Raw genomic sequence first — 144,179 nt, forward strand, 5'->3', positions numbered from 1 at the left:
GTACTTTTATGAGTATTTTTTCAAGTGTGTAATTTTACTCATACTTGAGTACAATTTACACCATGTAATCTACTTCGCTACTTTTAAAATCAAAAGTCGCTACTGAATACGCCCACAATTTGAATTAATATTCAAACCGTCAGATTTTTTTTCAATGCAAATCTTTATTAAACACCTGTAAGGTCGTCAGATCGTGACCGCGCCAATTAATCTATGACGTAATCTAAGGAAAGGCCAACTCCGCTGCTGCAGCAGGCACAGGTTTCTGGACGTAACATACCTACACAGCGGAGTAGAGAGTGGACTGAGAAATTTGAGAAAAAGAAGCCAAAATGGAGCCAGAAGTGAACAGTGAAAATGATGAAGAAAAGATGGAGGACGACTGCCCGTGACCGTACCTGGAGGAATTTTTCATGTACAGAGGGAGAGAAGGAGACAGCGTCCAGATGCAGTGCAAACTTTGTTTGACCTCCACGGTGATATCAGTTTACAAGACTTCAACGTCTAATCTCAAAAAACACATTGCGGTAAGAGGTTTTACAACTATACTTGTATGATATTGCTTTCTTATTTTTCATGTGTTAAGGTTATTAATTTGGCTAAGATAAGTCTGCAAAGCTGCCACTGGTTAGCCTGATAATAAGACGGAGCTAGCAGACGTGTGGGGGTCAGTGAACCGAATGTATTCATGTGTGTGCCATCTGTTTACACTCTTGCCTCATAATAGTCATATCATTGCAGTAATTTCACTGTATAAGGTGAGCTGTTTTTGATTTAAAAAACCTGGCACACAGTGCTGAGCTGCATCTCAAATTAATATTCAGGTTCCCAGCTCTCTGTTGACATATAGCACTAGACTGATATATCAGTTGATCAATATCATTTATTATTTATCAATGTACCAGTCTTTTATACTATGCTAAACAATCAAAGATTAGCTCAAATTGTTACTGTGGTTAAATGATTTTTTTTTTAAATGTGTTCTCCTTTGGTGTTAATCACAGTGATGTGATGAAGTAATGTTTGAACCTGATGTGTGATAATATTTATCTCTACAGAGGAAACATCCATCAAAGATTGAGCAGTACCATGACATCACTGTGGCAGCAACATCTCGTCAACGAAAGACCACAGCCACACCAAACAAGCTTTCAGCAAATAAGCAAGCCAAATTACCAGACGTGATGTTGAGAGCTGCAAACAAACGTGTTCCACAAGCAACTGTTGACAAGCTTGTCATCAATTTCATATGTGAGGGTCTACAGCCATTTTCAGTGGTAGAACAGCCCACTTTCAAAGAACTGGTTACCACATTACAACCTCAAGCCAAAGTCATCTCCAGACCCACAGTCCGTGCCAGAATCTGTGAAGCTGCTGATCACATGAAGAAGACTTTGCTTACAGCATTGGATAAAGTCAAATTTGTTGCTACCACTACTGATTATTGTGTCTGCTATTGACGATGCAATAAAACATCCATCGGTTAAAAAGTATTTAATACTCTGAGTAGTTTTTGAGAAGAGTACTTTGTACTTTTACTTAAGTATTTTTAACACTAGTACTTTTACTTGTAATTGAGTACAATTTAAGCAATGTAACAATACTTGTACTTGAGTACAAATTTTCAGTACTCTTTCCACCTCTGCAGTAAACACAGTTCGTCGCTGCATCTACAAATGCAAAGCAAAAGACATATGTTAACAACAACTAGAAATGCTGCCAAATTCCTCTGGGCCCGAGCTCATGTGAGATGGATTGACACAAAGTGGAAAAGTGTACTGTGCTATGACAAGTCCACATTTCAAATTGTTTTTGGAAATCATGAATGCTGTGTCCTCTGGGCTAAAGAAGAAAAGGACCATCCAGATTGTTACCAGCACAAAGTGCAATATCCAGCATCTGTGATGATATGGGTGTGTGTTAGTGCCCATGGCATGGGTAACCTGCACATCTATGAAGGCACCACTAATGCTGATAGGTACATACAGGTTTTGGTGCAACATGTGTTGTCATCCAGATGATGTCTTTTTCAGGGATGTTCCTGCTTATTCCAGCAAGCCAATACCAAGCCACATTCTGCATGTTACAACAGTTTGGCTTCGTAGTAAAAGCGTGTGGGTGCTAAACTGGCCTGCCTGCCTCCCATTGGAAATGTGTGACTCATTATGAAGCACAAAATATGACAATGGAGACCCAGGACTGTTGAGCAACTGAAGTCATATATCAAGCAAGAATGGGAAAGAATTTCACTGTCAACAATTAGTATCCTCAGTTAGTATCCTTACTGAATGTTGTTAAAAGGAAAGGTGATGTAACACAGTGGTAAACATATCACTGTCCCAACTTTTTTTGGAACGTGTTGCAGTCATCAAATTCAAAAGAAGAAGAAGAACAACTTTATTCATCACATGTACACTTGTGAAATTCCTCTCTGTGTTTAACCCATCTGAAGCAGTGAACACACACATGAGCACACACACATACCCAGAGCAGTGGGCAGCCATGCTAACAGCACCTGGGGAGCAGTTCAGAGTTAGGTGCCTCACTCAAGGGCACCTCAGCTCAAAGTCATCCCATATTAACCTAACTGCATGTCTTTGAACTGTGGGGGAAACCGGAGGACCCGGAGGAAACCCATGCAGACACGGGGAGAACATGCAAACTCCACACAGAAAGGCCCTCGCCGGCCGCTGGGCTCAAACCCAGAACCTTCTTGCTGTGAGGTGACCGTGCTAACCACTTACACCACCATGCCGCCCACTTTTTTTTGAGTGTATATTTACAGAAAACAAGAAAGTTTATGAGTTTGAACATTAAATATATTGCCTTTGTATTGAATTCAGTTGGGGGCAGCACAGTGGTGCAGTGGTTAGCACTGTCGCCTCACAGCAAGAAGGTCCTGGGTTCGAGCCCAGCGCCTGACGAGGGCCTTTCTGTGTGGAGTTTGTATGCTCTCCCCATGTCTGTGTGGGTTTCCTCCGGGTGCTCCGGTTTCCCCCACAGTCCAAAGACATGCAGGTTAGGTTAACTGTTGGCTCTAAATTGACCGTAGGTGTGAATGTGAGTGTGAATGGTTGTTTGTCTCTATGTGTCAGCCCTGCGATGACCTGCCGACTTGTCCCTGCCTCTCACCCATAGTTAGCTGAGATAGGCTCCAGCTTGCCTGCGACCCTGTAGGACAGGATAAGCGGCTGCAGATAGTGGATGGATGGATGGATGGATGGATGAATTCAGTTGAATATAGGTGGAAAAGGATTTGCAAATCATTGCAGTCCGTTTTTATTTTATTATTGTTTTATACAGCATCCCAACTTTTTTTGAATTGCAGTAGTGCATTGTTTTCCCCATAAGATATCCTCCAAAATATATATTACCTTTTAAAGAAATATAATTCATCAAATCCAAAATAAATAATAAAAATAGAATTAAAAAATCCTAAAAGATTTTATAATAAATATATGTTTTATAAGATGTATTTAGTATTCAATCATAAATATTTTATAATAAATAAATGTAAAAAAAAACAGTTAAAAAGCTACTACATACAGTTAGGTCCATATATATTTGGACACTGACACAAATTTTGCTTTTTTTTACCTGTTTACTGAAACATATTCAAGTTATAGTTATATAATGGACATGGACATAAAGTCCAGACTTTCAGCTTTCATTTGAGGCTATCCACATTAAAATTGGATGAAGGGTTTAGGAGTTTCAACTCCTTAACATGTGCCACCCTGTTTTTAAAGGGACCAAAAGTAATTGGACAATTGACTCCAAGGCTATTACATAGGCTGGTGTGGGCAATTCCTTCGTTATGTCATTCTCAATTAAGCAGATAAAAGGCCTGGAGTTGATTTGAGGTGTGGTGCTTGCATTTGGAAGATTTTGCTGTGAAGAAAACATGTGGTCAAAGGAGCTCTCCATGCAGGTGAAACAAGCCATCCTTAAGCTGCGAAAACAGAAAAAACCCATCCAAGAAATTGCTACAATATTAGGAGTGGCAAAATCTACAGTTTGGTACATCCTGAGAAAGAAAGAAAGCACTGGTGAACTCATCAATGCAAAAAGACCTGGACGCCCACAGAAGACAACAGTAGTGGATGATCGCAGAATAATTTCCATGGTGAAGAGAAACCCATTCACAACAGCCAACCAAGTGAACAACACTCTCCAGGAGGTAGGCGTATCAATATCCAAATCTACCATAAAGAGAAGACTGCATGAAAGTAAATACAGAGGGTTCACTGCACGGTGCAAGCCACTCATAAGCCTCAAGAATAAAAAGGCTAGATTGGACTTTGCTAAAAAACATCTAAAAAAGCCAGCACAGTTCTGCAAGCACATTCTTTGGACAGATGAAACCAAGATCAACCTCTACCAGAATGATGGAAAGAAAAAAGTACGGTGAAGGCGTGGTACAGCTCATGATCCAAAGCATACCAGATCATCTGTAAAACACGGCGGAGGCAGTGTGATGGCTTGGGCATGCATGGCTGCCAGTGGCACTGGGTCACTAGTGTTTACTGATGCTGTGACACAGGACAGAAGCAGCCGGATGAATTCTGAGGTATTCAGAGACATACTGTGTGCTCAAATGCAGCCAAACTGATTGGTCGGCGTTTCATAATACAGATGGACAATGACCCAAAACATAAAGCCAAAGCAACCCAGGAGTTTATTAAAGCAAAGAAGTGGAATATTCTTGAATGGCCAAGTCAGTCACCTGATCTCAACCCAATTGAGCATGCATTTCACTTGTTAAAGACTAAACTTCAGACAGAAAGGCCCACAAACAAACAGCAACTGAAAACCACTGCAGTAAAGGCCTGGCAGAGCATTAAAAAGGAGGAAACACAGCGTCTGGTGATGTCCATGAGTTCAAGACTTCAGGTAGTCATTGCCAACAAAGGGTTTTCAACCAAGTATTAGAAATGAACATCTCATCTCATCTCATTATCTCTAGCTGCTTTATCCTGTTCTACAGGGTCGCAGGCAAGCTGGAGCCTATCCCAGCTGACTACAGGCGAAAGGCGGGGTACACCCTGGACAAGTCGCCAGGTCATCACAGGGCTGACACATAGACACAGACAACCATTCACACTCACATTCACACCTACAGTCAATTTAGAGTCACCAGTTAACCTAACCTGCATGTCTTTGGACTGCGGGGGAAACCGGAGCACCCGGAGGAAACCCACGCGGACACGGGGAGAACATGCAAACTCCGCACAGAAAGGCCCTCGCCGGCCACAGGGCTCGAACCCGGACCTTCTTGCTGTGAGGCGATAGCGCTAACCGCTACACCACCGTGCCGAAATCTCATCTCATCTCATCTCATTATCTCTAGCCGCTTTATCCTTCTACAGGGTCGCAGGCAAGCTGGAGCCTATCCCAGCTGACTACGGGCGAAAGGCGGGGTACACCCTGGACAAGTCGCCAGGTCATCACAGGGCTGACACATAGACACAGACAACCATTCACACTCACATTCACACCTACGCTCAATTTAGAGTCACCAGTTAACCTAACCTGCATGTCTTTGGACTGCGGGGGAAACCGGAGCACCCGGAGGAAACCCACGCGGACACGGGGAGAACATGCAAACTCCGCACAGAAAGGCCCTCGCCGGCCACAGGGCTCGAACCCGGACCTTCTTGCTGTGAGGCGATAGCGCTAACCGCTATACCACCGTGCCGAAATGAACATTTTATTTACAATTATTTAATTTGTCCAATTACTTTTGAGCCCCTGAAATGAAGGGATTGTGGTTAAAAAAAAAAATGCTTTCGTTCCTCACATTTTTATGCAATCGTTTTGTTCAACCCACTGAATTAAAGCTGAACTTCAACTGCATCTGAATTGTTTTGTTCACAATTCATTGTGGTAATGTACAGAACCAAAATTAGAAAAATGTTGCCTCTGTCCAAATATTTATGGACCAAACTGTATTTTCACATCCCAATTGTATTTTGTTCTTTCCTGTTATGTCCACGCCTACTCCATCCTCACGGGGGCGCGCACGCAACGCACGCGCTCTGACGCTGTGGTTGCAGCCAGCCCCCTTTTCCCCTCAGAAAGGAAAGCGCGAGACTGGAACGCGCTCATCATCTGGGGCTCGAGAAGCTGGAGGAAGTGCGCGCGACACATCAGCGCGAGCCGAGTTTAAAAGTGATCTAACGGCTGCTTTCTTTGTGAGTGCAGGCAGGCGGCTGTGATGAAGCCATTCGGCCGCTGGAAATAGGGAAAGTAACGCGTCGTTGAATTTCCTGCTGTTTTATAAAAGTAGGGTAGATTTTTTTTTTTTTCGGGATAAGACATGAAAGACCAAGGTGAGGAACGCTTGCTAAGTTGGTTAGCTGGTACGCTAACATTTAACCATTTTTAAAGAAAGGTTTTTGGATTGGCATTAAAGCTGAAAAAAAAAAAAACCTTCAACTGGAATTAAATCTCTTTTTCTGCTCGGACTGGGTTTATATTTAATACATGTTTTGGGAGATATATTTTGGTTACTTATGTGTCGCTTCAAAAAGTGGGTTACCAAACAAGGTAAGTTAAAAATAAAACTATCATGATGTGATTTTTGTTGAGTTGTGTTTAGCTCTGTAGCTCATGTTAACTAAAAGTTAGCAGTGTTTGCATAATCAAGTGTCGAATAATCGAGCCTTTGTATGCTCTGTTGTAACATGGTAGCTAGGTGGCTAACTATTAGCTATTATTTGTTATAGAAATGACTTAACGTTGTCATTGCTGCGGACATGGCAAAACACACACTCCTAAACCGAGCCAGCTCAAAACTGTACTTTAAAGTTTACTCAGTGAACCAGAAGAAGCCTTTTGGTAAAAGATCTTTGACTGACTGTGTGCCCCCCCCCCCCCCCTTTTTTTTTGCTAACGACTGTGTGTTCATATCCACTTCATTTTTTTTTAGGACACAAAAGAATAAAGTTGGTCTACTTTAATGTTGAGGAATATCCACACACACAGTTTGCACCAGTAACTTTTTTTTTTTCCTCCCCTCTTCATGTAAAGGTTTGTCGATATGACAATATCGCGATACAATCAGCGGTCACATTAGTCTACACTACCGTTCAAAAGTTTGGGGTCACCCAGACAATTTTGTGTTTTCCATGAAAAGTCACACTTTTATTTACCACCATAAGTTGTAAAATGAATAGAAAATATAGTCAAGACATTTTTCTGGCCATTTTGAGCATTTAATCGACCCCACAAATGTGATGCTCCAGAAACTCAATCTGCTCAAAGGAAGGTCGGTTTTATAGCTTCTCTAAAGAGCTCAACTGTTTTCAGCTGTGCTAACATGATTGTACAAGGGTTTTCTAATCATCCATTAGCCTTCTGAGGCAATGAGCAAACACATTGTACCATTAGAACACTGGAGTGAGAGTTGCTGGAAATGGGCCTCTATACACCTATGGAGATATTGCACCAAAAACCAGACATTTGCAGCTAGAATAGTCATTTAGCACATTAGCAATGTATAGAGTGGATTTCTGATTAGTTTAAAGTGATCTTCATTGAAAAGAACAGTGCTTTTCTTTCAAAAATAAGGACATTTCAAAGTGACCCCAAACTTTTGAACGGTAGTGTACATTTTTAAAAAAAGTTGTATAAGAATAAATCCAACCATTAGGTAGGCAAGTGACAATAAAAATCAAAGTTATTAGATTAAGAATATTTCTATTACACTAGAAAGCACTAGAAAATATCTTTAAAATGATGCATGAACCAACTATCTATGACAAATATTAGTTATGAGTTTTTTTCTTTTTTTAAATTTTGAAAAATCGAGGGGATTTTCAGCCCTTAAAGGAACAGTCCACCGTATTTCCATAATGAAATATGTTCTTTTCTGAATTGAGACGAGCTTATCCGTACCTCTCCGAGCTTTGCGCGACCTCCCAGTCAGTCAGACGCGCTGTTACTCCTGTTTACTCCTGTTAGCAATGTAGCTAGGCTCAGTATGGCCAATGGTATTTTTTGGGGCTGTAGTTAGATGCGACCAAACTCTTCCACGTTTTTCCTGTTTACATAGGTTTATATGACCAGTGACATGAAACAAAGTTCAGTTAAAAAAATTGAAACGTGGCGATTTTCTATGCTATGGAAAGTCCGCACTATAATGACAGGCGTACTAACACCTTCTGCGCGCTTCGGCAGCGCGTTGATACGGAGCTCAGTTATCAATGCGCTGTCGAAGCGCGCAGAAGGTGTTAGTACGCCTGTCATTATAGTGCGGACTTTCCATAGCATAGAAAATCGCTACGTTTCAATTTGTGTAACTGAACATGTTCTATCAGTATGAATGCAGGATTAAAACATATCAAGCATCAAATCCCCAATGATGCCTCTAGTTTCTCTTTTGATTCTTTTTATTGCTTCTAGAAGTCACCTGTACTGTTTTTTTAAGTAATCGTAAAATGTTATCTAAAGTACTGTATAGTGATTTTAATATTGCACTTAAATGTAGGATTTCTTCCTACTGTTTATGGATTTTGGCGTTGGGATTATTCTAGCTTTAGGGTTACACATGCAGGACTGCAAAAACAGGGCATGTTTAGTTAAGCTTACACCCTCTCCTTTCCTGTCCGGTTTTATGCCAGGCCTCAAATCTTGCTTGCTACGTTTGAGTAACAAGTGAGCCATGGAAAAACCAAATCACCAAAGAAAAAAGGAAACGAGAGAAGAAATGCAGGCATGTCAGATGCTGTTAGGGTTTTCTATTTTCCTTTCACATCCACAAATTAGTTTATGCGTCGACCAGTTTAAAATAACTAAACTCTGCTCTACTTGAAAACTGTAATTCGATGATGAGTAAACTTCAAAGAAGTTTTTATTTATTTTAAAGTCCACTTTACATGGGGACGGTCTGAAACAAAAACGCAAAAGTCCGTTTTCGTTCTCACTTTTTTCCGCGTCTACACGACCGTTTTCAAGGAGAAAATCTGCGTCTATACGGTGATGCATAAATGTGTGGAATTCAATTGGATGTTCATGCCAGGTGGCTAGGTGGTGCTGTGAAAGACCTCCGCTATGTCTGCATGTATGCGCAACGTCTTCCGTCTTGTCTGATCTGCGCCGCGAAAACTTTGACTACTCTGGCTATGGTAAGAAAGTAAGTAAAAAAAGTAAGAGCATACTATACCCGCCTCTGTTCATTAACGGTATATGTGCAGATTCGGTGTAGATGTTCGAAGGACTCCTGGACGTTTATTAAAGCTGCCAGAGCAGCTTGAAGGTCCGTTGGATCGATGTAATCAGACATGCTCTTACTTTTTTACTTACTTTCTTACTTCCCGGGCTGGCATGTACAGTATATGACATATGTATGACGTAAACGCGTACCCGACGTGAGCAGATCCGAGCAGAGTTTCGCGTATTGGGTAGTTTAGACGGATATGCAACGGGGGCTGTTTTTAACTTCTCCACTCTGGAAGGTGTTTTCAATTTTTTCCATTTTTCAGCCTCGGAAACGCCGTCCCCGTGTAGATGAAAGGCACTTCCGATAAAATATTTAGTCGTTTTTACCCGACAGCGTCCTCGTGTAAACGGGCCTTAAGGCTCTGCACATTAATGTATGAAACCTCTTCATTTCATGCCGTGTTATGATATAAGCATAGTATAAGGTTCAATCTGGCATTTTGTTACAGAGTTAAACATGTAACCCTCAGTGCTGGGGGATGTTTTATTCTCAATGTTATTTTTTATTTTCAAGATTGTTTGGTGTAATAATTAAAAAAAATAAATCCCCGTCTCCAAACTCGTAGTTATAGTCCGAATAAACTTGGTACTATAAAGCGCTGTCTGCTAGCCAATAATCATCCAGGGTGAATATGCAGTATAGAAGTCAAGTTTCTTTTTATAGTGCTTTTAACAATAGACATTGTTGCAAAGCAGCTTTACAGAATTTAAATGACTTTAAACATGAGCTCATTTTATCCCTAACCTATTTCCAATGAGCAAGCCTGTGGCAAGGAAAAACTCCCTCAGACGACATGAAGAAACCTCGAGAGGAACCAGACTCAAAAGGGAACCCACCCTCATTTGGGTGATAACGGACAATGTGATTCTAACATTTTAAAGGGCCCATGGCATGGTGGTTTGTTGATGCTTTAAACGGGCTCGTGGAGGCTTCCGGATGTTATATCCGCAGCCTTTCTCGAAATGAACCCTCGGTACGTAGATATAGCCTCCTGGGAGAAAGCCCCATTTCAGCGCTTTTCCCAGTGCGTCGTTTTGATAATGAGAAGCAGGAGGCGGGGAAGGGTAGACGGTGGGGGCGTGTCATGGGGGGAGGGGCTGCCATCTGCCTCCCAAGCCGGCCGAGAGTGCTCCTCGTCGGGCACGGCCAGACGGGCGAATGCCCTGGTCCGTCCGCCCTGTCTTAAAAAAAAAAATGGTACAACTCGAGCCCATGGTAAAACTGGGACTTTGTCATTTTTTCCCGCCTGAGGCCCATGGTAAAACTGAGCAGTGAGACTTTGTCGTTTTTTTCCGCATGAGGCCCATGGTAAAACTGCACTTCCAGGAGGGGCTGCCGTCTGCCTCCCAAGCCGGCCGAGAGCGCTCCTCGTCGGGCACGGCCAGGTGGGCGAATGCCCTGGTCCGTCCGCCCTGTCTAAAAAAAAAAAAAAAATGGTACAACTCGAGCCCATGTACCTGGCTAACTGCAGGAAGCGGTTAGCTGCACAGCTAATGTAGCATTGCTAGGCTAACGCACCGATTTTAAAACGCAGCAAAACGACCAGTTATACACTTACTTGTTCGGTGTTTGTTGCTGATGCGGCAGGGATGCTTGGCACAGACCCAGGCTTCAGTGACAGTTGATGTGCAAAACCTGCCCTGTACTGTCCCAAGTTGTGGAAACATTCATCAGGAAAATGCTTCTGACAAACATACACCGTCTTAGGTAGACTCGACGGCGTATTATTGGAGTAAATAAAATTAAGCCACTGCGTCTTCAGGGGCTCTCCCGTCGGCAGTAAAAACAGACTCTTTTTCTGTGTTGTCACATCCATGTACAGCGCAATTTCCATGTTGTGTCTTCTATGGGCTCCTCACTACAAAATGTTTTCATGTGTTCTGCGCATGCGCAGTAGGCTTCGCGCATGCGCAGTAGGCTTGGTAGGACAAACAGCAACTTTTGAGTTGGGCGGGCAATCCATACAGTGGGTGGGAATCCAGAGGGGGGGCGTGGGGATCATCTCCCTTGCTGACATAGGCAAGGGAAGAGTTTGTCAATGCGCCGTTTTGACGCGCCATTCTCAAATGTTGGGCATAGTTTGGTTTACACATTATGAAATTTCTAGCCACTGGGGTGACTTAAGAAGGTCAGAGGAACTCCATTTTAACGTTAAAAAACCTCAAAGTGAAAATTTCATGCCATGGGATAGGGCTGCACAATATATCGAAAAAGTATCGATATCGTGATATCATAGTTTGCGATACACATACCGCAAAAATTACTTAAATTTCGATAAAAGGCACATTTTTCTGTGCCGTCCAATCACATTTGAATGTCAACAAGTGCTGCGGGATAACTCCGCCCCCTATTGCAAAACAAGTAAAAGCCTTGTGGTGATGGCGGAAGCGGTAGCAAGTGTGGTGAGAAACTTGTGTGAGGAGGAACTGGTTTCCAAAAAAAATGCACGTCTGCTATTTGGAAGTACTTTGGATTCAGGAGGGATGACGTACTGCAAACTCGGGTACTTTGCAAGACGTAAAACAGTGGTGGGGCGGCTCACTGGGACAAACACTGATGTACAGCAGCATAAAAACACAAAACCGTGCTCTCTCTCTCTCTCTCTCACACACACACACACACACACACACACACACACACACTACCTCTCACACACCCGCATGTGTTATTAACAGATTGTGTTTGAGTTTATGGTGAATCTGTGTCGCTCACTTTCATCTCCCGGGAGCCGCTGAAATTGCCATTTTGAATGCTTTATGTTAATGTAATGTAGTTTTCAGTTTTTTGTTTATTTCAACTTGAGACATTTTCTGCTGCACTCACAAAAATTAAGAGATTTAAAGATGATTGATGGACACCATTGCAGGTGTAGCCATGTTTTTCCAAAAAAAATAATGTTGGAATGGAAGTGATGCATTGGGTTGTTTTTTTTTTTTTAAATACAGGGCAGAACAGCGAGTAGAGGTAAGAAAAACATTATATATTTAATTATCGTGATACATATCGATATCAAGATATTCAGTCATGTTATCGAATATCGCATATTTTTCTGATATCGTGCAGCCCTACCATGGGACCTTTAAACAGTTTTAACATGAAGTCAGTTTCGTTGATGTTATAAACTCTTCATTGATGGAAACTTGAGTGCAAAACTGTTCATGACAACTGCAGTCCTAAAGTTAGTAAGTCAGCTGTAGTCCTCCACCATAAAAGCATTACTGTAAGTGTCCAGAGCATCTTCCAAGTGTAACTTTCAACTGTCCATAGTATGGAGCACTTGCATGTGACGTCACAGCCGATCCAGATTGTGACAGATGCCATCTTGTCGGTCAAACGCCATTTTCCGCCTTCTACTTCTGGTTCTACTTCTGCTTCTACCTTTTCTGGAAAACCCTACTATATACAGTACAATTCTACTACAACGGCTGCGGCTACAAGCTCTCCCTACCTGTGCACGTTTTTCTTTTTTGTGTGTTTTTGCGTGTTGTTTGTCTGTACCGGACTTCAATGTCCACTACAACCGTATGGACTTACTGGGCATTGGTTTCCAGCAGAAAATAACGGTTTGTAGCGATTTCCATCTCATGCACAACATTCCGGACGAGATAGCGAGACCAGTGGGGTCTCTGTGGATTGTTATCAGAAGCAAAGCGAAGGAGGCTGCGCCGGGAGCGGAAGCAAAAGCGGGGCTGCAGGCAGAGCCGGCCTGTTGGCTAAGCTCAGAAAACAGCTACTCAAATCTCCACTGCCAAGCCTCTACCTCTCCAACGCCAGATCCATGGTAAACAAGACGGACGATTTGGAATTACAGCTGGAATTGCTTTATTCTATAATCGGCTGGTCAGTGCTATACTCAATACTTAAGTGACTTACCCGTCCAATGAGGATTATTTTCTTGTTTACAAGATGCCACATCTGAGTCGCTGACAAATCCTGAATTTCTGTAAAGATAACTGTCCAGAGATTTATAAGCACGCAGTGCTTCACCACTGAACAGCGAGGGAAAGTTAATGAGGTAATTATACACGTCTGGGTATTCCACCTCTGGCAGTTCAACATCCACTGACACGGTCGTGAAAACTACGTCCGGTAAGCCATAAGGTTCACTAATCTGTAGATCGTTTATTTTAGACATGTATCTAGTTATCTGTTCATTAGAAAAATGAGCCGTGTAGTCCCTCGGTTGAAATTGATCCATTCTGTACACGAGTGCAGCAGTATTCAGCGGTGTTTTTTACCGACAAGATGGCGGCTGTGTACTTTCCGGTCACGTGACTGCAAGATCTCTATAGAAGGCCACAGCAAATCAATATTCGCATTCTATTTACATGGTTGTGAAAGAGAGTGGACTCAAAGCCTTGGTGCAGTTAGCTGTAAGTGTTCTCCATTTGCTCTTTGAGATTAATAAGTCTATCATTTGATCTGCTTCATTTACTGATTGTATGATGTCTAAACATTCTGACCTGTTGGGTCTTCACTGCAGTGGAAAGCTAATAGCATCACATAATGGCAAGAAATCTTACCATCGTTAGTTACTTTCTGAACTGATCTTTAGAATTCCAACGGATTGAAGATGCATGCATTCAGAGACGTAAACTGAATTGAAAAGCATATGATCATAATGGGCTCTGAAAAGTCTTCCTTTGCTCGTTTGCAGTTTAATGCATGAATTGAGCTTCAGGGATTGTATAATAAAAAGCAGTTTTATAGGACCTTTAGGAATTAAACGGATTCTTTCAGGGATGCCTCCGTGTGAGAAAAAAAAGTTGGCTGCGACCCCTCCGTTTTCTCAAGCATACACAAGACATGCATACAGTAGTCACTTATTTTAGTATGAGTGCATGTTCATGTTAACCCACAACTATTTTGGGTTTCTTTATCGCACCGTGCTGCTCACTCATGAACCTTTGCTGAGCCCTCCATTGCATATTAGCCAAGCATAATCAATCATATTATTTCCCATACAGCCAGGCTTGTATTCATCTTCTCAAAGCTAACTTATGACGATAGAAGTTATGACCTTTTCCATACCACTGGAATTATGGGGTTTAACAGTGACCCTTACATGTTTCCTAGTTTTGACTGGCTACTTTTCTTATGTGGTAGTTTTGGAGGTAGTTGACTCTCTGGAGTACCATTTGGTATATTAAAAAAAAAAAAAAGAGATTTTAGACCCAGCCCAAGTAAGGGCAACGCTGGAGCCATTCCCCAAGACCCAAGCTGGAAATGATGGTGGAATTTCATGAGACAGTGACAGGAAATTGCTAATTCACTGTAATATAGCTATAGCCTATGTGGTAAACTCTTCACTGACTGCAGTATATGAACGTCTTAAATTGCATGTGAACATAATGCTCAGTGGACTTCACACAAAAGCCTTTTGTTGAGAGAGGGAAATGGGAGTGCTAGTTAGTAGGTGTGATGAATTGGGATAAAAATGTCTAGCCATTTCATTAGACTGTTTTTAGATGAGGAATTAAGGCTTTGTTAAAACTGTCAATCTGATTTATGTGCATATAAAGCAGTTCGAATCCAATCACACGTAGCAAGTCTGAACAGTCAAATCAAGATCCAATTTTTTTTTTACAAATTCGTTTCAATCCATATTCATGTGTGGTTTGAAATACGAGTCACCACATTTTTGCAAGTTCATTTAGGTCTGACTGCTCCGATTGGATTTCGGGGTGCGTTTGTGGGTTTTTTTTTTTTTTTGGTTTGTTTTTTTAAACATCTGTGACTCCACAAAGTTCAGATTTACATTACAAGTGCAAGAAACATGCGAGTTTGGTGTTGTATGAAATAAAGCAGAGCAGGCAAGCCTCCTCTGTCTCTGATGCGATCTCATTTTTATAAAATCTCTGTCATGGCTCCATATTGCCATGTGGTAACTAACCCTATTTCATGATCCTCCATTTTGGTTCATTTTATGATTTATGACTGCTTCTCCTTCTGGAGGCATTGCCATCACTCTGGCAACCAGTGTGAATAATGCCGCTTTTCCACTACAAACGCGGCTGAGTCGGGCTGAGCCGTGCCGTGCTGAGTCGGGCTGAGCGGGGCTGTTGGAGTTGCATTTCGACTACAACCGCGCTGAACCGTGCTGGCTGGAAGTGGGTGGACACATTGGGTGGAGTTAGCGAAAGTGGGTGGACGTCAGGTGATGTTGTTAAGCAGCGCAAACAGTGACATCAGTGATCTTTTAAGCGGTAGTCTCGCGACCCGGAGAGTAAACAATAAACATGGAGGACATGGAGTCGTTAGTGTTGCTGGTCTTGGTGCTGTGGCTTGTTGTCACCGACAACGCGGACAGATACTGGCAAGAGCGTATAGATGAGGCGAGGCGCATAAGGCTTCAGAAATTCTCGTAATTCGTAATTATTCTTCTTCCGGGTTTGCGGTGTTTACAGATCCCAGCGCGCTCGCGGGGCGTGTGTGGGCATGTGAGGACACTCCTCCTCACCAATCAGTGCACAGGGGAGTGTCTGCTCACGCCCCCAACCTCACTCGGCTCGGTTTGGCTCGCTTAAGCCCCACTCCAAAGCGGTGCGAGTTTTAGGGGCTAAGCAGGGCTGAAGCGAGCTGAGTCGTGCTGGTTTTTGGTAGTCGAAACGCGAGCCATGTCGGGCTGAAGTGAGCTGAAAAAGGGTAGTGGAAAAGGGCCATAAGACTGAAAATAAGGATTACACATGGACACCCAGATCGGATCTGATCACTTGCAATATGTAATGTGGACAATCAGGAAGATTGGATTCAGATCAGAGATGTTTGTTTATAGCCCTTATTTTTCAATTTCAGCCAGAAAAATTTGATCATTTTCAGTGTGTGGAATCGATTTCAGAGCTGGAGTCGGTGAATTGATTCGTTTTGGGATCGATTTCCAAGTGAACCGAAAGAGAGAATTGCAACTTGACTTCCCAGAAGATATGTTAAAAATGTTTGTATGAGAATTCCACAGTTTGTTGATTTACAGCCCAACACTGCATAATGTACACATTTCATCAGTTTTGAAAAGAGAAAATGTACGTTCTAGTGTAACAAGTTTCCTTACTTTTTAGTTTTCTCTGGAGTGATGTGCACCATAATTTCTGTCAAATGCGTTTTCCAAAATTAATGAAAAGAGACAGCTTTCCGCGATGTGCTTTATAACACAATCTGATTTTATGAAATTTGTTGCTGACTTTTAATTGGTTGTATTGTTATTGCAGCCCTAGTGTTAACACTAGTAGCATTTATTCAGCTAAAACAGTAGTCTGACCAAATGCAAATAAAATTCTCTTGATGAAAAAGCTGACTAACCGAAGGGGAAAACACTGGATGTGAAAGACGCGTTGTTTCTGGTTGCTACTTTTATGGCACGCCAACATAATGAAGATGAAATCTGACCTGTGAATTTACCATGGGCTTGTGAGCTAACTGGAATTACGTGGACTGGGGTCTCTTTGGTTGGTTAAAAAAATGGAGAAGCTGTTTAAGCAGTGTACAAACTGTACATTTCCCTTGTTAATGTTAGGAATTTCCGTGGTTCATTTTTTTTCCCCCCTTCTGCCTGTTCAGAGTTTCTTGTTGGTATTTCTGATTGATGCATTTTTAAAACTAAAGATGGTAGTTTGTTCCTAAAATGAAGTAGCCCACAAATCCCCAGAGATGTCGCAGACTTTGTAAAATATGCAGAATGTCCATTTAGAGCTCGTGTGTGGTGAAGAGAAGCCTTTAATTGATGCAGTGTGTTGAGGAGGATAGGAGAAAATGCTGCTTTCAATCATGTACTCGATAACCAACAGTTGTGTGCATTACAAATAATGCACTCATATTGTACATAAACTATACATGTATATAAACTGTTAAGTGAAGTGTTCAAAGTGAACTCACCCAGGATGGCATTCTCTAGCTCTGATGGCATCTCTGTTCCTCCAGAGCCAAGTTTTAAAAATAACCATAATTACAGTGTGTGTAAAAGAAAAGTGGGTCTGGTCGGTTGGGATTGGTCCTATATACTGTCTACTGTTTCCACTTTGTCATACCCACTTTTTCAACAAATCTGGGTGGCAGAATATCTTAGTCATGATGTTTTCAGGGTTGAATCAATTCCTCAGTTTATAGCTAACCAGATTTGGCTGATTTTGTACGAACTGCTGCGACTCCACTTGTTTCATTTGAGAGTCTTAAGTGCAGCATTGAGATCAAAATGAAGTTCATGTCTTCATAATGTTCTATACACATGCTTTTGTGGACTTGGATTTGCAAAAAGACTTGCACATCTGGTGTAGAAGCTATCTGCACTAAGCACCCCACATCAAGTAATGTGATTGGTGCAACTGGTCATGCTACTTCCTGTTTCTATTTCCTTGATGGTGGGAAAAGGGTTCTTATGGTCCGCACTGTAATTTAGCTCAACTTTGCTGTGCGGATACTTGCTCTGAGAGCATCATGAAAAATGGCTAAAAATAATAGCCATAATACTGGCTCCTCAAAGAACAGCTCTGCTGGTATTCCCGCACAATGATGTATATTTAGAAAAAAGCAACAAAACTGCAAACAGATGAACCTAGTGTCCACGGTTTTGCAAGCGTGCATGCACAAAAGTAATATATGGAGTTGTGCATTGTCAGTTCATATTCAGGAAGGAGTTCTATGTGAAAAGCAAATATGCATAGCAAAGAGCCCAGAATCGCTCCTGGGTGCACGCTTGTGTATTCAGGCCAAGTATGAAAACGCCCTAAATTGAGTGCATCAATTCATTTTGTTCATGTGTTTTGTCAAGGCAAGTCATTCCTGCCGACAACTTTATGACGTGGCGGATTTCATATTGTGCATTTCCAGGCTGTAAGGCAGGAAACCTTTTGTTTTGGACTACAAGTATGAGTTGAAATTCTGGCGGTGAAAAATGTCTACTGTAGGCCAAACACCAACAAGTCCGTCCCCCCCCCCCCCCCCCCCCCAACTGTGCAACACTTTAATTTCTGCCAAGAGTGAAAATCCCAGCGATCTGCTTTTCTTTTTATTTGAAACTGTTCTTGGACCACTTTTTTTTTTTTTTTTTTTTTAAGAGAGAAACCCACAAGATCCAATTTACAAGCAAATACTATTAGAACAAACAAGGTAAAATAAAAGGGAGCTTTAATTGAGAGCACTTCCATCTGATTGCATTTGTTAAATGTACCTAATTGACACCAGAATTAAATGTCCTAAATTTCTACGTTTATTCTAAGTGTATTAATGTACTCACTCTAATAGTTGATTCTCTAGTAACAGCTTATTTACATGGCAGATGCTCCAGAGAAACGGATCTTAAAAAATCATTAAATTTGATGTGATGTTTTAAATAAGGACCTGTTTTGTTTATTATTTATGGAAGGAGTCTACAATGTCGGCACTTTGTAGTAGTCAGAAGTAAAGCAGTAGCTTTTTTTTTTTTTTTTTTTTTTTTATAAATGTTTTCGTGGTCCGGTTTCCATCAAATCCTGCGCTCTGATTGGATGGTGAGCGGGTCCGTATCCTAGGGTACGGGCCCCGGTTATGGACCTTTGGCGGCTTGCTCGTTCACAGCAACAACAAACATAGTAGCAATGGAAGTGCATTTGTATACTGAGGAGGAAGCAATTTGCATTACAGCCATAAATGAGGATTCAAAATGGTGGGGCGGCTCGGCTTGGTTTTCCCTTTCAGGCACTCTCGTTTTTTGTTAGAATTTGGTGAAGAAAAAAAATATATTATTTACCAGTTTAAGGTTGGTCCATATGGTGAAATACCGTGACCTCGGCCTTGAATACTGACCTCGGCCCAGAGGGCCTCAGTCATGGTATTTCACGATACGGACCTCCCAGCTGGTAAATAAAAAGATTGATTATATATTATAAATTAAAAAAAAAGGGTTTTTTTTTTTTTTTTGGCAAGATGACAAACTGCATTTTTTTTTTTCTTTACTTCGAGATAAAACGCACATTACACCAGTGGTGGAGGGGGTCCCCCCCCTTTACTTTGTCAGTAGAGAAGATAAATGCAGCTTGTCTAGGGATACTAAATAAAAGGCGTGTAGTTGTGACCAAGTGGCTAGAAAAGGCTAGCTCACCTTCCTGTGTAATTCATTTTGCGAGTGGTGATGAAACACTGGATCTAAAGGCTTTAGTGTTGATCACTGATAAGTTGTGCTTGATGACTGACCCCGACACCATGATTCATCACAAACAACTCTTGTCAGCCTTTCGGTGAGACGGGTGGCTGTGTTTTAGGTTTTAGAAAACATTGTCATTCATTCACTGATTATTGGTTGTGAGTAGTTCGGTAGCAGTGTGGCTCGCGTGTCCATGGCCTCACTGTAAACTCGAACGCTGAGCTCATACAGGGTGTGTGAGGGTGAACTGTAGACAGTGATTTAAGTGCTACAGACATTGTTAAATGCTCCATCAATAAAGCTGAGCTCATTCTCTATAATACTGTTAGCTGTGTTCATATTTGCTGTTGTGCTATCTCTGTAAATAACTTTTGTATTTTTAAAGCTCCTTCAGTGCACGGGTATTGTCCTGTAGTTGGCAGTGTCTGTGTCTTCAGTGATAGTGAGCAGAAGTTTGAATCGTTACTAACCCTTTAAATATGGACTCTTGGTCCTTAACATTTTTTTTCTATGCTTCATTCTTCTCTACCTTTGGCTAAAAGAGGCTGATAAATCAGAGTGAGTGTTCACTGCAGGAGAGAGGGAGCAGATGTCCTTAGCTTGTTTGAGTGTCGACGAAAACAAAAGTTGCATTGACTTTGGCTCGTAGTGTTCATAGAATCAGTCTGGTGAGAGAGAACCCAAACCCTGAGTTAACTTCAGCTTGAGTCTGGCTTTATCATCAAATGTCCTCTTTCTAATCTGCAGTTTTGTATTTGTTGTACATGAGTGACACATTAGTTCAAGAAAATATTTTAGCAGTGATGCTTTTTGTTTACTTCTAGGATTGTAGACCCAAGCTTCAAGGCTAAATGTCCACTGTATGAGAATTCGTCACTCGAAATTACCAACAGGAAGTAACAGAAAAATGGGCGCGTGAGCAATGGAGTTTAGCCTGTTTCAGTTTTCTGCAAGTTACAAGCGGTAGCCATATGGTGGACAACTATTTCCATTGTCCATAAACTGAATGAGTCCATTTGCAATGTATTTAGAGCATTTTGTCTTTTATAGATGAGTAATCTTTTTTTTTTTTTTTTCCCCCTTTCAGTAGCGAGAAAATCCCTCACTGGATGCTGCTGTAAATAAAATAAGGAATATTTTAATCTTTCAATATTAAAACGGTAGCGAGAACGTGATTTTGAAATCCACTGTTTGACTCGTTTATATCTTGTAGACAGACACGTCCCTAAAGAGGCAAGGCACCCTAGAAAGGAGCAGAGGGAAATTCTTGCTGTGTCCAGTGGTCATTAAGCCTAACTTTAAAGTTGGAAGATAAATGATATAGCCATACCTTTGATGTCTAAAGAAGTTTTTGATATAACTGTAGGTGCAATTGGTAATTAAGTGATCAATCTCATTAAATCAGTCTCATTGAATCATTAAATCACTCATGGAATCAGTCTCATTAATTAATACCATTAATTTTGGTGCTTAATAATAAATTACCAAACAGCTAAACTATGGTATATTCCAAATTATTATGATCACTTACCGTATTACACAACTCATGCACCTTGGAATTCTTTGAGGTTGGGCGACTTCAAAAATATCGGAACACAAATAAACACAGTTTTTCAATAATAATGGAATTTATTATAACAAAGATATAAAAATGAATAATGACAGTTGAAATCTTCAGCAAACAGTGAGGTGTGTGTATTAAAAGGAAATTAAACATGAAATGTGTGTGTGTGTGTGTGTAAGGCCTTCTGGCCTACAATGGAGTTAGCTTTGAATGCTGGCTAGGTGTGGGGGGAGTTGACCACGTGTTTCTAAGTAAAACAAGGGAGTTAGCTTTGGTTGCTAAGACAAAAGAATTAGCTTTGTGTTGCTAGCTAAGGCCCAAGGATCCTACCTCGTGGAGTTAAGACAAAAGGTGTGTATGTGAGTGTGGAGGAGGACCGCCACGTGTTCCTTTGAGACAATACCCTTAGCCCTGGATGCTAATGGGACAAAAGAATTAGCCATAGGCTAATTTCACTAGCTTATAACCGTACTGAATCCACTGAAATCTTGATGCGGTCAAAATGTGTAATAAGGAAATTAAGGATGTTAGTAAGGAATAGAGACACATGCACAGCCTATCTATTAAACAATTGAGATTAAAACAAAATAGAACGATCATCAATTCAACACGCTGCGTGTCTACAGTGTAAACAATTAAAACGTTCCTGAGTTCAAATTCACACTACTTCAAAAAAACCTAATTCCTAAGACTAGTTTTTATGCCCAAAATTTGCCAGTCTTTCTTCAGTATCTCGCCTCTACGCGAGATTAAGATGATGTTCCGAGACTTTTGGAGTTTCACTGTGGTGGAGCACGTGAGTCGCTTCTGTAGAAAGCAGAGAATTCTTGGTCCAACGCTTGTAGTTCGTGGGGAAGAAGTCTCTGATCACAATGTGCACAGCGATTTATTAGAAGGAATCCTGTCGCTTCTAAACTTTAAATGAACTGCTCTGGGCTGCAGTTCGCAACGTTACTATAATAGACAAACAAAACCGGCTGTAACTCAATCTGAGTTTAAAATCGCGCGATTCTGGATTTTTACCGTGGCCAAGGGTAAACAAAAAGAAAAACGCGAAACTCTGGTTCTTGTAAGAAAGAAGAAAAGACGTCTTTATCTGGTTTGCTCGGCGGAGCAAATTCTCTTTTTGCCTGCAGCCAGCTGGTCCAGACGGAAAGAGGAAGTATGGCGGATTTCCGGGTCCCTTATGGAGTCGTGGAGGAAGTGACGTAGATGATCCCGCCCATGCGTGACGTAGGTCAACGCGGAAGTTGGCTGATGGGAAATGTAGTTTCTTAAAGGGACTGTACCTACATAACGCATTGTGTTTTGCACCCTCAGCAAAAAGTTATCAGTGAATGTTTGAACTATCGGATGTGGTGGTGGTCTTTCCTTGAATTGCATGTAAAACATGCTCCAGTCTGGCTGGTGTCTCTTATTTTCCCTCTGTTTAACCATGATTGTATGTAATAAGCAGGAGACTTGTGTGTTTTGTGCAGCTTTTAATGGCACATTGACCTTTTTTATACGCTTCAGATTTGTCATGGGGTATTCTAACTTTGATGCATGTCAACGTTCACTTTCAAAAATAATAGTTTTGAGTTTAATTTTCCACATTTAAACTGTGTTTTGCAGACCTTATTAGTGTGGTTTTTTTTCTTTTCTTCTCTCTTCTTGATATTGTGACTAGAAAGGGAGTGAAAACGAGAAGTTGTGACCTTGACCTGTAGCACTGGGTAACAGAAGTATGTGGTCTTACAGGCGTTGCACAGTTTTTTTGGTTGTCAGAATGCAGAAATTGAGGAAGAGTGAGATGAGACTTGTAGCTCAGAGGGTTGTGTTTTTTTGTGTGTGTTTTAATAAATAAACCTTCATAAGATCTACTGTCCATTTCTGCTTTTATAGCCCTGTCTGAAAACAAACATGTCTATCATCTGAAAAGAAATAAAATGGCAGTCTCTCCAAGGCAGAACATTTTCCACTTTTTCTTTCAGCATCTGCCTTTCTGTCATAGGCGCCCCCGAGGCTGAGTTCAGAAAGGCGAGGCCACTCCGTGACGTGAGATTCCATTTGGATATGCCAACTAATCCCAGAGCTCTGCATTTTCAGGCAAAGGGAGCAGAATCAACAGCAACAGTTTCATGCTCTGATTAATGACTGGTGCTGTAATGCTATCGGTTTAAAATAGCAAAGAAAGTTTCCTGAAACTTTGGAGACTTCATGGAGTGATGTTAACCCACTTGGATAAAGTAGGACAGCATTTCCTGCACACTTTGTGCAACGTGACTGCATGGTCAGAAGTTAATTATGGTCCTCCTTATTTCGTCCTTCGTCACATCCAAGTGAGTTATAGCATCCCGCTATACTTAATCCTTTCAAGATGTGTTTCGGGCACTGCAGTACACACTCCTGCAGGATGCAGACGCATGTGTTCTTTATGTGACCTAGTTAAAGCACTTTTAAATTGCTCCCAAATCAAAAACGGTAGTTTAGAGCTTTTTGTTTCTGTCCCTTGGTGTTCTAGATGTACTATATGATGGTACTTCAAGAAAAATGCAAAGGTTTTGTAGAGATAATGTGTCACTTCTGGTAACATTTTTGTGATGGCTCATACTGTGCTAGTTGTGTTTGTCCAATTAAAATGCTCTTTGGAACACATGTTCCACCCCTGGGCATGGGTCTTGCTCTACAGTAGCTGCTCGTTTAGCAGTAAGCATGGTTTGTTTGTGATTTTGGCTCTGCATCTTTCTGCACACGATTCCCTTTTCCAACTGCGAATGAACTGTTAGAGTTGGTGGTTGTGTTTTACCAACTTGCTGGAATGTCCCCACCTCGGACTGATTATTCGGTGTTAACGTCAGTAATATGCATCTAAGCAGTAGATAAAATCGAATATCTCTTGGTGATAACCCCATGACTCTTCACCATCTGCACTGCTGACACCTGACCTCGGCTTACACCTACGGAATATCTCAAATACGCGACAGGGCTCCAGGTTAACGGTTTCCACGAGTACTACTGGTGCTCCTTACTGAATTTTAGTAGCACCAGCACAAAATGTAGGTGCACCACTTTTAAATTGACATGTACATGTTTTCATGCTGCATGTAGCTTTTAGCATCTGCCATCTTGGTCAAATGTTTTTAATTTTATTTTTTAAACTTTTGTCTCTCTAGAGAACGCCGTGTACCAATCTTATCACATGCTGAATTGATTGGTTCTCGCATGGTTTTCATTTGCATGAAGTTGAGAATTCACCATCTCCATTTTTCTTGCCTCGGTGAATTCATTCCTATTGCTCTGGTCAGTGACATGACGTCATATCCGGCAGTGGTTTGACAGCTCTGTGAAAATAACCTGCCGGAGACATCGACTGTGTAAATAATTTATCCGGTCAATGGGCTGAGATAATTAAACATGTTGGATATGTAATGCCGATATGTTTCATCACATGCATAAAATACAATTTAATGATTATGAATGATGCACATAATTGCTGAACTTAAATGAACATGTATTTAATGCTATTGTCTGCAAGTAGATCTGCAGTTGACTTATTTTAAATAAATAAGCAAAACGTATGAAACTTTAGCTATTGTAGGATTTATGGGAATTAGTTGGAGCCAGTGAAATCTGCATGGAACTTTTGTGTAATTTAACATGCTAGTGATTATTCATGTTTGGTAAGTAGCTCACTAACTAGCTTCATGATGGATGACTAGCGTGACAGTGGTGATGAGCTCAAAGTCTCACCGTTGGTCACACTTTCTTTACTGTCTGGTCCCCACAGCATAGCAGTCCAGCCCAGTCACTTGTCTTTTGTTGCTATAATCCTGGAGAATTAACAGCATCCAGACTTGAGCAACCTGCTTGTCTCGATCATGTTGCTCTCATGTAAATGTAGGGGAAACATGATGGCTTTCAGAAGCAAAAACTACAGAATAAAGTGTTTTTCACTGAGCTGCCTTGCAACCCCACTTCTGGTTATTCACCAACTAGATGAATTTCTCCCAACTAGAGCGAATTTTGCCCCATACAACTAGAATGGCAGCGAAGTGAAATTTGCTGCAGTGGAAACCTACCATTTAGCTCTCCATTCTAATCACACACACTTATGGGAGTTGTCGTCTCCCCCCCCCCCCCCCCCCCCCACACACACACACTGTTATATCAGCCCCTACTCTTCTTGGAAGGCTTTCCACTAGATTTTAGAGTGGCTGTGGGGATTTGTGGTCATTCAACTGCAAGCGTATTAGTGAGGTCAGGTGCTGATGTCAAGTGAAGAGACCTAGTACAGTCAGATTTCCAGTTCATTCCAAAGGTGTCGGGCCCACGCCAGTGCTTCCACCCTAACCTTGGTAAACTGTCTTCATGGAGCTCAGGGGCATCGTCACGATGAAATTTGGGCTTCTTCTGACTTTGTGGCAACAGTTTGGGGAAGAACCACAGTTTTGGCTATAGTGTGGGGGTTATATAGATGCAGTCGTGTGTGGTATATTGAATGCTGTTAGCTGTTCCAGCACTCCAACACATGGTCACCCTGACTTCCTGTTGCAAAAGGAAATGCGTCAACGCACAGAAGCAAATTGTGGCTCTCAAACCAGTTCAGGTGTACTTTAAAGATTTGCATATGTCTTAAGGTTGACTGCAGTATTGAGTTAATTTAAAAATGAACTGAAATCTGCATGTGTTGTCTAGGTAAAGGAGAGAAGGAAGTGGCAAAGTTTTAGTATCGCCTTTAAAAGTAATGTCATTCAGTGGAATTTCACTCCCACCTCTCTGTGATATTCAGTAAACTTGTACGGACTGGTTGTATAGTGATAATTTTGGAGTTGGATATATAGTCTGCTGTTACAGATCTCCACTTTTATGATCACCTTGTTAGAACATGTCTGCATTCTAGGTCAGACTTCCCTTGTAAAGGTTCCATAACATGCTTCATTGCTCACTTTGTGTCATGTTGTGAAATATTAATGGGATCTGGATGCGAGCAACCCTGTCTGTTTTTTATGTTGGAGGATTTGGGATATGGAAATTAGCCAAGAGGTTCTGGTTCTGTAGCCAAGGTGCAAACCAAAAGCACTTTTATTTATTTTTGTCAGATATGAAGAAACCCTCCCCCCTTTCAAAGAGTGGTTTGTTGCAGTTGGAATGGTTTGCATGCCATTGACTGTAATATTCAGGCTGGATTGACTCAAAACGTACGTGCAGCTTGTAGTGATTTAATGAAACCCAAAACACCAGTGAGATCTGAAAGGCAATGAGGTCAGTGTTCCAATAGTACGCTCAACTTGGTGCTGAAATTGAGAAAAGGAGGCATTGACCAGAGATTGGGATTAAGCATGTTTGATTAATAGTTAATAGCTGTATGGTGAATAATTTATTTCTCTAATGCACCCAACACTTCAGAAATAATAATGTAAACTTTACATTACACTAGACCCTTACTTTGTGGCTTTTGTGTTTTTTTCCTCTTTTCTTTGAGTTGACTGGCTACTAATGCTGCTTCTGTGTGTTGTCACAAGCCTGATTACTTTCTCAAATGGAATAAAGATTTTTAGGTAGCCAAAGCTGGACTACATGTGTCCCAGTAGGAGACCATGGCACAGCAAGTCTCTTGCCCGATGTATTAAACGACGACCAGTGTTTTATTGAACTCCGCCAAGACTGGTGTCAAATTCTCACAAGAGAGCCGTTTGTGTGATGTGATACTCAATCATCCCAGTAGCGCCATCCAGACCTCTTTTCTCTGGTTTTGTTTGCTTTCGCTCCGTCTGAGAATTGCTTGCCATTGGGTGGGGGGGGAGCACAACTAAAACCAAAAGGTTTTTTTTTTTTTTTGAGGTTTTTTTTTTTTTTTAGAATTGGTGCACAAACTGCAATGTATATGAAAATATAAACATTTTTCACTGGATATAAAAGATACAGACTGCTATAGGCTATTTATTTATTTATTTATTTCCGTGCATGGTTTTCCTTCTCTCTTCTGACCCCTCCATCTGCTAAAAGACTTGCTGGCCTTAAATCGAGGTGATCTTTAAACAAAAGCGTTATTTCCACCCACGCATTCCTACATGCAGACAGCCTTTTCATTCAGAACAACTCTGGCTACATCTGGCCTCCATAACGACTCCATGGCTGAATTACCTCAGGACGGGTTTTTTTCCCCCCCCTCCTCCCCCCCCCCCCCTTTCCTTGCGCTGCCTTTCTTGTTCTGTCCTTCCAGGACGGCATGCCAGGACCACATGGCCAACTATACACTGGTCCAGCCTCTGAGGGAGGGCTGAGTGATGGTTGTGCTTTCTCTGTCTGTATGGCAAAAGAAGAGCTGAAGGAAAAGCTGTAAAAATCAGTGGTGCTCTCCCGCTTACAGATGGGACCGAGACAAAAGATGGAAATGTGACATACACAGAGAGAAGGGGAGGGAGAGAGAGAGAGATGGAGAGAAACGGGGAGAGACAGTGAAACAAGTAGAGAGAGGGAGCAATAAAGAAATAGGCAGATAGACAGATGGAGAGAGAGACACAGGCAGTGAGGGAGAGAGACGTGCCAGAGTCATTACTTTGCTCATAAAATAGTTTTGGTGGTTCAGTGCTGATATTACTTGAGATTATCGCTTCTGTCTGCTCACCACTGACTAGTTAATTCTCTCTCATCCTTCACATACTGTCAGTAGAAACCCATACTTAATCCTGTGACCCAAGATCACATGACGCAACTGGAGTAAACATCAGTGTTGGGATGTTGTGATTATCTCAAGCACTTCCTTTCTTTTCTAGTTAGATTATGGTTCTTTCACCCTGGTTGGATTTGGCTTTACACTGCGCATTATTAAACCAACCAAAAAGTAAAAATTTTTGCCCGAGACATGTTTAGGTCCAAGGTCCTCGTAAAACCCGTTGGTCGGGAATAAAGCAACAGAATTCAGGCTACATCCACATGACAACGGCAACGAGATTATTTTTTTAAAAAATATAAATATCGCGTCCATATGGCAACGCAGTGCTTGCTGAAAACGATGCAATATACATGCCACACCACTACGTGCGCTGTAAGACGGTCCCATCGGAGATACCAGAACAATAGAAGTAGTAGTAGGACGCATGCGCATGTAACGGGTTTATTTTTTCCACTTGCCATTGTGTGTAGTGGTGGGGAAATTCTGCGCTGGCCCTTTAAGAGCGCAGGTAGTTATGGGAATGAGGCGCTGGCCTCTTTCAGTTCGTTTTGGAAATGTAAGCGCCGATGTGTGTGAACATTTTGAAAAGCAGTCTTATCCAATAAAAAAAAAAGAAATTCAAGAAATGGTTGTTACTTGTTTATTTAAAAGAAAAGCTGTATACAAAAGTGAATGCAATGCAGTGGTTCATACAAAACAGTCTGAAGGGTCTTCTGACCCTTTTCCCCTATGCCTCAGTTATAGTCAGGTAACTTGCTTTGTGTGGAAGGCTGTACTTTCTGTTCATCAAAGCAGGTGTAAATTGTCTGTCTGGCAGGTCAATGTGTAAACAATTTCAATTTCTGTTACGAATGATGCGTGCGAGAGTGCTGCTTGTTCTAGTCATGTGGTTGTGACGTCATCGTAAACAAATCCATTCTACTCATCCAGACGACTTCGCAACGGCGCCGTTGCCAGATTTTTCCACTCTGGAACCCGTTCTCAAAAGATTTCGTTTTGGGTCACCCAAAACGCCGGTGCCGTGTGGACGCCAGGCCGAAACGATAAACAATTTTATCAGATTCACCTGAATCCGTTGCCGTGTGGACAGGGCCTTAGAGTGCACAGAGAAATCACCATCACTTGAGAGAGCAGAACACAGATCTGTTATCTTTAACGTGTTTATCTGAAATGTTGCACATGTGCTAAAACTCAGTTTTGTTTAAGATGTTTTTTCAAAATGCCTTCCACAGCTTTAGAAATGTATTTTGATGTGCTTGTTGGTGAAGAAGAGTAAGTTAAGCAGGCCAGCTCACAAATGTTTTTGTGATTGCTTTTCGTTTTATGCTTTAGAGTTTTATTGATTCTGGGGAATCAAGGTTAAGGAGATGCTTTTGGTTTTTAAAAGACTACTTTCATTTAAAGGAACAGTCCACTGTACTTCCATAATGAAATATGCTCTTATCTGAATTGAGACGAGCTGCTCCGTACCTCTCCGAGCTTTGCGCGACCTCCCAGTCAGTCAGACGCAGTCAGGCACGCTGTCACTCCTGTTAGCAATGTAGCTAGGCTCAGCATGGCCAAGGGTATTTTTTGGGGCTGTAGTTAGATGCGACCAAACTCTTCTGCGTTTTTCCTGTTTACATAGGTTTATATGACCAGTGATATGAAACAAGTTCAGTTACACAAATTGAAACGTAGCGATTTTCTATGCTATGGAAAGTCCGCACTATAATGACAGGCGTACTAACAACACCTGCGCGCTTCGGCAGCGCATTGATACGGAGCTCAGATATCAATGCGCTGCCGAAGCGCGCAGAAGGTGTTAGTACGCCTGTCATTATAGTGCGGACTTTCCATAGCATAGAAAATCGCTACGTTTCAATTTGTGTAACTGAACTTGTTTCATATCACTGGTCATATAAACCTATGTAAACAGGAAAAACGTGGAAGAGTTTGGTCGCATCTAACTACAGCCCCAAAAAATACCGTTGGCCATACTGAGCGTAGCTACATTGCTAACAGGAGTGACAGCGCGTCTGACTGCGTCTGACTGACTGGGAGGTCGCGCAAAGCTCGGAGAGGTACGGAGCAGCTCGTCTCAATTCAGATAAGAGCATATTTCATTATGGAAGTACGGCGGACTGTTCCTTTTAAGAAATAAAACTGGTGCAGATTTAAACACGTGAACTAGCATTTTGAACTTGTAAGGGAGAAGCTTGGAGGGTGGGTGGGATGGTTTATAAGTGCTATCATTTAAAAAAAAAAAACTATGGAGAAACTTTTTTTTTTTTTTTGTATAAAGTCATTATGACTGACTTTCCAGGTGATTGCTTCTGTCTCTTGCTTCATGAGGAAAACAAAACCTCTCCACTAAGCTAGTGACTTCTGCTAACAAGCTTTCAGTCTTTGATGTGACGGACTGCTGCAGCAGCACCAACCAGAACTGTTTCTCTTGCGTGCACTGCAGTGAGGGAGCTTTTTGGTATTGTGTATGTAGTACGGAGCTTCATCTGTCCAGTCAGTTGAATTTCAAATGCAGGGAAATTTCACTGTTGCTTGTGATTTAGCCATGCAGCTATTACTACATCTTTTGCTAAGATGATGGAAAAATGCTGTAATTTAAATCGGTGGTGAAGGACCATTCTTACTAAAGCAGTATGCTACAACTTTTTATATTTTCATTTACAGTGGTCTGAAATCTCACTGTTGGCACTCACTGCAAATTTTCATCTCGAGGAATATCACTGATGGAGGGTCTTTCTTCCATTGTACATTTCATGGGCTTTTTTTTTTTTTTTAAATACCAAAGAATGAGTTGTGGTTTATGCTTAAAACTGTAGAAAGCCCTGGATCAGAATATAATTTCCTGAAACTGTCAGGGCTTTACCAATTTAACCAGTATGAAAGCACCATTCATATTCTCAAGGCTTTCCAGAGTAACTTCATTTGAGTTAGTGTGCGCGCCAAGATTTTGCGTTCACTCTGCTTTCTCTCCCTGGAAAATGCACACGTTCTGAAGTTTACAGCTGAAACCAAAGAAAAGCGCTTTGTTTCCTTTCAGTCAAGATGGAGATGCAATAATTATTGATCTCGTAACTTTTATTAGTACTTGAGACTGCATATTATGTAAGTGGTTCAATATTTATGCAATGACTGAAATTTATCCAGCTTCTTACAGAAGCTAGTTATTTCTCTGATAGTGAATTAATCGGAGGTGTTTGTTTTAGTTGTGAGGACGCAACTGTGAATCATTTATAGCCTGTGTAGATGATGTGGAAATTCAAATATTAGGGAGTGTATGTCAGTCATATTCATGAATTCTGATAATTGCCTAACCTTTTATCATTGTATACAATAGTGTTCTTGTTCTTGCCATGTCCTTTTTAAATGGAGCTCTTGCGGCATTTTCTTCCCCAAAAAGGACTTTCAGATTTATTCGAAATAAAGAACCTGAAATGACAGCTGTGTTACTTTTACTGCCAACGTTTACGGAAGGAGTCTTCAGTGTCGGAGGTCAAGCTATAACTTGTAATCCTGTAAAGTCTTTAGGACAATGGAGCTTGTACCTTGGGCGCGCACACCCCCCCACCCCCCCATATGATGTCAAGGGCAAGAAAAACAGAGGCTGCCCAGGGAATCACTATAGCTGCTATAATGTTATGAACTATTATAATGCAACATTAAATATAACTGTAAATGGATAAAGATTTGTAGTGTTTGGCAAAAGTCTTCACAATACTATGCGATATGTTTTATATGTTGTGATTGTATCTAATTACTAGCACATACACTGATTCCTGACAATCACACCCATATGTGCTTGTTGAACATCCCACTCCAGATTTAGTCTGCCTTTGCTGTTATAGTTACCTCCACTCTTCTGGAAAAGCTTCCACTAGACTTTGGAGCATGGCTTTGGGGATTTTATGCTCATTCAGCCACAAGAACATTAGTGACTATAGATAGTTTTCACTGATGTCACGGCATTCCGGGGAACGCCTCCCAGCTGCCATCTTGGAGGGCAAACAAAACGGACCATCGCCACTACCAGCTACGTTATCTCGGACGAATTTATGAAGTTATATAGTCAGTTTTCTAAAATAAAGATCAATGTCGGCAAAATCAAGCAAACAGAAGTATATAGATACATTAGACGACAACGGTATGCAGCCAAACTGGCCTTGATTGGGGGAATTGACCCCTACGAAGTGGACAAAGATGCATTTTCAAGTGATTATGCGGGGCTGCCAAAGCCTGAAACTGCCAAAGCCTGCTCCAAAGCCTGAAACTGACTTCATCAAACTTTAAAGGCTGTCTGATATATACAACTTTTATATATTTACAGCGCGCCTTTTGGCGGATGCCGCCTGAATCGCGCAGATCCGGGGGGTTTTTTTTAAGGGGGGGCGTTGGGAGTGTCTGATTTTGTAATTTCAAAGTAAATTCTGTATTAAAATTACTAAATAAGCAAATCCGTTACAGTCCATGAAACAGGAAGTATAAGGATGAGAAAAAAAGTTTAAATCGGGAAGCTGCGCACATTTGCGCAGTCCTGCACACCACTCAGGCTGCACAAATGTGCGCAGCTTCCCGATTTAAACTGTTTTTTTTTTTTTTTTTCTCATCCTTATACTTCCTGTTTCATGGACTGTAACGGATTTGCTTATTTAGTAATTTTAATACAGAATTTACTTTGAAATTATAATCAGACACTCCAACGCCCCCCCTAAAAAAAAAAAAACCGGATCTGCGCGATTCAGGCGGCATCCGCCAAAAGGCGCGCTGTTTGCATCCCAAACACAAATTAAATCATACAGAATAGACCTAAAATGTTTTTCAAAAATGACCCTTGCGTGAGTGAAGTGACAAGTGTCAAATAGAAACGTGACAAACGAGCGATATTAAGTGTACATTACAATGTAAACGTACACTCAGTGGTTCCAGTTAGGCATTCTCCAGAGATTTTCACATGATGTTTTGGTTTCCAAAAACAAACAAACACAATTGATTGTTTATTTAAACAACTTACCACTTATAAAATGATTGGAGCAGACTTTGCTGTGTTTTTGGAAGGCTGATAATCCTTGCGGTTGATTCTCGCAAGCCATAGATTTCTCCTTTGTATGCTGAGTTTGTTTGCTGCCTTCGTGCTCCCGTACAGTGGGAATTCCATAAAAGCTCCGCTTGACTTCATCATCTGACCTATTACGACAGCCGTGAATACAACAGGTGTGCACCATTGCTAGCTTTAAATAGTAGTAATGTAACTATAAATGTAAATAATATATAAATGAATGTAACTCGCGCGCTACAATGTGTGCTCAGTGACCCGTACGGTAAGCTAGCCCTCCAAGATGGCCGCCACCAGGGAATCCCCGACTGTGACGTCATGTGAAAACTATCTATAGACAGGCTACTATGATGGCTACTCCATGTGTATGGGTTCTTTCATGGCCTGAGTGGAGGATGATGGATCCATCTTGTAGAACTTGGTGTCCAGAGCCCTTCCAGTGACTTTCACTAATCCCCAGGATGTCCAGGTGGTATCTCCTTCATTTCACTGAGGACTTGTGCTGTCTTGGAGGTCTCAGACATTCCATGCTCCAAGGCGGATCTTTGGCCCAAGCAGTCCCCCCCCATCGCACCCCTGACTTCCTTTCGGCTTTCATCAGGAGTGGTCATACTGCCACTCCGAGAGTGGCGGAGAATTGCTGTGGGCCTGATGTCCGTGGATTTGCTCATTTTAGTTTCTGTAACGGTAGTTTTTTTTTTTTTTTAAACGGGGGCGTTGTTAGCGTCATGTCCAACCCCCAACCTGGAGAACCAGTGTGCTGTCTTTCGTCTGGCTACTCACCTAAGACCAATCTGGTAAGGTTGGACCTGCTAGGAGCCAGAGGCTCCCCCCAGCATAGCTCTTAGGGTCTTTGAAGGGCACAAACCTCTCCACCACAGCAAGGTTACAGCACAAGAAGACGATTGACAGGCACTGATGTCAAATAAGAAGGCCCAATCCATGTTCCAGTTCATCCCAAAGGTGTTCAGTGGGGTTGAGATCAGGGCTCTGCAGGCATTATCCCTTGATGCGAGTGGGTTTCCCCCACCACCACCAGTGTCCATGTCAACACTGGCAAACCATGTCTTTATGTATCTTGAAATCTAAATGTTTTGCTTGGTTGGTTGTCATGTTGTCCACCCCTACTTCAGCTATATTTGGTTTGACCCAAGAGAGCTCTTCAGAGACATTGGGCATGAAATGTGAACTTTCTATTTTTCTTTCTCTGTAGTGAGTTGATGTTGGGGTGAAATGAAAAATTTTTTTTTTCCCCTTTCTTTTTCTCTTTCCCCTTTCCTGATCCACCATACATGCCAACTTTGCATTCAGTTCACTCTGGTGGTTTGTTTGAGATGAAACTGTAGCCTTGTTCACCTCTCTTGATCAGAGCAGCAGTTGAACAGAGTGACTGTCAGTTGTGCATTTTAGTTTTTTTTCCGTGTTGTGCTTTTTAAGATGTCAAATGCAAGAATAAACAAGTATTCTGCAGAGACCCCTACAAAGTGAACGTGTTGTAATGAGCCTGATGGGGAAGTGGGTTTTTGCAAACAGTCTTTGGGGTGGCATTGCCACAGCTATTTGTACAGAATTATTTTGATAAAATAGCAGAAGGAAGCATTGATGGGTGTTTTTTACAAAAAAGCAAACAAAAAACAATAACTTTAGGCTACTCCCACTGACACTATTGCTGGTGTGACGTGACACCAGTTTTTGATTCTTCTAGATAAAGCTATGACTGTGGTCTTCGTCAAACCGCAGAGATGTCAGTCTTTGGAAGGAGTCTCCAGTGTCGATGCTTTTCAACTTTCAGAGCTTTAGGTTTTCGGACAATTTCAGAACAGAGTGGTTTAAGCATTCTGGTTTCTCTGCAACATGAGAAGCTGTGTTTAAGAGATGGAGAGTTTATTATTATTATTATTATTATTATTATTATTAAAGGACAGTGTTTTCCAGTATTTATTTTTGGAGGGGGGTGTTTTCCAGTATTTTTATTTATTTATTTATTTGTTGGGGGGTGTTTTCCCAGTATTTACTTATTTTTGGAGGGGGGTGTTTTCCAGTGTTGTGGGTTTTTTTGTTTGTTTGGTTGGTTGTTGTTTTTTTTTTTTTTTAAATATAAAGGGTGGTGTGTTCCAGCATTTGTGTTTTTGGAGGGGGTTGCTTTCCAGTATTTTATTTATTTTGGAGGGGGGGGGGTGTTTTCCAGTGTGTTTTTTTTTTTTTTTTTCTTTTTTTTTTTCTTCCCTCTCTCCCCCTTCCCTCGTCCTCAGTTGGTTCAGCAACATACGCCACTATTTTTGTTTTTCTCTACTAATGGTATATGAGCTGATATCCTAGTAGTAGAGTAGCCAATCAGAGCATGTGCTTGCTCATATCCAGTGAATGTGGATAGAGTTAAGAAAATTAAATTTTGACCAACCTTTAATTTTAAAACAAATACCAGTGTCTTGTAAACCAGGCTAAAAATATTTTAAAATGTAATTGACAGTTATGCTGTTCAGTATCTAGCTCTGATGATGACTAGCATCGTGCTGAAAATCTTGGCCTGTCGCATTTTCTTTTTGTGATGCTCTATCTTTTTAATGATATTGCTTGATTGAGTCCTGCTTTTCTAACAGCGAGCGGATTTGGTACCTGCACCTTTTGCCTGCTGCGCTCTCTTGTTTTTGGTTGTCAGCTGTTATGTAGAATGGGATACGGTTGCTATGCTGATGTTGACCCTGATGGCGTAACTGCTTTGTGGCTTTGCCATGTGTATTAATAGATATGCAGTATGTCACTGCTGTGGATGAGAAGGCTGATTCACAGCAGCATGTTTCTTGCAGCTATATGACGAACTTCCGGTGTGTGCTGTGCACCCATAGCATGAGAATGTATTGAGGGGGGGAAATGCATTACATGCATGACTTAGGACTTTTGTAGGGTGCATGTATAGCACAAACATCAGTGCTGGAGTCTTGCATGAAGAAGGCTTAAAGAGCAATCAGAAATGTTGATCCTCTCTTGTCTGTAACATAATAGTCCACTAAGAAAAATAATGAATAGCTGAGATTGTACTTCGTCATGAATTTATGAAAACTTGGTGCATCTTTTGATCAGTTCAGCAGTTAAATTTGAGAAAATGGAAAGTGTAAACAAGGCTTGGTATAAATCTAGGTCCGTCACTGGTTACATTTCTGCCAACTGTAAAAACATACAGGATATAAGAAATAAAATAAACATTACTGTGGAATAAATCAGCAAATTAAGTGCATTAGGCCATTATTAAAAAATGCTCTGTTTCCGGTCCACCGGCCAGGTGAGTGTTTGTGCGGTTGAAATTTTTTTTTTTTTAACGTTGGTTTTTCGACATTTTTTTTTCGGGTTCGTAAATCTAAAATCGAACTTGACATTTACGCATTCCCAGGGCTTTCCACTAGGGCTCATACCAACGGTGTCTTTTGATGCCAGCACGTAATTGAACGAGAGAAGACTGGTTTACTGGAGACAAAATAAGCGTCATCTCTGCTTCTGTTCCCTCCGATGTCGCCTCCGACAGCCCTGACACACTACTGCCTCCGTTGAGTGCGCGTGCACACCATGTCGGGGCTGCGGCTGAGTTACTCTCCCTTGATCAACAAAGTCGGCGGGGAATTTGTGGTTATTATTGGTACAAACAGCGCAAATCACAACTTAAGAGTGCGGTTCAGTTTGACATTATTGTCAGTCCATTAGATAAACATTTAATTTTATTAAAATCGAAAATTAATATTTAGAGCTTGTGGGCTACAAAAATAATATTCATTAAAGTAGCCGGCTGGACTTAATTGTGTAGTCGGCTGTATGGCCGGCAGCCGGCGCTTGTGGAAAGCCCTGTATTCCGCGCAGAATATAGAATTGAATCAGCTCTGCGTATGCGCCATGCGGCACAAAAAATGGCAGCCACCATGAAGGAAGGAGATCCGGAGTTTTCAAACATTTGCTTAAGTGTGAAATCGCAAAATGGTATTCGAGCGAACAACAAAATAGTAAAGATTCAGAAAAACAAATCATTCAGTGATCGTTTTAATAGTGTAATTTCATCCGAACTAGGCCTAACGCTCGATTTAGAACTACAAAAAGTCTGTGTGTCGGACATTTTAAGTACCGTTAAGTAGAAGGCGTGACCGACCTGTCAAACCAGACAGGAAGGCCACGCCTTCGGAAACATCAGCTGATAAAAGATGTCACCAATAACATCCGGTGACACTCTGAGGAAGACGACAGTCGTACGTCGAAACATGTCAGGTAAACAAACCTAAAAACGAGATGTCTGATAAAGAAAAAAACTAACTATATTTAATAGATGACATAATGAACGTAATTGAAAGAACGTAATTGATGCATTTTAAGTACCTTTTGTAAAAGTTTTGCAAATGTTGCAGTCAGCATTTAAAATGCTAACTTAGTTTTTGTACAAGTTTCAGTTGATTAAACTGTCATTTTATTAAATGTGTCTGCTTTTGTAATAAAGTACTGAAAGAAAAAGCAAACACAGCATTGTGATTTCTTGTATATAAAAATCCCTCCCTCCCCTACTGAATTTTTTTGCTCACCTGGTGGACAGGAAATGGATTTTTTTTTTTTTTTTTTTTAAAGGATGGCCTTATGTAAATGTTGAATGCTTTCTCCAAATATTTCCTACATACTCATTCTAATTCTGGGTACATCGTAGTACAACTCTGATTTGATGGCCACTTGGCACGTAGAGATGCTAACAAATTGAGAACATCACATTTACTCACCGTTTTAAAAGCATTTATGGAAAATTTATTAGGTGTGTACGTTTCAAGCATAATGTTTGATCCGGTTCCCACCCCCTGCTGCACTACACATAACGCCAGAGGCACTAACTGGCTGAAGGTAAAACTATTTTTGTTTGGCAGATTGATTTGCATGCAAAGACAACAAACACTCCTTTCTGAATCAGGAATGCACAGATATCAGCGCTGATGAAAACGAACACCAGTGCAGATTCATCATAATCTCTTGTACCAGCACACCACAGTAACCTCACAGTTAAACACATTGAGAGAAAATAAACGTGCCAACCGGATTCAAATAATATCTCTTACATGTGATGTGAGGACAGAAAACTCAGTAGCTCACAGCTGAAATGTTCGACAGCGAGTTTGCTGCATTAGAAACTTTAATCATAAACTTCTGTTTCGCTTCTCTGTCAATGCCCAGAACTAGCTGTGTTTTGTTGCCTACCTTTTGTAACCTCAATTAGGGCTACGTTCACACTGCAGGCTGAAGTGACTCAAATCCGATCTTTTCGCCCATATGTGACCTGTATCCGATCTTTTATTGACAATATGAACGACACAGATCCGATTTTTTTTTTTTTTTTCAAATCCGACCCAGGCCGTTTGGATATGTGGTCCTAATTCCGATTCCTATCCGCTCTTTTCATATGCGACTTCAGTCTGAACCGCCAGGTCGCATTCATCCGACTTACACGTCATCAACAAGCCACAAACGTCACTATTCTGCGCTAAAGTAGGCGGCGGGTCTCTCAAAAAAAGTTACAACAACATGGCGCATAATCACGGGCGCAGATAGAGGGGGGGACTCGTCCCACCCAGATTTAAATTCACCTCGTTCGCCCCCCCCCCCCCCCCCCCCCCCCCCCCCCACACACACACACACACACTTATAGGGAGGAAAAAACGTCTATGCTGTCTTTTTTGTATAAGGCAAACCTCACGGAAAAATCAAAAGACTAATTACCATTCGGTCTATTGAGGTGCACAGCAGTGTATACATACTTGCAACAACTCACATAAAACAAAACAAAGACTGATATTCGGTTGGTTGAGCTGCACAGACTGCACAGGTTGCGAGCTCGAGCTTGGTTGCTATGGTTACTAACAAGTTTGACAGGCATATCGGGGTTGGGGTTGGTTTGCTGGCAGCTTTGTCCCCCCCAGTTTTTTGTCCCTCCCAGTTCAAAAAACGTATCTGCACCCCTGCGCATGACATCAATGCGAGGGACGCTTCGGGCTGTGAAGGTTCTGAATCTTCTCAATGGAAGGACGCAGAGGTTAGGGAGCTGATTTCCATTTGGGGGGATGCAGCTATTCAAGCTAGATTGGATGGGTCATACCGCAACCGGGCGGTTTTACTTCCGTAAACACTGGCCATGCTCACTGCGTGTGACGTCGTCGTATCCTGCAATGCGCATGCGGAACACTTTTAGGTCGCTTTTCGTTCATACTGAGGATCACATACAAGTCGCATATATTTGTTAATGTGAACGACCTCACAAAAAAATCGGATTTCACAAAAAAATCGGAATTGAGCATTAAGCCTTGCAGTGTGAACGTAGCGTAGGTGTCTGAGAAACCCAAACATGAGAGTAGGCAGCACACTGGCACTTAATAATAGATTTCTGATTTCTCAGTTGTCCACTCCTGAAATGTATCGAGTGCTTTCTCACCATATTTTTCTAGCTGACCAGCCCTTGAGTTGAGCATGTATACTTCTCTCTCCTCGTGTTGAAAAAATGCACATTTTTCATACGAAATACATCACGGATCTGAGTGATATTTCACTCCAATGACGTCACTCCCAGTGTTTTCCCGCTGGCTGGACGCACATGGTCAAAATGGTGAACTGGTTCAAAATTTGTTTTGATTACCTTGCACTTTTGTGTCCCCATATAATATAAAGAACATTACACGGTGGTGTGAAGATATGAAGTTTCTTCTTGTGTTGAAGATATTTAGTCACCACTCAAGGATAAACTTTGTATCTTCATGCAACTGTGTATTATCCTCCTATCTTTGTTTGTTTGTTTGTTTTGTTTGTTTGTTTTGTTCGTTCATTCATTCCCTTTGTCTTGGTCACATTCTCGAAACAGCATTTCAAAAACTTTAGCCATCTAACATTAGTGTTTTGGGGACTGTTGCAGTTTTGTCTGCTTGAAATTAAGGCATTAATGAATATTCAATTCTTATATTGACAACTTCAAAATTTGCTATAATTAAGATTGTAATCTGTCTCGTGATTTTAGAGATTTTTGTCTGTGTACTTGAGCGCAAAATTTTTTTGCTCGGTATGGAACAGTATGCTTAGTTACTAAGTGAGGTTGTTGCTTTGTTTACTTGCAAATGAAGTTTTAACTTGCAGAAGCAGGTAAAGTGCTGAATGCAACAGAGCCTTGCAGGATCCTGTACATCAAGGCTGTCTTCCCAATCATAATTCCCAAATGTGACAGAATGGTATCTTCCCTCTAGTTATGGCTAAGGTTAGCAGTGTAACATTTTCTGTAAACTTACAAAACAGCACATTCTGGTGTCTTGTGTTGACAAGTTTGTGATTGTCCAGACATGTAGCTATGACGGGGGCAAAGTAAGTTTCATTGCTGCTATATACAGGTCCCCCCCCCCCTTTTCTTCTCCAAGCCCATGCATGTTGAAGTTTCAGCTAAACCATGCTGAGCAATGGTACCTTTTTATTAAAATGCATTTTATTTTGCCCAGGTGCTAGATGCTGAGTGGGAAGGCTGTGCGTAATGCTGAAACAACTCATCCAGAGTCAGAATGAGTGTCACAGATGGCGAGGGCACAGCTAGCCAAGATGGCCGAGCCTACGTTCTTCAAATCTACCCCCGCCTCTCCTTGGAGACGGCACCATGCTGCATGCTCAGAGTGCGTAAGGAGGCCACAGCAGCCATCGTCATCCAGGACGCTGCTTCCACTCTGGGTCTGGATGCAGCGAAACGCTACGTATTGGCTGAGGTGAAGGAGAGCGGAGGGGAGGAGTGGGTTCTGGAGGCCACAGACTTGCCGGTACACAGGGTTTTACTGTGGCCCAGGAAAGCTCAGGAGGAGCACGCGCAGAGTGAGGGATTCTACTTTATCCTGCAGGAACGCAATCGAGATGGCACCATCTGCTATGCTCATCTTCCTACTGTTGGTAGAGAACAGGACGCTCAACACCTGGTCACCCGAGGCTTTCTGCCTCCCCGCCATGAGGACTTCAATGACCTGTGCAACCTTCCTGTCCTCAATGAGGACACTATCCTGGCCAACCTGCGCAGCCGTTTCCAAAAGAAGAAGATCTACACGTATGCTGGCAGCATCCTTGTTGCCATTAACCCTTTCAAGTTCCTTCCAATCTACAATCCCAAGTATGTCAAGATGTATGAGAACCATCAGCTGGGCAAACTGGAACCCCATATTTTTGCCATTGCAGACGTCTCGTATTACACTATGCTGCGCAAGAGGATCAACCAGTGCATTGTTATATCTGGAGAGAGCGGCTCGGGCAAAACGCAAAGCACTAACTTCCTGATCCACTGCCTGACTGCTCTGAGTCAAAAAGGATATGCCAGCGGGGTGGAGAGGACCATTCTGGGAGCGGGACCTGTCCTGGAGGTAGGATTGAATTTATGAAATTATGTAACACTTTTTTTTTTGGGGGGGGGCTGTGTTCTAGATCCAAACACCTGCTAAAGCCTCGGTCACAACTGGCCGTACGTGCTCCTACGGCCGGTCTACGTGCAAGAAACGCATGGAGGGCGCGCGTGAAACGCACGGAGTGTGATGTGCTGATTTTCGAGCCGTAGACCGGCCGCAGAGGTTCTTTGTCATGTCAAACAAACTCTACGGGCGCTTACGTTTTTTTAAGGTTGCGAGACAAACTTACAGCCAACGTGCATCTTTCTCCACGAACAAAAAAAAACGCAGCGATTTGGGGAAACGCCAAAAATCGCACAGCCAAAAAATCGTACGTCCGGTTGTGACCTAGGCTTAAGACAACTTCTAGGTATGCTGGGAGCAGGTACAGACCAAAAATGTATGCTTAGAAACCCTGAGGATTGACTTTGGCATCTCTTTTTATTGCTTGTGTAGATTTGTATCGTTGTCCGAGACCAAAATTTTCAATAACGAGTGCTTTGGATTCTGTACCAAAAATTCATTAGCTAGCCCACCAGGCAGGTAAAAATACATTCAGTTTGACTCAAAAGTGGGAATTTTCAAACTACAAAATGGGGAACATATCCATGCCTCCAGGTTTCTTTTGCTGCCAACAATCTAGCCAGCCATTGTTGGTGATATGGGTGATTTTTATCTTTATCATATTTACCTTCTCAAAAAGCAAACTGTACAGTGTTAAATGAAGAAATTGATATATTGATTTAAAGCAAATAGTTGTGTATATACCACATAAATCAATTTAAAAGTAAAGAAATACTACTTTGTCTACTTGATGCTGTCAGCTGCCACATTGATTTGATTTGACATGCACTAAAGTCATAAATAACTAGCCAGCTACATTTATATTGTGCTTATCCTCCTCTTGCAATGTTTAAGTAACATATAGCTTGTTTGCATCACTGCAAAAAGTCAGCAAGTTGTCTTCTGCCTTCACATGACACGTTTCAGTTGAATTGTAGGGGGTTTTTTTTGTTTGTTTGTTTGTTTTTTTCAGTAGAAAAGTATGAATAAAACAGTCAATAGCTCCAACATCTGAGTTTTATTGATTTGTCCACCCCGAGAAAGATGTCTGGATCTGTTTTGGCTCTACAAAGCTGCACTTTCCTTTTGTCTGCCTGTATATTGATTTGGAAAAACAGGATTGAATTTGATACTTGGCAACGGCAGGCAGCAGGCCTGGTATGTTTAGTGATGAACTGTAATTTGCACTTGGAGACCAAATCTAATTATAAAGGCAGGATAAATTACAACTTTATTAGATTGTGCGTCTGTTACTGCTTATGTAACAGCTTTGCTTTGTATTACTAAGAATAGTGATCATCCATTCAGCCCAAAACATGTCATTGCCATAACCATCATGACCTTGCACTCTGTCCTTCATGTTCGTGTTGGACATGACAGCTTTACCATATGGTTCTCACTCACGTGGTTGCTTTTCCATGCAGCCCAGGCTGGGCATGAAAACGCAATGCAGTTTGCTCGGCTGAATTTGCTTTACCTTTTAAGACCATCAAAAAAATGGTACCTACTGCTGTCTGGCAAGGCATGCTGCAATACAGATGTGAGTGTGGAGTCAAACGCTCGTTGTTACCAGAGGACTAGCCCTCTACTGTAACCCTGGCTATGTAATAAGAGAGAGGCCGAGGGCTATGGAAATGGAGATCAGCATTGCCCTGTGCACCACATTGCGTGGGAAGGACTTTTGATTTGATTTTTTGGAAGTAAATGAAATTTATTTTTAGAAAAATTTATTATTAAAATGCTTTTATCAATATTTACACTGACATTTGCAACTATCATATTCTGTATCAACCTCCCAGTGTATTAAAATGCCACGTAGTGCCAGTTTATTGTAAATTGCAGCATGTTTGATACATAAATCTGAGATTTTAAACTGAGTGAAATTCATCTCATTTGAGGTTGAGCTGCTTTCTCTTTCAACTGATAAGAGCCATGTAAGAACTTTTCTTGTAAAGTTGTTCCCCAATACATTTTAAGAAAGAACGGGATTTAATCTTTAGTGTGTTATTCTTAAGTTTACTTATTCTGCCTTATTCCAACACGTTTTTTGGATCCACTACTCCTCCTAGGGCGTTCAAGATACACCGTTCCAACTCTGAGATGTCTGGCCCGAAGTGGTGTAGTGTGCTTGTATACAGCTTTTGGATCAATGCGCCCGTTCTCTTGTTCTTGTCGTTTTTTCTTTTGTTTTTTTTCCCATAGAGAATGAATAGGGCTCATGAATCGAATCGTCCTACTCAGACATGCTCCATCGCAGATGCACCAAACTGCATGTGATACTTCAGGCCAACTCCCCCGACACATACATGCAATCGGTTCTGACCCGCATTCGTGTGTATATATATTTTTTTTCCTTTCTTTTTGCTCATCCCTTTTTCCTCCATAGGCTTGCATTGATTTTTGGCCCCATTGAAAATTAATGGTGTTTCAGAAGAAAAACTTTCACTCTTGCAGGCAAGCTGGAGCCTATCCCAGCTGACTATGGGCGAAAGGCGGGGTACACCCTGGACAAGTCGCCAGGTCATCACTAGAACAGGATAAAGCGGCTAGAGATAATGAGATGAGAACTTTCACTCTCCATCAATTTTTTTTAACCAAGTGACCAAACTTCACTTGATGCCTCAGGCCAAGTCCCTGCACAGATCCATCCCCTCATCTGAGACCTGCACTCATCTTTTCCTTGGTTTTCACGCATCTCTTTTTACCTCCATAGGCTTCCATTGATTTTTGGCCCCATTCAAATGAATGGAGTTTTGCTCAGTAAAACTTCACCACACATCCACCAAACTTCATATGGCACTTCAGGCCAAATCACCCATCACACACATGATATCGGTTCTGACCTGCACTCGTCTTTGTCTTGCCTTTTATCCATCCATTTCGCTAATCAATGGAAGCTTGACTGCGTCATCCCTTCCCCCATAGGTGGTGATGCATTTGGCAAGGATCTGCTCATTTGAGACTGACAGCAAATCAACTTCAACTCAATGGCCACTTTATTAGGAATACTTACACGCGCGCACACATGATAGCGATTAGCATATAAGCATTCACATGTTACCATGCTAGTTGTTGGCATGTTACCCATTACGATATCATGCCTGCTGTTAGCTCGCGAGTTGTTAGCATGTTCACCATTAGCATGTTATCATGAGAGCTGTTAACATGTTAAGATTAGCATGGTAGCATGCGGAGTTTGCATGTTTGTTAGCGAGTTTGCCTGAGCATGTTGGCATGCTAACTGTTAGTTGTTAGAATGTCACCCTCCGCATGTTAGCATGCTAAAAGTTAACATACTAGCCATTAGCATGTTAGTTGTTAGCATGATAGCTGTCAGCATATTAGCCTTAGTGTTAGAATTTTAACAAATAGCATGTTGGTCTGTTAGCTTTTAGCATGCTAGCTGTTCTGCTACAGCTCAGCAAGCACACTTCTGCATTTTCACTGCGGAAATGCAGTCTAGTTACTTTTAATAGTTTTGTATACGTCGATGTGCTGAGAAACTCTGATAAAAATACTCCTTTCATTTTCACGTCAATTAATACAGTGAAACTAAACCAGTATATTTTGAGATTAGGTTATCATGCTGTGAAAATCGATAACCCTAGATTTATGATTGAGGATTTAGAAACATGTTGGTCAGACGCTATCAACAGTGACAGTTGCAACTCTCAGTAAGAACGGCTGCTCCGTTCACTTTTAACTCGAGTTTCTCTTTTCTCTCTTTCGCAATACACCACAGAGCATAGTTCCTTTTTAGAATATCCATGTGAAAGAAGATGCTGACTGAGATCCCCTTTGAAGAATCACTCTGCTCGTGGTTTAGGCAGAACTAGACGTCCTTTTCCCTTCTGTCAGCATGGTCATCGTCCCTCTACAGGCTCGGTTTTAGCTTGCTACTTCCTCCTTGCTTGTGGTTTGTAGGCAGAAAAGGCCTATGAAACCGTTCAGTAGAAACAGAACCAGCCTCAGTATTTAAATGCGCAGGCAGCTTGAGTCCAACATGAAATCATGTTTTTGGCTGCTCAGCATGTGAAAAGCTGTGAGAGAATTCCACATTAAGAGAGCCTTACATGCCATGAAATGGCTGCTGCTGTAATGTGCTGTGCATTTCAGACATTTACAATGTGACTCAATTACAGAGTAACACTTTTTTTCTCTTTAGTTGTAATAATTTTATGCATTACACATCAAACACTGAAATCTAATTATAGCTAAGGAATGTTGTTTCATGTCTGTGCTTAATCACATTTAAAATAGTTTGCTTGCATGTGCTTTGCATATAAACTGTGAGAGAGGAGTTGAATTTGGGATCTAAATGGCCAGATCTTCAGGATACAGTGGAAATATATGGGAATGCGAAGTCCGTCTCCTGTAGAGTTAAACTATTTACAAAGCTTTTGTCTTCTTGCTTCAGCACAGTATCAGGTTGCAGACATGGTGGTTATAAAACGAGGCTTTACATGCAGTGACAGGAACATGTCAGTTTAAAGACTTTTTTTTTTTGGTAGCACTTTTGGTTTAGTGGTTAATTGATTAATCATTCAACTCAACGTCACAACTTTCATGGTATCTGTCACTAACTTGTAAACTCTTAGCCTTAGACGAATACTACACCACGGAGTGACCCGGAGAGGGTTTATTCAGTTAGGGACACTGATGGACACGGCGGCGCTGGATTCTGATTAAGAAGGTGGTGTTCTATAATGGCAGCTCTGACAGTGCAGCCACAAATCATGGGTTTATATGAATGCACAAAGTTTTAGAAATAATTGTATTATGAAACAGAAGTTACTTAAGTCATTGACATGGTGAGGTTTTCTAGAAGACGTTTATTTAGCATTTATCGAAGGAGTCTTCAGTGTCCCACACTTTATAACAGTCAGTGGTAAAGCTGAAACTGTCTTGAAGGTGTCAAAGGAGTTTAAGCTTTTCCATGGTTTCCCAGTATCATGACAAGGTGGGTTTTTTTTTCTTATTAAAAAGAGACTGGTGAGGGAACAGCTGTTTATCTGCAATAATGCAAGTGAGAACAGGAACAAACTTTTCATTAAATGCAACTATAAATGGGAATTTTTTTTTTTTTATAAATAAGGAAACGTGAAAAGTCGCTGACTAAGTCTTTTTGGTCCAAGAGGAATAAAAACTATCGTGATGTGCCGTCATAGGAAAATGATCAACATGGGGGTGGTGGTATTAGGAATGAGGAACGCCACTTTGTTATACTACTGTAAAGTTGATTATTTTCATGTAACAGCATGACACTTGGAGTTTATTGCATTTCTAACAATTACCCCTTTTCCACCAAATCAGTTCCGGGGCTGGTGCTGGTTCACAACTCGTTCAACTTGCGAACCAGCTGAGAACCAGTTTGCTTTTCCATCGCTCGCAGTGCTAAGAGAAGACACGTCATTACGTCGCTGTATACGTCATTACGTCGCTGTATACGTCAGTTACGTTGCTACGTTTGCATAAACCTTGGCGCGAATATCGAAGCAAAAACAATGCGGAAGCAACAACAACAATAATAATGGATGACTTCGCGTTTGTACAGCTGCTACTTCTCATCGCTTAAAAATGGCGACCTTTCGCGGTCTTGTTATTGTTGTCGGTCTTAACAAATGTAGCACCGCAGTCAGCTGTGGCCAAAGTACTAATACCTGCAAACTTTGCTGAACAAATACTAAAGTCAGTTGATTTATATAAAGACACTCTAGAATATCTGAGGCTTTCTGTAGCCCATCTCTTTCTCTCCGTCCTCAATGACCTTCTGTTTTAGCATATTAATCAAGTAAATGACTGCCAAGTCTGCAGCCAATCAGAACTGCTTGGCCATCTGTCTGGGCCTCAAAGCAAGCCTTTGTTAAAGGTGAGCAATTCCAGCGTTATGAACGTGACACTTGAACTCAAAATGGCAACAAATGACCCAGTGCATGTTTTATTGTCTCCCAGTATTTAAACAGGTGTTGCATATTTTAAGGCTGTACCATACTGGAGAAGTGATAGAACAAGAACAATTCCCATAGTACATCTAGGGCATGCCAGAAAATGCCAATAAAAGATGCGTTATGGATGTGACAGAAAAAGGATCACTTTTCTTGGGTGACTGTACATTTTTATCAAACTCTGTGAAATTGTAAACCTAATGTCGAAATGGAGATATCCATTTGATAGAGGGGTCCAAGGTGAATATTAAAAAATCTTTGTTTAAAATATTTTGTATTTCATGCAGAGTTTCGGAAGGAAAAGTCAGCGTTATGGATGTGACGAAATTCCGTTACGGATGTGACGCGTCTGAAATAGACATGGCATATGTTTAGAAAATCAGCAATTTAACCACCATAACCCTTTGAAAAACTCTGTAAATATCAGCTAAAACTATCAAAGTTCTTAAATAATATTTAGGATGGCTATTGTTTTGCTGTTTTGTGGATTTTAGCATACATTTCTGTGGCTTGTGGCAATAATATAGAATTGTACATGATCAAAGTTGATTTTAGCTTGGGTTTTACATTATAAGAAAGAAAGACTGACAGTGACATATTAGGTTGGTTACAAATTGGTTCAACTTATTCACATCTGTAAAATACAGGCCTAGGTGATATCTCTGGGAGTGGTTTTGATGTATTACATGTTGCTTTATTTTTGCATGGTGAGGTTGACATTTACATGGAATTGCTCGCGTCAAATCTTGGCAGTTTATTCATACGCGAGATCGTTGCGCAATCGGACACTTCACTTGGTGGAAACAGGACCACAGCTGGTTGGATCTTAGGACCACAAATAAGTAATCAGTAACAAATTTATTTTGGCTTAAGAAATAAATTCCCAAGGAACTATTTCTTTTTAAATATCTTCTTCCACATCCACACAGTTATTGTGAAGTTTTGTTCATTTGTGCAGTATTTCTAGCTATGAGCTGACTCCGTCATCATTAGATCACTACACTCTTGGTCTGTTTTTTGCTGCTACAGTTTTTAGGAATCTTTCTGAATTAAAAAAAAAAGCCACCCACAGATCCCAAAGCAGTGTACAGACAGGTTAGACTGGTTCCTCTTTATTCAGTATTTCTCTGTTAAAGGTCTGCTTTTATCGTGGTCTCTACATAGCTTACACAGCTTACACAATGCTCTAGAAGAGAATAACCTCAGGAAAACCATCGTCATTTCAACATACCAACTAGTTTTATTCCCCCCCCCCCCCCCCCCCCCTTTGTCAAAGCACATAATTAATGCTTTTATGCATTTTACATGCAACAGTGTGTGAGACTTTGTATAAAAGTCTAGAACTTATTTCTGTGACCTTCTGCAAAGCCTCTCAAATGGATTAGTGAGCTTATAAATTTGTATAGAAGTACATTTTATTTTCCACCACAGCCCAGTGTTTAATGCAGACAGAAACTTCCTACAGTTCGGTGTCTGATCTGACAGGAAGCAGAACTCTTTTCTGCAACAGGAAGTGGTAGCTGCTATTCATCTCTCCTTAATGGCTCAAAGACTCATTGTTCCTCAGGAAGTCCCCAGAATTGAACTTTTTATTCTCTCTCAAACCATTGTAATATCTGTGGGCTTCCAGTATATTTGGTTGTATGTAAGGTATGACCCGAGTATGTGGCCGTGTGGGAGAATATGCAAAAGGCACATCACCTGTAGGCTGCTGCTTTTCTTTCTCTCCCTCCTCCTTTTGCAAGTGTGGGCAAATTTAAGCTGAAGTAGCTGTGGGTAATGGACATTTCTTCCATTTCTGGTGACCCGTGCAAAAAACACCTCTTCAGCTGTTGATCCAGTTGCTGCTGGATGGTGTGATGGGTGCTTCCCAAATTTGTTCGATTGATTGATTGATTGATTGATTTGATTTACTCCCCCCCCCCCCCCCAAATTTAGTCATGACCAATTCTCACCTGTTAGACAGCTCTCCATCACATGAAGGCTACCAGCTCCAGAGGGTGAAGGCTATCAAGTCCTTCCTCCAAGGCACATGATGCCAGCTGACTGCATGGTTTCGAACTGCTGCTCAGGCAAATTTAGGAGCAGTGTAACATGCTCTGAGGAAACTGATATCTGCCCACCACCATATGCATGAGCTCACATGATTGGTTATTGTCGCTTGTGATTAATGAGGAGAGCGAGTATGCCACTCCTCATGAGTACTGGGGGGGAGCTGAAAACGATATCTGTAGTTTTATAGATATCTATAGGTACATTAGCCTGTTTGTCACCTCAGTACCACTTCTCCCAATGTCTTTCACCCTAATCTTTGTCACGTAACCTTTTCTCAGCTGTTGTCAGCATAGGTGAGAGCTTCTTGGGCAGGGGGATCCCTTTTCCTTTTGCGTGTGGGCTTTTTTTTTTTTGGCTGCATAATGTACATGCAAAATTATTTCCCCATGTTAAAACTACTCTTTCCTAAATGCCATACATATTTATTTTTGGATGCTAGAACTGTACTTTTGAATTCTAGGCCTGTTTCCACCATCTAATTGACTAAGCATACAGCCCTATTATCAAACAGCCAGCTTAATTAGCGCCTGTACACAGTAACACAAATGAACTGTGTTCATCACTGAAGCGTTGACCTCTGAGCTAATGTTGGGGAATTCCTAGAAGATAGAGAAGTCACACAAGCTGCTTCAGATTGGCGGAGATGAAATAATGATTGTGTGATTGTGACTGAACTCCAAGGCTGAATATAAAAAGAGCTACAGTTAACAATCGTGAATTCCTCTGTGTTCTTTGCAGGCAAGACAGCTCTCCACTTAGTGCTTCTATTTGATAATAGGACCTTTATTACTGCATGCCACATTTTGTATTTGTGGATATCTGGAGTGGATTATCAAGTGCGGACATGAAGTCTGTCTGTAGTTTTAGATTATACCCCAGTCTGCCTTTCTTTTGGCTTTGGTCGTCAGTTGTTCCACTTTATGTAGAGCCAGTAATAAGTTTAACTTAGCTTGTTTCCATAGCCAAAGGCTGTTTCACAGAGATAACCACAGAATAAGACGTGCAACCCAAAGCAAATGAAGTGCAGGGGGAAAAAAAAAAAGACACAGCACAGGCGTGTGTGTTCAGACTTCCTTTTAACATTTCCAGGTTCTGCTTAATTAAGGAGATCTACAGCTAATAAAGATCCAAGAGTCAGACAGACCTATTATTCATTCATTATTACCAAAATAAATGTTTTTACTCTTTGGATTTATCCCACCCCTTATGCCTCCACATTTCTGTGGGTGTTGCGAAATGAAGACTATGCATTCCCTTTCAGGTAAGCATAGTCACTTCTTCATACTCCTTTGTCTTACAGCCAGTCACTGTGCTAGGGCATGTTAGAATCTGAATAATTTCTCTGCTGCATTCAGAAGTCTGACTAGACCTGTTTGTTTCAGGCTGTTGACAGAACTTACACAAAATATAAATGAGAGAAATTCCAGCATTTGCAAGCCGAGAATCATAAACTCGTGTAGCTAAAACTTAATGCTGTATAGCTGTAAATGGAAATGGATCACACACAGAGCCTGCCACAGTTGTTGGCGTCCGTTGTGAAGATTAGTATAAAGTGTTGGGAAAAATCCACCTTTTGGTGAAGTCGCTTCATCTTGCACTAAAAAATTGAGCTTTATTTGGAGAAAAATTCAAGAAATAATTTTAACAAAAACACATGCAGCAGTTAGAATAGAATAAATCTTAATTTTTCCACCTTGGTGGACAATTTTTAATCCACCATTACATATAACATGCAAACAACACAACTTGACAAACAGTAACACATACAACAAACACAGAGGGTTGTGCAGAATGGAATAAAATGAAGTTTAAAAAAAAACAAATGGCAGTTATCAGTGTCTGTGGATCACTCACTTTGAGTTAAGAATGCTAATGGCATTTGGAATAAAAGATTTTTTAAATACACTTTTAGCCAGAGGGGCCATATAGCCCCTCCCAGGCTTCAGAAGCTCAAATTGGCTAAAAAAAAAAAAAAAAAGATGAAAACAGTGCCACTATTCTTGTAGATTTCCTCCTCAGCTTTTCAGTGTAGAGGTTAGCTAGATGTTTTTGGGGTTTTCCCACTATTTTGCTTGCCATTGACACAAATCCTTTAACGTTTTATACGGTTGGAGAATACATCTGAGACTGTTCCTCTTTACACAATCTCCCCAGATCATCCATGGGCCTCAGGCCTCTCTTGTGCACTCTCCTCTTCAGCTCACCCCACAGGTTTTCAATGGGGTTCGGGTCAGGGGACTGAGATGACCATGGCAGAAGCTTGATTCTGTGGTCAGTTGACCAGTGTTGATTTTTATATATGCTTCAGATCACTGTCCTGCTGGAAGAGCTTATAATGGCCCAGTTGTAGTTTCTTGGCAGAGGTAGCCAGATTTTAATATAAAATGTCCTGGGGTTTCATAGCGTCAATGATGTCATGTATCCTAACTAGGTTTCCAAGGCCTTTGGAGGAAAAAACGGCCCCAAAACATCACAGAACTTCCAAGTTTACTGGGATACAGTTGGATTTACAGTAGTTCTTTTCATTATGGTCATCCTTCTTTTTACACCAAACCCACCTTGAGCATTTATTGCCTAAAAGCTCCATTTTTGTTACATCAGAACACGGTTCCAGTCAATGTTGTAGCGCATCTCGCGTATCGGATGCTCATGTTTGCGATTTAACTGAGAGGGCTGAGTAGGAAGGGGGGGGGGAGGGGGGGGTTAAATAACCATTTCCTGACTTAAGGTCTACATACTTCTTCCTTATTTAGGTTGTGTTCTCTCATCTTTCCCATGTTGATGGATGACTAAGGGAATTTGATGTCTGTGTCACTTCATATTTGTACCCCAGTTAATAATGAAGTCATGGATTCCAACTTGAAAGTTCCTACACACTCCAATCAACTCAATGTACAATTTAAATAGGCGACATGCTTCAGTTAGACTATGTTCATTATAATTTCCAGGGGTGCCAGTAAGTGTGGCACGTTTTTGTTGAAAATAATTTTCTTGAGACTTGTTTTTCTCTGAATAAATTTTTGAATTAGTTTGGATTTTTCTCATCTCAGTGAGATGAAGCTACTTCACTAAAAGGCAGATTCTTCTCCCCCCACCCCAAACCCTTTTTACTAAACTTTATGAGGGGTGCCAATAATTGTGGAGGGCACTGTAGAGTTTGGAAATGTAGGCTTACAAGCTGCTTTGCTATTTTTATTTATTTATTTATTTATTTATTTCCTCCCCACTTCCAATTTTATCACTTGCCAGACTCTATCATGTAGCAGTTACCACCTGGAGGCGGTGAAGGCTAAGAGGCTAAAACTTGCTTCCTTTAAGACACGTGAAGCTAACCAAGCATATCTTTTCAAACTGCTGCTTGTGCAGGTATCCACCCTCTTCTGTGTACAAGAGCTCACGGACACTCATGATTGGGTAGTGTCACTATGATTGACAGGAGAGAACATGCCAGATTTGCTCCCTTGGCTCCTGGCCACAGAGGATTGTGGCATTGCTGGGATTCAAACTCTTGATCTCCTGACAATGGGCTGGGATGACCAGTGAAGCCATCCCAGGCCAGGAGAGAGGCCCAGGAGGCTAGCAGTCCACTGAAGAAAAAAAAAAATAATAATAATAATAAAATGCGGTTGACTGGTTTCAGCAAATTAGTTTTGTACTGAATCATTAAAATTGTTGACATGTACATTTATTTTTCCCCCTTTTTTTTTTTTTGAAAGGGACAATTGGAGCATGAAACTCCTTCACAAGCTTGACATCAGTGTGACGGCTTATAATAATCAGTATCCAGAAGTGCATGTACTAGTGCATCTCAAATTAGAATATCGTGAATTTTTTTCATAATGAGCTTGTAGCTAATGAAAATCAGAAATCCAGTATCAAATTATTAAACGTTTAATTTTGCATTTGAGTAAAAGTGTAAATACCATGCATCTTTCGGTCTAGTTCAGTACATGCAACCACAATTGTGGGGAAGACTGCTGACTTGACAGTTGTCCAGAAGATGATGATCAACACCCTCTACAAGGAGGGTAAGCCACAGGAGGTCATTGCTGAAAAAGCCTGCTGGAAAAGGTGCACAAGCAACAGGGATGACTGCAGCTTTCAGAGGATTGTCAAGAAAAGTTGATTCAAGAACTTGGGAGAGCTTCACAAGGAGTGGACTGAGGCTGGTGTCAGTGCATCAAGAGCCACCACGCAAATACATCTTCAGGAAAGGGGCTACAGCTGTCACATTCCTAATATCAAGTCACTCCTGAACCAGAGACAACGTCAGAAGTGTTTTCCCTGGTCTAAGGAAAGAAAGAACTGGACTGTTGCGCAGTGGTCCGAAGTGTTCTTTTCAGATGAAAATAAATTTTTTTGCATTTCATTTGGAAATCAAGGTCCTAGAGGAAGAGTGGAGAGGCACAGAATCCAAGGTGTTTGAAGTCCAGTGTGAAGTTTCTGCAGTCTGTGATTTGGGGTGCCAGGTCCTCTTCTGGTGTTGGACCACTGTGTGTTAAGTCAAAAGTTAACACAGCTGTCTACCAGGAGATTTTAGAGCACTTTCATGCTTCCATCTGCTGACAAGCTTTATGGAGATGCTGATTTTCTTTTCCAGCAGGACTTGGCACCTGCCCACAGTGCCAAAACTACTACAAAAATGGTTTACTGACCATATTACGGTGCTTGATTGATTTAGCCAGCCGATTCATCTGACCTGAACCCCATAGAGAATCTATGGAGTATTGTCAGGAGTAAGGTAAACACCCTGCCCAAACATAGATGAGCTGAAGGCCACTATCAAAGCAGTCTTGGCTTCAGTAACACCTCAGCAGTGAGACAGGCTGATCACCTCCATGCCATGCTGTACTGATGCAGTAATTCATGGTAAAGGAGCCCCAACTAAGCGCTGAGTGTATAAATGACCATTCGTTTTAGAAGTTGGACATTTTGTGTCTTTGCAAAGCCTTTTTTGATTTGATCTTGGGAAATATTCAAATAATTTGAGGTGCTGGATTTCTGATTTTCATGAACTATAAGCCATAATCAGAATTAAAACAAAGGCTTGATATTTCACTTTAATGAATATAAAAACATAAGCTACAGATGATCATTGCTGAAAAGGCTGGGCGGCACGGTGGCATAGTGGTTAGCGCAGTCACCTCACAGCAAGAAGGTTCTGGGTTTGAGCCCAGTTGCTGACGGGGGGGCCTTTCTGTGTGGAATTTGCATTTTCTCCCCGTGTCTGTGTGGGTTTCCCCCACAGTCCAAAGACTTTGTGGTTTAAGTTAACATGGGGACAGCCTTAGCTGAAGTGCCCTTGAGCAAAGCACCTAACCCCCAACTGCTCCCTGGGCACTGGAGCATAGCTGCCCACTGCTCTGGGTATGTGTGGGCAGCTATGCATGCATGTGTTCACTGCTTCAGATGGGTTAAACGCAGAGGATGAATTTCACTGTGCTTGAGTGTGCAGGTGACCACAGGCTTCTTTCTTCTTTAGAATATGAAAATTTACTTTTATTGAAAAATTATGAAAAAATGAACTTTCATGATCTAATTGTGTGTGAGAGAGAGAGAATTATAGCAGTTGCCCATGTGCCTTTAAAACCTGTGCACTTTTGAGACCAAATATCTTTGTGCTAAGATACAGGTTGAGGGCTCAGTGCATGGAATCTTAATCAGTGTATGTATGGCTTCTCCTCAAAATGGCTGCATGAAAAGCAACCCACGTTCCCATTTTGGCTGGTGTTTGGAACACTAGCAGCCCTATTTGGGATGCACCCGGATCACTTTGTCCTTTTTTCATTTAGTTTCTTGTGCTCAGTAAACAGTGAACACTATTCATGCCTTTAAGCCCACTGGCTGAGGTTGGCATTAACTGGGTGAGTTCAGAGCACCGAATGCCTCGTTAATCACACCCTGACTCGATGTCAGTGTGTGTGTGTGTCTGTCTCTCTCTCTCTCTCCTGCCCTCAAAAATAGGGCCCCTCCAGCATATACTGTCTCTTCCCACCACTTCCAGCCTCACGTGGCTGTAAGTTCAGCCTATGTATCCCCCATGTCCAAGTGTCTTTTGATGATTGGCTCTGAATTTACTTTGAGAGCTCTTGCAAAACTCTGTGCTGATTGGTGCAGAAGCATGAACCCTGATGATAATCTTTTAAAACAGCCCTGATACTGAACAGTTCTTTATCTATTTTTTTGAGGTCCTCTCATTTTATTAAATTTTTCAAATGCGTGTTTATTGCGGACATGTTCTTGCTTGTTAATAAACCACTATGATGCAAAAATAAATACTTGTACACATGACTGAGATTTTATTAGTAGAAAAAGAATAAACCAGATAAAACCTTGTCTGAATCTCCATATCTGTTCTTTCTCAGAAGCAGAGATGCTTAAGATCTTGATTAGGATGTTGATGTTACTCTGTTATCTTTGCACTGCATTTTTTGGGTCATAATTTTCCCATACTCTAGCTTTGACTCGCTTTCATTGTTACTGCTGTTGCTTTCAAAAAATGTTAGCGTTCAGGTTAAAGCTTTGCATTTCAGATGTATTCTGACAGGCGTTTGTGGAAATCTTGAATCTGATTGATCAGTGTTGATAGATTTTGCTATAACATCAGTTCTGATAGTGCAGCTGCAAATTGGACTCCTTCTGATATCGTTTCTGTAATGACAGCTCTTTATTCCCACCCCACCCCCCAGAAAAATCAGTTTTTTCCTTACCTACATGTTTGTGGAACTGATTTAGTGTATCTAGACACATTGTTCCACCAAACCTCCTGTTATTTTCTGCACTGCTTAGTAATGGAAATTTGCAAAGAAAGCCTCAGGTACTGAGAAGACGTTACATTTATCAGTTATCGCCCAGTACTGTGGGGAAAATTTTTTTTTTTTTTTTTTTTTTTTTAATTTTTAAAAAGGGAAGAAACTTAAAGCCTCCCAGAATCCCTAAAATTGTCAGAAATGAGAACAGGCTTGTTTTCCTAGAAATATGATCTGTTCCTTTTTTTTTTTTTTTTTTTTTCACCCATCCCACCCTTTCATCTGTTTTGTTTAGGCATTCGGCAACGCAAAGACAGCCCACAACAACAACTCCAGCCGCTTCGGCAAGTTCATACAAGTCAACTACCTGGAGAGCGGAGTGGTCCGGGGGTGAGTTTTTGTTGCATCTGTTTTGAATTGTTTGTTCAAATGTGTGAAGTCATTAGCAGCACATCCACTCATTCAGTTAAGCAGGCTGTTTTAATTCTTCAGCCTCTGTGTATTTGAGCCAGATGTGTTCGATTAAGGTCAGAACTAAACTCTACAAGGTGGCCCACAACACATGAAGCAGAACAGTATGGGAAAGAAAGTTTTGAAGTGCATGTGTGGTTATTATGCACGTCAGAGCAAAATCATGTGTCATTTCCTCTCTTAACCCTAAGAGAGTGTGCATGAGTAGAAATAAGGAACTGTTCTAGACTCGGGTGATGGTTCCGCTTAAGTTAAACCAGCCGTGCTGCGCTTTACCTTTCTGATCAGGTTCGGAGGATGATCATCATCTGGCCATTATTTTAGACCTTATTAGTACAATAATAGCATCTTTTACTCATAAATGTGAGTTTTTAGAACTCACCAGCTCCTTGAGAGTTTGAACCTTTATCGGCTCTTAGAAAGGTCAGTTTACACATCAGATCTCTTGATTTTAGGTTTGCGTACGGTGGATGGGGGTGTTTGAAAACAACGTAACAGATTGACCAGTATGTTCAAAAGTTCAGCTGTGGTCATGCATGGGAATGCCAGCATTTTGCTATGATTTCTTTCATACAAATCAATACATGTACAGCTGCAACGCCATTAACCATCACGTGGCAGAAGGCTACCTCGAATGAAAACTGTCAATGTATAAGATACCACAAGCAATATTTTAGAAGTGAACTCTCAAAACCGTATTAATCTATAACCATTAAGCGGGAAGTGTTTTGCCAAAGTCAACAATTGTTCATTCTTTGTAGTCATTAGTGGTTTCTTTTTGGGTCTACGTAACGGCTTTCTTTTTTGGGCTTACTGCTGCTGCACTCTCGTTTTTTCCATTGCAGCAGAGACCGTGATAATTAAACACACTTGCATGGAGTCAGACAGAGATTAGATCCAGTGCAGACTCACAGCGAGCTGCTTTTATCGAGGAGGGGAAAACGGGTCACGCTGGGTCCAACGGGCGCTTTTGTCTCATTTCTGAGTCTTTGTCAAAAAGTCTCCGTTGGACAATATGCGCAGCTGGCGCTGTGTGCGGTGCACGTGCTCAGTGCGAAACAAAAGCAGGGCTGTTCCAGAGCGAGTACGGCAACCAAGGAGGCTCATAAACCCGATAACAAAGCTGGCAGCTTGAGAGGATGCTTTCACGCACTTCATTGTTCTTTGGCTGAATGCAGCCCCATGCAGTCATCCCCACTCCATTGATGAGTACTCAGTAAGTCTGTTGCTTTTGTTGTAGCCTGAGACGGCTTTTTTTTTATTTTGTTCCTTCTGAGGCTTGTAGAGCTCTAAATGTGATTTAAAATCATGTCAAATGTTTTCTTGTCTATTCTTAGACGAGAACAAACTGTGTATAGAAAAGTGAAGGAGTTCAGTGACCACCTTTGAATAATCAATGTAGCTGTTTATTTTGGCGTTCTGTTAGAATAGCGTTTTTCTCGACCGCATGATCACATCACTTCGACTTGAGTCTTTGTTTGGTTTGCAGTATTGTTCTGGCCATCTGCCTTCCTTGTGCCATTGACCAAAACCATGCACACCCTTGACTCCTATTGACAGCCAGCAGGCCTGATTCATAATCAATCACCATGTGCAGTGAGGAAGGCGAGGAAAATGTAAATCAATGGTTCTCTGCTTTTGCAGGGCGGTTGTTGAGAAGTACCTGCTGGAGAAATCCCGTCTGGTGTCTAGAGAGAAGAATGAAAGGTAAAAAAAATGTGTTTAATGCCATTAATCCTTTTTATATAACTTGGCTTCTGAGAGCGCTCGCTCTACAACCAACCCCCCCCCCCCCCCCCCCCCCCCCCAAAAAAAGCCATCTGTATCATTAATGAGCTAATTATAGAATGTGAAAACTAGGTGAGATTCCCACTTATCAGTGGTGGTGTGGAAAAACAACTCCTGATGGGTGTAATGTAAACATGGCTGATTAAATTGGAGCATGAATATGCTTATCTCGCTCTTTGAACTGCCATTTTGTCTCGCACATAGAAACTATCATGTGTTTTACTACCTGCTGATGGGGGCGTCTGAGGAGGAACGCAAGGAGTACAAGCTCTTGCAGCCAGAGAACTACAACTACCTCAAGCAGGTGAGCACTGGTTATAATGGGCTTTGTAGTCTTTATCGAAATGGCATTTATGCAACCGACTTGGTCTAAAATGATGCACTGTGCAGTGATGCTGCATTTCTAATTCTTTTGTGTTAGAGAATCATTTTGTAAATGCATTAGGGTCCGAGATGCAAATGGGATGACAGGAGATTTTGTACCACCCTTTAGTTAGATCACAGCACGACTCTGTCCAACATTCTTACTGTATTAACATATACTTGGGCATCTCAAAAAATTAGAATATCGTGACAGTTTGTGGGTTTTTGTTGTTCAATTCATAAAGTTAAATTTTTCTATATTCATTGCATGTAAAGTGAAATGTTTCAAGCATTTTTTTTTTTTTTGATTTATGGCTTAGCTCATGAAAATTAGAGCCAGTGTCTTAAAATATTTCATTGAGTATTTCATATCAAGCCACTCCTGAACCAGAGACATCAGAAGCGTCTTACCTGGTCTAAGGAGAGAAAGAACTGGACTGTTGCTCAGTGGTCCAAAGTCCTCTTTTCAGATGAAGGTAAATGCTGCATTTCATTTGGAAATCAAGGTCCTAGAGTCTGGAGGAAGAGTGGAGAGACACAGAATCCAAGGTGTTTTAAAGTTCAGTGCAAGTTTCAAATGAAATGCAACATTTACTTTCATTTGAAAAGAGGACTTTGGAGCACTGAGCAACAGTCCAGCTCTTTCTCTCAGCCCAGGTAAGATGCTTCTGATGTGTCTGGTTCAGGAGTGACTTAATATTAGGAATGTGACAGCTGTAGCCCCTTTCCTGTGCATGGTGGCTCTTGATGCACTGACACCGGCCTCGGTCCACTCCTTGTGAAGCTCTCCCAAGGTCTTGAATCGACTTTTCTTGACAATCCTTTGAAAGCTGCGGTCATCCCTGTTGCTTGTGCACCTTTTCCAGCCAGCCTTTTCAGCAATGACCTCCTGTGGCTTACCCTCCTTGTGGAGGTTGTTGATGGTCGTCTTCTGGACAACTGTCAAGTCAGCAGTCTTCCCCATGATTGTGTGTGTTGACCTAGACTGAGAGATGCACGGTGTTTGTGGTTTTAGTCAAACGCGAAATAAAATTCATATTTTGAGATACTGGATTTCTGATTTTCATGAGCTATAAGCCATAATCATCAAAATTAAAACACAAAAAGGCTTAAAATATTTCACTTTACATGTAATGAACATACAGTATGAATGAAAGTACCTTTTTTAATTAAATTCCAAAAAAACCAAAACTTTCATAATAATCTAACTTTTTGGGATGCACTATATTATGTAGGAATATAACCGCAGTAGCTCTACTGCAGCAGCAAACACTTGGAGTCATCTGTGAAAAATCCAAACTTTGTGAAAGCTCACTGGCGTAGAGCATAGAAGTGAAAAGATCATTGGATTAATGACTCTATACAATCATAATGCATGTTTATAATATTTACAAATAGTTAGATTAGATAGAACTTTACTAATCCCTTTGGGAAGGTTCCTTCAGGGAAATTCCAGCAGCATCATTACAGGATAAACGGAGAATAGAAAACAGAGAACTTCTAGATCAATTAAATTATTTACATATACAAATATAAAAAGTTGTACGTTATATTTACTAAACCAGCGCAAACACCTTTTTTTTGGTGCAAAAAAAAGGGTTGAGAAGCCCTGACATAGTCAGGGTGGGATGAGTTCTAGCCAGTTCTCATACCAGTTTTTTTTTTTAATTATTTTTTTTATGGCTAATGTACTTCCTGTAAACTTGCTCATCACATCCTGGCTGCTTGTGCAGTGTCTTAATTCAGCTGAACACATTAAGAGGAGAATGCTACTTTCTGTCTTACTTATCAGTTAGCATTAACAGGAGAAAGCGGTGGGCCGTGTCTCTGAACCAGTGGTCAGCTCTGCATCACTGTGTCCTCATCAGACTTCAAATTTACTCTTAAAGTAAATAATGCCAGACCATGCTCTACTACAGTTAGTTTCTCTTCCCTGCCCCCAATAGCAAAACTTTACCATAGAAGATGCAGACGACCTTCGGCACGACTTTGAGCGCTTGCAGCAAGCCATGGAGATGGTGGGCTTCCTACCTGCCACCAAGAAACGGTGAGTATAATCACCTTGCAACGGCACACTCTGAAATTAATGTATAGCCTGTTGCACTTTTTATTCATTTATGATTACATTAAACGTTGTGGAAACAAGTTAGTTCCTGAGTAAAGAAAGTACAATATTAGTTTGTAAAAAAATTTATTTTTATTTTTTTTTGGGGGGGGGTCACCATTTCAAGTATCCCTCACTGTATAACTAAAAGTCCTGGGGGGTTGAAGTTGGATCTGATCCAGCTCCTCCTACCTGGGCCAAATCTACCCAAAAGTCCAGAAGGTGGGGGGCTATATTTCATGCTGGAGTATAGTGTTCAGTTTTGTAGAGCATCTTGTGGGTTAGGGATTACGGTTTGACTTGCAGGAAGAGTAGGATCAGGTCCAATGCCAACCCTGGACTTTTGGTCCTACAGCATGGATGATCACGGTCATCTGGGGCAAAGACAGCACCATATGAAATCTGCAGGATAACATTTCTGAGGCATACACTTAATTTATATTACTTGTCTGATTGATGGAAAAAATTGTGCTGCTCAGAAAGTATGAGTTCCAGAGTATAATCCAGCCTGGTTGGAAAATGAGACATCATTCAGTGAATGCCCAGTGCACTCCTTCCAAACAAATGTAGTCAATTTAGCTTGAAACCACTGTATGAACCTTGTAACAAGTACAGACACTCGTATCCCAGTGTTCAGCTACATGATGAAGTTTGCTTTTAGAGTGCAGGCAGTCCCACTGTGCCTTAAACCACATCAGCAGAGCTTAATGACATCCCTGTAGACCTGGATATGGTTTGATTTTGATTTGGGGATTTGTTGGCAGTCTTGATCGTGTAGGTCCAGTGTCAAGCTATAGAAGCAAATTCTGGACCTCAAGTATGTCAAAGCATTTGGGGTGGGTGGAAAACTTCCTTAAAGCTTATTTGCTCAAAGCGTTCCATCAGAAGTAAACAAATGACTGTAGCGCTGAACCTTATTGAGTCACTGCATTTAGTAGCTCAATAAGCTTATTGCTCACACCCTGCGTGTGTTGATTCATGGTTTATATTGGCTGAAGAGGAAGCACGTGTCTGAGCTAGAGTGAATTATGTAAGGAGTAAAACATTCCGTGTTGTGCTTATGTAGGAAAATAATCAACAGCAGGGTGGTGTGAGGAAGCGGTTACTATTTTCTTTCTCTTTTGAAGTTAATATGCTCAATATAACCCGTCATTTTACATTGAACCAGCAAAGCAAAAACTCCTGTCCTGACGATGTCAGAAAACTTCATTACCGCTTTACCTCTGACTTGTTGCAAAGTGCTGGCAATGGCAAAGGCAACTCCTTCCATTAATGTTAAACATCTCCTTACTGAAAATGTCACCATAGCAACTGCTACACCTTTAGTTTAACCTTTTTTAGTTTATGTAGTGTCTGCATTTCAAGTCCCTGTGAATGAGCGGTTATAGCTATAATGTATTGGTGTATAAATATAAACCGGTGATATGCAGTTGCACTCCTACAGAGCTGCTGGTGTGGGTTTTTTTTATTTTTATTATTATTAATAATAATAATCAGCACCTTCAGACTAATCAGAATCAAGAACATAACACTGTGGCACAATTAATGATCTGTTAAAAATTTCACTATTTCAGGATATTCTCCGTGCTATCGGCCATTTTGTACCTGGGTAACGTCACCTACAGCAGGAAAGCCACAGGCAGGGATGAGGGACTGGATGTGGGACCACCTGAGGTGCTCGCTAACCTCTCAGAACTACTCAAGGTAACGGAGTGTAATGAAGCAACAGCAAGAATCTGTTCTAGAAATAAATTTAAATAGTAATCAGAAACATGTAATCAAAACAGTATTACTACTTATAACAATGTTGTACAAGTGAAGTTATGTTGTGTCCACAAAGAAACGATCTTTTTTTTTGGGGGGGGGGGGGGGTTCCCTTGATACAAAGCATTTATAACAGACTAAATAAATTTCAGGACTTTATGAACAGGGGTGTGTGTGTTTTGCAGGTTAAAGAAGAGCTGCTAGTTGAGGCACTCACAAAGAGGAAAACGGTTACAGTTAACGATAAGCTGATCCTTCCCTACAGCCACAGTGAGGTACAACAGGCCATGTCTTCAGTATTGCACACTCTTAATGAAAATGTGTGGTTCCTATATAATCACTAATTATAGTGATCTAAAACCAGATTATGTGCAGTCACCTTGAGTGATATGTTCAGCGTGAACTGAAAACCTTCAGATTTTTTTTAAAACTACCACCTGTGGAGCCAAAGATAAATTTCCATATCTGTGGACCAATAAAGTAGATTTGATTTGATAGCTAACACTTTTTTTTTTTTTTTTCCCCCCCTTTCTCCTCCTCAGGCAATCACAGCACGGGACTCTATGGCTAAGTCTCTGTACAGTGCCCTATTTGATTGGATTGTCCTGCGCCTCAATCATGCATTGCTCAATAAGAAGGACATGGAGGAGTCCGTTCCGGTGAGATATATATTACTTTTCCATCAAACTGGAAGCTTTTTCACGTTACTCTTTCATGCCTTTACCTTTTTTCAGTTTCTTAAGCATATTAAATGACTTAACTATAGGTAGGGCGTCACAGTAACTGTAATAATGTAAAAGCTTTGGTTTCAAGAAGTGGGTTGGGGTGTTTTTTAATGCATGGTCATTCAAAGAATTAAATACTGTAGATATGACCGTACTGACTGAGCTAAAACTGCAACGAAAGGGAAAGGAGTGTGACAGGGTCCAGCTGTAGCATAAAAGCATGAGCAGCTCCACCCCAGGCATTATGCCACTTTAAACAAGATGGTGACTTGCCTCCCCACCTGATGTATATATATTTTTTTTAATCTATTATGAAGCTTTGAAAATTATATAATATGTATTTAACAAATAGATATTTAAAATATTAGGAACACTTGTAGACCTGCTCATTTCTGCAATTATTTCGTCACCCAAACACATGGCAGTGGTGCAGTGCATAAAATCATGCAGATAAAAGTCAAGAGCCTCTATTAATGTTGAGGGCAAATAAATTAAAATGCTTAGAGCGCATACATAGAGCTTTTATACTGACATTTATTTGTAGCCTAAAGATGTTTTGCACAAGTGTTTAAGCTGTTTCCTGATCTAACGTACGTGTGTATTTTATTTATTTTTTATAAATGGAAAACATTTATATAAATATCAAAGCATATTATAAACAATTTTAGTCCAAGTTTTTTTTCTTCATAGTTGTGTGTGTATATATGTGGATGTAGCTTTGTAACCCTCATGCAACACAAGCATGATTAAAGCCTATTCAGGGAACTTTATAGGAGATACGCATAGCCTTTATTTTTAAATAAATTTGAGTGGATAGTATCTCCATCCTTGACTCTTGTATGCTGCATAAATGGGAGTAAAAAAAAAAAAATTGAGAGTTAAAATTGACCGCAAAGTTGGCATTCGAGCTGCCCCGCTGAGCCAGCCAGCCCTGAGTGTGACACGTCACAGCAGGAACCGGTTTTAAGGTCGAGGCCTTTTACAGCTATAGACCAAAGTCATATAAATAAAAATTTATGGTGAAAGTAAGAAACACCGTTATCGACTTGCTCAACTAAGACTGATTTGACTTCATTGATTGTGGGTTGACTCTCATTAAAACAGGATAGGTGTTATAACTTATGCAACATACATGTACATGCGTGCATTTTCACTGATAAAACATAAAAGGCTAATTAAATAATCAGATGAACTGAGACAATCACATTCTGAAGCAAATTAAATAATGTTATACCAGTAACTTAAACACACAATACAAGTTACATGTATTAATCTAAATGCAGGTAAACGAGTCCTTCCCCCCCCCCCCTTTTTTTTTTCCTTCTCCATCCAAATGAGTCGGAGCTTACCCGTCTGTGTTCTCGCTTCTTGAAGGTGGATCTTGTGACTGATTTTGTTTTTGGAACAATCTGACTTTCAGTTGTTCATTCAGTTCTCTGTTCATTCGCTTCTTCCACATAAAGGTGAGATGGCAGCAAGATCCAGTTTAGAAATAAAACGGCTGCTCCACTCATTCACTTTTCATACTGTGTATTCCGCCATTACTGCTCGGTTCAGGCAATTACTAAAACCCGGGATGGAACGGGATGTCACTGGTTTTAGCAACAACTGCAGGGAGGTCACTGCCTGAGCGATATGTCACGTCTCGGGTTTTACCAACAACCCTTGGCTCACTCTGGGAGGACTGGTGCAACTGAACTTGCTTTCCTTTTCTTGTAGTTTAATTGTTGGTACTGCACCCTCTTTCAATACAGGCTTATAGCCAACGCTCAACAGATCAGAGGTCTTGTACGAGTCTTCAGTAAAATGTGCAGAGCAGAGGAGAGACCACTTCATAGCCGCCCAATGTGCCCGTGAACTTCTCGCAAAACGCGTCCAAATCTTTGCAGTTTGAACATTCTTGGGCCATGAATGTAACATAAATCCACCTTCTGTCGTGTTGCTGTACCAGCCAAAAACGCATCTACGTGGCATGGCGATAAATTAGCTCAAAATGGAGGATCGGCGTTGCAGTCAGCTCTGTGTTTTAGTATAGTGGAAATAGCGAGGAGACCGATAGACTTCCTGCTGTGACGTTACGGACATCAAGGTCATTCACTCAGACCGCTACCGATTATAAATCACTTTAATCGTAAAAATTACTATATTAGATTTATTGTTGGCGCTTAAAACTATTCCTGTGCCATTCTTGAGGTCTCAAGGCTTTTATAAACGAAAGAGGCCATGGCTCTGCGTATCTGCTTTAAGAACAAGAATATTTAGCTGAAGTTATCTGGAACATAAATGTAAAATACTTCACCACTGATGGACTGAAATAGGAGAAAGTGTACTAGAAGTGTATCCCACTGGACAGCCCCCCCCCCAAAAAAAAAACAACAGTATGGTTGGAAAAAATTAACAAGTGGTGGATCTAAAAATAAGTAGTACAACTACAAATACTACCGAGATGTCAGGGTAATTTTCAGTGTTGTGATTTAAAATATCAAATCGGCTCTAATTATAAATAATTCCTCAATCTACATTAATATTTCTTGCAGCCAGAGGACCTCACTAGGTTTCAGAATGCTTGCTCATATGTTTGAACCTATCCTCTTCTGTCTGTTTTCCACTCGCAGTGTTTGTCCATAGGTGTTCTGGACATCTTTGGCTTTGAAGACTTTGAGACCAACAGTTTCGAGCAATTCTGCATCAACTATGCTAATGAACAGCTGCAGTATTACTTTAACCAGCACATCTTCACGCTGGAGCAGGTCAGACCACGTTATCTTTTAACGCGAATACTTGGGTGTGGTTTTTGCGTTCTGCAGTGCTTGTGGTTGAGATCTACTTTATGCTAAGTCTTGTGTATAGTTGTTTGTGTAATGTTTTGCAATTGCAGGAGGAGTATCAGTCTGAGGGTATTACATGGCACAACATCGACTACACTGATAATGTGGGCTGCATTCACCTCGTCAGCAAGAAACCCACTGGACTCCTCTATTTACTGGATGAGGAGAGCAAGTAAGACCTAGAACATCAAACGACTGTTTCTGTCTTGGTTGTTCAGGGGTGGACAAATATGACAAAAAAAATAGCCTGGATGTGAAAACTTGTCCCAGGTACCTGGGCTACTGTTTTGTCCACCCCTGTTATTAACATGCACAAGATGCACTTTGTACTCTAAGCTGTACATACAAGCCATGGTGCATGCCCCTTACTTTAGAAACATTTTTTTCCTCCTCTGCATTTCTCATTTGTGTGTCTTTTTTTTTTTGTGAGAGAATCTGGGGTTTGTTTTATTTATTTATTTGTCGTCTCTACAGTTTTCCCCATGCCACAGATATAACCTTGCTTGCCAAATTTAAGCAACAGCATGAGAGAAACCACTACTTTGTGGCCACGCCTGTGATGGAGCCAGCTTTTGTCATCCGCCATTTTGCCGGGAAGGTCAAGTACCAGATCAAGGTAACATGCACAACTATAGAACTGTATAAATGTCTGTACCATTTATGAAAGGAGTCTCCAGAGTTTTATGCTTTGCAGTTTCTTGGTAACATGACAAGCTGTGTGTTGTGGGGTTTTTTTTTTTTTTTTTTTTCCCCTCCTCCTTTTAACTTTGAGAGAGAAAAAGGAGCGGATGGTAAGGGAACAAAAATTGCTGACCTTTTTGATGTTCCACAACATTCGATGTAACTGCAAATGGATAAAAATTAGGACATGGCATTCATTATAAATAAATTAATGATTGTTGTCATGTTGTGGTTAAAGAGGAATAACCTATATTAGGCCATGTTGGAGAAATAATCAGCTTAAGGCAGTAACAACAACTTAATATTTTCCTTTAATACCACATCCTCCATGTGTTTTTATGTCTTAGATGTAGTAGTCAGTATTTTCCAGGTGTTCTGCTTATCTACTTGTCGCACCCTGACGTGTATGACAACTTGTATGTTCAAATTCTGGCAGGATTTCCGAGAGAAGAACACAGACCATATGCGACCGGACATCGTGGCCCTGTTGCGCAGCAGTGATCGGGCCTACGTGCGTCAGCTGATCGGGATGGACCCGGTGGCCATGTTCCGCTGGGGCATCCTCCGAGCCGCCATCCGTGCCCTTGCTGCTTTCAATGAAGCAGGACGCTGCTGGGCAGCCAAAACCTCTGGTACGTCCTGTGGAGTTTAGTTTGGGGGGGGGGGGGGGGTTTAAGCTCAGAAGCAGGTTAATTGCAAAAAATCTGAGGTTTATTTTTAGCCTGCACATGAAATTGTGGTGTGTGATGCATGTCTGGATTTGAAATGATTAAATATGCAGGCTGAGAACAAAAACAGAAGAATGTATTGTTTGAGTCAGGAATTTGGCGAGACTTGAATTTGTTTCAATAGAAATTGTGTGTGTGGGGCGGCACGGTGGTGTAGTGGTTAGCGCTGTCGCCTCACAATAAGAAGGTCCGGGTTCAAGCCCTGTGGCCGACGAGGGCCTTTCTGTGCGGAGTTTGCATGTTCTCCCCGTGTCCGCGTGGGTTTCCTCCGGGTGCTCCGGTTTCCCCCACAGTCCAAAGACATGCAGGTTAGGTTAACTGGTGACTCTAAATTGACCGTAGGTGTGAATGTGAGTGTGAATGGTTGTCTGTGTCTATGTGTCAGCCCTGTGATGACCTGGCGACTTGTCCAGGGTGTACCCCGCCTTTCGCCCGTAGTCAGCTGGGATGGGCTCCAGCTTGCCTGCGACCCTGTAGAAGGATAAAGCGGCTAGAGAATGAGAATGAGATGAATGAGAAATTGTGTGTGTTTTGTGTTTTTCCTCCATGCAGGTGTGGTTAGACCCGTTTCAAGAGTTCCACTGGGAGAGCTGCAGAGGTCAAACACTCCCATCGAGAGGATGTATCGGTAAGGCTTAAACTAAGATTATCTATGCCGATATTTGAGAAAACGAGAAACCAGGAAGTGCTATGAGCAACTTGATCCCTTCCTGTCCTTTGGTTTTGTGTGATGGTCATGTGACCTGTCTCACCTCCCGGAGGCATGTTACATGCAGGTTCTCACAAGTCTACCCCACACACACACACACACACACACACACACACAGTTATTAACATTTATGCCAAACCGTTAACACAAAGATGCTGTGTATTGTTTGTTTGCCTTCAGCATACCTGTGTGCTTCTCCTGGAGTTTCCTAGTTCTGAGCCCCTTCCTCCTGTGGGTTGAGGGTTGGTCACAGATCTGCCTCCCTGTGTCCATTCTGTCATGAGTGATTGCCTGTGTGCTGTTTCTCCTTTACAGCCGGGCCTCTATGCTCGATTTCTCCTTTGATCTCTCAGAGGAGCGCCCCCTAGAGGCTTTTGAGGACATCTTTGCTAGTTATGAGAGTAAAAAGTAAGTGGAGGAGAACTGAGCACAGCTGGGGGTCTGGCAGGAGGCGCTGGCTGCAGTGGACAGGACTAGGACATGGAGATTGAGCTCGTGCTGTAGAAAGTGTGCTATTGGTGCTAATCTTTCAGGATTTCAGTGAAAAATCTCTGTACTACAGATGCACCAAATCTATTCTGCCAAATGAATGAGAGTAAATACTTTGCCCAAATAAGGCTCGCGGTTTTCGTTGTTATTGATAACCTGTATAAACAGCGAGAGCACAGGGCCAGAGAAATTCTCCAACATGTCGGAACACAAGTCTGAAGTCACAACTGCATAGAGTGAAACGCATTCATGTTTAAACAGAAGGCTGCTGAGGACTTTTTTTTTTAAAAATATAAATAAAGCTATAAGAGGAGTGCACAGCACTGCTATTAATCAGAGCAGCAACAAAAAAGTGCAGGCTTTTTTTTTATATATATATATATATATATATATATATATATATATATATATTTATTTATTTATTCATAACAGTGCCATCTGATGAAACAAGTTTTCTGCTTGCTTTGGTCACAAAATAGGCAGAAGAGCATTGGAGCACAGTGGGAATACTGTTGGAGGAAAATGGCCAACAGTTACTGTTGCCACCCCAACACTGATTAATTTCAATTTCTGAAGGAAAATATGCTTTTTATCCATTTATAGTTACGTGTAATGTTGTGGAACAAGATGGTTCCTGTTCTTGCTTGTGTTACAGCAGCTATAAACTGCCTGTCACTTGAACTTAATGCAAGCCAGTTTCACAGTGTAGTCTGATTAGTAAACGGAGTCCATGATGTGTATGGCAGTGCACGTTTTTAAAGTCAAATGTGAAATAGGAATAAATTAAAAGCACTGAATCATAAGACCCGCCTGCTTTTTACGTCATTTAGTAAAGCCAATATTAGTGAATAAAAGTCAGGCTAGTGGTTTATCAACGTGATGTCCCGTATCCTCCTCTGCCAGCACGTCCTGTTTGACCTCCTGAGCTGTGTGGTAGGTTTTTCTAAGTGCATGGACCACATGGAGGCAATCAATCAGCACCAGTTAACACCAGTATCATCAGAGTTGCACCTGCATGGACTTCCTCACGTCACTGTTTTTCCCCTGCACTCACAAAAGCATGGTTTTGTTGCAGCACTACCATGCTCCTGATTTAGAGCCCTGAGCCCTCTCCATTATGGTTGCAGATGAGAGTCACAGGCAAGCAGGACACGATGCCAAGCCTTCATGGCACCAATGTGGTTGTGATTAGAATTCAAGTTGCTTGTGGTTCTCCATCTGCTACCGGTGTGTGTGAGAGAGATGTAATATATGTAGACTGTCTGCCCTTTGGTGTCTTTGGTGGAGGAATCTTTCCTTTCCAGAGGTGCATAATTAACTGTTGGGTTTCTGTCTCCTCCTTTTTTTTTTCTTTTTTTAAACCACATCCTACCACATTCCATCTACACCTTCCCCTCTCTAAATGTGAATCAGCGACATGCACGCCCAAATTATCAACTCCATTAAGGACTTGCAGTTGGATGGCGAAGACCCACGTAAGCTGCTTCAGTCCTGGGGTCGCCTGCGATTCCCACGCCACTTTCTTCAGTGAGTCGGTCCAGAGAGACACTAACTGTTGACCCCTGATTCCAGCCTGCTGTCCCCAGCATCATACCTTGTAACAAATGATGTTCTTTTCTTGGCTAAGCTTAGTTTACTTCAACTGTAAGTCATATGAATGCTCCTGAACTCGTGCTGCTTTAATAGACCCTCCTAACATGTTTGGCACTAATTTGTGCCCGGGTGCTCCAGGTACAAGAGAGCAGTGTTTACGAGCCTTGAGCTAAGCTTTATTAGGCTCTCCTGAGCTGTTTTTGCCTGCTGTGCTTGTTTGTGTTCTAACTTACAAATACACCCCCTCCCCCTCTTGTGAAATGTGAAATAATTGCTCGGCACAGTTTCTAACCTGCTGCATGAGCCAAATTAGCCTGTTGTACTCTGAAGCAGAGGCTCTTGAAATTTATTTTTATTTTTTTAAGTTGGGGGAACTAATAAAATAAATTCCATGGACGCCTCTCAGTACAGATTTATTAAAGGAGTGTAATTTAAATGTGTACAATGATGTTTTGGCTATTTATTGGGATCATAGTGGTCTATATTTCTCATCTCGTCTCATTATCTCTAGCCGCTTTATCCTGTTCTACAGGGTCGCAGGCAAGCTGGAGCCTATCCCAGCTGACTACGGGCGAAAGGCGGGGTACACCCTGGACAAGTCGCCAGGTCATCACAGGGCTGACACATAGACACGGACAACCATTCACACTCACATTCACACCTACGGTCAATTTAGAGTCACCAGTTAACCTAACCTGCATGTCTTTGGACTGTGGGGGAAACCGGAGCACCCGGAGGAAACCCACGTGGACACGGGGAGAACATGCAAACTCCGCACAGAAAGGCCCTCGCCGGCCACGGGGCTCGAACCCGGACCTTCTTGCTGTGAGGCGACAACGCTAACTACTACACCACCGTGCCGCCCGGTCTATATTTCTATTAATGAAAATTCAAACCCACACGTGAAGTTTTTAAACTGGTTGTGGTTATTTTATAGTCGCTTCAAATTTATACCCACTGTCTTTTGACTTTTAAACTTGTAAATGTGAACAAAAAGTATGTATTCATAAGCCTAAAAAATGTTTTTAAAAAGAAGTAATTTTTGCAGCATTGTGGTTGTGTTGGCCCGTTCCTATTGGCAAATCATTTTCAGTTCTCGAAGATTATTGAGGAATTTAAGGCCTTGCATGGCCGTGAGTAACTGTCAAAGCCAAAAGTGTCTGAAATGCTTCTTTACCCTCACTGTAGAGAAAAAGTTCACTCTGTATTCTAGTGTAATTTTACTTGAAGTTTTAAGTAACTGCAATCCCAACCAAACTGTGGCCCAAAACTGCACTTTAATAGTTGTTCAACCCCTAATAGCTGAACTAGCAGAGTTGCAGCAAACATGAATCTTCATCCATTACAGGCAAGCTCCTTTTTTGTAATGAGGCAACCAAATATCACATTTGTCTTTAAGAGAAAAGAGATGATCCATCGTTTTCTGTTCTCATTCCTTTATTATTCTCCTCTACTTTCATTCAGTCTGCTTCAAGTGCCTTGTTTAATCCCCCTCGTCAGTGCATGACTCCCAATAACGACACTAACTACCAAAGCCCCGTCCCACCACACGCTCAACTTTGCTATTCTTCATTTACAGGAAGAACAAAAACACCAAACACAAGCAGCTGATTCCAAAGGTAAAGTCATGGCACTCCTTGTCTTTTTACATTTATACACTTCTGTGTCTGCTGAGGGTGAATCAGGTTTGTGTGAAAGTTTTGCCATTATTGTGGTATCCATTGCTGTGGGTCCATGCATGTGTTGTGTAGAACCTGCTGGACTCGCGCTCACTGAAGTTCATTGTTGGCCTTCATGACTGCACTACCAAGTCTCTGCTTCACCTGCACAAGAAGAAGAGGCCCCCGAGTATCAGCGCTCAGTTCCAGGTACAGCTCCTCCCACTGAACATGCACTAGTATACACCTTGCTCCAATGATTAAATTGTATGGTAAGAGTGTGTGTGTTGGTCTGCAAAAATTCATTGGCTCGTACCTGAATTCGTGAAGAAAAAATTATGCAAAAAAAAAAATCTGTGGTTCTGCCAATAATATACTTTTGACATGTCTATTTGAAGAGCTCTTTTCCAAAACGTGATAAACGCCAAATTTAAAGAGTTAGTCGCACTATTCTGCTGTGTACTGAGCCTTTTCACTGCTCCATTAATGTTTCATGCCAAATCACTAGCCTATATTTCCTTGTTTATATGTGCTGCAAATTGTCGTTTCTCTCCAAAACGCGATAGGTGCTACACTTGGTTTTTTGGCTGAGTGCGACATATTTCCTCTAGACCAATCAGAGTTCAGTCAGCGTGACCGAGAGAGAGAGAGAAGCAGATAGAATCTGCATCATTCATTTTGCATCGTCGCAGAGCTTGCGTGTTCTATGACCTTTTAGGCAGAGTTACTAAAGATTAACAGTCTTTGATATAATGCAAAACTTGATTCTTCCAAAAACTCCAATAGGACAGGCTTATTACTTGCATCAGCTGTATCTGTACTTATTTGGTGTTAGACAGGTTTAAGATTTAAGAATGAATTTAAGATTGAGCACGGAGGTCATTTGTATGTGTTGTTTTGAAGTTATTTGTTTTATGTAGCGGGTAATGGTGCTACTTTTACAGGTTCAACACTTTACTGAATAACTTGACTATTGAATGTATTTTTATCGATGTTTATTTAATTAGTGGTTTTGTCATGCTATTTCAAGTGGCACTTTGAATGGATTACATTTAAAAAAATAATTGAACTAACTGGCCATTTGTTATTTAGCTAGTTTTCTGTGGTGGACAGTCTTAAAACGTAAGATTAAACATGAATGAATGAATGAATGAATGAATGAATGTTATTTAAGTGTTGATATAATTTATTTGATTTTATTATAAATTGTATTATGAAAGTTCCTGATATTATATATCTACAGCATGTTCTCTTGTTTTAAAAACGGAGACAAAACAATGAATGGATTTATAGCATTTTGAAAAAAATATATAATAAGCTTTAGATTTATAATCAATAACGTTGTTAGATTTCTCAGTTGTTGAAAATGTTCAAACTGAACTATCTATTATAACAGGATAAATTAAATATTTTGCGAAATTTATGAGTCTGGGTAAATGTCATTTTTCTGAAAACAATCAAAATGGATTTATAGCATTTTGGAAGAGAGCTCTACATTTTAAGAAAACACATTTAACAGTTTGATATGGAAATTTTTGTTGTTCTAATCTTGCCTTGGCATCTACCTGCAAAGAGCATGTGTAAGACAGTCTGACAAAAGGTGTCTAAAGGTCACTAGCGAAATGCAGGTTTCTCACAATTTAATTTTTCAGGTTTTTGGAGTCTCAGCAAATTAACACAAGTCTAATTACTTTATGATCAGAATATCTGCAATGTTCCTGTGCCATCATGACATAAACGCGAATAAGAGCATGCACTTCTGTACATAAATGTTTTAATTGATCCAACAGAATAGAAGTGAATAGATCTGCGATTATTTCACCATGACGTAAGCTTAAACAGCTCATTTGGGCGTGAAGAGATGACAATGAGGCTCTTGATTGAACACCACAAGTGCCTTTACTGATGTGGATGATTCTTATCAAACTGAAAACTTGCTTCCTGTTAGTATATAGTTCTTTACAATTTGACAGTAATGTTCCTCCCCCCATTAGATAAGGTTATAAATGTCGAGGTAGACAGATCTTTGGCTTTCAGTGGAATCAGAATGAAATCTTTAAATGCAAATTTCTCCTTTTTCACTTTTGACTCTTATAGGAGGTATGGCACACTTTTTTTTTTTTTTTCTTTTTTTTTTTAAATGTATTTTTATAGTTGTAAACTAAATGTTTCGTCATCAATGCTGGTGTTAATATGAACTTTAAAAAAAATCACTATTTTATGGGTTGAAAATGGCTCAAAGCCACCTACTGGTTAAAATAATCTTGACTCTTTAAAGGCTGATGCTGATTTAGTCAACTGTTTGGTACTACATTTATTTATTTATTTATTTATTTATTTTTAAATAAAATGTTAACGCCTTCTAACCAGACATAAGTGACCCACCTCCTCCAGCCCCTGTGCTCGAGTGGGAGTCTGAGAAACTGCACTCATTTTCAAATATAAAGTCAACAAAAATAATAAACTTTACACTCGTTTCAAAGTCAATAATGTGAACATTTTGGAAAATAGGTTTGAAATAACGATTGTATTCAATTATCTTGTCATTAAAGATGCTACAGCATACAGATCATGTTTGTCATGGAATCGGTTCCACCGGAAATGCGACGACAATGTCCATGATCAAAAACTGCGAGTCACAACTTAATGAAATCGTCAATATCGGGTGTGTCCTCCATGGGCGTTCACAACTGCGATACAACGTCTCCTCATGGATTCGATGATGCGTCTGAACACAGCTTGGGGAATGCGCTGCCATATTTGTACCAACATGGCACCAAGCTCCTGCAAGTTCTGTGGAGGGTTCCTGTGGTGCCAATTTGATGGAGACGTGTCTGGAGATTATGGATGGTCTGTCGACTGCATCCCATAACCCTCGCAACGTCAGTGACGGATGTTCCCGTATTCAGCATGCCAATGGCACGTTCACGCTGAATGTTTGACAGTCGTGGCATTGCAAATTAACGAATAATTAACCATAAAACCTTGTTTTTCTGAGATGACCCTCTACTCTGCTACCGTGAAATCAATTGCACGTGTATCAATAGGTCACGTCACTTGTGTCACGTGGAAACGTGATTTTAGCGTGCAGTGCTCTCGCATGTGCTATGTAGGCCTGACCAGTAGAATGAATGTGTGACGTAATGCCCTTGACAATGCATTTAACCATAATCACAACAAGAACTCTTTCAAGAAAAGTTTCTAAACACTATTTGAAAAATAATGAGTGTCAAGTTTTTATTTTTGCTGAGTATATGTTGAGGCACTTTTCAAAATTGACTGGGTGGTGTTGGGCTCAGAGCACAGAGGGAAGTTACACTTTAACATATTTCAGTTTTCAGAACTATACAAAGTCATGTCATTTTAGCATGTGAAAGATTTAATCAGGTTAACTAGCTTATTAACCACCTTCTATATTCTTGAATCTTGTCCATTTATTATTAACAATTCTGACAAAAAAAGGTGTATATGAATTTAAGCTGAGCTTTAAAGCAGATATGCAGAGCCTTTTATTTTTAAATAAATTTAAGTGGATATCTCCATCCTTGACTCGTGTATGCTGCATAAATGGGAATAAAAAATATATATTTGAGAGTTAAAATTGACCGCAAAGTTGGCATTCAAGCTGCCCCGCTGAGCCAGCCAGCCCTGAGTGCGTGACATCACAGCAGGAACCGGTTTTAAGGTTGAGGCCTTTGACAGCTATGGACCAAAGTCATACAAATAAAAATTTACAGTGAAAGTAAGAAACACCGTTACCGACTTGCTCAACTAAGACTGATTTGACTTCATTGATTGTGGGTTGACTCTCATTAAAACAGGATAGGTGTTATAACTTATGCAACATACATGTACATGCGTGCATTTTCACTGATAAAACGTAAAAGGCTAATTAAATAATCAGATGAACTGAGACAATCACATTCTGAAGCAAATTAAATCTTATACCAGTAACTTAAACACACAATACAAGTTACATGTATTAATTTAGAGATGGCAGCGAGATCCAGTTTAGAAATAAGACTGCTGCTCCACTCATTTTCTCCATACTGTGTATTCCACCATTACTGCTGGGCTCAGGCAATTACTAAAACCCGGGACGGAACGGGATGTCACTGGTTTTAGCAACAACCGCGGGGAGGTCACTGCCCAAGCGATATGTCCCATCCCGGGTTTTAGCAACAACCCTTGGCTCACGCTCCAGGAGGACTGATGCAACTGAACTCACTTTTTTAAAGTAAATACTTTCCTTTTCTTTTCTTTTTCTTTAATTGTTGGTACTGCACCCTCTTTCAATACAGGCTTATAGCCAACGCTCCTCAACAGATCAGAGGTCTTGTACGAGTCTTCAGTAAAATGTGCAGAGTAGAGGAGAGACCACTTCATAGGCGCCCAATGTGCCCGTGAACTTCTTGCAAAACGCGTCCAAATCTTTGCAGTTTGAACATTCTTGGGCCATGAATGCAACATAAATCCACCTCCTGTCGTGTTGCTGCACCGGCCAAAAACACATCTACGAGGCATGACGATTAAATTAGCTCAAAATGGAGGATCGGAGTTGCAGTCAGCTCTGTGTTTTAGTATAGCGGAAATGGCGATGAGACCGATAGACTTCCTGCTGTGACATTACGGACGTCAAGGTCATTCACTGAGACCGCTACCTATATAAATCACTTTAATCGTAAAAATTACTATATTAGATTTATTGTTGGCACTTAAAACTATTCCTGTGCCATTCTTGAGGTCTCAAGACATTTATAAACGAAAGAGGCCATGGCTCTGCGTATATGCTTTAAGTCAGTCTGTATGTGATTTTAACACTGCTGAATAAATGATGCCCATAAAAGCCAGAATTGCACAATAAGGCTTATGTTTTCTCCTGTAGACTTCTCTCAGTAAGCTGCTGGAAACTCTGGCAAAGGCTGAACCCTTCTTCATCCGCTGTCTGCGCTCAAATGCGGAAAAGGTGCTGCATCTTTCTTTCTTACACACACATGGTGCTTAATCTGGAGATGGTTAAATGTGGAGATACACTCAAAGCTGTACTTATTTGACAGTGCTGGCTTCTTCCATTGATTTGAGCCCTTAGCGTGCATATCTGGTAATGCGAGTAGATGCTATTAATACTTGGAAATGTATTTTGTACAGTTTGCATAATGCTACGACCCTGAGTCCAGGAAGGCAACATAAGTGCACTTTCACACAGGTTTTGGGATGTGGTTTGGTTTGATTTCACACTGCATGTGATTTTAAGTGAAGCAAAAAGGTAAAAGGCACATGTAGGACTGAATATAACCTGAAACTTTTATTCACAAATTATTTTATTGGTCACAAATACAGTGATTGGGGGGACATGAACATCCCTTTAAGCAGAAATCACAAATGATTCCATTAATTATATAAGTAACATTTTTGTGTTGCAGGATGTGTTTTTTCTCTTTTTGTTTGTTCAAATCTCCAAAACGCATGGTATTTCTGCAGGGCTACAACTCTGTACTTTGGCTAAGTTTAGCAGCTCACATCTACAAATCGCATGGCGTGTTTGATTTACTTCCTGCAGTTGAGTGTTCAAAGTCAAATCGCTTTCTCACACATGTTCACTTGGAAGTAGATGGAAAACCCCTTCCTCAGACTCTCTTGTACCGGCGTGTGATTGCTGTGTTCTCACCTACTTCACATAGGGGGAGAACACACCAGAGTCCCATTCAAACAGATTAAACACTGCATATGTGAAAGCAGCTAAAAGTTGAGGCACCAAATTTGAACGAGACAAATTATTTGTTGAGATTTGAGCTCTGAAATGGAGAGAAAAATAGATTGGGTTGAGAAAATGCAGTCTTTGAGAGAAGAGTGAGAGACGGTGTGGCCGGGTTTTGTAGAGGAGTCTAAGCAACTCCTGTTGATGCCAAGTCAGCTCTGTAGCAATAAATGTACCATTATAGTTCTGCGCCAGGCAGAACTATAATGACTAGTGATTTTACACTGATTTGTAACTTTACCGTGCTAAATAAGTGTCTGATCCTGGTATTTAACTAAAAATTCTAATTATGTGAACCGGTTATGTGTGAGCAGAAGGAGATGTGTTTTGACGAGGCACTGATCTTGCAGCAGCTCCGTTACACAGGCATGCTAGAGACGGTGCGCATTAGAAGGTCTGGATACGGTGCCAAATACACCTTCCAGGTGGGCTAGAACACATCCCATGCCACTTTAATGCTTTTCAATATGAACTAATTTGGCATTTTTCTTGTAAATGTTGATATTTGCAGTTACAGAATTTTACAGTATATGCTGTATGTGTTCCTGCTACAGGAGTTCATTGAGCAGTTTCGCGTGTTGCTGCCAAAAGATGCGTCTTCTCCAGAAGAAATCTTGACTCTGCTGCAGAACCTTGATCTTGACCCCAAGACGTACCAAATTGGCAAAACTAAGGTCAGCTTCCTCTCTGTCCTCCATCAGGCTGTTCAGAAACGAGACGGTGTGCAATACAAAGCACATGAGAATCTTTGGCTCGAGACTTTCTGTTCATAAATAATACTGGATCATAAGACTGGAGAAGGTTGCAGTACAAACCAGAGTTCAGATTAGGGCTGAACGAAATATCGTTATCGTATCTATATCTAGATAAGAACATTCAAGATATTAATATCGAAAAAGCAACGATATAGACGAGAGAGATTTCCCCTCCCCGCGCTCGCCCTGCATGTACAGCTCTGGCAGTCACAACAAACATCATTTTTACGATTGCCCTTGAATGCACCGCTAAGGCCAGCCAACCACAAACCTTATTTCATGCTTGCTGTGGATCGACAGCTGAAGCCAACCAATGACAAAACATATGAGGGCGGGAGTGAGGGAGACGGAGACCGACTCGCGCGCACACTACAGACACAGCGGGGAAATTAAAAAGAAAGAAAATGAGTGCGGAAGATAACTTGGCCGGTGGTGGTGCAGAATCTGACTTGGTGCCAAAACACAAATCCTCCTCCATTATTTGGAGGTGTTTCGGATTTGAAAAGGACGATGTTAACCAGAGTGAGGTGTTGTGCAGGTCGTGCTTAGCAAAAATTGCAACGAAGCAAGGTAGCACAACAAACATGTTTCACCACCTGAAACAATATGGAATCAATTTTGTGCCAAAATGTTCATACAATACTTTTGAAATATATCAAACAAAAGCAATAAATCAAAATAAGTCAATTTTTTTTTTAGACTGGCAAACAAATTATTCGTGTAATCGTGCAAAATATCAGTCTGTTACTCTTCAGAAACCTTTTATTTTTGTTCTGCGTCTTTCTCGGTTTTGTTTGCCGTAATTTATTTTGGTTGCGATTCCAGCTTTCTTGTTTGCGCTCCCTGACTTTTTGCTTGCAGTTTTGGCACAAACTTCACGTGTGGGTGGGCTGTCCAGGAATGCATTCCCATTGGCTAACTTGTGTTTGACTGACAGCTATGCTCAGCGATTTCCCCCCCGGAGGCTGTTGTGGCCATTCCCTACTCGGATTTTGGCGGACTGTTTGACGAGTGACCGATCCATTGACGGTACACAAGGATCGAGTGGACTTGTGCACTACTGCAACACATACAACACATTTGTCCCGCACTTACACTTTGTTGAATTAATTCAGTATCATAGTCGCCACTGAAGTCCACTCGATCCTTGTTTACCGTCAATGGATCGGTCACTCGTCAAACAGTCCGCCAGAATCCGAGTAGGGAATGGCTGAGCGTAGCTGTCAGTCAAACACAAGTTAGCCAATGGGAATGCATTCCTGGACAGCCCACCCACACGGGAAGTTTGTGCCAAAACTGCAAGCAAAAAGTCAGGGAGCGCAAACGAGAAAGCTGGAATCGCAACCAAAATAACCTGTTAAAACTGTTAATATTATAGTCAGGCTGTCTGTTGTTGCCCAAATGAGGATGGGTTCCCTTTTGAGTCTGGTTCCTCTCGAGGTTTCTTCCTCATGTCATCTGAGGGAGTTTTTCCTTGCCACCGTCGCCACAGGCTTGCTCACTGGGGATAGATTAGGGATAAAATTAGCTCATGTTTTAAGTCGTTCAAATTCTGTCAAGCTGCTTTGCGACAATGTTTATTGTTAAAAGTGCTATACAAATAAACTTGATTTGATTTGAAAATAAATTACGTCAAACAAAACTGAGAAAGACACGGAACAAAAATAAAAGGTTTCTGAAGAGTAATAGACTGATATTTTGCACGATTACATGAATAATTTGTTAGCCAGTCTAAAAAAATTGACTTTTTTTTTTTTTTTTTAATTTTGATTTATCGTTTTTGTTTGATATTTCAAAAGTATTGTATGAACATTTTGGCACAAAATTGATTCCATAAAACACCATCGCATGCTGCATGAAGAGTGTATGACAATGAGAGAAACACCGGGGACTTCTCAGTCATCCCAAAATAAGCCAAAGCAAAGTTTGATTGCTGATGTGTTCAGTAGCATTACACTGTACGAGTCAACGTCCACCAGACATAAAGAAATTACAGATGCTATAACATATACCACACTGCAAAAGACATGGTACCTGTGTACAGTCTCGAAAGAGGGCTTTAAAAAATGGTTCAGACGCTGGACAAGCGTTATAAAATACCTTCCCGAACACATTTTAATCAAGTGGCCATTCCGAAACTCTGTAATGAGTGTAAAATGAATGCTGAATCCGAGCTCCATGAAATCGATCATTTCGCCACAACCACGGACCTATTGTTAAAGCAGAGCTGCAGTAAAATGTTTGATTTGTAATTTATTTATTTGTAATTTGTTAATGTTGATGACTGCCAGTGAGTTCTTAAACAAAACTGCATTTTCCACATTTTTTTTTTTTTTTTTTTTGTATTATGTTTTTATTTTTCTGAAAAATGCTTGGTTTTCACCGAACCTGTAGTCATGTTGTATCGTATCGATATCAAGATATCTGGCATGAATATCGAGATATGAAATTTTGTCCATATCGTTCAGCCCTGGTTCAGATTATTTTAAAGTTATGTTAGCTTGAATAAGTATTAGATCCTGACTAGCTGGAAGTGTTTATCTTCAAACTGAACTAGCTTATGTTAAACTTAAAAACTAGGTGTATATGAGACATTAATCAGAGCAGCTTCACTTTATGGAAACACATCATTTGCTGCAGGATCCAGTGTTTAAAACATTAGTCTAATTCATAGCAAAAAAGTAATATTGTCCCCAGAAGTACTTTGTATGGTCCTGCACTGTAGAGCTGGGTGACGAAGATATAGAAATTGTGATAAATTGTCATAAGTCATTAAGATATCGTGGATATTGTATTTATTACCTTTAAGGTTTTTCTTTAAATAATGACAGTGATTCATAACCAGCTGATTTGATGTAAATTGTTTCTACATCTGTTTTTAGTCCTGACCAGGGTTTTTTTTTTTTTTTAATGCAACATAACACAATTATTGTAGATGTGATCATCTTATTACATTACCAACCCTTACTGCATTTTTCATGAGCTTCTGGTTGTTTGATTTTCTAGGTTTATCTCAAAGAGCTGGAAAGGCAAAAGCTTCAAGATACGCTCCACAAAGACGTCATGCGCAAAATCGTTTTCCTCCAGCGCTGGTTCCGAGCTAAAATGCAGAGGAGGGAGTTCAATCAAATGAGACAGGCAGCCATCGTTCTTCAGGTAAATGCACCTCAGCAATGTGTAGACTCTGTCTATTGTAACATGAAAGATGTGCATCTGTGTCTAAGTGTGTATCTTTGGGTAATAGCGCTCATGGCGCAACTACTGCAAAAGCCGCTGTCAAGCAGCAACTCTGATTCAAGCGGCTTGGCGAGGATTCAAACTGAGAGCCGAATACCAGAACCAGCGGGCATCTATAACCAAAATCCAGGCTCTGGCCCGAGGCTGCTCTGCTCGAAGGAGGTGAAATGATAATGTTTACATTGTATGGACTCGGGGATGGTTGTTCTTTTGTAGATTAATTAGATGAATTGTTTTGTTTTCTTAGGTACAGTTCTCTGAAGGAAGAGAAGAAGAGGGAAGAGGCTCAACGTAGGAAAGAGGAGGAGGAAGAGGCAGCCAGGCAAGCTCAGGAGGCAGCAGAGGTGGCCCGAAAAGCACAGGAGGCCGAGGAGGCAGCCAGACAAGAAAGGGAGGCAGCTGATGCTGCCAGGAGAGCACACGAGGAAGCAATGGGACAAAGAGACGCCAAAGAGGTGGCTGGAGGAGAGGAGCAAGCAGCAATGCTCTCCGAACAGAAGACAAAGGAGGACGAGCCAGAGCTGCAACTTAATAATCAGGCTGCCATAGAAATGGATGGACAGAATGATGGCAGTGATTTGGTGCAGGACTCTAAAGAAAAGGAAAGCCAGCAGACTGAGGCTGGTCCTCGGCAGGAAGCAGTGCTCCAGGATAGTCAAGTAACACATGAGCACAAGAGTTTGGTTGTTTTAGAGCAGCAAAATGAAGCCACGGGAGCTGCCCAGGAAGCTAATGAAGATATTGCATTACTAGGAAAAAGTAGTGAGAATACAGCAAGTGTTAACCCCACAATTACCGTTACTGCCCTCCCTAAAACTTCCCCCAGTGTTTCTGAAGATGTAAAAAGCCCTCAAACTGGCAGTCCAACGACTAACACCGTTCATCCTAATCCAGGCCGGTCCAGAGCTCCACCGATGGGGAAACTTCCCACCTCCCGGAGTCAGGAAAAGAGGGAGCTGAGGAGGCAGCGTGGTTTAGAACACAGCCAGAGGGAGAGTGTGCGTGCTGCTGCAGCAGGCAAAGATGAGGGCTGCAAAGAACTTGACCACTACACCTTCATAGCACAGAAGAGCGAGAAGCCTAAGAAAGCAGCTGACGATGAAGAGAAGGTAAAGAAACAAGCTGTGACCGGTCCAATCAGGCCCTCAACTTTACCACTGGAAGTTTCAGAGTCTAATGAACCCAAACACACTCCAAGGACCAAGGACGTGCAAAGTCAGGGAAAGGACACCACCCAGCCTGAGTTCACGTTGAAAGAGCCCATACGCCAGGAGGATCAGATGACTCGCACGTTGAAAGAGCCCATACGCCAGGAGGATCAGATGACTCACACGTTAAAGTATGGCTTATTACGCAGTGCATTGTTTTTTCTTTGCTTCATCTTTAATGGAACAGTTCAGTAAAATGTGTAGTGTGTACTGTAGTGATTTATCCTATGTCCATGACACACAGTTTCTCAGACCAATCCTGTGCTGTGGAACTAGAGGATATGATCTTTGATTATCTGTTGGCTACATTAGCTTCATAGTAAAACTCAGACTTATAGGATTTTTTAAAAAAAACTCTCTTTTTTTCTGTGTTTTGCAGGACCTCCTGGTCATTAAATGACGTATCGGAGTTTAAGACCTCAGATGTCTCTGCAATTTTGCAGGTAGAGTGCTCAAATGCTATTCCATATACAGGGGGCTGCAAAAGTAGGTATACAGTAAGGATTATTCCAGTATTACCAGTATTATATTAGTGGTGCTAGGTTTCATTTAATACTAATGTTTTGTGCGAACGTTTTGTTCATTATTGTATACCTGCTCTTGCAGCTGTGTGTAAATTATTTTATTTATTTTTAAATAATAAATATTTTGTGTGTTGTTATTCCCCCCCACACCCTTTCAATTCAAGAAACAACACCTACCCAGATTAAATCAAGCTCTCTGGCTCACTTAGGGCAATGTGCGCTGTTGGAAGTGTCCCAGACACAGACATCAAGTAAACTGTGTGTGTAACTGCTTGAATGTTAAAAGTGCAGAAATGGAGGATGTGGAAGTCTGGACATTTTTCTCACACAATCCTCGTTCAGGTCATGCATCTTTACTCCAAGTCGGGAGTTGCCTGGGGAGACTGGATGAGAGCTCTGTGAATCACTTAAAGTGCCTGTCTTTTGTGCTTTTCTATTAGATTAGAACTCATTAGTCAACTAATCTGTTCCCTAATCACATCGAGACTCCTAGTTTGGAAATATTTCACACTTGAAGGCAATCTAAAATTAACTTCACATTGTGTAAGACTACTTGGAAAAGTGTTTTTTTTTTTTTTTTTTTTAATTTTCTTTTGCTTCAGTTTTCATACCACTTTCTTGGAGGTGTACAGGTGTTTAATCTTGAATTTGACTTTTTTTATTATATTTGACTAGTAAAAAGGGTTAGCCATGCAACCCATACTTGCCGTACCAGAGAAGAATGGAGCTAGAGTCTCACTGTGGTTGAGTTTGCTGCTTTTATCAGCAATTTGCCCAATTTATTGTTCTCCCCAAACAGATGCTGGTTGCTGATGTTTGTGGGGGTTTTTTCATTGTGTGATTTTTACTCTTGATCTTTATTCCGTGATCATCATACTGTAATCTAGCAGCAGCCATTTTTATCATCAGAGCCTTAAACTTGTATAAAACCTTCAAACGGGATGACGCTTGGGCAGAAATGTTATAATCTTGACACAGACAGTCGAACCTATTATTCTTTTTTTTTCTTATTTTAAAGAATAAGTCAAGAATGTGCATATTAAATGAACAGTATTGAATATCTAGTTTGATGTCACTTTCTTAACATAAAGCAACAAGTGGTTGATGTGTTTAATTTGACAAATAACTTGAGACTAATTCCCTGATTAATTACTCAAATAGTAACGTTCTGGGCGGCACGGTGGTGTAGTGGTTAGCGCTGTCGCCTCACAGCAAGAAGGTTCCGGGTTCGAGCCCCGTGGCCGGCGAGGGCCTTTCTGTGCGGAGTTTGCATGTTCTCCCCGTGTCCGCGTGGGTTTCCTCCGGGTGCTCCGGTTTCCCCCACAGTCCAAAGACATGCAGGTTAGGTTAACTGGTGACTCTAAATTGACCGTAGGTGTGAATGTGAGTGTGAATGGTTGTCTGTGTCTATGTGTCAGCCCTGTGATGACCTGGCGACTTGTCCAGGGTGTACCCCGCCTTTTGCCCGTAGTCAGCTGGGATAGGCTCCAGCTTGCCTGCGACCCTGTAGAACAGGATAAAGCGGCTACAGATAATGAGAGAGAGATAGTAACGTTGTGAAAAATGACAAATGTAAAGCTGGTGTCTAAAAGTTGATATGCAGTGTGTGCAGTCTGGAGAATAAAGGCAGTTTATAATCATGGTGGTGGTGCTGATTTTCTGACCATAAATGCGCTGTTGTTTTTTTTGTTTTTTTTTAATTGTAGGACTTTTTCACGTCACATGAAACAATGCTATAAGAGTTTAAGATTTGTGTATCCCTTTACAGCCCATGCCTTGTGTTGTGGAGGATCCACACGGAGGAAGAGCGAGCAGCGTGAAAAGGTCATTGCAGGACGATGGCCCTCACACTCCTGAGAGGTGCGACTTGAAAATCATCAGTCTTGTTATTCTACAGAAATAGACATAATGGTACAATAGTATCAAGCTTAAGCAGGTCACAGAACTATCCAATCAGTAACTCGGTGGCTGATGGAAAGGTCTCTGTTCCAGTTTGGTGGTGCTAAAGATTCTGGTACTTAACACAGTTGAAAAGTGTCTTAACAGGCATTTGTTTCCATATTGTTTTGTGAAAGTGTTGAGCAGGAATGTTTGACAGGTAGTGCCATTTCACTTCAAATACTGCAGATAAATTCAACTGAATCAGAAAACCAAAGAACTTTAGCGAATGAAATTTAAACGACTGCCTGGCTTGAGTGTGAAAAGCGTTTCTAGGCCCTCTCCTTTTGAAGCGAATAGTTTAGGTCTTAGCTGTGTCCTTGTGTGAGAGGTCATTGCTGTCAAACTCCTTATCACACAGGAAACCTGAGTCATCAGGCTCATGGGAAAACACCAGCCCTGCCTCAGCTTATCTGAACTGCTCATGAGTCCAGTGTGAATTTTTCACTCCCTTATATAGCTGCTATGGGAACAGGGAGATTTCAGTTCTTCACGTCAAGTACTTGTCTATTCCAAGTGTGTGTATAAGGGTTGATACCTAAACTGAGATTTTGGCTTGGCACTGCCAGACTTCATGTTTAATCATATTTTAAGTCATGTGCAATGTTTGTTGCATGAGATCCAAAATGATCCATCAATACATACCATAAGCATAAAAGCAGTTCAATATCAAAGAATGATTTACTTTAAATATAAAAATAAAAAAATCAGTGGCAGGGTGGCATGATGAAGTGGAGTTACTGTTACCATACTGAAATGGATGATTTTCCTGTAACAGCTTGTCCCAGTGTATTTTATTCCTCTTACACCACTGTAATTTGTGAACATGTATTTTTTATCCATCTGTAGTTACATTTAATGCCATGGAACGTCTGCAAAACAAGTTCTAACGTGCGTTATAGCAGCTGTAAATAGTCCTTCCCTCACTAGCCTCTCTCTCTTCTGTCTGAGAGTTAATAAGACAAAAAAGGCAGCGTATGTTGGAGAGAAACCACAAAGCTTAAAGGTCATAGGCAATGATCAGAGGTGAAACGTAGAATATCAACTTTATTGTCTAGAAGAACGACCCAAAAAGCGAATTCAATTTTCCTAGTGTCTGATTTGCACCCCAAAATTGAATAAAACTGTTAAAATATACTGTTTTGTCCAATTTCCAAAGGTTTCTTTACATCTCACTTATGCGCACTTTCACCGCCAGGGGACCGTCGTCGTGACGTCATTCAAGCCAAACAGACTGGGAGCAGTTCTGTGTTTACTTGCGAACCAAGCACACGTGTACGGACTTTGGTCGTGAGAGGTTGTGTAAAATGTCTGAAAGCGATGGCGATTTTGAAGTAGGAACTTTTCCAAATTAAATATCGAGAGGTGAAACCATATATGTATGAACCTATGGCCGTTGCGAAGCAATCGGTGAATGTGGCTCACTGGGTTGACTGTGCGGCCTCGGAATCGGACAGCGACTCGGCCGACTCTGATCGCAGTGACCCCGGACCTCAACAAGACTCGCCCAAACGATTTATCCTGGTAGTTATGATAAATTCCTGCTTTCGTTGTAATGCTAAATAAGAGCCCTTTTGAAGAATAATTAAACCGCCCTCCCTAATGGATATAGGTAATGATTACTGGACAGTGCGCCGGTAGGCCACATTAGCCTGCCATCCGTGGCATTATACTATTTATAGCCTACTCTGAGTGAGGAAATATCCCTTTGTCTCATTTCCACAATGATTGTTCAGGATCCCTCAGGACTCTTGACTTGTCAATTGCAAGCAAAAGTAAAAATGTTTACCTCCAATCTTCTCCTTTTTGCTTGAGCGTTGCTGGTCCGTTTCTTCTTTGACTGCTTGATTTTGTTTCACACGCACAATCCAGGGCGGCACGGTGGTGTAGTGGTTAGCGCTGTCGCCTCACAGCAAGAAGGTCCTGGGTTCGAGCCCCGTGGCCGGCGAGGGCCTTTCTGTGAGGAGTTTGCATGTTCTCCCCGTGTCCGCGTGGGTTTCCTCCGGGTGCTCCGGTTTCCCCCACAGTCCAAAGACATGCAGGTTAGGTTAACTGGTGACACTAAATTGACCGTAGGTGTGAATGTGAGTGTGAATGGTTGTCTGTGTCAGCCCTGTGATGACCTGGCGACTTGTCCAGGGTGTACCCCGCCTTTCGCCTGTAGTCAGCTGGGATGGGCTCCAGCTTGCCTGCGACCCTGTAGAAGGATAAAGCGGCTACAGATGATGAGATGAGACGCACAATCCACTCTCTCCGCCTCTTCTCCTTTTTCGGAAAAAGCCAACCCACTCGCTCCGCCTCTTCTCCTTTTTCGGAAAAAGCCAACCCACTCGCTCCGCCTCTTCTCCTTTTTCGGAAAAAGCCAACCCACTCTCTCTGCCTCTTCTCCTCTCTCGGAAAAAGGTAAAAACTTCTTCCTGAACCGGTCCCATTGTTACAGTTCACTGCACAACAATAAGGCACGGTTTTTCTGTGGAAATTCCTGAACGCACGTCTGCAATCAAGCCGAACGGCAATGTCAGTAAACGGAAGTGGACTCAACTCAAGCGGTTTGTTTGACTTAAATGACGTCACGCGCCGAGTGGTCACGAAAATAGCCGAACAGAAATTCGCCGCGATCCGCGCCAACTTATTTTAATTATTACTTATTAACAATACTTCTTGGGACCAGAAGAAAATTACAGAGGGTTTTTTAACATAAGTTTCAAATGTGCATAAAATTTAAAACTGTTGCCTATGAGCTTTAAACACCTCTGTCTTTTGAAGATGTTGGAAAAGTTGTAGCTTTAGCTCAGACTGTCAGAAAGCACTGAAACTGGAGTTTGTCCATAAATGTTAAACATCTCTTGAAAGGAAATGTACATCAATACATTTATGTGGCATGTGTACTGTACAAGTCCCTTTGAATGAGCTGTTGCTATCGTAGCAATCTGTTAGAACAAGTGCAGTCATTAAAAACCTCCGATTTGCAGCTTTTAAATGTTTTCTGTGCTGTTTGTGTTGTAGATCAACAGGCTTCTTCAGGAAGATTCTGAAGAAACGTCCTCATAAAGAGGCTCAAACTCCAGAAGACGGAGACCTAATGATGGCAGCTGCTTTGAGTGAAAAAGAGAGCACCCACTGTAACTTGCCCCCCCCCTTTTTTTTTTGTGTTCAAATTCTTAGCTGTATTGTTTCCTTAAAATAACTTGATCTGCAGTATGATGATTTCATCTGGAGTCATTAAGACAAGCACAAGTTTCCACTTTATGAATCATGTAGGATTGTTTTTCTCTGTCTGACACACACAGCCGCCACATCTTCACGCACACATCATTCAGAGCCTTCCAGTGGACGTCTGAGTCGAAACCCCACTATTAAGATCAGCCGTGCCACGCGGGTCACAGAGCAATGGAACGCCTCGCTGGACCGAGAGATCACCAATGCAAACGAGCTCCGGCACCTTGACGAGTTTCTGGGAAATCAGGTCTCATAACCAACATGAATTACAGACCATAATGCAGAATAACAAAGAATAGGTTTTAGTGATGAATGCTTTTGTTTTTATTCATTTCTGTGTGGTACAGGTGAATGACCTGCGCTCGAGGGGAAAGCAACTGTCGGCGACAGAGCACATCTTTATTACAGCCACCATGCAGTTCAGAGAGAACATCAAAAGCCTGTACACTTGCTCAGTAAGTGCCGACTGCTGGTGTTCCTGTTTAGTTCTAGTTTTCATTGTCAATTAGGGTGGTTTTGTTTAAAAAAAAAAAACTTCTTAATGTGAGCTGTTAAACATCTTTGTGCTCTAGTTTACTCATGACTAGATTGGGCGATGACTGACTAGACTGTTCTTAGAAATGAGAGTATTGAATGCATCATTTCAGCTCAACAGTCACATTATGGTGCGTAGTTTGTTTGCCACAAGTAGAAGAATCACCTAGCCAGTGTAAGCTGGTTAACCAAACAGCTGATGGCACTAAACAACCGTTGATCTCGGATTAAATTCTTTCCCTAGTGCTTTGACAGCCTATAAACATGGCAGGCCTGTGAGTATGGTGTCCAACACGGTACTGTTGGATTATAGAATTTTCTTCTCTCTATATCTTTAGAAAGAGATGAAGCGGGGACAAAATTAGGAAAATGTAGATTGGTTTTACTGAAGCTTCATGAATACGAATACTTTATTTTTACAGTGGTTCTGAAAGACTCGTATTCTATCCTTGCCTAATGTCGCATGTCTTTGTAAAAGCCATGATAATTGATATCCTGTTTATAAATGGCCTGATATTTTGGGTGGCACTGCTTCTGTTTTGTGTCGTATATGTTACTGAGTTAATCACATCCTTGTAAAAATTGCTTTTTAATATTGGATCCAGTTACGGATGTGTAATGGTGGCACTGTTAATGTGAAGGAGGGATGAGGAAATGTGCCAAATTAAAAGAAGAAAGAAAAAGGCATGGTCTGTACAATTAAATTGAGTGTGACAAGATGATGCATTTTGTGTGGATGTCCGTAGTGGAAGTGGTGGTGATATTCAGGATTTGTGCCATATCGTTTAACTGTAGGCATAATTAAATGCATTTATGACCGTTCCACTGAAAAATTATTAAAATGGTAATAGAAGAGAGATGGCATCTTGCCTTATAAAAACAAAGCTGCCATTGTTTTCCTTCATCTGCACTTAAGTCTCTAGTATCTCACTGGCCGTCACTTCCATATTTTTGAGCTAAGAATAACTAGATCACTAGTAAGTTTCAAACAGAAACAGGAAAAATGCATGATTCTGATGATGCGAAGAGGCAAACTAATGGCCCTTTCCACTACCCTTTTTCGGCTCACTTCAGCTCACTTCAGCCCGACACGGCTCGCGTTTCGACTACCTCCGAGCAGCACGACTCAGCTCGCTTCAGCCCTGCTCAGCACCCAAAACTCGCACGGTTTTGGAGTAGGGCTGAAGCGAGCCAAACCGAGCCAAGTGGGGCTAGGGGCGTGAGGAGACACTCCCCTGTGCACTGATTGGTGAGGAGGAGTGTCCTCACACGCCCTGCGAGCACGCTGGGATCTGTAAACACCATAAACCCGGAAGAAGGAGAATTATGAATTACAAGAATTTCTGAAGCCTTATGCGCCTCGCCTCATCTATACGCTCTTGCCAGTATCTGTTGGCATTGTCGGTGACAACAAGCCACAGCACCAAGACCAGCAACACTAACGACTCCATGTCCTCCATGTTTGTTTACTATCCGGGTCGTGAGACTACCGCTTAAAAGGTCACTGATGTCACTGTTTGCACCGCCTAACGACATCACGTGACGTCCACCCACTTTCGCTAACTCCACCCAATGTGTTCACCCACTTCCAGCCAGCACGGTTCAGCGCGGTTGTAGTCGAAATGCAACTCCAACAGCCCCACTCAGCTCGACTCAGCACGGCACGGCTCAGCCCAACTCAGCCGCGTTGGTAGTGGAAAAGCAGCATAAGGGACATGGTTAAATATGGAGGAATCGTGTTGAGCTTTTATGAATATTGCAGCAAACTACTAAATCATTCTCTCTATAGACTAGGGTGAAGATTACATAGCATTGATTTATACTTCTGATACATGATTGAGTTCTACTTGGTTTATTTATTTATATGGTAACCATTTACAGACCACACCTTTTCTCCCTTTTCTCCTGCAGAAGCCTTGCATTGGATATAAGGGCTTGATGAGGGGCTACCAGAACAAGGTGATCAGTTTAGCTGGTGAGCAACAAAAGAGTGAAGTGCAGCTCGTTGTCAATCTGTTCCAGTCTGTGCTGGACGGGTTTATCAGAGGAGAGATTAAAAGAGAGGAGGCTGAGCCTGTGAAGGTAAAAGCCAAAATATAGAGAGACGAACTCTGCACAGCAGTTCTTGTTCTTTCAAAATATAATATGCTGTATAGCAATGTCTGAGTTTCTTTTTGTATTAATGTAAATACAAACCAGAATTAGTGGGATGTAATTTTTGGTTTTTTATTTATTTTTTAATATATTTCTCAGCCCCCAAAAGGTCGGAAAAAGAGGCGGAAAAAAGATAAGAACGTAAGTGCTGCTATATGGACTCGCTTCACACACAGCACCATGCTGTCATAACCCTTTCTTGGTGTGTAAACAGCCATTAAATCACTTCTATACTGCCATGCTCATGTTTAGATGGAGAGTCCACTGGACCATATGTTTAGCAATTTCCAGGTGAACATAATGCAGTCATGTGACCAGTGCTCTTCCTACATCTGGGTGATGGAGAAAGCCTATATGTGCAAGTGTGAGTACGTTTCCTGCATGTACGTTATCAGCTACCATTAACCGTAATGTTAAATGTTTTTGTTTATTTTAAATCAAACTCTTATGGACCAAATATTGTGACTATAGTGTTAAGTTTCACATCTTTTACCATTCATGATGTTGCTAATGGTAGCGTCAAAAACAGGAAAACTTTCCACTTTGTTTTAATGCGATTACAACTGAGTGCTTGTGTTTCAGATTGCAAGCTGGTTTGCCACAAGAAGTGTCTGTTGAAAATCGTCACAGATTGTAATACATACTGCTCAAAAAAGGTACGATTCAGTATGACCACACTGACTCACTTTGTCAGTCAGAAGTTTGTTTGAGAAATAGGTTTCTCGAAAATAGCCTGTTTGCCTATGCTGATACAAATCACAGGTTTATAATTAACGCGCTTCTAATACATTGTTTCTATAGTAATAACTCATTCATACAGCAGACCATTCACATAAATTGATTAAAAACTGTGTAATAGTTGATGTGCAAGTTTTCCATAAGTAGAGGTTTATTTAACATTTCTGGAAGGAGTGGAGTTTTTCAACATCTTCAGGACCGAGGAGTTTACGCTTTGCAGTTTCTCAGTAAAATGAGCTGAGTTTTTGTTAACTTTGAGAGAGAAAAAGAGAGGCTGGTGAGGGAACAATTGTTTATACCTGCTCTAATGTAAGTGAGAATAGGATTTTTTTTTTTTTTTTGGGACATTGAATATAACTTTAAACTAAATGTTTGAAATTAAATTTTTTTAAAAGTTGGCAAATTGCTGTGATAACAGGAATAGAGCACTTTTTTGGGATGGTAACAGTAATTCTGCTTCATCACACCACATTTTGTATTAGTTTCCAGTTACAGCACGACAGTGTTTTTATTCCTTACGTGTTCTCTGCTGTTTCTTCACGGCTGGTCCAGAGTGAAGAGGATTCTGGTTCTCAGCACTTTGGTGTGCGTGTGTGCCGCCTGGTCAACGATAAGTCCCCGGTCCCCATGGTTCTGGAGCTGATGCTGGAACATGTAGAGATGAACGGCCTCTATACTGAGGGCATCTACAGAAAGTCTGGCTCAGCTAACCGCATGAAGGAGCTCCGGCAACTTCTAGAAGCTGGTAAGACGATAATCACGGTGTCTAGGCTTGTTTCATTAACTGTAGTGTGTGTGTGTGAGAGAGAGAGAGAGAGAATCTCATTTATCTTAATGTATGTGAGAGAGAGAGAGAGAGAGCACGCTCTGGTATGAGAAGTTTCTTAGGTTAAGAATAAAAATGCATGTTGGGTACATGTGGTGTTCTGCTACGTGTGCGCGCAGATCCTATTACAGTGTGTTTAGAGGACTACCCCATCCACACCGTAACTGGTTTGGTGAAACAGTGGCTGAGGGAGCTCCCTGAACCCCTAATGACGTTTAATCACTATAACGATTTCCTCCATGCAGTAGGTGAGTTTTAAAGTACCTCCATTACTTTGAATCCCTCGATCATTCGGTCTTTCTCTGTCTACTGTAAGTGTTTGCTGCCTTGTTTTTCACTAAATGCTGTTACCCTGTTTTTGTCAGAGTTACCTGAAAAGCAGGAACAGCTTCAGGCCATCTACAGGGTTATAGAGGAGCTCCCTGCATCCCACTTTCAGACTCTGGAGAGACTCATTTTCCACCTAGTCAGGTAAGCACTCCAGTGTCCTTTTAATTGGCCAGCTATCTAAGTGTGTGGGGTTGTGTGGTTTGTGTGGTTTGTTTGTTTGTTTGTTTGTTTGTTTTTGTTTGTTTTTTAAATATAAAACCTCAAGACTAATAGGGGGTTTTTGAACAGGTTATACATATTAAACCAGTGTTTCTTAATCATGGTCCTCCAGTATCCTTGTGTGTTGTGGTTTGTGGGGTTCCTTCCCTCCCCCCAATTTTCATTTACCTAGCATTCCCAGTTCAGGAATGTTGTAGCTTCGGAGCTGATTCAGAATCAACAGTATTCTGGGACCAGGGTTAGGAACACTTAGATGTATTAAAAACATTCCATGTGTGTTTCTTCAGTTGAAATTCTGAGAATAACTGAATACTAGCATCATATATTCCAAAATTAATTGCATTTACCTTCCTCATTAACATGACAAGCTCTGTTTCTCTTATTAAATTCGAGAGAGAATACAAAGAGGTGCTGATGAGGGAATGACTGTTTATCGCTGCTGTGACATCAGTAAGAACATGAATGTTCCACAACATTTAAATGTAACTATAAGTAGATAAAAGCTATAACGTATATTTTTCTATCTACATTTACTGGATATGAGCAATCGTGCACTCTGATTGGCTACCCTACTACTAGGATATCAGCTTGTATACCGTGAGTAGAGAAAAACATGGCAGAGCGTGTTGCTGAACCAACCGAGGACGAAATTAAAAACTCTACTCGAGAAAACAACCCCAAAAATTGCAAAAAAGGAACAAAATATGGGATAAAAGTATTTAATGGTAATAACCCATCTTTCATGCATTTATTTATTCATTTTGAAACTTATTATAGTATTTTTCACAAATTGCTACTGTCATTTCGCCAGTTTGTTTGCATTCTAAGCGGAAGTTATTTTGTCAGATGTTTTGTATAAAGTTTTTATCAAATTTGCAAAAATAAAAATGCCGTTTCTCAAAATCCAATGAATGTGGATATAACAATTATTCCACTCAGTCTCGTTGTACATGGCTTACAGCCAACTCTATCAGCTCTTGTATGACTTAATTTTGTGAAATAACTTAATTGTTCTTAAAAATTGGTAATCATTGTCAAGTTGCTGTAAAAGATAACAGTTTGAGAGGTGCTGTTACAGGAAAATTATCAATTTTGGATTGGTAAATACTTTAATCAAACTAACCCTTTGTTTTTTGGGGGGGTTTTTTTTGGTCCGATAAGATGTGTTTTAGTCTATATTACATTTGATGTAAAAGAGCTTGCAGTAATAACCCCCCCCCTTTTTCTCTCCAGGGTGTCAAGGGAGGAGAAGAGTAACCGGATGACCCCAAACTCCTTGGCCATTGTTTTCGCCCCTTGCATCCTGCGTGGTCCTGACAGTGCGGACCCGCTCCTCAGCATGAAAGATGTCGCCAAGACGACCACGTATGGGTCCCTGTCTCTCTCCCTCTACATTTATCAGTCCAAAGATGACCATGATTATACCAGAGATGAGTTTTTGAAAGTGTTCATTGTGTAGGTGTGTAGAGATGCTGATAGTGTGTGTGCGTGCATTGGGCAGGTGCGTAGAGATGCTGATTAATGAGCAGATGAGGCTGTACATTGAAAGGATGGAGGAGATTGAGCAGCTGGAGTACGCAGAGACGCTGGCGAAGAACCAACTCAAGCTGAAGAGAAGCAACACTGTGAGAGCATAGAGGAGACACACCTGCTGCATTTCTCTCTCTTACTCTGTGGTGCCTTCTGTCCATTGTTTCTCTGGTCTCTATTCTGCTGCTTCTGTCTCACACTTACTGGTCGTTTGTTTCTCTGTAAATATGTCTGTCTCTCTGTAAATGTCTCTCTTTTCTTTAGTCGCGCTCTGTTGCTGTTTGTTTCTTCTGTTGTCACACGATTTTCTCTCTCTCTCTCTCTCTCTCTCTCTCTCTCTCTCTGTCTGTATTTGTGTATAGATGTATCACTCTTTCAGTTTGTGATGCATTGTCTCTGCTTCTGTGTCGGTTTCTGTAGAGCTGGCCTTTACCTCTAAGGTTTACTTCTCCTTATAAAGGAGTAGCGGTATGTATGTTCAACTGGAGTCCCATGTACTCACTCAGTGTGTGTAGATGTGAGTCTGCATGTAGTGCAGATGCTCACACACTAATTCCCACTCGCTGCATGTGTGTGTATAGTACTCTTTTGCGTGTGGTTTTGGTTTATGGGTTGTCTTCATGGCACTGCATGATTTCTCACTTCATCATTCATGTTTAATTTGTTTGTCATTTGTCATTCTTCACATTGCCTTGTCTTCATTTTTGGTGGAAATTTCTGTACTGTAAATGGAGATGTCCAGGTTTGAAGACCAGTATCATTTTCCATTCCTTGGCCTGCCCAAGTGTTTTTTGTTTAAGACTTAACAATTTCAACTCCCACTGCATGGGTCATAAGCCTTGCACTATCTATCCTTTTCATTTACTAACTCAAACGGAGTGGTGTCTGTGAATATTATAACTTGGTTGTTGTAAGAGATGATTTTTCTTCACCCTGTATAGTAGCACAGGAGTCAAACTCGATGCTTTACATCGCACAAATGGCCTACAGTAACTACTATTCAACTTTTTCCACACTAGACCAGTAATATCAGGAATTCACAGCAGTACAGAGAACAAAAATAATCTAGTGCTGAAAAAGATGGCGTGTAAAGAGATGTGAAACTAAGGACATGTATGCTTTTATAAGAGAAAACACAGCACCGTCTACTTTCATAGGAATACCTACACATTCATGCAGTTATCTACTCAGACAATCACGTGGCAGCAGCAGTGTGAAAAAAAATCTTGCAGATACAGGTCAAGAAGGTGAGCTCATGATCACATCAAACATTAGAATGAAGCAAAATTGTGATCCCTGTGTGACATGGTTATTGGTACCAAATGGGTGGTTTGAGTGTTTCAGAAATTGCTGATCTCCTGGGAATTTCACACAGTGTAGTTTCTGCAGAATGGTGTGAAAAACTGCACGTGAAACACCTTGTTGAGCAAGATCAAAGGAGAATGACCAGACTTGGCTGAAAGGAAGTCTATTGTAACTCACTCTTTTACAACCATGGTGAGCTGAAAAGCATCTCCGAAGGCACATCATGTCAAACTTTGAGGTGGATGGGCTACAACAGCAGAAATCACGATTGGGTCTACTCCTGTCATCCAAGAGCAAAAATCTGGAGCATCTTTGGCACACTGCTGCTCACTAGATGGCACTGGATTGCATTTATTGCACCATTCTGAGTAAACTCAGATCAGCAATTTATGAAATACCAGGAAGGGCTGGTCTGAGTACCATCCATGCCATGATCAAAACTTTGTCTAATTCTATTTTGTACACCCCACTTTCGATGACCTGGGTCAATGCTTTGGCATCTTGGAAGCGGTTGCAAATTTAGAAGTGCGTCTCTCTCTCCAGGTGAAGGAGAAACCCTCCGACTTGTGTGCTGTTCCTGAGAATGAACCACTTGACTCGGATACAGAGGCTGAGAGGAACTTGGTGGAGCGAATCAAGTCCATCAAACAGGAAAAGTAGGATTAAACACAACTCCCTTGTCTCAATCGCTCTGTCTTTTCCTCTGTCTCTCTCACGACATTGCATTCCTGAATGCAACATTATCTTATAAATTTAATGATGCTGAGAAGTCTGTGGAGAATAGGTTTTTGTTTACATTCAACACCAAGTCAGTCTGCTAACTCGCACAAGGGTTCTGATCTTCATTTGCCTTTATTTTGATGAATGCAGTATGCTAACTGTGTGTGTGTGTGTGTCACAGAGATGACCTGGTCTGCAGGCTGCCAGATATGGAGCAGCCAGGTTCAGATCAGGAGAATCTGGACTCGGAGGCCTCAGCTAGCTCAGAGAGTCTGTTAGATGACCGGACCCCCAGTTTGGACATGGAAGGTCAGTATTAAGGTACAGACACATTGCCTTTTTGTTCTCTGGATTTTATCTTAGTGTGATTAGTCACCATGTCATTTATGGTGCAGGTGTGGAGAGGCCGCTGCTGGTGCCGTTAAAGAGAGTGGCAGTGCCAGCTGCTCTCTAGCAGGTTATGATCAAACCAAACACGCGTTTGTGGGTGTGTTGGAGTTTGGATCTGTTCTGGATGCATGCATATATTAGGGGTTGGTTGTATTGGCATGAGAGAGCATGGTACTGAGGTCTGTTGGTAAATTAACTTAAAATTGTGTATGTTGAGGCTGTCATTATATGTGAAGTCTTTGAATGTGCAAATAATACACATACAAAGTGCTGAAGATCCCCCGTTTTACTCAGTGAATAGATGAACGTTTTGTAAATGTTTTGGCCGAATAACTGTCGTTGCCAGACATATCTACTTTTTCAACATTAAATAACAGTTTACGGTTACGGCATTCATTCTTTTTCCTGAAAGGAGTCCTAAATCTCAAATCATTTGCTCCAAGTATGATAATGATCAAAGTCCCTGTTGCAGGAAAATAATCAGTGACATGGTCGTATGATGAAGCATTAGTGTTACCACCCTAAAGTGGATTAATTTTATATCCTGTCTTATCTAGAAAAGTTTTTATTTCCTCTTTTACCACAGTAATTTGCCATTTTTCTTTAATAAATACATTTTACTGTTTATTCATTTATAGTTGCATTTAATAGTTCACGTCCGTGAAACAAGATGGTTCCTGTTCTCACTAGCGTTATAGCAGCTGTAAAGAATCGTTCCCACAACCCCCCCCAAAAAAAAAAAAAATTTTCAGAAGACAAAAACCACAGCTTGTCATGTTCCTGAGAAAAGTATCAATTCTTTCGTCTTGAAGATGACTAATGTTGACAGTGACTGGTGTGGGGCAAGCTCTGCCAGCTATGAGTCTCTCTCTCTCTCTCTCTCTCTCTCTCTCTCTCTCTCTCTCTCTCTCTCTCTCTGGCTCACTGAAAGCAGAAACAAATTCGCAATACTTGGCCACGGGTGACGATCATTACTACATGCCATATCAGCCCGCCTCCCACAGACAACCTGCGCGCGCACCCCCCCCCCCCAATTTATATGAAGTGTTTGCCCTGTGAATGAGCTGTTACTATAGAAACGGTACCATATTTGAATGAGGACATTAATATAAACCTGTGACTTGTAGCTGGACTACTGTCAGAGTTGCTGTTAAGAAACGGCACCTTCTGGCCAATCAGAGTCTAGAATCTAACAGCACTCTGGTATAATTATGGACACAGGAGTAGGGAGCCATTTTAGAGTCTGCCTAATTGTATTGGAAAGCTTAACTTAATGCTTTTTCAAAATCTCTTTTTATATGCAAAAAGGAAACCTGATACTTTAACGTACATAAGCTTAGAGCATGGCCTCATCATGACACAATTTTCACCTTATTTGGTTTGTGATGTATGTAGTAGTACTACTGCTAATGCTCAGTTCGTCTGTCCCTGTCAGTTTTGAATGCTAAATATTTTTAGTAATTAAAATTGGGGTGTGTTTTTGTGTTTGCTTTGGTTCTCCTTATCTGCTACTTTCAGGATTTCCTGAGCTGGGGTTTGTGTGCAAAATGTGATCTGTACGGTGCATGGTGACTTCAGTAGGTTTGCTAATAACTGCATGAGTAGTTGCATGGTGTTTTTTCTTGTGACAAGGGAGTGTGGGTTCTTTCTCTTACCTAAACCAATCTATTTCCCTTTTGTCCAGGTAGAATGACGGCCATACTGAAAACCCATAAACCCTTTAGCTCATCCTCGTTACCCCAGTTGACTTCTTCAGAAAGCAAGAACTCCTCCTCTTGTCCCTCTTCTTCATCCCCACCCTCCAGAAACCAGCTCCAACGCCGGTATCCCATCATCCCCTGCACGCTGCGCCTGCCCCCTGGTGTCTTCACGCTCGTGCAGAGACGGCCACGACCTGGGCGCCGTAAAGACAGCATCCAGTCACTGTTCGTTGGCTCTGGAGCTGAATTCGCTGCCTTGTCGTCCTCTTCCTCCTCCTCTTCTCTCCCACAGAACCTCCTCATCTCCTCCAGACACTTCTCCGACCCTGACATTGCTCATATCCAAGATGGTGTTTGATTTACACCTTTCATAATCCTGCTCACCAAGCACTTTTCCCTCTCATTATAGAATTTTTAATAGACTTTAAGTACAGATTTGTGCTGCAGCTTTGTGGGTGCCATCATGAACCTAAATTCTATGCTTTGTGTGTATATATTTTAATTTTATGGACAAAGCATGATGTTGCACTTTTTTTTTCTTTTTTTTTTGGTAAACAGTTTTTAATTGTGCCTTTTGTTTCTTGGCGGTGTGTAAATTCTTGTTTGTACTGTTTCTCTTGAAGTATGAGGGCAAGGACATTTTTTTGGGGGGGGGAAATGACACTTTAAACCCTTTAAAACAAAAAAAAATTCCAGAAAAACTTTCACACCTGTTTTCCACCAACACATTGCTGGTGCAGATTCTGAAGGCCAACAGACCTATTTTAAGAAGTTTTAACCATCAAATTTTTAGCAGGTTCTTATTGTTCTTTTTGGCTCCGAGAGTGTTTTACCATTCAGAGTTGAATTCTTAATAAAATATACACAGCACAAAGAGACAGCAGGATGTATGTACATGTATGGATTACTTTTAGCTATTTATTCTCCGTGTATAGTTGCACAGTTTGGTGTACTTCTTAGCAAAACAATTGATCCTGATCTAAACAGGCTCACTTTTTTTTTTTTTTTTTTTTTTTTTTATGGTTGCAATACAAATTTTACAATTTTTGCAATATGTAGTCATTTTAATTGTATGTAAATAACTTCATTCTTGCTTCTTGATCAGTTCTTGCTTCTTATGCTGGAAATGGTTCAACGTTAATAACAGCACACCATGTTGGTGGAAAAGCTCTTTTTGTGAACTGTGGACTTTGCAGTCTCTTTGGGAGTTATCTCACGGATCGTTTTAATCGTACAGAGGAGCAGAAAACAGCATGAGCCACTTTTCTGTCTGATGGAAGAAACCCAGACAAAGCAAAATGAAACATTTCTCGACTCGCATCAGGGTTTTTTTTCCAGACAATTAACCAATGACCTGGATCTTGCAGTAAACAGTAGGATGCTGTGCTCAAGGTCAATGGCAACGTCAGAGAAGAACTGTGTATTGTTTACTAATGATGTCATGTGTTTAACCTGCTGGTGTGTTGTGTACCATGTGGAAGTATAGTCATTGAGAGAGAATGGATGATTAGAGTTCAGAAGTCATATTTGCTTTTTTTTTTTTTGCGCTGTTTGTTTTCAAGTGGCGAATGTTGCTGTTCTGCCTCTAAAGTTCAGATTGAATGAATTATTTTCTTACAATACACCTTTTACTTGGCTGCAGGTGTGTCTGGTTTTCATTTGTGAAAGGTCTCAGATCAGACCAGTATGTACTTTGTGTTAGGGTTTTGCTGGGATTCGAACCTGGTTCGTTGGTGTGATAATCCAGCAAACCCCCACTAGGCCACCAGGGGGATGACTCAAATGCAGAGGCGTGAGGCGGAAGTAGAAAAAGAATCAAAAGGTTTATTTAAACTATATACACTATATACAGGGCAAAACAAAAGACAAAAAAAAACCAAAGAGTATAATCCAAAAGAAAAGCAAAGTGCAAAAATACAAAAGCTAAGAAGATCAAAAAACACAGTACAAAGGAAACTGGAGATAAACATAACAGCACAAAGACTCCGTGACAAGAGGACTGAACTCAGGGGTATAAATAGACAAACTAATTAAGGACACAGGTGAAGATAATTAGGCAATTAACACAAACTCAAAACACAGGAACAGTGGCGGCCTCTAGAGGCCAAAATGAACACGACATGAAAAGGAAATAACAGCGGCCTCTAGAGGCCAAAACAGTCCTAGTCCTAACAGGACCCCCCCCTCTAGGAGCGTCTCCTGACGTTCCCAGGGCGATCCGGATGGGCCGAATGGAAGTCCCGACATAGTTCTTTATCAAGGACATCCCGAGCAGGAACCCAGCAGCGCTCCTCAGGACCATAGCCCTCCCAGTCCACCAGATATTGCAACCCGCCGCGTACCCGGCGGGAGTCAAGCAGGCGATTCACAGTGAACACAGTCTGCCCCTGGAAGATGCGGGGGGGTGGGGGGTTCCTAGGGGCAGGGGCATACGTAGACGTCAGTACGGGCCGTAACAGGGAAACATGGAAAGTGGGGTTGATCCTCAGAGTCCGGGGCAACTGGAGCCGGTAGGAGACAGGGTTCACCCTGCGCACCACCTTGAAGGGGCCAATGTAGCGAGGAGCAAGCTTGCGGTTCTCCACCCGCAGTGGAAGGTCCTTAGTGGACAGCCAAACACGCTGCCCAGGGCGGAAAGCGTGTGCAGGTCTTCTATGGCGGTTGGCCTGAGTCTGGTTGGTTCTGGAGGTCTGTATGAGGGTCTTCCTGACCTTGCTCCAGGTCTTGCGACACCGTCTCACATATTGGTTGACCGAGGGCACCCCCGCGTCCTCCTCCTGGTCCGGGAACAGAGGTGGCTGGAACCCGAATTGGCACTGGAATGGCGACAGCTTGGTGGCCGATGACTGCAGGGTGTTGTGGGCGTACTCCGCCCATGGCAGCCAGGTGCTCCACGATGTCGGGTTATCCATAGCCAGGCCTCGCAGGGTGGTTTCCAGGTCCTGGTTGAGCCTCTCCGTCTGACCATTGGACTGTGGGTGAAACCCAGAGGAGAGGCTGGCAGTGGCTCCGATGACCTTGCAGAACCCGTGCCACACTCGGGAGGAGAACTGGGGCCCTCGGTCTGAGACGATGTCCTGTGGAAGACCAAAGACTCGGAAGACATGATTAAACAAAAGTTTCGCAGTTTCAAGAGCAGAGGGGAGTTTGCACAGTGGTATGAAGCGGCAGGCCTTGGAGAATCTGTCAACTAAGACCAAAATGACCGTGTTACCTTGTGACTCAGGGAGACCCGTGATAAAGTCGACTGCCACGTGGGACCAGGGACGCCGGGGAATGGTCAGAGGATGCAGGAGACCCTGGGGACGCTGTCGTGGGTTCTTGGTTCTGGTGCAAACCTCACAGGACAGGACAAATGACCTTACTTCCTTCTCCATGTTAGGCCACCAGAAGCGTCTTTTCAGGAAGTCCAGGGTCCTCCGAGCTCCCGGGTGGGCGGTGAGAGGGGAAGAGTGACCCCACTGGAGAACCTTGGCCCGGGCTTGATGTGGGACGTACAAGAGGCCTGGTGGCCCCGTCCCAGGACCGGGGTCCTGGCGTTGGGCTCGTCGGACAGCCTCCTCAATACCCCAGCGGACAGGGGCCACAATCCGGGACACAGGGATAATAGGCCCGACTTCATTCTCCCTGTTAGTGGCAGAGAACAGTCTGGACAGTGCATCAGGTTTGGTGTTCTTGGAGCCGGGGCGGTATGAGAGGGTGAAGTCAAACCGACTGAAAAACAGGGCCCACCTAGCCTGTCGAGGGTTCAGTCTCTTGGCTTGCTGGAGGTACTCCAGGTTCTTGTGGTCAGTCCAAACCAGGAATGGATGTTGTGCTCCCTCCAGCCAGTGCCTCCACTCCTCAAGGGCCAGTTTGACCGCTAGCAGTTCTCGATCCCCCACATCGTACCGGGACTCAGCAGTACTCAGGCGGTGGGAGAAGTAAGCGCAGGGGTGCAGCTTTCCTTCCGAACGTTGAGAGAGCACCGCGCCGACACCACTGTCCGAGGCGTCCACCTCCACGATGAATGGTTGGGAGGTGTCCGGGAGAACCAGAATGGGTGCCGTGCAGAAGCGGTCCTTGAGGTCTTTGAACGCCTTTTCTGCCTGAGGAGACCAGCCATAAGATCCACCTGTCCCTTTGGTGAGGTCTGACATGGGTGCTGCCACAGAACTGAAGTTCCTGATGAACTTGCGGTAGAAGTTAGCGAATCCTAAGAACCGCTGAACCTCCTTAACGGACTTGGGAGTAGGCCAATCCCGGACGGCCAGGGTCTTGGCAGGGTCCATTTGGAGTTGGCCTGTCCGTACAATAAATCCCAGAAAGGAGACCTCGGGAACATGAAATTCGCATTTCTGGGCCTTGGCGAACAGATTGTTCTGTAGCAGCCTCTGGAGAACCTGGCGGACATGGTGGCGGTGCTCCTGCACGGTCTTGGAAAAGATAAGGATGTCGTCGAGGTAGACAAAAACGTATAGGTTAATCATGTCCCTTAAGACGTCGTTGATTAGGGCCTGAAAAACAGCTGGTGCGTTGGTGAGTCCGAAGGGCATCACCTGGTATTCGTAGTGCCCAGACGGGGTGTTAAAGGCAGTCTTCCACTCATCTCCCTGTCGGATACGGATGAGGTGGTATGCGTTCCGTAGGTCCAACTTGGTGAAGACGGTGGCGCCTTGGAGCAGGTCGAAAGCTGTGGACATCAGCGGAAGGGGATATCGGTTGCGCACAGTGATCTTATTCAGGCCCCTGTAATCAATACATGGTCGGAGCCCCCCATCCTTCTTGCCGACAAAGAAGAAGCCGGCTCCAGCAGGTGAAGTGGAGGGTCGAATAAACCCAGAGACCAGGGCATCTTTGAGGTATTCCTCCATGGCCTTGCGTTCTGGCTGAGAGAGTGAAAACAGTCTGCCACGAGGAGGGGTAGTCCCAGGGAGCAAGTCGATGGCACAGTCGTAGGCCCGGTGCGGAGGAAGAACGGCGGCCCTGCTCTTGCTGAATACCTCCTTGAGATCCCAGTACTCTGTGGGAACTTGAGATAACTCGGTGAGATCAGGGGGCTCGGCAGGAGACACAGGAGAGCTAGAGAGCAGACAAGAGGCATGGCATGCAGGGCCCCATTCCACAACCTGGCTTGTTACCCAGTCTATGCGAGGGTTGTGGCGAGTAAGCCAAGGAAGGCCTAGAATAACTGGGAACTCAGGTGAAGGAATCAGGTGCAGGGATATTTCTTCCTTGTGACCTTGAGACTGGAGGAAAACTGGAGAAGTAACTTGGGTGACTCTTCCATCACCTAACGCTTGGCCATCGAGGGCAGACACAGACAGTGGGACTTCAAGAGGTGCAGTCGGAATATTGATGCTTTGGGCGAAGTGAATATCCATAAAGTTCCCAGCCGCCCCTGAGTCTATCAAAGCTTGACAAGAGTGGACAGACTCACCCCAGGAGATGGAGACCGGGATGTAGATTCCTTGGCCAGGGAGTCCGGGAGAGAGGGTAGGCCCCGTCACAACCCTCCCTCGGCTGGACGGGGCGGTCCTTTTCCCAAGAGTTCGGGACATGATGCTCGGAAGTGACCAGGCTTGCCACAGTAGATGCAGCACTTGTCCCTCCTTCTGCGCTCCCTCTCAGATGCGGAGAGGCGAGTACGACCCACTTGCATGGGTTCTGGACAGTCACTGAAGGAGGTAGACGGTCTCCAGGTAGAGGTAGGGAGGCTGGGGGGGCTCAAGGCTTGGTGGCGTTCTCTCATCCTGTTGTCCAGACGAATAGCATGTGAGATGAGGGTTTCGAGGTCACTTGGGCATCCAATAGAGGCCAGACCGTCCTTGATGGGGTCAGACAGACCATGGTGGAAGGCTGACACCAGGGCAGTCTCGTTCCATCCACTTACTGCTGCGAGTGTTCGGAACGAGATGGCGTAATCTGCGACGCTTCCTCCTTGCCGGATGGACATGAGCTTTCGGGCTGCGTCGGTACTGATGTCTGCCTGATCGAAGACCCGAAGCATCTCTTCAGAAAACAGCTGGAAATCAAAGCACTCAGGTCCCTGTCTTTGCCAGATAGCAGTAGCCCAGGCTCGCGCCTTACCAGCTAATAAGGTGATCACAAAGGCAATCTTGCGGCGATCCGTAGTGTAGGTGGTAGGCTGAAGCTCAAAGGTGAGTTGACACTGGGTAAGGAACTCTCGGCACTCACTGTGCTTGCCGTCATACCTCTGTGGTGCAGGAAGGCTGGGTTCGCGAGGTGAAGAAGGCAGCATTGCAGGAGGCACTGGAGCAGGAGTGGGAGCTGGATCAGGAGCAGGAGATGCAGGCAGAGATGTCAGCTGTGCCAGGGTTTTCCCAATTTGCTGAAGCAGTTCCTCGTGGCGAGCGAGGGCCTCACGTTGGCTGGTGAGCGTACGTCCATGAGCGTCCATGGTCGCTCCGAAGCGTGTCAAAGCTGCCATAATTCCCTGAAGGTTGGCCGGGTAGACAGTTGAAGCAGCCTCTGCTGAGTCGGTCATGACGGAGTCTTTCTGTTAGGGTTTTGCTGGGATTCGAACCTGGTTCGTTGGTGTGATAATCCAGCAAACCCCCACTAGGCCACCAGGGGGATGACTCAAATGCAGAGGCGTGAGGCGGAAGTAGAAAAAGAATCAAAAGGTTTATTTAAACTATATACACTATATACAGGGCAAAACAAAAGACAAAAAAAAACCAAAGAGTATAATCCAAAAGAAAAGCAAAGTGCAAAAATACAAAAGCTAAGAAGATCAAAAAACACAGTACAAAGGAAACTGGAGATAAACATAACAGCACAAAGACTCCGTGACAAGAGGACTGAACTCAGGGGTATAAATAGACAAACTAATTAAGGACACAGGTGAAGATAATTAGGCAATTAACACAAACTCAAAACACAGGAACAGTGGCGGCCTCTAGAGGCCAAAATGAACACGACATGAAAAGGAAATAACAGCGGCCTCTAGAGGCCAAAACAGTCCTAGTCCTAACACTTTGTTAGGGATGGGTTGTGCCGCTGTCCCCGTAGGGTTATCTCAGGATAAATGTGGACTGTGGGAAGCTCTGATGCTCATCTGTATGGAATTTGCACTCGTGCACTAATGGAGTAGAAACAGTGAGGGGTTTAACGAGTTCCATGACAGCATCTGGACCCGGGATGGAATTTGTTTGCAGCTTAGAAAAATTTCCTAAAAACTCTATCAATCCTTACACACTTCCAAAATGACCATTTTATAGAGTAAGTAGGTTTTAATCCACAGAGTTCAGTGGTTTAAGTAAGCAGCTACTGATTTCATCTCGCATTGGATTCTACAAGAATCGCAGAAAATTCAAAGCATCGCCCAGGAGTAATAGGGTTATACCCGGAACAAATTAGTAACAAGCTGAAAATTTCAGAATATGTTCAGAATACCTTTAGGAATAACATACTAAAAGTCCCCGGAAATCCCCCTTGTGCTCTCTGAGAAATTCAAGATGGCGTCCAAAATGGCCACCAAATGGGGATCTGCCCATATCTCAGGCCCAAAACAAAATATTAATGCAATTAAAAGGTCAGAATATGTTTTGTAGGGTAGGAGAGTAAATTCCAACATGTGTGTATTAATTACATTGTGTTATTAACATTATATAATAACAATGTACACATTATAACAGTATATTTGTGTATAGTGTGGATCCATTGGTTACTCGTTCACTCCGTATCATCCTATTCTGTTCACAAAACAACAAACACAATTACTAGGGGTTGGAGCACTTATTTTCATTAATATTAAAGTAAATTGGTGGTGTAAAATGAAAAATGGCATATTAAAAGGTCATGCTGAGTTTAGTCATTTTTTGTCCGAACACACTGGCATTGCTAGTAGTAAAGACTGGCGCTAGAAACTCAAAGATTTTTTTTTTTTTCCACCCTTAAACAAGCTTGAATAAATTCCCTACTTCATTGATGGTACAACAAAGGTCCAAGCATTACAACTGAGGCACTGAGAAGTGTTTAAGTCTACTCATTGTTTATAAGCAAGAGCTTTTCTTGAGGCAGACCTTTTTGTCATGAAAGTCGCCAGAATGTTGAAGTGTACTGAAACAGCTTGCCATTGTAGTTTTAGAAGATAGAGTTCTCAAATTTAATTTCCCTTTAATATTTTATCAAAGCTTAAAGATGCACTAAATATTAAGGAAATTGATATCTAATTGTTGTCTTACATTATGTTCATGTATGTAGGTAGCCTACTAAGCTAATCTGTCAATCATGTCAACCATCAAATTCCATGTAATTTCCACATTAATGACCTTGTAATTTTGGTTAATTTTAATTTTAACAGTGTGACAATGGTGAATTTGCATTGCTTGTATGAGAGAACATATAATTTAACATTTTAATTGCATTTATATTATGTTTTATCCCTGAGATATTGAAAAATCTCCAATCGGTGGCCATTTTGGACGCCATCTTGAATTTCTCAGAGAGCACAAGGTGGATTCCCGGGGCCTTTTAGTATGTTATTCCTAAGGGTATTCTGAACATATTCTGAAAAATTCAGCTTGTTACTAATTTGTTCTGGGTTGGACTCAGTTTTGAGCTAATGCTCTTGGGCTGAAAGTCCTCCCACAGTGCTGATGGAGTCTCACTGCTCAGGTGTTGATTAGCTGCAAATCCTTTGTTTATATTAATGCACTTTTAATACATCGTTTTATAGTATGGCAGATACTCCACATAAGGCTAATAATAAACACAAAACATTTTTGTAATTGAAATGTTCTGTAAGGACACATTTAATGTTTAAAGGAGAAAGAGTCTCTGGTCTCAGCACTTTTATAACAGCCAGGAGTAAAGCTGTAGCTCCAGGTTTTCTGACATCTTCAGGAGTGAGAAGTTTTGCACTGTGGTTTCTCAGTAACATTACAAGCTGTGGTGTGGGTTGGTTTGTTTGTTTGTGGGGTCTTAACTTGGAGAGAAAAGAGGCTGGTGAGGGAATGAGCGCTATAACGTTGCTATATATGAGTATAGTTGCTATAACAGAGATAATGAAAACTAATTTGTTCCATAGATGCTCCACATCATTAAATGTAACTTAAAAAGATTAAAAAGTATGGCATTATGTAATAAATGAAAAATAGTCATGAAATTCAGTGTTGGCAAATTGCTCTAGTATGTTGCTTTAGAATAAATAATTTCAGAATGGGTAGTTTAAAGAAAGTGATCAAATTTGGCCATTAGAAGGCATGAGTTAATGAGTTTGTAAAATAATTTAGTCCTTGGATTAAACTCTGGATTAGGACAGAGCTTATTAGCCTGAGTTTGGGGTGTTAGGAGAGAAAGCTAAGCTCTAGTGCTTGGGGTCTGACACTCCTGAGTGGAGAAATAAGTTACTATCACTTTAGGGATGGGGGGATAATCACCTGTTTGTTATCCACCCAGTATATAATGTGGGGAATATAGCTATCCCTCTGTCTGTCTGTAAACGTTTTAGTTTCAGGAGCATAACTCAAACTACTGGTCTCTCTCTCTTCCCTCCCCCCCCCCCCCCCCCCCCCCCCAAAAAAAAAAAAAAGAAAAAAAAACCACCACCCTGAGTTATGTTAAGTGGCCCAGAGGAGCTGTGCCTTTTGACGTTTTGGGGTTGCTTTTTTTTTTCAGTATTTCCATGGCAACCAATTCAACTTAGGAAAATTTAGAGGGGAGTTTCCTGTGGGGGTCTGGTAAGAGAAAATCCTTCATTATGGTATGAAGATTCTCGACAAATTGATCAACTGCTCTTTGTTTCCACAGTAAATCTATACTGCCACCTACTGGTCAGAGCTCAAAACTCAATTTTACACAACGAGGTTTAAAGTGCCATTCCACCATTGGATGTATTCTTTGGCATAAAATACAATATATTTTATGACAACATGACTAGACAGGGGGCGGCACGGTGGTGTAGTGGTTAGCGCTGTCGCCTCACAGCAAGAAGGTCCTGGGTTCGAGCCCCGGGGCCGGCGAGGGCCTTTCTGTGTGGAGTTTGCATGTTCTCCCCGTGTCCGCGTGGGTTTCCTCCGGGTGCTCCGGTTTCCCCCACAGTCCAAAGACATGCAGGTTAGGTTAACTGGTGACTCTAAATTGAGCGTAGGTGTGAATGTGAGTGTGAATGGTTGTCTGTGTCTATGTGTCAGCCCTGTGATGACCTGGCGACTTGTCCAGGGTGTACCCCGCCTTTCGCCCATAGTCAGCTGGGATAGGCTGTAGAAGGATAAAGCGGCTAGAGATAATGAGATGAGATGAGAGATGACTAGACAGAGAAATCTTTTAGCTTCAAAATGATATATCAAACATAATTTTTTTGACAACGACAAGTATATTAATTTTGCGACCAAAGTCACTTACCCTTTTAATTTCCGCGCGGTAGTGAAACGTGATGTCATCGGCAGGTTCCCCTTCTTGTGTACCGTGTGACGTGGCACAGATTATCAGCAATGGCTGATAGAACGCGATTTCCACTTGTCGATTGCTGTGCCGATATTCACCATCGACCGTCTCCTTTGGGCATCACTTGCTATTTTCCTTCGCTTCTTTTCCGAAGCTGACAATCGCGTTCTATCCGCCATTGCTGATAATCTGTGCCACGTCACACGTCACGCGGTACACAAGAAGGGGAACCTGCCGATGACATCACGTTTCACTACCGCGCGGAAATTAAAAGGGTAGGTGACTTTGGTCGCAAAATTAATATACTTGTCGTTGTCAAAAAATTATGTTTGATATATCATTTTGAGCGGCACGGTGGTGTAGTGGTTAGCGCTGTCGCCTCACAGCAAGAAGGTCCTGGGTTCGAGCCCCGGGGCCGGCGAGGGCCTTTCTGTGCAGAGTTTGCATGTTCTCCCCGTGTCCGCGTGGGTTTCCTCCGGGTGCTCCGGTTTCCCCCACAGTCCAAAGACATGCAGGTTAGGTTAACTGGTGACTCTAAATTGACCGTAGGTGTGAATGTGAGTGTGAATGGTTGTCTGTGTCTATGTGTCAGCCCTGTGATGACCTGGCGACTTGTCCAGGGTGTACCCCGCCTTTCGCCCATAGTCAGCTGGGATAGGCTCCAGCTTGCCTGCGACCCTGTAGAAGGATAAAGTGGCTAGAGATAATGAGCTGAGATAGCATTTTGAAGCTAAAAGATTTCTCTGTCTAGTCATGTTGTCATAAAATATATTGTATTTTATGCCAAAAAAATACATCCAATGGTGGAATGGCACTTTAAGATGTCTATAATTGGTTCACTCACATTTAAGATATTTTTCTTACTACTGAATCACCATAAAAATATTAGTGATGTGAAATTGTTGCTTAGTCTCAGTTAAAGGAGAAAAGGCTGTGTGTGTCTTTTTTGCTTACAGAGATATGCAAAACAAAACCCAGAAAGCTTGTAGTTTTCGGAACTATATCAGGCCTCCACACACATCTGTTCTTCGATTATTTAGCATCCATTAATTCAGCAGAGCTCCATCTTGATAGATAATACTTTCAGAAAATGACTGTGTTGTCAGTACATTTATAACACTGACCAAATTGTTTCGATTTTTGTAAAATTGTAGTTTTAAAAAACACTTGAAAATTAATTCTTATACCATGTCATTGGCAGCATGGTGGTGCAGTGGTTAGTTAGCAGTGTCGCCTCACAGTAAGAAGGTTCTGGGTTCGAGCCCGGTGGCTGTCGGGGGCCTTTCTGTGTGGAGTTTGTATGTTCTCCCCATGCCTGCATTGGTTTCTTCCGGGTGCTCTGGTTTCCTCCCACAGTCCAGAGACATGGAGATTAAAACTGGCTCTAAATTGTCCATCGGTGTGAATGTGTATCTGCCACCAGATGAGGGTTTGGGTCCCTCTGGTGTGATTAAAATCATCCAAGAGAATTCATGGAAGCTAGTTGATGGGTTTCTGGATCGTTGACCATTAGCTATGAAGATGACGACAGACCGACAGAGAGCACATTATTAAACATGATGAGGCTGATTTGCTGGCACTTTGTTAGCAAACCTAAATATGGATAGGGGAGAGCGGGGTAAGATGAGCCAGAGGGTAAGATGAGCCACCCCCTGTTTCTAAGAAACAGTAAACAAATGTGACCATGTGACCACATTCAAAGGGGGGCGGGACCATTTACTTACACTTGTGGAGAGGAGCACCACATGTCAAACTAGGTGAGGGAGATATTTATAAAAATGTGTTTTTGTGCTTTCTAAGTCAATTCCATGTTTGTCCACAGTGAAGATGATTTAGAGAAGACAAAAGTAGAATAATATTTAGACACATTAGGGTTAAGTTAGTGGCTTTCTAAGCTATGATATGAATGCTAATAAAAATAATTTTGATTAGCCTAATCCCCTTTATTAGCATTTTTCTACAAAATGGTGGCCACGGGGTAAGACGAGCCATTAGATGTGGGGCAAGTTGAGCCACTGGCTCAACTTACCCCATTGGTGGCTGAGCTTACCCAATATATGACAACAACATATATATATATATATATATATATATATATATATATATATATATATATATATGACATCAGATGAGGAAGACCAGTTGTTAGATGTGGGGGATTATGTTGTGGCAAAATTCACGGGGAAGAAGAAAGTGCATTTCTTCATTGGCCAGATAATCAAATTGGATGTCTTCGAAATAGAGGCAAGATTTGTCAAAAGAAGCCGGTCATGCCATGGCTCTGCAAGAAAGCCAACCTTTGTCTTCAAAGAGAAAGATGAGGCTGTCCTGTCAAGACAGGATATTGTGAAAAAATTGCCCCGCCCCTTTACTGTTGGTGGGACAGCACGGAGGGAGAGGCAAATGGTGTTCCCTTGCAATTTGAACGCTTGGAACATTGAATAATGATGAAATGATTGATGGAATGATTGCTGCATGTTTTAGCAATGTTTTAACCTACTGAAAGAAATAAGATTTTTTGGCACTGTTCTACTGTTTTAGTAATTTCTATAATATAGTATATCTCTCATTCCCTCTCTAACCATCCCTCTTTCTATCTATCTATGCATCTCTCTCTCTCTATCCATCTATCTATCCCTCCCTATCCCATCTCGTTCTATCACCTCTCTCTTCATCTCCCCTTCTCTATGCAACGGCCCTATCCCCCACTTGATTGACTTGACTTGATTCACTGATTGCATTTCTAATAATAAAAGTTGTTTACTTTGTTAACCTAACATGTTTTGTGTTGGCTCAATTTACCCCACACAGTGGCTCATCTTACCCCGTGCATGGGGTAAGTTGAGCCACTTGACATTTTTTTTTCAAGAGGTAATATCACTCTAACCATAAGAGCTTATCAATTATTTTTTGCTCAGATAGTAACAGTACACTTTGAAATTTGGTATGGTGTGTAGACTGGAAGCAAAAATGGCTTTAACATGTAGTTATGATGAAAAATGTAAAAAGTGGCTCATCTTACCCTGCTCTCCCCTACCAGTATTTTACAGTTTTAATATTCAGTATACTTGAGTTTATTTTTAAAAAATCTAAAGTAATTTTAAAGCAATATAAATCAGTTTTAAATATAATAACTTTGATTTAGTGGAACTCATGGGGCAAAATGTTTTTATTTTAAATGCAACAGATATGGATTTACTAAAAGATGACACGTTATAAACAGCAGAAAAGAAACAATGGCAGAAGTGTAATCTATATAATCACATTAAAACACACAGAAAAGCCTTGGTGACATTCATAATAACATATGAGTGAACGGTTGCGTGTGTGTTTATTTTAAACCTCTAGTGAGTGAGGAGAAATGTTTTTTATTAAAACAGTATCCCTTACAAAAATTAACCATGGTTCTACTATGAAAACTAACCATGGTTTTTTGGGTAACCATGAAGACCATGGTTCATGACTATGGTTTAACCATGATTTAACCATGGTTTCACTATGGTATAATCTTTGCACCCAATCGTTTCAACCCAATTGTTTGGGCTAAGATAACCTAGTGTTGAGTTCGTGCAATATTAGCCCAGTGGTTGGGTTAAAGTTGAGTTATTTTTGACCCAGTATTTTTAGAGTGTATTATTATTGTTTTTGTTGTTGTTTAGGATGTACTATATGCATTTTACCTCAATGTTCACTTAAATTGTTAGGTTCTAAGTAAATGTTAATGTATCCGGGCTGTTAATTGAGATCCTTCTCTACAGCATTGACTGTTGGACGAAAGCATGGTAATACTACAGTTAGTGCATCCTTTTAAAAACCATACTATCCCTTTTTAAACTAATTTCATAGTTACTATGACCTATTACACATACAACTATGATGCTACCACAGCTACTGCAGTACTATGGATAAACCACAGTAATGCTATGGTTGGTTCATAGTACTTAGAATCACCATGAAATACCATAGTAGAACCATGGTTACTACCATGGATGAACCATAGTAATACTATGGTTGGTTCATAGTACTTAGAATAACCATGAGATACCATGGTAGAATCATGGTTACTACATAAAAACCATAGTATAACCATGGTCACTACATAAAAACCATGGTAAAACCATAGTAAACCATGGTAGATTTTCGTAAGGGATGGGTCTTTTTTTATTTTTATTTTTTAAATTTCTTACAACATGGAGGGAGTTGAGGAGCGAGTCTAACTTAAGGAAGGCTGTTTTTTGCCTTTGGGGTTTTTTTTATGAAGGAAAAAATTTTGCCTGCAAAATAAAGTTGTCTCATCTCATCTCATTATCTCTAGCCGCTTTATCCTTCTACAGGGTCGCAGGCAAGCTGGAGCCTATCCCAGCTGACTACGGGCGAAAGGCGGGGTACACCCTGGACAAGTCGCCAGGTCATCACAGGGCTGACACAAAATAAAGTTGTTCACCACATATTTCATTGATTTGTTTGTGGGATTTTCATAATAAAAAATAAAATATCATTAAGGGAGTGTGGTGTCTCGAGAAGGCTAAAGAGGTGATCGTTTAGATCACTGATAAATGTTTTGGTCCTTTCACATTCAAAAGAAAAAAGATGTAGCAATGTTTCATCCATGTCCCCACAAAAAGAACAATCAGTGCTTATGTCTGTATATTTAAGGTAACATTAATAGGGTAAATTTTGTGAAGAATCTTAAAATGAACTTCCTTCGCTTTATTTGTAATGCAGTATTTGTTTAGTAAAAGCCATGCTTTTTTCCAGTTAATATCCTGAATCAGAGATCTCCAATAAAATTTCCCCCTTGGTGCAATTCTTTTACTGACCTGAAAGATCTGGTGAACATTTTTATTGTCACATTTTCTGTCGACCACATTAATCCCATTCAATAAAAGTTGTGTTGCACTACTAGTAGGCAAACCATAAGAGAGAAGTGACTTTTAATTAGTTGGATTAATCCCTTAGGGATAGTTTAAATTAATAAATTAAAGTCCCTAAATGGGACTGGGAGGCCATGGCGTGACAAAAATTGTTCATAAGTCAATATAGAGCCAGATCTATCAAATAAAGCAATAACATTATGAACACCATTTTCAAACCCATCCATTCATCATCTGTAGCCGCTTTATCCTGTTCTACAGGGTCGCAGGCAAGCTGGAGCCTATCCCAGCTGACTACGGGCGAAAGGCGGGGTACACCCTGGACAAGTCGCCAGGTCATCACAGGGCTGACACATAGACACAGACAACCATTCACACTCACGGTCAATTTAGAGTCACCAGTTAACCTAACCTGCATGTCTTTGGACTGTGGGGGAAACCGGAGCACCTGGAGGAAACCCACGCGGACACGGGGAGAACATGCAAACTCCACACAGAAAGGCCCTCGCCGGCCACTGGGCTCGAACCCAGACCTTCTTGCTGTGAGGCGACCATTTTCAAACCACCTGGGGTAAAATAAGGATTTGTTTTTAATTGTAATATCTGCATTGTGGGCGGCACAGTGGTGTAGTGGTTAGCGCTGTCGCCTCACAGCAAGAAGGTCCAGGTTTGAGCCCCGTGGCCGGCGAGGGCCTTTCTGTGCGGAGTTTGCATGTTCTCCCCGTGGGTTTCCTCTGGGTGCTCCGGTTTCCCCCACAGTCCAAAGACATGCAGGTTAGGTTAACTGGTGACTCTAAATTGACCGTAGGTGTGAATGTGAGTGTGAATGGTTGTCTGTGTCTATGTGTCAGCCCTGTGATGACCTGGCGACTTGTCCAGGGTGTACCCCGCCTTTCGCCCATAGTCAGCTGGGATAGGCTCCAGCTTGCCTGCGACCCTGTAGAACAGGATAAAGCGGCTACAGATAATGAGATGAGATCTGCATTGTGCCAAATAAGCGTTTTATGAGGTGAGAAGTTATGAATGAAACATAATTTCCAGGCAAGAAGACATTGCTTTAGATTTAAGAACAAAGGGAAGACCATCAATCTGGTTAAATATATGATTAGGGATGAAAAACCATAGAGATTTGGACTGAACAAGGCACCTCTTAATTCATCAAGGTGGATGGATTAAGAGGTGCACCAGTCACTCCTCACAATAATGAACAATACTGTCCAGATCACTTCTACATCCATAGAAACCCCTCTGAACGTATACTGTGTGCACTGACCATCAGCATCAGTACTTTACAGCGAACTGCTAGCTGCACATGGTTAAAATGGCTCTTGTGCAATATACCGACTTACTTGTGCAATACTATCTGTGCAAAACTTACACGTGCAATTCCACCTTTGTAATACACTTGTGTTAACTGTATAACTGTATATCTGCAAACCTGTTAATTTATGCAAATTTGTTAATTTTTTATCTCTAAATTTGTAGGGTTTTTTTTACATATATCCTTTTTTGTACACTTAGTACTTTTGCACTACTCCTTCACTGCCTTATTTTTTTTCTCTTTATATATTTTGCTGCTATAACAATGTAAATTTCCCCTTGTGGGATAATAAAAGGCTAGCTAATCTTATCTTAATCCATCAAACGGATGCCATCTCCTCTGCTCTTGACCTGAGCCTTCCACATCTAGAGGAGAAGAACACTCATGTGCGGATGCTGTTCCTGGACTTCAGTTCAGCGTTTAATACCATCATTCCACAGCATCTGGTGAACAAACTGGGTCCCCTGGGCTTCAGCACCCCCCTGTGCAACTGGCTGCTAGACTTCCTCACCGAAAGACTGCAGTCAGTGCAGGTCGGACAGAACACCTCCAGTGTCATCACCCTCAGCACAGGCTCCCCTCAGGGCTGTGTCCTGAGCCCTCTGCTGTTCAATCTGGTGACACACGACTGTGTCCCCAGGGCTGCCAGCAACCACACTGTGAAGTTTGCGGACGACACAACAGTGGTGGGCCTCATCAGGGCTGACAACGACCTGGCCTACAGAGAAGAGGCGGAGTAGCTGGTGGGCTGGTGCAGGGAAAACAACCTGATCCTGAACATGGACAAAACTAAAGAGATCATTGTTGACTTCAGGAAAAACCAGCCCGGCCATGCTCCACTTCTCATCAACAACATGGCCGTGGAGGTGGTCAATAGCACCAAGTTCCTGGGGGTGCACTTCACAGACAACTTCACATGGTCTGTGAACACTGCATCACTGGTCAAGAAGGCACAGCAACATCTGCACTTCCTGTGTAGGATGAAGAGAGCCCACCTGTCCCCGCCCATCCTCGCTACATTCTACAGAAGCACCATAGAGAGCGTTCTAACCAGCTGCATCTCTGTGTGGTGTGGAGGCTGCTGTGCCTCTGACTGGAAGAATGTGAGGAAAGTGGTGAGGACTGCAGAGAAAATCATTGGGACTTCACCAAGGTGCTGCATATCTCGAGCCAGAAACTTCATCAGCGACCCCTCATGGGGGTGGTGTAAGTGGATTGCACGGTTGCCTCACAGCAAGAAGGTTCTGGGTTCGAGCCCAGCGGCCGGCAGGGGCCTTTCTGTGTAGAGTTTGCATGTTCTCCCCGTGTCTGCATGGGATATTCATCACAAGTGTGTGATGAATAAAGTTGTGCTTTCTTTCTTTCACACCCTCACTATGGACTGTTCTGGCATTGGAAAGAGGTTCTGCAGCATCCGGTGCAGGACCACCAGGTTCTGTAACAGCTTTTTCCCTCAGGTCACCAGACTCCTGAACTCCAAATCCAAACTTCTGTTTATAACTTGAACATTTCCTCCGGGTGCTCCGGTTTCCCCCACAGTCCAAAGACATACAGTTAGGTTAACGTGGGGCGGCCTTGGGCTGAAGTGCCCTTGAGCAAGGTACCTAACCCCTAACTGCTCCCCGGGTGCTGTAGTGTGGCTGCCCACTGCTCTGGGTGTGTGCGTGTGTGTTCACTGCTTCAGATGGGTTAAATGCAGAGAGGAATTTCACAAATGTGTGATGAGTAAAGTTGTGCTTTCTTTCTTTCACACCCTCACTATGGACTGTTCTGGCCTCTGGAAAGGGGTTCCGCAGCATCCGGTGTAGGACCACCAGGTTCTGTAACAGCTTTTTCCCTCAGGTCACCAGACTCCTGAACTCCAAATCCAAACTCTAAACTTCTGTTTATAACTTGAACATTTCCTCCGGGTGCTCCGGTTTCCCCCACAGTCCAAAGACATGCAGTTAGGTTAACGTGGGGTGGCCTTGGGCTGAAGTGCCCTTGAGCGAGGCACTGAACCCCAGACTGCTCCCCGGGTGCTGTAGTGTGGCTGCCCACTGCTCTGGGTGTGTGCGTGTGTGTGTGTTCACTGCTTCAGATGGGTTAAATGCAGAGAGGAATTTCACAAGTGTGTGATGAATAAAGTTGTGCTTTCTTTCTTTCAGACCCTCACTTTGGACTGTTCTGGCCTCTGGAAAGAGGTTCCGCAGCATCCGGTGCAGGACCACCAGGTTCTGTAACAGCTTTTTCCCTCAGGTCACCAGACTCCTGAAATCCAAACTCTAAACTTCTGTTTATAACTTGAACATTTCCTCCGGGTGCTCCGGTTTCCCCCACAGTCCAAAGACATGCAGTTAGGTTAACGTGGGGTGGCCTTGGGCTGAAGTGCCCTTGAACGAGGTACCGAACCCCTGACTGCTCCCCGGGTGCTGTAGTGTGGCTGCCCACTGCTCTGGGTGTGCGTGTGTGTGTTCACTGCTTCAGATGGGTTAAATGCAGAGAGGAATTTCACAAGTGTGTGATGAATAAAGTTGTGCTTTCTTTCTTTCACACCCTCACTATGGACTGTTCTGGCCTCTGGAAAGAGGTTCTGCAGCATCCGGTGCAGGACCACCAGGTTCTGTAACAGCTTTTTCCCTCAGGTCACCAGACTCCTGAACTCCAAATCCAAACTTCTGTTTATAACTTGAACATTTCCTCCGGGTGCTCCGGTTTCCCCCACAGTCCAAAGACATGCAGTTAGGTTAACGTGGGGCGGCCTTGAGCTGAAGTGCCCTTGAGCGAGGTACCGAACCCCAGACTGCTCCCCGGGCGCTGTAGTGTGGTTGCCCACTGCTCTGGGTGTGTGCGTGTGTTCACTGCTTCAGATGGGTTAAATGCAGAGAGGAATTTCACTGTGCTTGAAGTGTGCATGTGACGAATAAAGGTTTCTTCTTCTAATTCCACAGGCCACTTTATACTACTGCACTTTATAATATTTTTGCTGCTGCATAATTTAATACACTTCATATTAAATTCTGTACTGAGCCAAATTGCAACGAAATTTCGTTGTGTGTCCACTTGTTGCAGACTGAACAGCAGTAAAGGCTGCCTGAGGCTAATAACACTCGCTCTGGAAGCCATGTTAGCGTCACTATTACGTCATATTCCTGAGACTTCCGGTTTCCTGTTTCCAATATGGCCGCGTCCAGGTTAGAAATCAATTTTATCAGGTTATTATCGCGTTGTGAAGCTATTGCTTCGGAAAAAAGGAGCGAGACTGAATGGAGGCTGGAGAAGGTAACTTTAACTAAACGTCTGTGCTGTAAAAGTTGTAGTTGTCGCGGTGTTTTAATGTTTTTGCGAGTTAATTTGGGTTCTTGAGTTTCTGCAGCAGCAGCTCTGTGAGCCACGTCGGCCAGCAGGAGGATAAACAGGCAGGAGGAGCCGCTTAGTACTCATTCCACACACTGCACTTACACACACTGACATGGTTCATTATTCTAAATCCGTCAGCTAGGATTAAAAGCATGTATGAGTGATTCTGCTTTGCTCTTGTACATTACATTTCTCATGATTTTAGCAGCAGATAGAAAAAAAAGGACTTTTTCAGCTGTAGAATCTGTTCAGTGTAAATAGTGGCAGTAATTTGTCTAATGTCACTAGCTTGGGGGCAATTCCATGTAAATGTCAACCTCACCATGCAAAAATAAAGCAACATGTAATACATCAAAACCACTCCCAGAAATATCACCTAGGCCTGTATTTTACAGATGTGAATAAGTTGAACCAATTTGTAACCAACCTAATATGTCACTGTCAGTCTTTCTTTCTTATAATGTAAACCCCAAGCTAAAATCAACTTTGATCATGTACAATTCTATATTATTGCCACAAGCCACAGAAATGTATGCTAAAATCCACAAAACAGCAAAACAATAGCCATCCTAAATATTATTTAAGAACTTTGATAGTTTTAGCTGATATTTAGAGAGTTTTTCAAAGGGTTATGGTGGTTAAATTGCTGATTTTCTAAACATATGCCATGTCTATTTCAGACGCGTCACATCCATAACGCTGACTTTTCCTTCCGAAACTCTGCATGAAATACAAAATATTTTAAACAAAGATTTTTTAAAACTCACCTTGGACCCCTCTATCAAACAGATATCTCTATTTCGACATTAGGTTTATAATTTCACAGAGTTTGATAAAAATGTACAGTCACCCAAGAAAAGTGATCCTTTTTCTGTCACATCCATAACGCATCTTTTATTGGCATTTTCTGGCATGCCCTAGATGTACTATGGGAATTGTTCTTGTTCTATCACTTCTCCAGTATGGTACAGCCTTAAAATATGCAACACCTGTTTAAATACTGGGAGACAATAAAACATGCACTGGGTCATTTGTTGCCATTTTGAGTTCAAGTGTCACGTCCATAACGCTGGAATTGCTCTTGGATAAAATGAAGAAATGCAGTATTTTAAGTCCTAGCTAGTTGTCCAGCAGGAAGAGTAATAATGCCTAGTAATGAACATGTTAGGAAAGTCCCAGTGAAAGGTAAGATGTACACTACCGTTCAAAAGTTTGGGGTCACTTTGAAATGTCCTTATTTTTGAAAGAAAAGCACTGTTCTTTTCAGTGAAGATCACTTTAAACTAATCAGAAATCCACTCTATACATTGCTAATGTGGTAAATGACTATTCTAGCTGCAAATGTCTGGTTTTTGGTGCAATATCTCCATAGGTGTATAGAGGCCCATTTCCAGCAACTCTCACTCCAGTGTTCTAATGGTACAATGTGTTTGCTCATTGCCTCAGAAGGCTAATGGATGATTAGAAAACCCTTGTACAATCATGTTAGCACAGCTGAAAACAGTTGAGCTCTTTAGAGAAGCTATAAAACTGACCTTCCTTTGAGCAGATCGAGTTTCTGGAGCATCACATTTGTGGGGTCGATTAAATGCTCAAAATGGCCAGAAAAATGTCTCGACTATATTTTCTATTCATTTTACAACTTATGGTGGGAAATAAAAGTGTGGCTTTTCATGGAAAACACAAAATTGTCTGGGTGACCCCAAACTTTTGAACGGTAGTGTATAAGACAGTAGTGAGACCAGCTGTGATGTATGGATTGGAGACCGTACCCTTAACGAAGAGACAGGAGGCAAAGTTGGAGGTGGTGGAGTTGAGGATGTTAAGGTTTGCGATGGGAGGTTGGACAGGATAAGGAACGAGCAGATGTGGAGAGCTTGGGAATTAAGCTAAGAGAGATGAGACTGAGATGGTATGGGCACATCCTGAGAAGAGATGCAGAGCATGTTGGAAGGAGAATGTTGAGGATGGAGCTGCCAGGCACACGGAAACGAGGAAGGCCAAAGAGGAGATACATGGATGTGGTGAGAGAGGACATGAAAGTGGCAGGTGTGGTAGAGAAGGATGCTGAAGACAGGGAGCGATGGAGACTAAAGATCCGCTGTGGTGACCTAATTGGGAGCAGCCAAAAGAAGAAGAAGAATGAACGTTTTATTTAGAGGGTCAATCCTAATAGTGCACGAGATAGGTTGCGGTGGTTATTAGTTCATACTCTATACAGTGCCCTTTATGGAAGGAGTGAAGATTCTTGGTGTGTTTAAAAGGCCTGACTTAATCTTCCCAGAATCGAGTTGTTTTTGGTTTGTACTCACATGGCGGCGCGGTGCTGTCACCTCGCAGCAAGAAGGTTTGGGGTTCAAGCCCAGCAGCCAACGGAGGCCTTTCTGTGTGGAGTTTACATGTTCTTCCCGTGTCTGCATGGGTTTCCTCCGGGAGCTCCGGTTTTCCCTACAGTTCAAAGACGTGCAGTTAGGTTAACATGGGGCAGCCTTGGGCTGAAGTGCCCTTGAGCAAGGTACCCAATCCGTAACTGCTCCCCAGGCGCTATAGTGTGGCTGTCCACTGCTCTGGGTGTGTGTGTGCGTGCACGCGTGCGTGTTCACTGCTTCAGATGGGTTAAATGCAGAGGATGACTTTTACTGTGCTTGAGTGTGCATGTGACACATAAAGGCTGCTTCTTCTTCTCACTCTGCGAGCTTTCTGTGCAGCAGAATCCCTTCGAAATCCATCTTGAACTTTTTCGTTATCTATGTGTCTTACGTGGATGTTTGGAATAGAGTACACCTGATGTCTTCCTTCCTTCCCTTTACTGCCACAAAATGGCCGAGGCTGGTTCTGGTCCAATACAACAGAATAGCCATAGGCAAACATAATGGATCGGTTGAAAGACTTTAAAATATAACTGGTTTGACAAAATATCTTCAATTTCACATGATAATTTATGATTATATGTCACCAGATTGTTGCTTCTGAAACAGTGTAATGTTCATGGATGCGAAAATGGTGACTTGCTACTTGACACAGATTTCTGGGAAGGCTGAGCAGCCCCTTTAAATCCAGTTTTAGACTGTGTGGTTTGTCACACACGCCACGATACCAATAAAATTTTGATCAGATCTATAACATGTCATATGTTGTCCTTGTCAGATTATACAATGAAGGTTCCCAGCTCTTTGTCCTGTATATATATATTTTTCCCTGTGTTTTCCCTTCTTCCTCTACACATTCATTTCAACTGAGGAAGGGCAGGTAATTATCTGAGGAGTTGAATCATGTGTTGAGCAGAGAAAACACTAAATTGTGCAGGACAGATTTAGGAACCCATGCTTTAATGATAGAAAAATAATTATGGCAGTTTAGTTTTATACCACTTCCTGAAGGGAAGTGATGCCTGATCTCTTTATCTGTCCATCACAGATTTTTTTTTTTCCAGCTCGGATCTTTGTACGAATGCGATGCTGCCTCATTTGTCAGTTTCCTTGAATAAATAAACATTAATGCATGTTTCAGACTTTGGTCCACCTGTAGTGCTCGTCCGTGTTGGTTGTTAGCTGTGACGTCTGTATATTTACTGATAATTACAAATATCTTCATGTCGTTCAAGTATGTCAGTGCCTTGGAGGATATGCTGGTAGCATTGAGAAAGAGTCCAAGGTATGACAGCATACACCTTTCTTACACTTTTCAATACTTCTTGGCTGTTTTTCTTCATTCTGTATGCATAAATCTGTATGTGAATCTGTAGTGTAGTGTAGTGTACTGACTTAATTTTTTCTTAAACAATTTGTTTATCCTTTCAGCAAACCTACTGCTGAGATCCTGACCGACTACACACGTAAAGTTGACTTCCTCAAAGGCCTTATAGAGGCTGAAAAGCTGGTCAGTGTGCTTTTTCAGGTCTAATCTTTTCACTCGCATCACACAAGAACAGTTTATACTGAATTCCACTCTTCCTGTCCTTGTGCAGCCGTCACCTTCAGAGAAAGCTTTAGCCAATCAGCTCTTGGCGCCAGGTCGCACACCCACCATCTCCAGTGAGAGGATGTCGGCCACCAAGATGGTGCACGTGCAAAGTAAAGCACGGTGCACAGGGGAGATGCGCTCCGAGCTCTTCGCCACTGTAAGATGCTTATTCTAATCTACAGTGGATTGCATAATTATCCCCCCTGGACCTTTCTGCATTTTGTAGCGTTACAGCCTGGAACTGAAATGGAATTTTATGCTCCGAATCTACTCAGTGACGCATGGTGCTGGTAGCATCATGTTGATTCATGTTTGTATCTGATATTTGACTTTTAATGGACGGTCTCTTCAAGGCCGAATCGCTATATGGTTGCGATATATTCTTTTCGTTTTTAATAATGGATTTATTGTCACTCTGCAGGCCGTTGACCATGTGAGGATATTTTTAGATATTAAACTATTATTTGATTCCTTTGCAGAACTTTGCCCCAGGCTTGTTTTTATAGTTCGCCGGTGTTTGGGGATCAGAATCAAGTTTATTGCCAAGTACGTTCTCGCTTTGGTGATCAGTGCTTGAACAGTTAAGATAGAAGACTTTAACAAAGACAAAAAGTAGCTATATACATAGAATAAGAAATAGAAGGATCTGAAATATACAAAATTGAAAAGTGGACATATTTAAGGGGTATATGCACAAGTTGTGGGCGGCACGGTGGTGTAGTGGTTAGCGCTGTCGCCTCACAGCAAGAAGGTCCTGGGTTCGAGCCCCGGGGCCGGCGAGGGCCTTTCTGTGTGGAGTTTGCATGTTCTCCCCGTGTCTGCGTGGGTTTCCTCCGGGTGCTCCGGTTTCCCCCACAGTCCAAAGACATGCAGGTTAGGTTAACTGGTGACTCTAAATTGACCGTAGGTGTGAATGTGAGTGTGAATGGTTGTCTGTGTCTATGTGTCAGCCCTGTGATGACCTGGCGACTTGTCCAGGGTGTACCCCGCCTTTCACCCGTAGTCAGCTGGGATAGGCTCCAGCTTGCCTGCGACCCTGTAGAAGGATAAAGCGGCTAGAGATAATGAGATGAGATGATGAGATGCACAAGTTGTTGAAGTCCAAGCTGTACAGTGTGTCCCGGAATGTGCAAAAATGGGTCACATGATGAAGATGAAGTTGGAGAAGAGACATAAGCGTGCTTGAAAGGAAGAGAATGTGTGTAGTGGGCCAAGTCAATAACCAAGCTGTACAGTGTGAGCTGGAATGTGCAGTAAAGGTTTAGAGTGAAGATGTATGACATGGCCTTGAAATGTGCAAAAATTGCAGTTCAGAGACAAAGTGCATTAATGTCACGGATTGGAAGGGTGAGGTTCGAGTCAGGGGGGTCTCTGACCTTATTGAAGAGGTCAGCTGTAGTGGGGGGAAAAAGCTGGCCTTATGGTGTGAAGTTTGGGTTCTAAAATGGACCGCAACCTCCTACTGGAGGGGAGTGGTTTGTCTGGGGTGAGAGGGGTCGGCCACAATCCTCTCTGCTCTCCTGAGGGTCCTGGACTCGTACAGGTCCTGAAGAGACAGAAGGTTGCAGCCAATCGTCCTCTCAACAGAGCGAGTGATGCACTGCAGTCTGCCCTTGTCCCTGGCAGCGGCAGCAGCATACCAGACGGTGACGGAGGAGGTGAGGATGGACTCGATGACGGTGGTGTAAAAGTGCACCATCATGGTCTTCAGCAGATTGAACTGCTTCAACTGTCGCAGGAAGCACATCCTGTGCTGTGCATCTTGATGAGAGAGCAGGTATGCGTCTCCCACTTGAGGTCCTGAGTGATTGTAGTGCCCAGGAAGCGGAAATACTCCACAGAGGTTACTGGGGAGTCAAACAAAGTGATGGGAGAGGGTGTGACGTAATCCCAGTTAAGTCCATTTCACTTCCAGGCTGTAACGCTACAAAATGTGAAAATGTTCAAGGGAGTGAATATTTATGCACAGCACTGTAAAATACATGGAGTGTCTTAATATAGAAAGCTTCATTAGTGTCTTATTCTGTGGTGAAAAACCTACTTATGAACTTTTGTTTGTTTTTTTTCTTTGACAGGCTGCCTCAAGTGCAGGTATGTTTCATTCGGTCATTGTAATCAGAAGTGTTCAGATTGGCAGAGAGGGAAGGAGACTGTCAGTGCTTGAATTTACTGTGACACTAGTGGTGTTTTTTTGTTTTTTGTTTTTTTTGACCCCCCCCCCCCCCCCCCCCCCCCCCCATCAGGTTCTGAGACAGAGCTGAGACATAGGTGAGACACTCACATCATCATCATCTGTCATACAGTCTGTCCTTCTGTCTTTCTCTCTCTCTCTCTCTCTCTCTCTCTCTCTCTCTCTCTCTCTCTCACACACACACACACACACACACACACACACACACACACACACACACTCTCTCACTTTTTTCTCTCTCTCTCACTTTTCTCTCCCTCAGTCTTTTATTTGCAAAAAGGTGCTTAACGTCACTTTGTGCTCCTTGTAGCTGCTTCCTGTAAGGTTAAAACACCCTGTATGCACACATCCTAGAAGTTAAAATCTCCTTGAAATTATGTGAATTAATTTCTAGCTTCAATTTTAAATACGGGCGGCACGGTGGTGTAGTGGTTAGCGCTGTCGCCTCACAGCAAGAAGGTCCTGGGTTCGAGCCCCGGGGCCGGCGAGGGCCTTTCTGTGTGGAGTTTGCATGTTCTCCCCGTGTCCGCGTGGGTTTCCTCCGGGTGCTCCGGTTTCCCCCACAGTCCAAAGACATGCAGGTTAGGTTAACCGGTGACTCTAAATTGACCGTAGGTGTGAATGTGAGTGTGAATGGTTGTCTGTGTCTATGTGTCAGCCCTGTGATGACCTGGCGACTTGTCCAGGGTGTACCCCGCCTTTCGCCCGTAGTCAGCTGGGATAGGCTCCAGCTTGCCTGCGACCCTGTAGAAGGATAAAGCGGCTAGAGATAATGAGATGAGAATGAATTTTAAATACGAGGTTTCTGCAACCTGAGCTCTAGTTTAGCATAGTGGAAACATCATGGCTTGTAAGAAGAAGTATATGTTCTTAAGACGGAACATGATGTGCAGTGTGTAGCTATTCATTCCTGAAATGACAAATATAGCTGTGGCTCTATGCCTTCCAATCCAGGTCTAAATCTATGAATGACACCTATGTATAAAATCTAAACAGTTTATGATAGAAATTAACAAACCCAAGGTTAAAACTGAGGTGACAAAATTACCATTTAAAAAAAAAATTGTCATTTCTACAGGTTAAAATCATTTCGACCCTTATAAGGCTAATGCTGACACAGTGTGAACCATTTAGTACTTCTCTAGATCGTTACATTTTTAAATGTATATGAAAGAATGTTAATCCACAGGCAGGTGGCCCACCTCCCCCAGCCCCTGCCCTCGAGTGGGAGTCTGTGAAACTCCTCATTTTCAAACATGTGCTGATTTGAGGCTCACTGTGCAACTCCTACCTCACACATCCACACCTCAACCCCTCCCTGTCTCCCCCCTCAGCCTCTTACACACTTTTTTTTTTTTTTTAATATAAATATCTTCAAAATTCCGCCGTGGCTGGCTCAAAGCTGGGGTTGAAGTTACACTTTAAAACCAGCCTAGTTAAAAATATCCACTCCTGTGTTGTGTGGTTGCCACCCAGACGCAGTGTTCCAGTGGACGAGTGCGAGAGTGCGGCTGAGCTCGATGCCGTACTGCAGCATCACAACAGTCTACAGGAGAAACTGGCTGAGGACATGCTGAACCTCGCACGCAACCTGAAGAACAACACACTCGCCGCACAGAACATCATCAAACAGGACAACCAGGTCTCTCATACACACATGCACGAGTGTTGGTGTGGCAGTGTTTTTTTTTAACTCAAATAATCCAGTGGAGAGTTTGAACATGTGTTAAAACTGTTAGGGGCTCAGAAACAAGCCCCTTATTTTATTTTATCTATTAATTTGTTTGCTAAAAATATAATCCAGCAGCTTTTATATATTGTCTGGTGGTAATGATGCTTAGAGCTTGACTGATTTTCAGCTTAAGTTATCCAGTTAACTAAGAGAGCCTGATTTATGGGGGCGAAAAACATCTGGCCTGAGTTTCCCAAAAGCATCGTAGCATATATAGAGCATGGTAGAGTGAGCAGCACAATGAATGCTCTCTCTTCTAATTAAGATGCTCTTAGCGTTAAGAGGCTTTTGGGAAACCCACCACTGATTTGAGTTCCTTTAAGTACGCTCACCTGTAACACAGCACGATAATTTAATTCTGTATTAATGCAACAGGTTTTAAACCATTACACTTAAACCATTATGCTAATCATGAAGTACTCTAATGTTTGCTCATTATTTTGCCGAGCAACCAAAGCTTGCTGTTAATGGATAACATTGTGTGGCAAAGTTACTCATCTCATCTCATTATCTGTAGCCGCTTTATCCTGTTCTACAGGGTCGCGGGCAAGCTGGAGCCTATCCCAGCTGACTACGGGCGAAAGGCGGGGTACACCCTGGACAAGTCGCCAGGTCATCACAGGGCTGACACATAGACACAGACAACCATTCACACTCACATTCACACCTACGGTCAATTTAGAGTCACCAGTTAACCTAACCTGCATGTCTTTGGACTGTGGGGGAAACCGGAGCACCCGGAGGAAACCCACGCGGACACGGGGAGAACATGCAAACTCCGCACAGAAAGGCCCTCGCCGGCCACGGGGATCGAACCCAGGACCTTCTTGCTGTGAGGCGACAGTGCTAACCACTACACCACCGTGCCGCCAGCAAAGTTACTGTTTATTGTAAATATTATTAATAATAAATTGAACAAGTGTTCCCAGACAAAACAAACCTCACCCGGCAGCACTTATTTTACACCTGTATGTTGATGATGGTAATATTTCTCAATGATCAGCTGTCAGGTTATAATCCTATGAAAATCCATGATCTTGAGTTTGACATTTCAAGGTCATGGTGCCAAATGAAAGCCCATATGGCACTTCCTATAAGTTGATAATGGTAAATATATGTCTACCATCAACCGTTTTCAAGTTACAGCCCTCTGAAAATCCGTGACCTTGAGTTTGACCTTTCAGGGTCACTCAAGGTCAAACATCATGGTGCCAAATGAAAGGCCATATGGGAGTTCCTATATGCTCATAATAGTAAACATCTGTCTATCGGCAACTGTTTGAGTTATAATGGAAAATGTTATGGTGACCATGACCTTCAACCAATTACCCCCAAAATTTAATCGGGTAATCTACGGACCATTGCCCACCTACCCTGAAAATTTGAAGTCAATCGGTGCAACTGTCCAGACGCTAGATTGTTAACAGACAGACACACAAACAAACAAATGAAAGTTTGAAAGAAAACTGAGAGATAGCCCATCATGTAGCATATCAATGGAAGCAGAATTGAAAGATGAAAATTTTTGGAATTGGTTTGAAATAAATATGATGAATCTGAAGGAAGATATCGTGAAAAAAATAATAATTGACCATTTTGGTGACCTTGACCGGATGACCTTCAAAATGTTGGAGGTTCTATTTGAGACCAATGCCCATCTATCCTGAAAGTTTCATGAAGATTGGTCCAGCTGTTGTAGTGGTGAGCACTGTCACCTCACAGCAAGAAGGTTCTGGGTTTGAGCCCAGCGGCCGGTGAGGGCCTTTCTGTGCAGAGTTTGCATGTTCTCCCCGTGTCCGTGTGGGTTTCCTCCGGGTGCTCCGGTTTCCCCCACAGTCCAAAGACATGCAGGTTAGGTTAACTGGTGACACTAAATTGACCATAGGTGTGAATGTGAGTGTGAATGGTTGTCTGTGTCTATGTGTCAGCCCTGTGATGACCTGGCGACTTGTCCAGGGTGTACCCCGCCTTTCGCCCGTAGTCAGCTGGGATAGGCTCCAGCTTGCCTGAGACCCTGTAGAGGACAAGCAGCTACAGATAATGGATGGATGGTCCGGCCATTTTCCCGTAATGTTGCTACCAAAAAACAAAGAAACCCCACCAAAAACAATACCTCACCCCCTGGTGGGCTCCATCCTGAGGGGGCGAGGTATTGTTTTCGAGGTAATAAGCTGATTGGTTGCAGGAAAACGTTATGGATGGGATAAGTTACCATTTTTTAGGGCAGGACCAGAAAACTTTTACTGATTATCATCATAACGTGCAGTGTTTGGATTTGAGCACCAGGGGGCAGTGGTGTGTGGCAGGATGAGCTGCAGGCTGCTTCTTTTTGTATTTTATAATTAGTTAATAAATCTCATTATCTCTAGCCGCTTTATCCTTCTACAGGGTCGCAGGCAAGCTGGAGCCTATCCCAGCTGACTACGGGCGAAAGGCGGGGTACACCCTGGACAAGTCGCCAGGTCATCACAGGGCTGACACATAGACACAGACAACCATTCACACTCACATTCACACCTACAGTCAATTTAGAGTCACCAGTTAACCTAACCTGCATGTCTTTGGACTGTGGGGGAAACCGGAGCACCCGGAGGAAACCCATGCGGACACGGGGAGAACATGCAAACTCCACACAGAAAGGCCCTCGCCGGCCACAGGGCTCGAACCCGGACCTTCTTGCTGTGAGGCGACAGCGCTAACCACTACACCACCGTGCCACCCTAGTTAATAAATCATTTGAATAATATATTGTTTAAGATTGGGGTTTTAAATTATACACAAGCAGCAATGTTCTAGTGTCACTGTATTATTGGTGTGTGATTGACAACCCCCCCGTCTTTCTACCCTCCCTCTCCTAACCGGTTGTTATATACACTACCTGGCCAAAAAAAGTCGCTGTTTGGATTTCAGTAACTAAGTACTTAAGTCCATTTGATTGAATAATTACTGCAGTAATTAATATTTCAGCTGGCAACAATTATTTTAACCCAAACTGATACAGTGAGAAGCGACTCATTTCTTAAACAACCCTTTCAGAAGACGTATCCGGCTCACTTGGGTATAGTTTAGTCTTTAAACCTTGGTTGGGTGTTTTGTGTGGATTTCCCATTTTGTCACTATTCATGGTGGTGTTTGTCCACCGAGCACGTGCTGTAGCCTTCACCTTTCTGTAGCTGTTGTGATGGAGTTAGATATGACTGAGAGATGTTTTGTCTTGTTAAGCAGGCTTCAACTGCATTGTATGTATTTGTTCCAGACTCTGAGTCAGTCCATGCGGCAGGCAGATGTGAACTTCGAGAAGCTGAAGACTGAATCGGAGCGACTGGAGCAGCATGCGAAGAAATCCGTCAACTGGCTCCTCTGGCTGATGCTCATATTAGTCTCGTTTACCTTCATCAGTATGATCCTGTTCATCCGCCTTTTCCCCAGACTCAGGTGATGTGGGCTGACTCAAACAGTGGGTTTAACACACACCACGCACACGGCCGGACCGGACCGGATCTGTGTTTTTGATTACACAAACCCCACTGAAGGCCTGGAAGTGACTCGAAAGGATCTTGTTTCGTTTGTAACAGCAAACATGGCCACTGTTCCTGCATCAACACTAATCCCTGTTCTTTATCTGCTCCATTCTCCTGTATAATATTAAAAGTTCTTCATAATCATCCTGTTATCTGCAGTCTTCCAGCGTCACACTGTGTCTGCAGTTTAGAACCCACTGATTCTTCCACATGAGCCCTGGTGTTCTCTGGGGGGGGGGAAGAAATGTTTCCGTGTTTTTTGCTGATCCTAGACTGCTGAGCGTGTCCTCGTTGGGGACAGATGGACATGGGCATCTCTTTGAGCAGTTAGACTCAGACCTCACTGATTTCAGTTCACTCGCATACACTTAGCTTGGTGGTATGCTACCTACATGTGGGAGTTAAATTTAAACAAAAAATTAAATTGTACACTCTTACCCTGTGTTAAAGTGCATATTCTGGACCAATTTCATGGGGTTTTTTTATATGAAAAAATGTCCCTTTACACACTCATCCAGAAGGGTAATTTTGCACAAGGCCATCTGTCTACAGCAGAAAAAAATAAAATAGCAAAACGCATCTGGAAAAACCCCAAGGGTGTCTGGAGCCAGATTCGTGACGTCACCTGCGGAAGCGCCAGCAGGCTGCGAGAGCTTCGCACGGTTTCAGTGCACAGCCTGTGTAGACCAAGCGCTCCCATTTCTCTCTCATTGTCCGGTCTTTTGGAAACGATGAGTACTAATCCCATCAAGATTGGTGTTGCTACCCCCTCCTACGATACATCTGTTAACCATTTTAATAATTACGTGATAACGTTGAAGAAATTTGCAGAAAACCACCAGGTCATTTTCTCATAAACAAACCAGCGCTGATGTAGGATTCAGAGGGAGGCGTCCCGCACGCGACGTCACGAAAATCAATGTTTCCCGGTAAATCCAAATGCCAAGTTTTTTCAGAGGCGGACCAATTCGCCTCAAATGGCTTGATTTCAACTGAATTTTTCTGGTATTGCGCAAGGTAAAAAAAATTGCAGAGAATGCAGAATGTTACAGATATTTGACCAAAGTTTAATATAAAATAGGAGAATTACATTGATCTCGCTCCTGAATTTACCCGTGGTATGCACTTTAGTGTCTGTGGTAGAGGTGTATCCAGGACTTTCTCTTTTTTTTCCTTTTTAAATCCTTCTCCTGCAGATAGGTTTTTTTGTTTTTGTTTGCATCCACTTTTGACAATTTGTAACAAACTTTAGTTGGATCTGCTTCCCAAAATATAAACAATCTTGTCATTTTATATAAACCACTGTAACTCTGACTGGGATAAAACACTTCGGCAAGATGCATGAACGTGGTAAAGGTGTCAGACATTATCACATGATCACCCAGGAGCTCTTGTGTTAATGAACATATGATTCTATATGATTAACCGTAGCAAGCAACGAGGCATCAGGCAATCGTTCAGTTTGTATGCATGTTCGCAACGCACAGTCAAGAGTTCAGCAACATTTTTATTGATTTTACTAAATTCTGTGCAAATTAGTATCAATGCTGCAAAGTGACAAATCCAAACTATTACCTTGAAGGATTCCTCAGACCAGTTCTATGGGACGTGTTTGTTTCCAAAATAAATATAAGAAAACCGTGTAACCATGGGTTCATTAATCCTGTCACATGCAACCTCTCATTAAATGCCTAGAGAGACATTATAATGAACAAAAGCATGGAAGGAAGTAACAGAGATCATTGGAGCGTCTGGTGCGTGTACGTAGCTAGTGCAGTTAACTTGCTTTCCTAATCTAATCTGAGAATTAAGCGAGTACAAAGCCGAGCAAATAGCATGTAAATCAAACAACTGATTAGTGCGTCATTTAATTTGTGTTTTGTTAGCTTTAGAAGGTATACAACTACCATTTCTCATCTTAAGAAATACTGGACGAGCCACGCACACAAAGTACAAAATGCAAAGCCACCAAATTGTCAAGTGTTAATGTTAAGTCGGAGTAAAAACCTTTGTTTACACAAGCTTTTTATTGGCTCCTATGGGATTTCAGTCCTGATGCACACCTCTATTACAGTGTCTCAAACCTGAGTCCATTTCATCCACTGACACATACTAGCATAATACGGCTGATGTTTTGTGTTTTTGAATCCTTCAAAAGGTTTTGCGGTCCAGGGTTTATCTGAATGTGTGTCGTCCTCGTGGAGGATATGTTCTGTGTTTTTAATTTTTGTTACACACACGCGCACACGTCTTAATTATCGTGGACTCGGTGAGGTTTGAACCGACTTACTGTAAAAACACCGTGTCCTAAACCTGAGGTCCAGCAGGCTTGTTGGAACTCGCCTGAGCCGGAGAGCCGCATTTTGAGACACAGTGGGAAGCTCTTCTGATCCTCTTTCATACACATGACTTGGTGAAGCTCAACAAACCTTCTGTACTTGAAGAGAAACGTGCCTAATTTGTGCATTCTCTAAAGTAAATAAAAAAAAAAAATCAAATTCTCCAGTGAACCTGAAGCTGTGTACTGTACAGTACATCCATTCTGAGGAAAACACCTCAAGGTCAGGAGCAGAGTCTCGGCATCACTTGTTCAAATTTAACTCCTATCCATAGTCTCTTTTTTTTTTTTAAATAAACTCCACAAGTTTCCTCCGGGTGCTCCGGTTTCCCCCACAGTCCAAAGACATGCAGGTTAGGTTAACCAGTGACTCTAAATTGAGCGTAGGTGTGAACGTGAGTGTGAATGGTTGTCTGTGTCTATGTGTCAGCCCTGTGATGACCTGGCGACTTGTCCAGGGTGTACCCCGCCTTTCGCCCGTAGTCAGCTGGGATAGGCTCCAGCTTGCCTGCGACCCTGTAGGACAGGATAAAGCGGCTACAGATAATGAGACATTATTATTGTATTTTATATTCTATATTTATTTGTAAAGTAGATATGGAAATATATCAAAAACATCAAAAAATTACATTTCTAACAATACATGCCAAAATTTCACTGAATATTTCTTTCTGATAAAGGGATTTGATTTGGAAACTGAGCAGCCAAGTAGGAATTTAATTGCCACATTTAATTTCCCCCACAGTCCAAAGACATGCAGGTTAGGTTAACTGGTGGCTCTAAATTGACCGTAGGTGTGAATGTGAGTGTGAATGGTTGTCGGTGTCTCTGTGTCAGCCCTGTGATGACCTGGCGACTTGTCCAGGGTGTACCCCGCCTTTCGCCTGTAGTCAGCTGGGATAGGCTCCAGCTTGCCTGCGACCCTGTAGGACAGGATAAAGCAGCTAGAGCTGATGAGATGAGATGGTTAAAGGAAAAAAAATAAGGTCCATTAAAAAAAAAAAAGGTTTATTTTCAAGTCCCACCCATGGCATTTGATTGACGGCATTTGATTGACAGCACTACCTTGTTGACAGGAACAGCAAAGGAGATTGTGTAAAGATGAGAGACCGCAATATTCAAAGGAAGGATTGCAATTATGCTTTCAGTACTGCAAAATCGCACCTGTTCAGAGGTTGAAAATAAAATGTGCACAAAAGTGAAATGCAAATATTTTGCAACTGGATTTGAATCTCAAATTGTGCATTAAAGGAAATCCAGTTGCAAATGCATGTTTAAATGAGCTTTTTCTTAGTAGAGTTTGAATGAAGTCTTGAAAATGCTGTCATACTTTATCTGTGTATGTAAAACAGCTGAAGAAGTTTTATTTTAATTGAATGAATGAGTATTAAGTGTGAACACTGCTCTGCCTCTTTTGTCTTTTTCTGTTATTGGTTCTTATGCAAAACTGCTTGTCATTAATCAATACGCTGCCACGAGAGTTCTTGACCCCCCGTAGCTCTGTATTGTTGTGGAGCCTGATCGGTTCAGGGCAGGTCAGGGTTTTAATTTCTCCCACACTGACTCTTTCGCCTCTGAGAGCTCTCAGCAGGGCGTCGGAGGCTGAAAACACCAGCAGGTGCAGCTCTGTTCCAGGAAACGGCTCGGGAACACGACTGATTAAGATACACAGAAGGCGAAAACACAATAGGCACCGAACACCACGGGCCACATCAGGGCCGCCTCGCTTCTTGTGGTTTTTTTCTGCATCAGGCACAGAAGATAAAACATTAACACTAACTGTTTTAAACCTTTTCACTCACTCTGTTCATGCGGGCTGAATGATGTTATTAGTTCCTGTTGACAGCTTGGAGTTTAGAGAGTTGAGAGTTCTCACAAGTGATAATGCTGTCTGGAGCTGAACATAGCTTAATGGCTTCCAAGGTCAGTTTTATCGTCACATCCGTATCCTTGAGATTCCTGCTAATGGAATGCTGAAGGTCGAAAAATAACTACTGACAAATGAAGTCAAATACTCTAGACTTCTTGTGGCAATGATTTTTCTTCCAGTTTCTTTTAAAAACAAATGCAGAAAGGTTTTGCTTTTTATCCACGCTGTATCCCAGCTCTGTGTGTGCATTGTGTAAGAAATAGAACCTGTTGTTAAAGAAAAGTAAGCAAAGACAGAGTGGTGCGATGAAGTGCAGTGACTGTTACCGTCCTGAAATTTCAAGTTGCAATTTCATATCAGACTGTTACAAAGTGCTGACACCAGAGACTCTTTCCATAGATGTTTAAAAAAAACCACATTTCTCTTTATTATCTTTAGATTATGTAGAGCAGAGGTGGGCAAACTACGGTCCGCGGGCCACATCTGGCCCGTTGGCGTTTTTAATCCGGCCCGCGGAAGACAATCATATAAACACGATTGAGCAGATCTATAAACTATAAGCATCAGTGTTATCACGTAGACAGGTGTTCTAGAGATCCGTCTTTCCAGTCAGTCGTATTCACGCGAGATTACATTTGCAGAGTGGTGCAGCGCGCGCCATGGAAGTCATTCTGGCGCCCGTGCCACTGATGATCTCGAGAACACAGGATAAAACTTTACAATGAGTGGTCCTAAAAAAAGAAAAGTGGACAGTGAGTGCAGGGTGTTCAATAAAGAATGGACAACTAAGTATTTTTTTGCTGAAGTCCGATCAAAGGCTGTATGCCTTATTTGCAAAGAAACCGTTGCAGTTTTAAAGGAATATAACATCAAACGGCACTTTTCCTCCAAGCATGCTAATTATGCTAACAACCAGTCAGCGCAAGCACGGACGAATACAGCTCAGCGGTTGCTGAGTGAATGTGAGTATTAACACTTTCTCTTTTTAAAACTATGTTGGAGCTGTAATAAGATGGTAGTCACATGTTTACAGACATCTCATCTCATCATCTCTAGCCGCTTTATCCTTCTACAGGGTCGCAGGCAAGCTGGAGCCTATCCCAGCTGACTACAGGCGAAAGGCAGGGTACACCCTGGACAAGTCGCCAGGTCATCACAGGGCTGACACATTCTTATTAAACATAACAAAAGAAACATTGAGTGTTAGGTAAATGCAAAAAAAATAATAAAATTAGAAAATGTATTTTTTGACCATAATGTCCCAAATGAGAGACCAGCTTTATAATCTCATTATCTGTAGCCGCTTTATCCTGTTCTACAGGGTCGCAGGCAAGCTGGAGCCTATCCCAGCTGACTACGGGCGAAAGGCGGGGTACACCCTGGACAAGTCGCCAGGTCATCACAGGGCTGACACATAGACACAGACAACCATTCACACTCACATTCACACCTACGCTCAATTTAGAGTCACCAGTTAACCTAACCTGCATGTCTTTGGACTGTGGGGGAAACCGGAGCACCCGGAGGAAACCCACGCGGACACGGGGAGAACATGCAAACTCCACACAGAAAGGCCCTCGCCAGCCCCGGGGCTCGAACCCAGGACCTTCTTGCTGTGAGGCGACAGCGCTAACCACTACACCACCGTGCCGCCCGTTTACAGACATAATAATATAAAAAGTATAACTCTTAGTAATTTTGGTTGTCGTGGGTGGTTGCTGTAGTGCTGGTGTTTGTTTTTATGTGTATATATTTTTTTATGTACCAATCTATTGAACTGCAAGCATTTTTCTGCTCTGCCTTTGTTGACTGAGAACTAAAATAAATGTCAATCTGATCTGCATTTGGGTCTCTGTCAGTGAAGGCCTTACAATAACACTAAAGCTTTTCCGGTTTATGTTCGATATGTATGAATTTGGTGTTGGCCCGGCCCGCCTGGCAAATTTCAAAAGTCAATGTGGCCCCTGAGCCAAAAAGTTTGCCCACCCCTGATGTAGAGGATCTGCCTTACAAGTCCCTGATTTAGCCGTTGCTATAAAAATAAGCATTAGAACGAGTGCGTTAATATAAACCTGGCATTAGTGTTGCAGCTGGAGCTTTTGTCAGAGCTGCTGTTATAGAAAATGAATCCCTACATCCTGTCCAGTCAGATTGGTGAACAGAGCAGAGCTGTGGTACAATACTGTAGTGATGTGATGTAATGGTGCAGGAGTGGCTAATTTAATCCTCAAAGGGCTGGTGTGAGTGCAGGTTTTCATTCCAGTCAAGCTGGATCCACACCTGATTCTATCTGTTTATCCGCTCATTTACTAACCTGCTCTCAGACCAGCACTTTCTGGGTTAGACTGGACACTCCTGATCAACGCCATGAAAACATCACCATACCGCCTACCTGTTTTGGTGACCAAAATCCCTGTTTATGGCGATATTAATCCCAGATGATGACATTCAAGCAATGAACTTGCCTACAGTGTGAATGCATTAAGATCCTTCTGGAACATTTTAACCTGAATAATTAAACATGGTATTAATTGTGTATACACAAGAATTACAACAGGAGGTGACCTGCGTAATGCTCATTTTGTAAACACGGTCATGAGCAGGTCATAAAACCCTTCCTTCGGTTTGATCGGGCGGCACGGTGGTGTAGTGGTTAGCACGGTCGCCTCACAGCAAGAAGGTTCTGGGTTTGAGCTCAGCGGCCGGCGGGGGCCTTTCTGTGTGGAGTTTGCATGCTCTCCCCGTGTCTGCGTGGGTTTCATCCGGGTGCTCCGGTTTCCCCCACAGTCCAAAGACATGTGGTTAGGTTAATATGGGACGGCCTTGGGCTGAGGTGCCCTTGAGCGAGGCACCGAACTCCCAACTGCTCCCTGGGCGCTGTAGCATGGCTGCCCACTGCTCTGTGTGTGTGTGTGTGTTCACTGCTTCAGATGGGTTAAATGCAGAGAGGAATTTCACAAGTGTGTGATGAATAAAGTTGTGCTTTTTCATTCACATAACAGATACTAATATAAACATGTATATCTTTGAAATATTTAAAAATGTATCATTAAAGCTACACCAGTTTTTAAAGTGCAATCATGTACCATAGGTCCTTTAATTTACAGGGCAATGATACAAGTTGGATTACAATCAAATGATACAAGACGTACAGAACACAGAAGTATGCTTTTTCATCCATGAGGCACTACGATCACTGCGTGTGTGTGCGCGCTTGTGATATGAATCGTGTTTTGGGTATCAACATAAAATCTGCGTATGTCTAAATGACTGCTGTGAGCCGGTCAATTTCAGATGATTTTCACATGACTGGAGATCCATACTTGTCTCAGTGTGATTAGATCACCAAACAGTCACTTTGACCCCACAGGCTGATGCACTGGACTGTGCTTTTATTCACTTCAAGAGAGAGAAAATGAGAGGCTGATGAGGGAACGACAGTTTATAGCTATTTATAGACATCTCACAACATTAAATGTAACTTTAAATGGATAAAAAAAGTTAATTAATTAAAATTGCAATTGTTGGCAATTTGATTCATTATAAGATGAACAAAACACTTCAGTATGTGTATTTACTTATCACTGATGAATACCAAAAATAAAAAATGTCTTAAAATCCAAATTCCAAAAAAAGTTTGGATGCCATGTAAAACAAATTAAAACAGAATGATGATTTGATCAAAATGATCATGCTCATTTTGAATTCAATGCCAGCAACATGTTTAAAAAATTGGGATGATGCAACAAAAGACTGGAAAAGTTGTGTAATGTTAATTTAAAAAAATAATTAGGTTCATTAACAACAGGTCAGTAACATGATTGGGTATAAAAAGAGCATCTCAGAGAGGCTGAGTCTCTCAGAAGTAAATTTGGGCAGGGGTTCACCGCTCTGTGAAAGACTGCATGGACAAACAGTGCAACAATTTAAGAATAACGTTCCTCAATGTAAAATTGCAAAGAATTTGGGGATCCCATCATCTATGGTACATAATATCATTAAAAGATTCAGAGAATCTGGAGAAATCTCTGTATGCAAGAGACAAGGCTGAAAACTGACATTGGATTCAGGCCCTCAGGAGACACTGCATTAAAAGCAGACATGTGTCTGTAGTGGAAATCTCTGTATGGGCTCAGGAACACTTCAGAAAACCATCGTCTGTGAAAACAGTTTATTACCGCAGCCACAAATGCAAGTTAAAAGCAGATATAAACAATATCCAGAAACAACACCTCTGGGCCTGAGCTCTTTTATGATGGACCGAGGCGAAGTGGAAAATTGTCCTGACGTCTGACGAATCATAAATAGAAATTCTTTTTAGAAATTATGGGCACTACGTCCTCCAGGCTAAAGAGGAGGGGGACCATCCAGTATGTTATCAGTGCACAGTTCAAAAGCCAGCATCTGTGATGGTATGAGGGTGCATTAGTGCACATGGCATGGGTAATGTGCACATTTGGGAAGGCAACATTAATGCTGAATCATATATACAGGTTTTGGAGCAACATGCTGCCATCCAGACAACGTTTTTCAAGGAAGACTTTCCTTCTTTCAGCAAGACAATGCCAAACTGCTTTCTGCACATATTAAACCTGCATGGCTCCATAGTAAAAGAGTCTGGGTGCTAAACTGGCCTGGCTGCAGTTCGGACCTGTCTCCCATTTAAAACATTTGGCAGCGGTCTCAAAAGTAGCCGGTCACCTGCGGCAAATCGACGGCTATGGCTTGTTATGCCGCCAGCTATTGTCAGTCGAGTCACAAAATTTAATATTAAATATTTCTGACAGAAAAAAAAGTTGTGAACGTAAATTACATCCACTGTCATGTATGTCCGTTGCCGCGTCAACTGTGTTTACATCCTCGACATGAGTGCAGCCATTACTGCCGCCTGTGTTGCCAGATTGGGCAGTTTCCCGCCCAATTTGGGCGGTTTTAAGTGCATTTTGGCGGGTTTTGAACATATTTTGGGCTGTAAAACGTCAGCAGTATCTGGCAACATATTTTTTTACTTAATACAAGAAATTAATGGATGCCAACGTTTTTGCCAAAATGGTATTTTATTTTCCATTGTTTAGGCAGCTTCAGCATCATACTGTGAGATTCTGTTCAAATTGTTTTTTTTTCTTCTATGAAGCCTGAGCCATTTATTTTATTAGTTTATAATTATTGTTTAATTTAGTCTTCAGGAGAGACTGCCTGCACACAGTACTAGTATTAATAGTTTTTTTTCTTACATGAAAGCTGAGGCATTTATATTATATTTTAAGGTAACTTCATGTTGTGCTGAGAGGTTCTCTGCACTTTAACTTTTGAACCAACAGGTGCATTTGGATAAGTAAAGCCTATTTTTCTGCATTTTTGTAGTCCTGGTAATCTTTTATATTGGTAAAGTTGTTTATAGGACCATTTCTCAGTGTCTGTTTTTTTAATCAATAGTTTTTCAGTAATAACTTAATATTTAACATATCACTCAATTTTAAACAACCCCCGCGCCTCCCCCATGGCTTGCCCCCATAGTCTCCAAAATTTCTGTGGGAAACACACTGGCGTGCGTAACAACACAAATCAAGCTTAAGCTAGATGACCCGCCTCAAATACCTGTCCCGGGTAAATGTTATCCCAATTTTAGATGGCCTGTTCCAAACCATCCCGCCCCATGAAAAATTCGTACTTGCATCTATCTATCTATCTATCTATCTATCTATCTATCTATCTATCTATCTATCTATCTATCTATCCCTGCACGCTTTGCATGCATTATGTCTGCCGCTGGCAGACATTTTACCATTTTGCACCCTGCTGTAAATTATTTGTACCCTGCTATTCTCCCAAACTTTGAAGCCCCTGATTTGGTGCATTATGAAGTGCAAAATACAACAACTCTGAACTGTTGAGCAACTGAAACTGTATATCAGGCAAGAATGGGACAACATTTCTCTTTCAAAACTACAGTAATTGGTCATCTCAGTTCCCAAACGTTTACAGAGTGTTGTTAAAAGTAGAGGTGATGCAACACAGTGGTAAACATGCCCCTGTCCCAACTTTTTTTGAAATGTGTTGCTGTCACTAAATTCAAAATTATCATATATGTTTAAAAAAATCTCACTTTCAGATTTTAATATATTGGCTTTGTCCTATTTTCAATGAAATATAAAGTTTCGTCACATTCTGTTTTTATTTACATTTTACACAGCATCCCAACTTTTTTGGAATTGGGGCTGTATATACAGTAGGGTTTAAAAGGGTTCATAAAGGTTAACAATGAAGGTTTTTCACTCATGGCATTTTCTCATCTCATTATCTCTAGCCGCTTTATCCTTCTACAGGGTCGCAGGCAAGCTGGAGCCTATCCCAGCTGACTACAGGCGAAAGGCGGGGTACACCCTGGACAAGTCGCCAGGTCATCACAGGGCTGACACATAGACACAGACAACCATTCACACTCACATTCACACCTACGGTCAATTTAGAGTCACCAGTTAACCTAACCTGCATGTCTTTGGACTGTGGGGGAAACCGGAGCACCCGGAGGAAACCCACGCGGACACGGGGAGAACATGCAAACTCCACACAGAAAGGCCCTCGCCGGCCACGGGGCTCGAACCCAGGACCTTCTTGCTGTGAGGCGACAGCGCTAACCACTACACCACCGTGCCGCCCTCATGGCATTTTTTTTATCCAAAAATATGGATTTTAAGCATACAGATGCTATCACACCATGTGTCACAACACTGAACTTGCACACACATGCATGCTGCCGTAACAACAAATCAGTTACCGTGAGGATGTGTGGTAGTACTTCAAACTCAATGCTGAAAGCTTTGAAAATCTCACATTTCCCGAGATGACGGCGATATTCAGTACAACACACCAGTGTGAAAGCAGCATACCAAGAAATCTGGTGAGTTTCCTGAGGATACCGAATACAGATTACAGAAACCAATGCACAAACCTGCGACTCAACTAGTGTTGGAAACATTTAAATGATAAAATTTCAGATTCAAGTATCAGCCAGTGCTCCTCTCTAATGTGAAATCTACAGTTGCAAATAAGATATTTAATAAATAAATAACCATGTTTTCAACCTGGACATAAGGAAGAAGAAACAATGTATACAGTATGTTCTTTTTCGTCTTACTTGTAAGTTTTTTTCTGATTTTAAAATGATTTCTTCAATGTGTGTTCTATTCCACAATCTGTAACTCCATTAGTTTGTAGCACATCTCATTATTCATTATTGGACAATACTTGTCAAAAGTTTGGACACACCTTCTAATTCAATGTTTTTTCTTTATTTTTATTAATTAAAAGTCACTTCATGTCTTAAAGTAATGATGGATGTCGTTTCTCTTTACGGAGTCAAGCGGTTCTTGGCATAATATGGATTACTACAGTTGTAGAATAGGACTACTTACTGTATTTTTATTATTTATTATTTACTGTTTGATGGTCTGAAAAACATTAGGCAAAAAACTGCACTAATTAACTTTTGACGAGGCATACCTGTTAACTGAAAAGCATTCCAGCTGACTACCTAATGAAGGCAAGTCAGTTTATTTGTATAGCACTTTTAACAACAGATGTTGTTGCAGAGCAGCTTTACAGAAAATTAAAGACTTTAAACATCTCATCTCATTATCTCTAGCCGCTTTATCCTGTTCTACAGGGTCGCAGGCAAGCTGGAGCCTATCCCAGCTGACTACGGGCGAAAGGCGGGGTACACCCTGGACAAGTCGCCAGGTCATCACAGGGCTGACACATAGACACAGACAACCATTCACACTCACATTCACACCTACGGTCAATTTAGAGTCACCAGTTAACCTAACCTGCATGTCTTTGGACTGTGGGGGAAACCGGAGCACCCGGAGGAAACCCACGCGGACACGGGGAGAACATGCAAACTCCGCACAGAAAGGCCCTCGCCGGCCACGGGGCTCGAACCCGGACCTTCTTGCTGTGAGGCGACAGTGCTAACCACTACACTACCGTGCCGCCCGACTTTAAACATAATAATAAATTTATATATCCCTGATGAGCAAGCCTGTGGCGATGGTGGCAAAGAAAAACTCCCTCAGATGACACGAGGAAGAAACCTTGAGAGGAATCAGACTCAAAAGGGAACCCGTCCTCATCTGGCTGATAACAGTGTGATTATAAATAACTTGCTTCTATAACGGTGTCCTACATAGTCACAAAGTACAACTGTGTAACCAGGAAATTCATTATAGTTTTAACATGAAGTCTATTTTGTTGAAATTATCAACTGTTCACTGATGGAAACTTGAGTGCAAAACTGTTCATGACAACTGCTGTCCTAAAGTTATCATGGTGATTGTAGTCCTCAGCCATCATGGCAAAACTTTAAGTGTCCAGAGCCACCTTCTAAGTGCGACTTTCAACAAGCTGCTTAAGATAATGGCAATAGTATGTAAGGTGTCATCAAGATAAACGGTCGTTACTTTGAAGAATCTAAAATATGAAATGTATTTTGAAACACTTTTTTTGTATACCACATAATCTAATATATGTTCCATATGTTATTTCATAGCTTTGATTTCTTCAGTGGGTGGCATGGCGGTGTAGTGGTTAGCGCTGTTGCCTCACAGCAAGAAGGTCCGGGTTCGAGCCCCGTGGCCGGCGAGGGCCTTTCTGTGCGGAGTTTGCATGTTCTCCCCGTGTCCGCGTGGGTTTCCTCCGGGTGCTCCGGTTTCCCCCACAGTCCAAAGACATGCAGGTTAGGTTAACTGGTGACTCTAAATTGACCGTAGGTGTGAATGTGAGTGTGAATGGTTGTCTGTGTCTATGTGTCAGCCCTGTGATGACCTGGCGACTTGTCCAGGGTGTACCCCGCCTTTCGCCCGTAGTCAGCTGGGATAGGCTCCAGCTTGCCTGCGACCCTGTAGAAGGATAAAGCGGCTACAGATAATGAGATGAGATAATGGATGGATGGATTTCTTCAGTATTGTTCTACAATGTAGAAAATAGTCAAAATACAGAAATACCTGTGAATGAGTAGGGGTGTCCAAACTTTTGACTGATACTGTACATTAAGCTATCAGTGTTTTATGATTACATTATTTTTCTATGTTGCTCTTAGAAAAGTTACTTCTGGCTCTGAAGTGGCACAATGGGAAAGCATTTGCCCTATTGTCGGGAGCTTGCAATTTCAAATCCTGCCATCTGTGGCCAGGAATCTAGAGAGCAAAATTGGCCATGGAATGGCCATACTCTCTCTCCCCTGTCAGTCAGTGGCACTCGCTAATTGTGGGTGGTTCTGAGCTCATGTATGTGGAAAAGGGTATATATTGCTTTCTCTGAGTGTGTTACACTGCCCTTCACATGACATGAGGAAGCACATTTTAGCCTTCACGCTCTCCAGATGGTAGCTGGTGTATGATAGGAGAGAGCTGGCTGGTGGGCGGGAATTGGCAGGTGACCAAATTGGGGGTAACAAAAAAAAAAAAAAAGTTACTTCTGCCACTGTTAACCATTGCGGGAAGAATGAATTAGGAAGTCAACTATCAGTTAGTACAGTAAGTCGGTGTGGACCAATTATTAGTTCTGTTTAGTAACACAGGAACTCTTAGGAACCTTTATTGTTCCAGGTTTTCACACAGAACAGGTTTAAAGTCTTCTCTCAAAATTAGTCTAATGCATAACATGTTGAGCAACTTGGTCTCATGTGTCAACCGATACTCATCTTTGATATGAAATCTACATTTACAGATAAGTAAAAAAAAAAAAAAGAAACAAAATAAAAATTTGATGTGGGTATTGTCAGAATGGGGAGGAAAGTGATCTGTGCATTTCTTAGATAAATAGA

The 144,179-nt window shown here is 42.0% G+C and overlaps 2 protein-coding genes across 15 annotated transcripts; both read left to right on the forward strand.

Annotated features, from left to right (window-relative positions):
* Window positions 1-6,103: 6,103 nt before the first annotated feature.
* Window positions 6,104-100,449, forward strand: si:zfos-588f8.1. Of its 14 annotated transcripts, none has more exons than XM_060941192.1 (42): window positions 6,104-6,549; window positions 40,097-40,993; window positions 56,122-56,216; window positions 57,942-58,004; window positions 58,290-58,389; window positions 60,395-60,495; window positions 62,127-62,256; window positions 62,502-62,591; window positions 62,859-62,975; window positions 65,657-65,791; window positions 65,920-66,041; window positions 66,344-66,485; window positions 66,987-67,182; window positions 67,831-67,906; window positions 69,890-70,003; window positions 71,649-71,688; window positions 71,821-71,937; window positions 76,613-76,693; window positions 77,800-77,910; window positions 78,040-78,159; window positions 81,247-81,396; window positions 81,485-81,639; window positions 81,725-82,816; window positions 83,065-83,128; window positions 84,978-85,069; window positions 88,154-88,269; window positions 88,438-88,613; window positions 88,714-88,821; window positions 90,812-90,982; window positions 91,154-91,195; window positions 91,307-91,418; window positions 91,637-91,710; window positions 92,345-92,537; window positions 92,738-92,866; window positions 92,984-93,089; window positions 94,401-94,532; window positions 94,669-94,792; window positions 95,118-95,165; window positions 96,546-96,658; window positions 96,904-97,031; window positions 97,118-97,209; window positions 98,801-98,889. In XM_060941192.1, exons 2-41 carry the CDS (start codon window positions 40,157-40,159, stop codon window positions 97,174-97,176), a joined length of 6,171 nt encoding a protein of 2,056 aa, XP_060797175.1. In that variant the 5' UTR covers window positions 6,104-6,549; window positions 40,097-40,156; the 3' UTR covers window positions 97,177-97,209; window positions 98,801-98,889. The 14 variants fall into 14 exon arrangements, with proteins under 14 accessions (XP_060797175.1, XP_060797174.1, XP_060797173.1 ...); XM_060941191.1 differs by having other exon boundaries at window positions 97,118-97,179; window positions 98,801-98,887; XM_060941190.1 differs by having other exon boundaries at window positions 98,797-98,885.
* Window positions 100,450-118,548: 18,099 nt separating this feature from the next.
* Window positions 118,549-130,289, forward strand: use1 (unconventional SNARE in the ER 1 homolog (S. cerevisiae)). Its single transcript, XM_060941198.1, has 8 exons — window positions 118,549-118,660; window positions 122,343-122,392; window positions 122,539-122,617; window positions 122,706-122,858; window positions 124,777-124,792; window positions 124,945-124,969; window positions 126,369-126,534; window positions 129,881-130,289. Exons 1-8 carry the CDS (start codon window positions 118,559-118,561, stop codon window positions 130,061-130,063), a joined length of 774 nt encoding a protein of 257 aa, XP_060797181.1. The 5' UTR covers window positions 118,549-118,558; the 3' UTR covers window positions 130,064-130,289.
* The last annotated feature ends 13,890 nt before the right edge of the window (window positions 130,290-144,179 follow it).

The sequence above is a fragment of the Neoarius graeffei genome, chromosome 15, assembly GCF_027579695.1.
Source record: "Neoarius graeffei isolate fNeoGra1 chromosome 15, fNeoGra1.pri, whole genome shotgun sequence".
Lineage (NCBI taxonomy): Eukaryota > Metazoa > Chordata > Actinopteri > Siluriformes > Ariidae > Neoarius > Neoarius graeffei.

Excerpts from the sequence above, each read along its gene's own strand:
- use1 (XM_060941198.1), top strand. The coding sequence starts at position 118,559 with ATGGCCGCGTCCAGGTTAGAAATCAATTTTATCAGGTTATTATCGCGT. Across the intron at positions 122,393-122,538 it reads GCATTGAGAAAGAGTCCAAG|CAAACCTACTGCTGAGATCC; the intron begins GTATGACAGCAT and ends TTATCCTTTCAG. Across the intron at positions 124,970-126,368 it reads GAGACAGAGCTGAGACATAG|ACGCAGTGTTCCAGTGGACG; the intron begins GTGAGACACTCA and ends GTTGCCACCCAG.
- si:zfos-588f8.1 (XM_060941184.1), top strand. The coding sequence starts at position 40,157 with ATGAGTGTCACAGATGGCGAGGGCACAGCTAGCCAAGATGGCCGAGCC. Across the intron at positions 56,217-57,941 it reads GAGAGCGGAGTGGTCCGGGG|GGCGGTTGTTGAGAAGTACC; the intron begins GTGAGTTTTTGT and ends CTGCTTTTGCAG. Across the intron at positions 78,160-81,246 it reads ACCAAATTGGCAAAACTAAG|GTTTATCTCAAAGAGCTGGA; the intron begins GTCAGCTTCCTC and ends TTGATTTTCTAG.